Genomic DNA, 144,179 nt, shown 5'->3' on the forward strand with positions numbered 1-144,179 from the left:
TTATACTTGCTTTCATATAAATATATTCTCTTTTACATGTAGGCATAGCGCAAATATGTCAATAGTATGCAAATGGTAATTTCGAACGACTCGTTCGGCGTGTTACACCTTCCACTTGAGGCTATGTAGAATCCAATGGAATAATAACGTTGAACATTTCAAAGCTATGGGAAAATGAGCCATTTTCTTAACAAAATGCATGTATTTTTTTTCTTCTTCAGATTGTAAGGATATAAAGAACAAATGGGAAAAATGTCTGTTCTTACCACAGTGTGCATCGAATGTAAGTAATTAGTGTGGGATGTAATTAGCTATTCATCGCAACAAATATACTTGTGCTTGAGAGCTAGTCTCTTGACATAAATACTGTATGTATCATACATCCACCATGCAACAGTAGTTTAGCGACGCACAACAACAGACAGGGGACAACAGCCATCCTGTAGTCTTTGAGGCATAGGCTATTTCGACCAATCTCAGCGGGTTATTTTGCAAGCGCCCTCTAGTACAGCAATTTTTTTTGATGCCTAATGACATGACCTCCCTTGATGCCTTCCCCAATTTATTCAAAGCTGGCAGTTTTTCTTCTCTCTCCCAACATGCACTTGTCATTAGCATGCTTTTGAACTCTACACCTCAAATACCTCCTCAGCACTGTACTGAAGGATCATTTCATCCTGTAAGAGACTGAGAGAGACCGTGGGGCACACACATGTGGGACTGCCTGCTAGCTTCCTTTAGGCCCTGGTAGATTTTCTTCTTTAAAAACTGGAGCAGGAAGGACACCTGTTCCTGCCCCCCACAAGACATGACCTCAGAGCTCAGTCAATCTCTAGGCATCGTGGCTGTTTAACACATGGCTGCCTATAGAACTGCAGACATTCTGCCCAACTCAGATATATGCAATGGTACAGTACAGCGGATCGCCATTTTCAGACTGACTGTGTAAGATATCCCACAATTAGACAGCTGTCAGTAAGGTGACAAGAGAACAAAAGGCACATTACATGAATTGTATATTCAGGCTTGATGATTATCCATTCTTTGTGTCAGCTCTTGAGCAGCCGTGTCTCTATAAACTCAAAAACATTAAGCAATCATCCAGACCTCCAGTCCAGGGACATGTCAGTGATATTCTCTTTCAACCAGATTTGCAGTCTTGACTAATGTATGAGTACATTAATGACCATATGTTTAGACACTTTTCTGTTGCAAATCACTCAGAAGTACACTTTACATTGATATTGAGAATAAAATAAGTAACTGGTGTAATTTGTTGACATAATCCTTTCTCTCTCATATCTTTACATATCTCTCTTTACAATTAGCCTAAATGGATGCTAAGATATTTAAAGTATATAGAACTGAAGTACAATAATTACAGTGTAAAAAATGATCAATATAACCTCTAAGGCAAGTCGAGACATTTGTAGTAACGGCAGGCAACAGAGATTATGGCGTGTGTTGCCTTTCAGTTACGGAGTGTGGTGCCGTCTGTAGATTACGGAGTGTGTTGCTATCTGTTACTGTAGCTGTCAGTCAAACTGTGCAAAAGTCTAACCGAATTTGAATGCACAGTTAAATGTAGGTTTAAATGTATGCGTACCACAAATATAATTTCGACTGGTTAAGGTTTGGGTTAGGATTAAAACAAACAAACAAAATGACAAAACAAGTGCCTAGCACTGGGATTGAACCCGCGATGACCAGAGCCTAGCACTGGGATCAACCCCACCGCACCCCAACCCACCCAGTGTAATCCACTGGAGTTTGGAATCTGAATTACACAAATTCAAATCTGCACACAATGATGCATGGTGGAAATACCTGCAACAATGACGAAGACAACGCAAATTAATTCAAGACACACAATATATAACATATGTCAACAACTATGTTATCACTGCTAATTTCTCTATCAGGACCAATGAAATGGATTCCATTGCATAATACCTTCTGACAAATCTCTGAACACCGAAAACTATTGGTACATTGGAATTTAACAGTGCTCTGTTGCCAGCATAGGCTACTCATGTCCTCACAAAAATGTCCATGCAAATCATGGCAGAGATAAGATAACACAGAGATACTGAGACACAGCCTAACACCAGGGGGTTCCAGGTATGCCACCATTAGTGAGATGAGGGCAGTGGGAGGTAAGCCCCTAAATGGCAGGTAATCTAAAAATTAAACAAGTAGGCAGCCAGTATGATGCAGAAAACCTTGGTGAACTATTTACAGATACCACTATTAGTACACTAACAAACATATTTAAGTATTCTGTTTATGTCCAGAAAATGCCTATTGCACAATAAATGAGATGACTGGTAAATGCATTTTCAGCAAATTATATAAAATTACTGGATAGAAACTCAAGGAAAGTTCATTATGCTGTGTTACAAACAGAACTAAAGCAAAAATTGTGTATTATATTGACAAGATAGTCAATTGACTGCTCTAACAATGGAAATATATGTCCTCAAAGATGGAAGACAGGCGGGACGTGAGAGCAGGTGCGACCATTCTAGCCAATGAGAGGGCAGATACGCATATGAACAACAGGCCATATGGATAGACAGAGGACTCATCTTTGTGTCTGTGCCATTATAGCGTCTGCGACAACATGGGAGTGCCATTGAGGCTATCTCCATTTTCACATAGTCAATATTCTTCGTCTTCATTGGCTGATTGCTCCCAATTCATAGGAATCCCCACCCAGTTGACTACTTTAAAATGGTGGAAGCCCTCATGTTAAAACGGGTTACAGTATAACTTGTCCTATAACTCTTCTTTCCTTATTCTTACCTCAACTAGACCTAACATTGGTCAGTTTCCCACATCCCATATGTTTTTAACAATTTTCAAAATTGTTAAAGAGTTGTTTAATGTGTGTGTGTGTTTGCACATGGGAATATACATGACAGTGGACATGTTTATTTTTGTGCATGACCAAAGCTACTCAGCATCATTGTGTTGGACTTTATTGCACCGATTTCTGCCACCACACCAAAGGTGCATTTGAAGGTGAAATAGAATAGGGATGCCTCCCCGATAAACACGATTGAATCAGGGGTTATTAAGAAAATGCATTTTTGGGAACCACCAGGCTGACACATTCCGCTGGTTTAGCAACTCTTTTCGCTCTATCCGTCACGCGCTAGTCGCACATCTGCACCACTATATATCAAATCTGTGCGCAAAAACATTCCAGAGAGTAAAGCTAGGGGTGATTTGTGTGCCTTTCTCCTTCTTTTTTTATTAAATTTTCATCTGTGATCTAAATGTTCGCTCAGCTAAAAGCGGGCCCTTTTAAATCAATCATCCATCCCGAACTTAGACCTGCACCACATTAAGAGCAGCACTGACATCACAATGATTACCCCTCCCCCCACCGGTCTTCATACTTCCTTCATAGTATATTGTGTTGCCCCCCAACAGATGGACAATCATGCAGCCAAAGATTTTTTTTAAAGTGTTTAATAAATGTAATACAACCTATATAGTGTTGAAGAAAGGAGTCTAAACCAGAACCATCTGCCTGACCGTGGCGAGAGACCCTTGGTAGACTGTGGCCTTTAAAGGGGATGCCTAATATGGCTCAACATGTGGACCTGGCTGCCATGCAATAGAGGTTCCCTTTACATGTTGGACAGTTTATGGGGCTTCAGTGTTGTTCCCCTGGAAAGTATAGACTGAGGCCATACGTTACTGTTCTTTAATTTATGACTTGATGTTTTTATATATATATACGCCGGTTTTTACTCTATCAGAGGAAAATAATAAAAGGATACAGGTGATTTTGGAATGCAATGCCTTTCATGTTTACGTCCCGCACAAGATGGAGAGATTGAGGTACTGTTTCCAATAGGGTAACACATGAAAGTGTTTGACAAATTGTCAAATTAAGGATCTGTGTCGTGACCCTAGTGTATACCATTGGATGCAACATCATGCTATTTCACTAAATACAAACTGACAAAGCTCAACACAATATATATATATATATAGATATATATATATGTACTGAACAAAAATATAAACACAACATGCAACAATTTCTACGATTTTACTTAGTTACAGTACATATAAGGAAATCAGCCAATTTAAATCAATTCATTAGGCCCTAATCTATGAATTTCACATGACTGGGAATACAGATATGCATCTGTTGGTCACAGCTACCTTAGAAAAAAGGTAGGGGTGTGGATCAGAAAACCAGTCAGTAACTGATGTGACCACCATTTGCCTCATGCAGTGCGACACATCTCCTTCAGATAGAGTTGATCAGGCTGTTGATTGTGGCCTGTGGAATGTTGTCCCACTCTTCTTCAATGGCTGTGCAAAGTTGCTGAATATTGGCAGGAACTGGAACACCACACCAAACACCACACTGTCGTACTCGTTGATCCAGAGCATCCCAAACATGCTCAATGGGTGACATGTCTGGTGACTATGCAGGCGGTTGAAGAACTGGGACATTTTCAGCTTTCAGGAATTGTGTACAGATACTCGCGTCATGGGGCTGTGCATTATCATGCTGAAACATGAGGTGATTGCGGCGGATGAATGGCATGACAATGGGCCTCAGGATCTCGTCATGGTATCTCTGTGCATTCAAATTGCCATCGATAAAATGCTATTGTGTTCATTGTCCGTAGCTTATGCCTGCCCATACCATAATCCCACAACCACCATGGGGCACACTGTTCACAACGTTGACATCAGCAAACCACTCGCCCACACAACGCCATACACGAGGTCTGCAGTTGTGAGGCTGGTTGGACATAGTGCCAAATTCTCTGAAACGATGTTGGAGGCAAAGTATGGTAGAGAAATGAACATTAAATTATCTGGCAACAGCTCTGGTAGACATTCTTGTAGTCAGCATGGCAATTGCACACTGCCTTGTTGTGTTGTTTAACAAAACGGCACATTTTAGAGTGGCCTTTTATTGACCCCAGCACAAGGTGCACCTGTGTAATGATAATGCTGTTTAATCAGCTTCTTGATATGCCACACCTGTCAGGTGGATGGATTATCTTGACAAATGAGAAATGCTCACTAACGGAGATGTAAACAAATGTGTGCACCAAATTTGAGAGAAATACACTTTTTGTGCATATAGAAAATTTCAGGGATCTTTCATTTCTACTCATGAAACATGGGACCAACACCTTACATGCTCACATGTTGTGTTATATATATATTATATATATATATATATATACAGTGCATTCGGAAAGTATTCAGACCTCTTGACTTTTTCCAAATGTTGTTATGTTACAACCTTATTCTAAAATTCATTAAATAGTCCCCCCCCCCCCATCAATCTGCACACAATACCACATAATGACAAAGCAAAAACATTTTTTTTTTAAATTTGTGTAAAATTAACCAACATGTAAAACAGAAATATCTTATTTACATAATTATTCAGACCATTTGCTATGAGACTCGAAATTGAGCTCAGGTGCATCCTGTTTCCATTGATCATCCTTAAAATGTTTATACAACTTGATCGTAGTCCACCTGTGGTAAATTCAATTGATTGGACATGATTTGGAAAGGCACGCACCTGTCTATATTAAGTCCCACAGTTGACAATGCATGTCAGAGCAAAAACAAAGCCATGAGGTCAAAGGAATTGTCCGTAGAGATCCGAGACAGGATTGTGTCGAGGCACAGATCTGGGGAAGGGTCCAAAAAATGTCTGCAACATTGAAGGTCCCCAAGAACACAGTGGGCTCCATCATTTTTAAATCTAAAAGTTTGGAACCACCAAGACTCTTCATAGAGCTGTCCGGCTAGCCAAACTGAGCAATCTGGGAAGAAGAGAAGAGGCTTGGTAAGAGGGTTGACCAAAAACCCGCTCTGACAGAGCTCCAGAGTTCCTCTGTGGAGATTTGAGAAACTTCCAGGACAACCATCTCTGCAGCACTCCACCAATCAGGCCTTTAGTGTTGAGTGGACAGACGGATGCCATTCCTCAGTTAAAGGCACGTGACATCCCGCTTTGAGTTTGCCAAAAGGCAGCTAAAGGACTCTGACTATGAAAAACAAGATTCCCTGGTCTGATGAAACCAAGATTGAACACTTTGGCCTGAATGCCAAGCGTCACGTCTGGGGGAAAACTGGCACCATCCCTACAGTGAAGCATGGTGGTGGCAGCATCATGCTGTGGGGATGTTTTTCAGCGGCAGGGACTGGGAGACTAGTCAGTATCAAGGGGAAAGATTAACGGAGAAAAGTTTTCATCCTTGATGAAAACCTGCTCCAGAGCGCTCAGGAGCTCACATCTCTGGAGAGACCTAAAATAGCTGTGCATCGGTGCTCCACATCCAACCTGACAGAGCTTGAGAGGATCTGCAGAGAACAATGGGAGAAACTTCCCAAATACAGGTGTGCCAAGCTTGTGGCGTCATACCCAAGAAGACTCAAGGCTGTAATTGCTGCCAAAGGTGAGTAAATGGTTTTTACTTAATTTACTTATGTAAATTACCTTTTTTTTTTTATACATTTGCAAAAAAATCTAATCCTTTTTTTGCTTTGTCATTATGGGGTAGTGTGTAGATTGAGACATTTTTAAAAATGTTAGAATAAGGCTGTAATGTAACGAAATGTGGAAAAGGACAAGGGGTCTTTTTTTTATTTCACCTTTATTTAACCAGGTAGGCTAGTTGAGAACAAGTTCTCATTTACAACTGTGACCTGGCCAAGATAAAGCAAAGCAGTGCGACACAAATAACAACACAGAGTTACACATGGAATAAACAAGCATACAGTCAATAACACAATAGAAAAAAAGAAAGTCTATATACAGTGTGTGCAAATGGCGTGAGGAGGTAAGGCAATAAATAGGCCATTGTAGCGAAGAAATTACAATTTAGCAAATTAACACTAGAGTGATAGATGTGCAGATGATGATGTGCAAGTAGAAATACTGGTGTGCAAAAGAGCAGAAAAGTAAATAAAAACAATATGGGGATGAGGTAGGTAGATTGGATGAGCTATTTACAGATGGGCTATGCACAGCTACAGCAATCGGTTAGCTGCTCATATAGCTGATGTTTAAAGTTAGTGAGGGAAATATAAGTCTCCAACTTCAGCGATATTTGCAATTCGTTCCAGTCATTGGAGGCAGAGAACTGGAAGGAAAGGCGGCCAAAGTAGGTGTTGGCTTTGGGAATGACCAGTGCGATATACCTGCTGGAGCGCATGCTACGGGTGGGTGTTGTTATCGTGAGCTGAGATAAGGCGGAGCTTTACCTAGCAAAGACTTATAGATGACCTGGAGCCAGTGGGTCTGGCGACAAATATGTAGCGAGGGCAAGCCGACGAGAGCATACAGGTCGCAGTGGTGGTTGGTATATGGGGCTTTGGTGACAGAACGGATGGCACTGTGATAGACTGCATCCAGTTTGCTGAGTAGAGTGTTGGAGGCTATTTTGTAAATGACATTGCCGAAGTCAAGGATCAGTAGGATAGTCAGTTTTACGAGGGTATGTTTGGCGGCGTGAGTGAAGGAAGCTTTGTTGCGAAATAGGAAGCCGATTCTAGATTTCATTTTGGATTGGAGATGTATAATATGAGTTTGGAAGGAAAGTTTACAGTCTAGCAAGACACCTAGATATTTGTAGTTGACCACATATTCTACGTCAGAACCGTCCAGAGTAGTGATGCTAGTCGGGCAGGTGGGTGCGGGCAGCGAACGGTTGAATAGCATGCATTTAGTCTTACTAGCGTTTAAGAGCAGTTGGAGGCCACGGAAGGAGTGTTGTATGGCATTGAAGCTCGTTTGGAGGTTTGTTAACACAGTGTCCAAAGAAGGGCCAGATGTATACAGAATGGTGTCGTCTGCATAGAGGTGGATCAGGGAATCACCCGCAGCAAGAGCGACATCGTTGATATATACAGAGAAAAGAGTCGGCCCGAGAATTGAACCCTGTGGCACCCCCATAGAGACGGCCAGAGGTCCAGACAACAGGCCCTCCGATTTGACACACTGAACTCTATCAGAGAAGGAGTTCGTGAAATAGGCGAGGCAGTAATTTGAGAAACCAAGGCTGTTGAGTCTGCCGATAAGAATACGGTGATTGACATAGTCAAAAGCCTTGGCCAGGTCAATGAAGACGGCTGCACAGTATTGTCTCTTATCGATGGCAGTTATGATATCATTTAGGACCTTGAGCGTGGCTGAGGTGCACCCGTGACCAGCTCGGAAACCGGATTGTACAGCGGAGAAGGTACGGTGGGATTCGAAATGATCAGTGATCTGTTTATTAACTTATATATGTCTATAACAGTTTGTTAAGCATGTCCCAGTTTAGGTCACCTAACAGAACGAACTATGAAGATAGATGGGGGCAATCAATTCACATATGGTGTCTAGGGCACAGCTGGGAGCTGAGGGGGGTCTATAACAGTCAGCAACAGTGAGAGACTTATTTCTGGAGAGATACATTTTTTAAATTAGAAGCTCGAACTGTTTGGGCATAGACCTGGAAAGTATGACAGAACTTTGCAGGCTATCTCTGCTGTAGACTGCAACTCATCCCCCTTTGGCAGTTTTATCTTAACGGAAAATGTTGTAGTTGGGGATGGAAATCTCAGAAATTTGTGGCCTTCCTAAGCCAGGATTCAGACACTGCAAGGACATCAGGGTTGGCGGAGTGTGCTAAAGCAGTGAGTAAAACAAACTTAGGAAGGAGGCTTCTGATGTTAACATGCATGAAACCAAGGCTTTTTTGGTTACAGAAGTCAACAAATGAGAGTGCCTGAGGACACGCAGGGCCTGGGTTAACCTCCACATCACCCGAAGAACAGAGGAGGAGTAGGATGAGGGTACGGCTAAAGGCTATCAAAACTGGTTGTCTAGTGCGTCGGGACAGAGAATAAAAGGAGCAGATTTCTGGGCGTGGTAGGATAGATTCAGGGCATAATGTACAGACAGGGGTATGGTAGGGTGCAGGTACAGTGGAGGTAAACCCAGGCATTGAGTGACGATAAGAGAGATTGCATCTCTGGACGCACTAGTTATGCTGGGTGAGGTCACCGCATGTGTGGAAGATGGGACAAAGGAGGTATCTGAGGCATGTTGAGTGGGACTAGGGGCTTCGCAGTAAACTAAAACAATGATAACTATCCTAAACAACAGTATACAAGGCATATTGACATTAGAGAGACACATAAAGCAAAGCATAAAGCAATCACAGGTGTTGATTGGGAGAGCTAGCTAAGACAACAACGGGTAAGACAACAACTGCTAATCAGTTAAGACAACAACAAGAGGTAAAATGGCGATGAATGTGCAGAGAGGGTCAGTTAACTACACACAGTGCCTGAGTTCGAGGCTGGGGCCGACAAACAAAAAATAAACAAAATGGAGTACCGTGATTAATGAACAGTCCAGCAGGCATCAGTTATGTAGCCAAGTGATCATAGGTTCCAGTGAACAGCAATAGATGAAACAGGGAAGCCTATTGGGTGGCCGTTACCTCACTAGCAAGCGAGAGACACAGCGTTCAAAAAAATAAAATGTATAATAATAAAATTAAAAGTTAGCAGACCGGGGCTAGTAGAAGCGTTTGCTCCGACGTCCGGCAAAGGCCGGTTGAGGGCACAATGGATGGAGTTACGTCGGCAGACCAGTCCTGCTGGAACGGCGGGGATCCGTGTCGACAAAGGGTCCGGGCCAGTTGGAAAAAGAGGTATTGTAGCTGGAGTAATTTTGTTTGCTAGCCGGGAGATGCGCCTGGCTCGCGGCTAACTGGTGCTAGCTTCGGGACAGGGGCGTTTGCCATTATAAGCACTCGGTAGCAGCTAGCTAGCAGCGATGATCCGATGCAAAGGTCCAGAGCTTACGGCAAGAATCCGGTGGAGTAGTGGATTCTAGTTGTGTTGATGAAGAGTCCCGGAGGCATCAGCTGTGTAGCCGAATGATCACTGAGCAGGCCGGGAGGTGGCCTGGCTCAGAGCTAGCTTCGGGGCTGAGCCACTCGGTGGCAGCTAGCTAGCTGTGATGATCAGGAGTAATGGTCCAGGGCTTACGGCAGGAATCCGGCTTTGTAGTGGAGAAAACAGTCCCATACTGGCAGGCTGGCAGGTATTATCCAGGCTAAAAGCGGCTGGTGTCTGTGCAAAAGGTAAAGCCCGATAGCAGTGGATGACAATGACTAAATAGCTAGTAGCTAATTAGCTTGTTAGCTTCTGATGGCTAGCTTCTGAGGGAGGTTCTGGCTATAAGGTCTAAAAATAGCGGATCCGTATCACATTGGGTGAGGCGGGTTGCCGGAAGGTATATTTAATTTAAAAATGGAAAAGAGATTGAAAATAAATTGAAATGTATTCAAAATGTATTGAGTTTCAAGTCAAGAAGATCTTCGCCTAGTCCTCAGAAACATTGATTTCTTATACTGGGTGAAACATTATACTGTATGTTTGTAGTGTATGGTCTTCTGCTAGCCTTTATTACTCAACAAGTTGCCTACTACGCGTTATCCCTCACATTGTCATTCTGGACACCATCTTACATTTTACTCGAATGGTTCCCCTGCTGTTTTCTGGTGTTCGCAGTCAGACTTGACACAAAATTGCAAGTTGTAATGGTGCCTCTTTATTTAAAGCTGCCTAAAGCACATTTTATTGGGCTACGGCCCAATATTTCACTAAGCCATAGCATTTCATTTAGAGATGCACTCTAGATAAGAGTAATAATCTCTCTGTGATGGATGGCCCAGCCCCATCCCTGGGATTGTGGTATGTACACACTGCACTTTTCATGGCAGGGCGATAAAGCCAACATAGGCAGGTGTGTTTGGTTAAGATGTACTTGTCAAGTGGGGTGACACGCATGTCTATATTCATTCAAATGAACTCTCTTATCTGCACCTACATGCAGCCACTCAGGAGACAAAGCAGATCCCATGTTCTTGTGATTTCCCTCTTTACAGTACACCCTCTTTCCCCTCCACCCACAAACCTCACAGGTGAGAGGGAGGAGGTGTTTGAACCCCATGGAATGCCATTGGCCAGCGCCTCCTTTTCTCCTTTAATTGTAGGGGAGCAAAACCAACCAGATATTTACATTGCAGAGATTTGGGGGCGTGAATCATAAAGACATAATTTCAACCTCCTACATCTTCCTAGTTTTAATGAATTACTGCAAATTACTATATGCTTAGGCTTCACTCCTCTAACCAAAAACTTGATTTGTAGAGCAATTTAGCATTTTCAGCATGAACAAACTCTCCAAATTTAGAAAACTGAATCAAGTGCCTATATATTGTGCCTAGATGAGTATCACACGGATATGTTTTAGATGCTTTTTCAAAAAGATACATTCTTCTTCCATGGTTTGGACTTTTTTCTGGTTATGAACAAAGTCTGTGTAATGACCGTGTACGTAGGGCAGTAACAACTTGTTTGACACATCAGAGATAAGGCGCGTGCTCCTGATACATTTAGTTTCCACAGCAACAGAGGAGGAGCTTGAACTTTCACCTGTGATTGTGGCGGATGTAGTAGACCAACAAGGAAGTTAGCTAGTTTGGGCTGGTACAGCTAGCTAGCAGGCTGTAAAATAACGAAATTAAGCTCCAATAAATTATTTTCCAATGTGTTATTTGTGAAATATGTCCAACAACAATCGAGTGGATTTACAGGATGGCAACATGTCACAAGATTTGAGAAAATGACGAGGTACAGTTGTGAGGAAGCTTGTTTCGCTAGCTTGCCAACATCAGCTAATGAACGTCTAGTAAATCAATACTACTACTTTGCAACGTTATTATTGTATAATAACCGGTGGTGTGTCACAATATGACAAACGCAACAGAACTGAAGAACATGCTTTTTTGTTGTTGTTGCTGTATATCAAGAGTTATCCAACCCTTTTCCTGTAAAGCTGCCCTCTTGTTTGTTTACGCTTCAACCCAGTTATTAATCCGCTAACGTTAGCTAATTATTAGAATTAGCTAGGTGTGCTAGTTTAGGGTTGAGCGAAGCCCTAAAGGACGTTAGCTCTCGAGGAACAGGTTTGGAAAGCCCTGCTACATAGTTATTCAGCTTACTTCAGCCAAGCTGGAAATGGTGATTGATGTCAGCAGTTTAGCTTGTTAACTAGCTAGCCTGCTTAGCTTCAATCATAGCTAGCTAGCTAACTAGCACATCTGTAGTAGATAGGTTATCTAGTCAACCTGCAACGACCTCTTACAATGTGTAACTCTTATCTCCCATTTTGCTTTCAGATGACTTGCCTTACAGTGGCCTGGACATTTGTGATATGTTAACGTTAATCACAAAAGACAAGTGTGTAAGATGGACTGAGGGAATTAGTTAGCTGCATACTTTTGAGATGTTACTAGCTGTACATGTAAATATATGACCAAAAAGCACTGTAAGTTATCTACACCTACATATCACTAATCAACATGGACAACATGGCCCTACAAATAAGTTGTTAATATTTGCATGCTCTGTCATCACTTTTTAAGGTCAATTCACCTGCACATACATTTGAATGACTAACCACACATAAACAGAGCTGATCATGTCACTAGCAAAGCAGTCACAAACGTGGTTCCCAACTCATGTCCAAGCCACTGTTCTCCAAGCAACTGACCTACAAGCTAAGGGTAAGCATGGCACCAACGACGCCTACGCTATCATCCAGCTGGGCAAAGAGAAGTACTCGACATCTGTGGCAGAGAAAACACTCAACCCAGCGTGGAGAGAAGAAGCCTCCTTTGAACTGCCTGGTCTGCTTCTGGAGGGCAATCCAGAAATCTATGAATTATGCCTTATCGTGATGCACAGGTCCCTGGTGGGGATGGATAAATTTCTGGGCCAGAGTACCATCAATCTCAATGATATTTTTGATAACAAGGAGCGAAGGAGAACAGAGTAAGTATCACCAACTAATCAAACTAAATCATGTTTTTCCCTTTCAAGGAAGTCTCAGAACAAAAGTACACAGGGTGTCCGCGGATCCTTAAAAAGTCTTAAACTTCAATGAATTTATCTGATTTAAAGACCTTGATACTTAAAATGTCTTAAATTCTGTTTCAAGAGTCTTAAATGTGACAGAACTGGCTACAGTGCTTCCGTTATGTTGCGCTGCTGCTTAATTGTTGCCCCCGTGGTGAGAAATAAAAACAACTGAACATCAAATAATACTCGAGGCACACGTTCAAGATGTTAGAGCTATCCACCTCTGTGCGCCATTTCAGATGAACTAGCTAACTTTTTTATGTCTTACTTTGCACTGCAAAAAGTCAGTCTAGGCATAGAAACCGTAAATTACTTGGTAATAGGAAATGCATTTATTTCTATGACAGAATTAAAAAGCAATTTTGGACAGACCAATGTAGATATTTTCCAATACATGCAACTTAAAGGTTTCATATCACGCAATTATGATTTGAAATATTTTGGACATCAGAGCAGTCTGGAGGGAATACTTTTTGAGTCAGAAAATTATATGTATATGATGGTAAGATATACAAAACCTCGCAGAGAGCCTATCCAACTGACAATCTCTTAGGGGAAAAAAGGAAAAGAGAGAACTATTGGAACCAAGACTTAAAAAGAACTGATATTGGCACAAGATGAAGGGAATGTTGGAACATAAGTAATGAAATTACAGTTAACGAAAGTTTGCGCTTAATCCAGTACAAACTAATGTATTATACAAGAGACAAATTCACAAATTCTACAGCACCACAGCAGAGTCATGTCTTAAGTGTAAAACTAGCAATGACTCAATAGTCTATGCCTTCTGGGAATGCTGTAAAACAAATGTTATGGGCAGAGTTACAATGTTGGCTGTCAGAAGTATTACAATGTACATTTCATTTGAATCCGTCTGTCTGCATTTTTATTTCAAGACATGGCACATGAGGGTGCGGTGAGATAGCCAATGGGCTGGACGATCCTTTTCTCGTCAATCATCTTGGAGACAATGATACTTAATAGGAAATCAACCGATCCTCCATCGTTAAGACAATGGAAAGGTCAAATGGTTTATTATCTAAATGTTAAAAGTAGGTGGGTGACAAAATGGTGCACTTTGAGGCCATGTGCCGGGTAGTAATGTGGGTGCTAGAGATGGGGGTCTGGGCAGGTGGGTGTGAGCAGGTGGGTCTGGGCAGGTGGGTGTGAGCAGGTGGGTCTGGGCAGGTGGGTCTGGGCAGGTGGGTGTGAGCATGTGGGTCTGGGCAGGTGGGTGTGAGCAGGTGGGTCTGGGCAGGTGGGTGAGCAGGTGGGTCTGGGCAGGTGGGTCTGAGCAGGTGGGTGTGAGCAGGTGGGTCTGGGCAGGTGGGTGTGAGCAGGTGGGTCTGGGCAGGTGGGTCTGGGCAGGTGGGTCTGGGCAGGTGGGTCTGGGCAGGTGGGTCTGGGCAGGTGGGTGTGAGCAGGTGGGTGTGAGCAGGTGGGTCTGGGCAGGTGGGTCTGGGCAGGTGGGTCTGGGCAGGTGGGTGTGAGCAGGTGGGTCTGGGCAGGTGGGTCTGGGCAGGTGGGTGTGAGCAGGTGGGTCTGGGCAGGTGGGTGTGAGCAGGTGGGTCTGGGCAGGTGGGTCTGGGCAGGTGGGTGTGAGCATGTGGGTCTGGGCAGGTGGGTGTGAGCAGGTGGGTCTGGGCAGGTGGGTGTGAGCAGGTGGGTCTGGGCAGGTGGGTCTGGGCAGGTGGGTCTGAGCAGGTGGGTGTGAGCAGGTGGGTCTGGGCAGGTGGGTGTGAGCAGGTGGGTCTGGGCAGGTGGGTCTGGGCAGGTGGGTCTGGGCAGGTGGGTCTGGGCAGGTGGGTGCGAGCAGGTGGGTGTGAGCAGGTGGGTCTGGGCAGGTGGGTCTGGGCAGGTGGGTCTGGGCAGGTGGGTGTGAGCAGGTGGGTCTGGGCAGGTGGGTCTGGGCAGGTGGGTGTGAGCAGGTGGGTCTGGGCAGGTGGGTGTGAGCGGGTGGGTCTGGGCAGGTGGGTGTGGGCAGGTGGGTGTGAGCAGGTGGGTCTGGGCAGGTGGGTCTGGGCAGGTGGGTGTGAGCGGGTGGGTGTGAGCGGGTGGGTCTGGGCAGGTGGGTGTGAGCAGGTGGGTGTGAGCAGGTGGGTCTGGGCAGGTGGGTGTGAGCAGGTGGGTGTGAGCAGGTGGGTCTGGGCAGGTGGGTGTGAGCAGGTGGGTCTGGGCAGGTGGGTGTGAGCAGGTGGGTCTGGGCAGGTGGGTGTGAGCAGGTGGGTCTGGGCAGGTGGGTCTGGGCAGGTGGGTGTGAGCAGGTGGGTCTGGGCAGGTGGGTGTGAGCAGGTGGGTCTGGGCAGGTGGGTCTGGGCAGGTGGGTGTGAGCACGTGGGTGTGAGCACGTGGGTGTGAGCAGGTGGGTGTGAGCAGGTGGGTGTGAGCAGGTGGGTCTGGGCAGGTGGGTGTGAGCAGGTGGGTCTGGGCAGGTGGGTGTGAGCAGGTGGGTCTGGGCAGGTGGGTGTGAGCAGGTGGGTCTGGGCAGGTGGGTGTGAGCAGGTGGGTCTGGGCAGGTGGGTGTGAGCAGGTGGGTCTGGGCAGGTGGGTGTGAGCAGGTGGGTGTGAGCAGGTGGGTCTGGGCAGGTGGGTGTGAGCAGGTGGGTCTGGGCAGGTGGGTGTGAGCAGGTGGGTCTGGGCAGGTGGGTGTGAGCAGGTGGGTCTGGGCAGGTGTGATGTCATTGATGTTTGTGCGCATCTGTATGCTGCTGTCTTTTTATGTGTATGTTTTGTATTGTTTAAAAATAAAAAAAAGCCCTCCCGCTTAGCTACCTTGGTTTGAAGGATAGCCATTTGATACCTGATTCACTGAATGAGAGAAGGACCTTATTGAGCTGACTCAGGTGTTTGAACAAGTGCTGGATCAAAAACCTGCACACCCAGTGGCGTAGCTCTCCAGATCAAATCAGAATCAAATCAAATTCTATTTGTCACATGCGCTGAATACAACCGGTGTAGACCTTACTGTGAAATGCTTACTTACAAGCTCTTAACCAACAATGCAGTTTTAATAAAATAAGAAAATAGAGCCATCTTCGTGGAGAGTTGTCACTGTTTTAAACAGTAACAGTGCTGTATATTTTACTTTAAGACATTTTTGTGGTATTGAGTATCATTACAGCTAGTATTGGTATCGAAGCCAAAATTCTAAACGCTTAAGAGTTTGTGATCTAGCTAATGATTAACCCATTGAGGTAGCCTAAACAAATGCAGATGAGCCACCCCATCCTTCAGTCATCTATAGCCTAGCCACTATGCTACAAATTCGTTAAGCTACAGGAGAATGCGCATTGCTAAAATAGCACACCTGCCTGATAATATGAGCCATGTAGGCTATAGCCTTTGGGGAAGGAACCAGCCCTGAAAATACAACTTTTTCCCAACCTGGGCTCGTTTCTGGAGGGAAATATTAGCAGGTGTGTGGCGTGCACAGACCTCAAAATTGGTATTAAATTGCATTCCAAGTGGCATTAAAGGTCTTAAAAAGTCTTAAATTCAATTTCATGGACCCTGCAGATACCCTGAGTACAGTACAACTTTATAACTGTTAAATAGGAAATTTGTCTTCTGCTCTGCTCTCAGCCCCACACTCACAAACACACTGGCCACAAAGAATCCCTAGTCACGTTGAACAGTGCTAGGCCTTTGGTTCCCTAGTTCTCTGTTTGATGTTTCAGGATCAGCAAAGAGTAGGAAAGAGGGTGGATTTGCAGAACTGTCTCGTTCATGACGTGTGGCTAAACTGCAGAAATAACATTGAACATATTCTTAATTCGGATTACGATTCAGAGAGCAGGGTCGACTAGCCTAGAGCACCTGATGTTGTGGGATAAACACATACACAGAGAGTATGTGGTCAGCTTTCCACATGTTTTTATGCGGGCATAATTGTACGAATAAAGGTTCTTCAATTCAAAACCACCTCCATTTCGCCACTTTAGCCTAGGCCCAAAGTTTGGGCCCCAAACAGAGGTTTCCAGTACATCTGTCTTGTTGTGACATAGGCTACGCCATTGTGTTCGTTGAAAAATGGGCTTTGTTGATAATGAATCAAGAGGTTAGTCTTTTGACAATAGGCTGCCATTCATGGCGTAATTGAGTTGACTGGGGCGCAGTCTTTGTAGTTGGTGAACTAGTCCAGCGAGAACAGCAGTGAACAGGCTATCAGATTATGTCTGTGTCTTGTCACAGCGTAGGTGCTAATACAGCAAACTGTTCCACCTCAATTCCAGTAATCACACAGTGAACAAATGTCCTTGCTTATTCTTGCCTTATACTGGAATTGAGATGGTAAACTGGCATTTACGGACATGGCATCGGCTGAATGTTGTGGTGTGTCCCTTTGGGTACGTCCCTTTAGCGTATGTTAAATGAATGTGGTGGAGCTGGCCAGACATGTCTTGTTACTAATTCTGATTCAAATGATAATAGTTTTTCCAGTGGTGTGAATGTATGGAGAAAACACCACACCAGCTCCACCCAATCCGGGCCGCTACATAAAGTTATTTTTGGCCGTGTAGAATTACCATTGCACAAGTTGTTGTAGTTAGCTAGGCCTACATGATGAGTAGCCAAAGCCTACGTTCTGCTCAGAGGAACAGGAACATAATTAGGAGGATCTGGTGTCAATTAGCCATCAGTACATTTCATCATGCAAACACATGACCACACTTCCTCTTTACCCGCTAGTTGGGGCGAATTGTGATATGTCATAATCAACTGTTGATGGTTGTATTTATTTAAGGTGCCAGAGCTGATGCACCTCCAGGGTTGCAGTTATTCAAGTACAGAGCTGTTGTGGAGATGTCAATGGACTGGAATTTAGTCATCAACACAACTGACTTGCATAGAATGAGCCAGAGGCCTAAGCCTACTCTTGTGCTACCATATCCATATACTGGAGCAGTTCCAGGTTTGCTAGCTAGCTGTGTCCGTTCGCTGTGTTTTCAAGCAGACGCATGGGGAGGAGAGTCCATCTTGACATCGGAGTAGGCAGCCCCTAATTATCGCACACCTGTGTTTGTTGATTGTGAGGAGTTTCCCAGCGGTCTGGGTAGAGTGGGAGTATTGTGGTTCCAGGCAGAGGGAGGTTTATCTTGGCCTTGACATCCATGTGAAGTACAGGGCAGGCCCCCTCTCAGCAGAATGCTGTGTGGCTCTTAGATCATGCTGCGGAGGACAGAGACCACTACTATGGGAATTAGGCTAGCTCGACCAAGAGAGGCCCATGCCATGGCGGTTCTTTGGCCACTCAGTCTGAGGACAGTTTAGGGCAAAAAATATAATCCCTGTCCACCTTCTGTCCACTTTTCCCATGAAAGAAGTAGGCTAAAGCTTGGACAGTCAGAGGTTGTGCTCATTAAGGAATTGTGGAATTTGCCAGAACACCTGTGCTGTTTGAGAGGTGGTTTAAATGTTGACTTTGTATTTTGAGTGAGGTTTCTTCTTCGTTCTACATTTCTGCAATCAACATACCCTTGGTTTGTATGAACTAGGCCTAGGCTACGGAGAAGCCATCATTCTCATTAGCATGTATGAGTTGCGTGGTTGTCTTGCACCGTTGCCTTTGTCATTTCCCAATTGCTTGTCATAGCAGTTCTGAACAAAGGCCAGATTTGTGCAAATGTCACCCCTTTTTCTCACAGCGAAGGCATCAATCGTATTACTTCCAGCAGGCGAAGCAAAGAGGTTAAACAAACAGGAGCAGAATGGCCTCGACGAACAATATTATTCAACATTCTTCTCGAGATTCAGACCATCACAGTTTGCAGGGAATTATGTTTATCCCTCATATCAAATCACGTTTTATTTGTCCCATGCGCCCGAAAACAGCAGCTGTAGAGGTTAACAGTGAAATGCTTACTTACAAGCCCTTGACCAACAATGCTTTAAGAAGTTTTAAGAAAAGTAAGTGTTAAATAGAAAATAAAAGTAACAAATAATTTAACAGCAGCTGTAAAATAACAATAGCGAGGCTATATAGAGGGGGTACCGGTACAGAGTCGATGTACGGGGGCACCGGTTAGTCGAGGTAATTGAGGTAATATGTACATGTAGGTGGAGTTAAAGTAACTGCATAGATAATAAACAGAGTAGCACCACCGTAAAAGAGGGGTCTGGGTAGCCTCTAATATGCATTCTCAGGGAGGCGAAAGCTTCCAATGACGTGGATTTATTTGAAGTGAAAGTGAAAAGTGAAAGTGAAATTGGGGAGTTCCACCACAGACATTTTACCCGAGTCACTTTTTTAATACATAATGGTTGTGGCTGTTCCACAGGGAAATGTGTCGGACACTGAAACTGTTTTTGGTCCCCACTCAACTAATTTCTTCAAAATGAAGCAGCTCCATTCAGTTACATTACCGTTCAAATGTTTGGGATCACTTAGAAATCACTTAGAAATTAAGAAAAGCACTACTCCAAGTTTATAATTTTAAATGGCTAATTGATCATTAGAAAACCCTTTTGCAATTATATTAACACAGCTGAAAACTGTTCTGATTTAAAGAAGCAATTAAACTGTCTTTCTTTAGACTAGTTGAGTATCTGGAGCATCAGCATTTGTGAGTTAGATTACAGGCTCAAAATGGCCAGAAACAAATAGCTTTCTTCTGAAACTCTTCAGTCTATTCTTGTTCTGAGAAATGAACACTATGCCATGCGAGAAATTGCCAAGACGCCTCACAGGTCCTCAACTGGCAGCTTCATTAAATAGTACCCACAAAACACCAGTCTCAACGTCAACAGTGAAGAGGCAACTCTGGGATGCTGGCCTTCTAGGCAGAATTGCAAAGAAAAAGCCATATCTCAGACTGGCCAATAAAAATAAAAGATTTAGATGGGCAAAAGAACACACACTGGACGGAGGAACTCTTCCTAGAAGGCCAGCATCCCGGAGTCACCGCTTCACTGTTGACGTTGAGACTGATGTTTTGCGGGTACTATTTAATGAAGCTGCCAGTTGAGGACTTGTGAGGCATCTGTTTCTCATACTAGACACTCTAATGTACTTGTCCTCTTGCTCAGTTGTGCACCTGGGCCTCCCACTCCTCATTCTATTCTGTTTAGAGCCAGTTTGCACTGTTCTGTGACGGGAGTAGTACTCAGCGTTGTACGAGATCTTCAGTTTCTTGGTAATTTCTCGCATGGCATAGCCTTCATTTCTCAGAACAAGAATAGACTGATGAGTTTCAGAAGAAAGTTCTTTGTTTCCAGCCGTTTTGAGCCTGTAATCGAACCCACAAATGCTGACGCTCCAGATACTCAACTAGTCTAAAGAAGGCCAGTTTTATTGCTTCTTTAATCAGAACAACCGTTTTCAGCTGTGCTAACACAATTGCGAAAGGGTTTTCTATTGATCAATTAGCCTTTTAAAATTATATACTTGGATTAGCTAACACAGCGTGCCATTGGAACACAGGAGTGATGGTTGCTGATAATGGGCCTCTGTACGCACGCCTATGTAGATATTCCATAAAAAATCAGCCGTTTCCAGCTACAATAGTCATTTACAACATTAACAATGTGTACACTGTATTTCAATTTGATGTTATTTTAATTAATGGAGCAAAAAAATTGCTTTTCTTTCAAAAACAAGGACATTTCTAAGTGACCCCAAACTTTTGAACGGTAGTGTATGTACTCTCAGATTTCTGTATTGTTCCTTTAACGATAGTTTTCACCTCCAAATGGATGCAGCATATCACCTTGAAGAAAATGTCAAAGCCTAGAATTTAGATGCATTAAATAATAGGCCTATATTTTCCACCAATTTTTTTTTTTTTACCACTTTACACCAATATTGGAAAACATACATTTTAGTATTAATTTAAAAATGAATACATTGCCATGACAAACGTGAAATGAATTCAGAATAAAAACATACATTTCTTTTTAACTTGTTGAAAATGCTCTGTTTTAGCACCCAACAATGGCACCGGAGGTTTTCTTTCATCCTTGAATCTTATATTCCTGTGTTCATTTAAATGTGCCACATACACAATTTACAGATGGCTAATAATCATCCCTTCTTTTAGCTGGTACTCCTTGGACTCCAGGCCAGGGAAGAAGAGGAAGGAGAGAGGGAAGATCCAGGTCGGCATTCAGTTCATGAGGAACAACATGACGGCCAGCATGTTTGACCTCTCCGTAAAGGACAAGCCCCGCTCGCCCTTCACCAAACTCAAGGACAAGATGAAGGGGCGCAGGCACGACGGTGGTCTCTCCGACACCACCTCGGCCATCCTGCCCCGCTCCGCCATGTGTGACTCGGAGACCCTTCGCCAACCCAGTGCATCTGACCATCAGCCCCAGCCAGAGCCCAAGATCAAGAGACACCTACTGGCCGGCTCCCATACGCTCTCTGCAGCCCGCTCTATGTCTGACCTCATTGGCACTCACTTCCGCCCCAAGCTGGACTCTAGAAACTCCATGGAACAGCTGGGTAAGGACAGCAGCTTCCTCTAGTATTAGGCCTATTTTAGTATTTACTTGTATTAGCCTACCTGTACCATCTTTCTTTGTCTGTGATTAGTATTGTTTCCATGAATGTTTCAGGTAAATTGTTTGTGTTTCACAGAGAAAGGGAGTGGTGCCGCCCCTCACCGGCGCTCCCAGGGCGAGGTGCCAGGCTACCAGGACAGCGAGGGGCACGGTGATCCTTTTACTCATATCAGCGACGGCCTGCCGCAGAAGTACGCCACCCTCCCACGCAACCGCAACCCGTTCGAGGGGGAGCAGGGCCAGCTGTGGGACCGAGGGGAGAAAAAGGAGAAGAAGGAGAAGGTCAGCCTGCTGGAACGTGTGACCGGGAAGAAGGAGGGACGCAAGACCAACAACGGGGGGCGTTCGGGCAGCTCTGGAGACCTGCGCTCAAGCAACCCCTTCAGCAGTGACTCTCAGGGCGACACCCAACCAACCAACCCCTTCCTCTCACACTACAAAGGAAGGTAAAGCTTTTCACGTCCACACCACCATGTTTGGTATCCAAGCCAGGGTCATGTTCATTAATAAGCACCAAACGGAAGAATACAAACTGAAACGGGTAGGGACTACCTCCAATAAGAAACGTTCATTTTCCCCAAAAAAATGTACAACTCTTTCAATTGTGTGCCCTAATGAACACAACCCAGATGCACATGTATTGCACAGTATTCCTGATTTTGTTAGAAGACTTACAAAGCTGAATGGATTTTGCGGTCAGTTAGCTAACGTTTGGTCACCTGGCGTATTCAGGACTTGCTAGGTAGCTAATACAACTACACCTTCCACTACAAAACATTGCAACATGCTTTCAGAAAACGAACACAGTTTAACTGAATCGGTACCTTTCGAAGCAGTTTCACCGAACTAATATCAAGTTCCTGTGTTGCACTTATAGTTTTTCTAATTTCAGTTTTTGTGACAAACATGCAAGTATAGCGTAGAGAATCGTACCACCTAAACCGCTCTGAAATGTATTTTTCATAACCGAAAGTATTGTATTTTCAGCTGTTTGAAGCTGGTGTACAAAACCGAAAGTAAAAAATGCAAAAACAAAACTTAAGAACGCGAAGCATAGAAATAGTACACATAGAACAGATCTATTGTGTCTTAGACTTGCTTTCAATGAGAATAACACATTTCTATGTGAATTTGGTAGGGTCGCCCAAAAAGTTAAATATTGCTGCTTTTAACAGCTGCCACCATACACTACCTCTGTGGTCATTTAGGTTGAAGGCAGATGATGCATGGTGGTTAAAAATAATTGTGGGCAGGTTATTGGTAATAAAACCCTCAGCCACAGGTAAATATGATTTGATGTGTTTTGATGATTTTGTAATTCAGTGTACGTGGATGTTTTGCAGCGATAAAAATCCCACCACTAATGGAGACATCCGAAAGGCAAGAGAGAACCACGGAAAGAAAAATGTAAGAGATCATATCTTGTACACTTTTTGTGAACTAATCTCAAAGAAAATGAAGGGGGGGAGACAAGAAGGGGAAAAAAACAAAAAGCATAGTCCTAGTTTTTTAGGGGACTTGTTTTGAGATTCAGAACACCACTGGCTTTTAATTGAGTAGCTCTCCTAGATCTCACTTGACATTGCAGCTGGTGATGTTGGTCTCTGAACTGCTGTCTGTTCCGTCTTTGACAGTTCACTATGAGTGTCAATAAACTAATGAACAGCTGAAAACAGCGGTCATCATCTGATCGGCTCATCATTTGAAACAGTGTGAAGTTTTGGTCTCTAAGGTCAGGTGAAGTACTATTATATCGTACTGGTACCATAATTTGAGCTCTTTTTTGGGGGGGAGAAATCTGTATTTGTCATTGGTTTGATGGGGGGGGGGTTGTTTGCCACCTTAGTTTTGTCACCCCCCCCACCCCCACCCAAAGACAAATAAGAAAAAAACGCTTTCATGGTGCTTAATTCTAGTAGTCGCTGGCCATTACACTGCAGAATTAGTATTAACATGGTAAGAGAGCAGCGTCCAAAGTGATGTTGAAATGAGAAACGGATGCTGATAATGGCTTTCCTCACCTCTCGTTGTGGGTGTTGAGGAGTTGTCTTAACCACATGTGCCCCTCCATACTCTGCACGAGCAGAAATGAACTGGCAGTTCCATTTCCTCTCCTTTCAGGCCCTAGCTAATTAACCAGTGAGGGAGGGGAGGATAGTGAGAGATTTTAAAGAACGGAGCTTTTAAATTCTCAAAGCAGAGCTCATTAGAAGCAGTAATGAGACAACTGGAGAAGGCCAAGTGTGCTCGCCTTATCTCCTCCTCACCACTGATCGCGGAAAAATTGTCAGTACTTTGGTAGTTCATGGTCATTTCCAGGCCTCTGTCACCAGCCACTACAGCTCCCGGCTGTGTAGCTTTATATCATGTCTGGGGCTTTTTGGCATGTGTGTATTGGACACAATTGCTCATACAGTATAATGATACTGAGCTGGTAACTTGATTCATGTTAGGAAAGTCTCTCAGAGGAATTGGTTGTCGTTATGACTTGTCAGCTCTTCATTTTCTCTGGTAGCGCAAAAGGCCTATTTCTCAGTATATTTTCACTTTGTCTCCAAAAACATTTTCACTTCCCCAGTAGATAGTTGATACACCCCCACTAACAACACCTGTTTTTCTCTGACTGAAAACGTGAGGCACGTTGCTTAGCTACTTTCAACTTTGGCTGCCCAGGAAACGACAACAAAACAACTTGAAGCGTAGCTACGATCGACCGCAGCACACCTAGCATGTCCACATACCATTGAAAACAATGGAAATAAAAGTGCTGGCATGTTTAGTGTGATCCCCGCCTTAGTCCTCTTTTGTTTGGACATAAACTCTAGGGATCCTCACATTTTAGTTTCTTTGTTTATCATTCTACGAAGAGTTACAGTATACAGTGAATATGGTCCGGCACTTGATCTTCACATCGTAGACACCGCACAGCGAGGGCAGCTTGGTTTGGGCACAGGGAGGGGAAAGGGGACTAAGTGTAGTGTTTTAAACAAGTAGATGGCTTTGCTGCTGTGTCTGCCTGGCGGAACCACGTCCATTGTTGAAGCGATAACATGGTACCTCATTAAAAAAAATAAGCTTACAGCTCCTCTCGTCCCTCCATAACGGGATCGGCACAGACTGCGATGCACCCGGTCCTCTAAAGAACAAACTCCACCAAAATAGTTGGGTTGCATCTTTCTGTTCTTGTTCATTAGTCTGACCTTTTTATTCCGGAAATATGCACTCTGCCGTTTCCAGGCAGCTTCCACATTTTTTTTGTCTTAATTACTGTTCACGGCGTGGTTTCATTTGAATGTGATGCTCTTGTCTGACAGCTGGTCAAGGTCTCTGTCTAGGCTGGCTTGAGAGGAGGAAATGTGCTTTAAGATTTAAAGAGTTAATGGGGGTTGAAAGCTTTTTTTATTTTTTAGAACTGATACTAAAACAACACATTAGATTCCCTGCCACAGGATTCCTGGTTGTTCGAGCCATCTATGAGTTTCTATTGAACACTTGATCAGATCAAACACCTGAAGTGAAATGCAATGGCAGCGACTGTGCTAACAAACCTGTGGGAGTGACGTCTTATCACAGCCTCTCAATTAGTCCTGATTGCCACCAGGTTATGCGAGCTAAACACGTGCGGCCGTGACGTAGTTTGTGTCGTTTTTCTAACACCTTTAATTTGGCAGTTAGTCTGTCTGCCGTAAATACGAGGGATTCCCTGGCCTAGCCCACCTTCTGTCTTTCTTTAGATCATCTTAAGCACTAATTTACCTTTTGCTTAGTTTTTTTCTATTCCTACCACCTGTACTGTATACTACTCATTGAAAACAACTGTCTCGGGAATTGTCTCGTATCTCAAGACGCGTTTGAAGAAACACACTTTTTTTGTAAATGGCGCCATCAATGTTGAAGTCGTCACAATGTCTGTGGTTTGCACCCGCAGGAGACAATGCAGACGAGCGTGGCTTCCTATAGCAACTTATCTTTCGACGAGGTGGTGCAGGAGCTCATCAAGCAGAAGGGGGTGGTGAAAAAGAAGGACGCGCATATCCGTGAACTGGAAGACTACATTGATAACCTGCTGGTGCGCGTTATGGAGGAGACGCCGAGCATCCTACGGACACCCTACGAGCCCAAGAGGAAAGCGGGGAAAATCTCCAAAAAGAACTAGTGTCAAGGTAGAGTTAGGGTCCCAACGATATGCTCTTGTTTCAGTGAGGGCCCATCTTAGCCATTGAGAAATGTATTGTGGGTATAGAGCAAAAATGAAGAGAAGGGGATTGACCCATGCCAAATCACAATTTTTATTTAAAAACATTTTTTTTATAGGTTTTGCATGCTTTGATTTGAGTTTACACCAGGTTCCCCAACAATTTTATTGGGAAGTGAAGTACACCCGACTACCTAAATATCTGACATTTTGACTTGCATTTTAACAAACCCCATGGCTTTCCCATAGTTATAGAAATACTAACCTGTGAATCAATTGCTGTATAGTGATCCATTCATCCTTTTTAGTATTATACCTCCCTCTTGCTCCGTTCTTTGCATGACATTCCTTTGTTTTTCCTATTCAGCCGAATTGAAAGAATGTGAAATGACACCTTGGCAGAGACCAGTGGGATAAGAAACAAACTAGTGGGGTTATGCCATGCGTGACAGTTTCTCCAAGGTGTACAAGTTTTCCCAATAGTGTACACAATAGACCTGTGCACTTTCACACACATATAACATGGGGGAAAACACAGACAGCTTCTGAGGCGATTGTGTGCACATGGAACCACCATCAAGCTAGATTTGCATTTTAACACTAAGGCCATACAAATGTAATTAAATGTTTAACAGGTGGCCCTCTTCACTTCACTTAAAAAAACAAACATACAAATAAATAAATAAGATTAAGTCCTACTGAAAAAATTGCATGTTTCGAGCACTCGCAAGCCAAAAGTGGTCCCCGAAAATGGCCTACTGTGTGTCTCTCGCTCTGCTGTGGGTGCTTCATGTGCATCTTGCTAGCTGTCATTCATATGGCGAGGTGCTAAAGTACATTTGTTGAACTCGTGCTGCTAGGGGGCTAGCCCACGTGGGGGGAAATGGTGTAGCACAGTATAGAGAAAAACTAGGGATTTCATGGCTAATTGAGGTAAGACAGTAATTCTGCTTATAGGTTATGCATGTATCAACTACTCATTGACACATCCATCCCAAAGTGGGAGGTTTATTAAAAATACCGGAGCACGTCTTTAATAAAAGGGGCTACTTATTTTTCGTTTGTTTCTGCTTGCTCGCCTCACTTAAAAATAAATCTGTTAAATGTTTAATATGTATGGCCTTAGTATTAAAATGTATCAAACACTGAGTGTTAACTTATCACACTTGTGTTAAAAAAAAGAAAGAAGAAAAGGACATAGTTTATTGAATAGGGTTTGATGTGCTAATTTGAATAGAGCTCTAATGACTGTTTACACTTCAGACCAAGACGCAGGATTATCACACAAACTCTCCACTCAGCCAATCGTCCCTTTACACGCCTCTTACTGTAGGCAAGGATTGTGTTGATGTACTGGAGGTGTGAATACAATGTTATCGCCTGTCTGTGACATTGATCTGAGCCTTTTAGCATTAGGATGGTTTGGACCTATCTCTTGACATTTGCCATCTTTGTACAAAATTATATTATTTAAAGTTACTCTTATGAGGGTAGGTACTAAGCACTACTGAAATCTTACTCAAGGCATTGCATATCCAAACACAGATCTGAAAACAATGTGACCTTCCAGTGAAAACAAAAAAAATAGGTAAACACTGTGTTCTCTCTGGTCAATTTGATGATATAGAATGTCTCGGCATCGTGCCTGTGCAGAATGTGATTGAGTGTAGGCAACTAAAGACACCGCTATTGAAGCCTCCTCAGTATTTACACCAAAGTGAATTCATTCAAAGAGCTGCCATTGTCCATCATATCAACTCTGAAGTCATTGCTTTTGGGTTTGTTGTTTCAGTTTTTTTTTTATCATAAGCTAGGTTTCCATCCAATTAGCGCCAGATTTTCATTTGAATATTCAAAAATGTGCATAAAAACAATGCGCGTGTTTTCCCACCAGAGATGTTTCCATCAAATTGACTTGTTGCGGATAAATGGCTCTGCGTGACGACGTAATGCACATAACACATTTGGCGGTTAAATTCCCATGTACCGAATAAAAGTTAAATGGGTTTCCATCGCATTTTCAACTCCACTGATAGTTTTCTCACAAAAAAAATGGTGTGTTTTTACACCGAGTGTGCCCACTCTGGTTTTGGAACATGCACTCTAGCCAACCGATCCAGTGTGGGTACAGCCTACATCAGGGATGGGCAACTTTGATTGAGATCAAAACATTTGTGGCTCCCCTCTTGACAGCGGAGATAAATGTGTGCGATTCTACACATTTTGCCGTGGGGTGTAGAGAAAATGTTGCAGTTTAAAAGCAAGTTTGCTGCAATTCTACACATTTTGCCATGGGGCGGAGAGAAATGTTTGCAGTTTTTAATATGATATGAGTGAGACTAATTAAATCAATGGGGACCCCCGGCCAGTAATTTGACCATGATAAATTTGCCAAGTTAGCTGGCCGCTAAATTATCTAATCAACTTTTTTGTTGTTGCTGACATTGACTATCAGTGACTGACATAACAAGAGAGAAACTGATGCACAACCAAGTTGCACAACCAATTTGCACCTTGTATTCTACTAGTCTAACTCGCAACAGTAAATTGAGACCCCGACTGAGTTCCTAAAACGTTTTATCGAAAGTTGCCCGTCCCTGGCCTACAGGAGATTATGGACGAAATCATGTCACCAGAATAAGACCCTCGCTATTTATTAAAAAGGAGCATCAAACTCATCACCTTGCACTTTCACCACCCTGTGAAGTTCCTCATAACTTATTTCATCTGTAGACTAGTAAACTGCATGGTTTCCCGACGAGTCATAGTGGGAGGACCACACATGCCATCGCGTGACTCCCAAGTTTACCTCGGTATGATGGTTATTATATCAGTATTTGCGCATAAGAGTTTCCTCCGACATTTCTCGCATAATTAGTTTAACCGACAAAAAGATCTCACCTTGTCTTACGTGTTTTGTTTTGTCGACATTTGAAAAGTTTACCGACAAATGTTCTATTTCCATCAAGCCTGTCGTGACGACATTTTATTTTATCCAACATGTAATTAACTCGCATTAAAAGATTGGATGGAAACCTGGTTACTGACCCGTGATGACTGTATTTGTCTTTAGGACCAGGCGTATTGTATGACCTTTATTTACAGTCAATGTAGCCCCATACATTGTACAAAAATAAGTATAAACCATTGGTCAAGTAGTTCTAGCTTTACTTTACTGGTACTGGTAAGTGCAATAATCATAATTTATCGACATGTTTCATTTTCAATTGGTGTCCATCTACAAATTCTCTACATTTAAAAAAAAAAAAAAAAAAAAAAAAAAACATTATATTGTGTACTAAAGTCGAACATGTCTGAATGACATCCGTTCTACACTTGTCATTGTTTGTCTACAGAGAAAAAAATGATTCCATTAGGTACAAGTGGTTCAGTTTGTAGATTTACTGATTCCTGTTTGAGTTATTTGAAGGTGCGTAGCTACATAGTAATGCATTTGCTGGTTGACTTTGTTTATTAGGTCAAATGTTAGTCGTAGCACTTTGATCCATCAATGAGCAGTGTAATTACTTTCCAGAAAGGTTATTGGTAATATTTTACTAGTAATACACTGTACGAACTTAACACATCTACAAATCAAACTGTCAGTACAGATTTGAACAAGGGCCTATGTTAACCCGTTGTAAAAAAAAAAAATATATATATATATATATATAAACATTTGACATTTTGTATGTTTTGCTAAATAATTTGTCATACAGTCTTCATACTGTCCAAAGCATGGCCAAATATATAGTTTTATGAGATATGTTACTATAAATAGTTCTATGACAGCATAACAAACAGTATCAGCTTGTCAAAAAAACAGACCGCTCTCATTTTAAGTTTGTCTCCATGGCATTTTGCTTCAATAACAACACTGTTATGGCAAAAATATTTGTTTTACACAGCTTACACAAATTCTGCTATGACCTTTATGATTAAGTATCAGTGTACAGTACCAGGCAAAAGTTTGGACACCTACTCAGGGTTTTTCTTTATTTTATCTTTGTAATAGTGAAGACATAACTATGAAGTAACACATATGGAATCATGTAGTAACCAAAAAAGTGTTAATCAAAATATATGTTATTTTAGATTCTTCAAAGTAGTCACCCTTTGACTTGATGACAGCTTTGCACACTCTTGGCATTCTCTCAACCAGCTTCAAACTGCACCTGAAATGCATTTAAATTAACAGGTGTGCCTTGTTAAAAGTTAATTTGTGGAATTTCTTTCCTTAATGTTTTTGAGCCAATTTAGTTGTGTTGTGACAAGGTAGGGGTGGGTATACAGAAGATAGCCCTATTTGGTAAAAGACCAAGTCCATATTATGGTAAGAACAGCTCAAATAAGCGAAGAGAAACAACAGTCCATCATTACTTTAAGACATGAAGGTCAGTCAATCCGGAACATTTCAAGAACTTTGAAAGATCTTCAAGTGCAGTCGCAAAAACCATTAAGCACTATAATGAAACTGGCTCCCATGAGGACCGCCACAGGAAAGGAAGACCCAGAGTTACCTCTGCTGCAGAGGATTAGTTCATTAGAGTTAACTGCACCTCAGATTGCAGCCTAAATAAATGCCACAGAGTTCAAGTAACAGACACATCTCAACATCAACTGTTCAGAGGAGACTGCGTGAATCAGGCCTTCATGGTCAAATTGTTGCAAAGAAACCACTACTAAAGGACACCAATAAGAAGAAGAGCTTGCTTGTGCCAAGAAACACGAGCAATGGACATTAGACCGGTGGAAATCTTCCCTTTGGTCTGATGAGTCCAAATTTGAGATTTTTGGTTCCAACCGCCTTGTCTTTGTGAGACGCGGAGTGGGTGAACGGATGATCTCTGCATGTGTGGTTCCTACGTGAAGCATGGAGGAGGAGGTGTTATGGTGTGGGGGTGCTTTGCTGGTGACACTGTCAGTGATTTATTTAGAATTCAAGTCACACTTAACCAGCATGGCTACCACAGCATTCTGCAGCGATACGCCATCCCATCTGGTTTGCACTTTTTTGTTTTTCAGCAGGACAGTGACCCAACACACCTCCAGGCTGTGTAAGGCTCTTTCACCAAGAAGGAGAGTGATGGAGTGCTGCATCAGATGACCTGGCCTCCACAATCACATGACCTCAACCCAATTGAGATGGTTTGGGATGAGTCGAACCGCAGAGTGAAGGAAAAGCAGCAACAAGTGCTCAGCATATGTGGGAACTCCTGCAAGACTGTTGGAAAAGCATTCCTCATGAAGCTGGTTGAGAGAATGCCAAGAGTGTGCAAAGCGGTCATCAAGGCAAAGGGTGGCTACTTTGAAGAATCTTAAGTATTTTCTTATTTGTTTAACACTTTTTTTTGGTTACTACATGATTCCAAATGTGTTATTTCATAGTTTTGATGTCTTCTCTATTGTTCTACAATGTAGAAAATAGTAAAAAATAAAGGAAAAACCCTGGAATGAGTAGGTGTCCAAACTTTTGACTGGTACTGTATGTGTTAAGCATGAAGTCTCCCGCTATGTATGGTGTCATATGTCTGAGTCTACCATTAATGAGTGCGACTGAACTTTCTTAAAACAGTTGTAATGCTTTGTGAAAAGGTTACTTCACGTAGTTATTACTTACTTATCACTGTAAGTAGGTAAAACGTATTACTGTGTCACCAAAACTTTTCCCCTCTGAGTTTACTTGCTTTCATGGAGCTAATGTCAGTGATGACAAACATGTCTCAACTAATTGGCGGAAAGGTTACATTCGTCACTTTTTTTTGTTATCTTTCTTTTTTGTACAATTTTGGGCCATCTATAGTGTTATATGGTATTTTAGATTAACAGGACTGTTACTCAAAGTTGTGCACTTACTAAGTGTATGGTGACCCCTGTTGTGAACTATGGATACCTCAGAAGTCTAAACCAGTGACAACGCTGAGATGAAGTCACACATATTTTAAACCAACTTTGTTTCTTTTTCCTGTCTTTTGTTTACTTAAAAAAAAAAACGATGGTCCATTTTTACATTCTAATTTCTATATTGTATACTTGTATGGGTAAAGTAGGGTCAAATATGGTGAAGTAACTGAATGGCCACATATCAAGTCAGGATACAGTCCGATTTCCTAACTGTTTGGATGATAGAACTTTGGAATGTAGATTGTATCTCATTGCTGTTTTTTTTGTAACAAACACCGTTTACTGCAAATCCTCCCAATCCAATCACAATTAACTAGAACATAGAGAAGTCAATGGTATTCCATAAAATGCCAAAGGTGCTTTTAATAAAGCTTGTCCTAGCGAACATCAATGAGACACACTTTTTAGTTTTTTTGTGCCTATTGTGTACAAATTGGTAACCTCTATTACATTTTATTTTTTTTGTTCGAAAAAATGTATTTATTCTTGTTAATCTTTACCTAAATCGTCGTACATTGAATGTCATGTAGGCTCCAAAGTGTGCTTTCATTCATTATACTGTTATAATTAGGTTATTATTTCTGCTTTTCATGTTTTTAAAATATGAGCTTTATCCAGACAAAATACTCAGCTTCTGTTTTCACTATAATTCCCCCCAAAATGTATAGAGAGCTTTTACATTTATGTCCATGTCCTCCGTGGAGCTTTAGCATTGACTAAATCCTCTGAAGTTGTAATGTGGCGCAGAATTTCTGAGGTGAGAAGAGAAAGCATAATTGAGAGCACTTGTATATCAATACAATGCCTTCATTGTTTTGATATACAGCTAATATTCTAACACTTTCTCCATGAGTTACTTCCATAGCACAACATTGGTGTACTTTTTACTTAGTGAATCATTATCGCACTGCAGTTAGCTTTCATATCAAATTGCATGTCAATCATCTTTGCTTTGTGCAATTTGGACACTTTCTGTTTAGAGAGCCATCACCACAGTGGCTCATATTATAGCACATTTTGAGAAAGAAAATAACAGTATTTGATCAAAGTCCAGATTGATTGTACAATAATAGAGGCAGGAATATCTCCAAACGCCTATTCTCTATATGGTGGCAGTGTCACTATACTTTTCCGTATACGTTTTCTGCAAGTTTTCACAAGACTAGCAGTTTTTTTTTTTATATATATATAATTTATTCTAAAGTTTAGATGTCGGGATGAGTGGGGATATGGGGTTGATTAGAAAACTGTTTGATTGTGATACTGAGAAAATATGAATATGGTGTACATGTTGGTATACAAGGTATTATTTTGGGAACAACAATGCAGATTATGTAAAAAGCAAAGGATGGCACTGCTTGATATGACTTCTTCAAATGCATTCAGTGTATGTATTTATTGTCCATCTCTCTCACACACACTGTCCCCCCCCCAAAAGCTTATTATTTTGGCATGTGGCATGGATTTACTTACGTTTCCATTCCAAGACCTTAATGTATTAGGAATTGTCAGTGTTCCATTGGATAACAAAATTGGAAGGCACAAACCAGATTGTATTGCTCTTTTCAAATAAATACACTGTACTTATTAAATAAAATACCTGTTTTGGTTTTAATGGAATTATTCATGCTTTATTTTCATGATTTATATATTAGACAATGTGTTTTTTTCTGAACAAATCATATGGATGAGTGCATACATTTGAATCCCCATAGTCCATTGAATAAAGTCATTTCCCTGCATTCCTTTTCTGTATTAATAGTCCTATACACATTTCAGTATACAATGCAGTACTCCGATTTCATGATTAGAACTGTATTTGTGTTGAGTGTCATGTCCAGCTTTGTTTGCTTACCGTTAGTGGCTCCTTTTTGTTCAGGAGAAATTCCCATGCCTTCCCAGAAAACAAACCTGAGTGGCGTCGGTAGACAATTGTGAGTGGCAAGGCTGCTCGTTAAACCTCCCCCCTAATTTGCCTATGTGTATAAGAAGTGTATGTGAAATGTTTCAGGACAATCAACACTTGTGTTGTTTACGGCCTGGTGCTTTTGTGACCGGGTTTTCACTCTACCTCTCCAAATAGCAGGTTAAAACATGACCCCTCTTCTGTCACCCCGGCCAGCACCCAAAGGCAGTAGGCTACATCCCAGCTCAAACAGCTGTCAGGTTAAACCAAAGACTACACTTTTAATGTTCAATAGTTCTATTGAGAGCAAACAGTTCTAAGTACAAGAGGCAGATAAAGGAACCTATTCATTCAAACTGATTACCAGGTTTTTAGGGTAAATCATTTTATAGAAATATTGCGCTGTGTGATTGTATGTTTTAATTGTGGTATTCAACAAAACAATGTTTATTTTTGTAAAACAAATAAAATTATTAGCATGCCGATTCATGGAATGAGGGTTTGACATGTTCACCTATTGGTGTTTTAACAATAAGAACAGTCCTAATTTGGTATAGTATATTTCATATCACGTAATCATCGGTGAATGAAAATGTCACTACAAATGATTTAAGTGTGTAATTGGGACGGTATGTTATAGGTGTAATTAGATCTCTTGAGGAGCTAATTGAAACACTCACTGCCACCAATGCATGTTCATCAACTGATAGAGTTTCACATAGCCCAGGCTTTGGGCCCGTGTCACCTGCCTGGACACCTTCAAAGATGAAAGCACATTAGGTCATTCTATTAGTGTAGATTACGTTGCTGTAATTTGAGCAAAAAACAACAAAACATGATTACGTGAAGGGATAAGCGAATGGCAGGGGTAACAGCAGCTTGGGTAGGGAGTATGCCCACTCGACAGCACGCGTCTACAGGTGAAGTGCACACGTGTGCCAGAGGGGGGCCACACACCGGTCGGCCTGCGCTCCCGTTTAAAAATGGATGGGCGTCGCGTCCGGGGATCGATGTCACACCGCACGCGTTCGTTGAATGGGGGATGCCCGGGGTAATCACGAAGACATTTGCATGAGGTGAAATTTACCAGATGGATAAGGTGCTTTTGAGGGAAAATGTAGACCTATATTTGGGCAGCTGCCCCCAGACAAGGTAGATGAACGGGGGCCAGATGTCAAGGTCAATCCCCGCCCCTTATGAAGCCTCCATAGCGCCATACAAAAGATTGTTAGCTAATCTGAATAGGCATTCAAGAGAAATCAGGTGTCAAATGTGCTGCTCACTTAAGGGAAGACCCCAGCCGTGTGCGTTGTGTGTCTATTGTCCGCCTCTGATCGCTGCCACACGTCTAGGATCAGGTGAACAAAGCCAGATGACACCCTGAAGAGAGAAAGAAAAAGCCACAGCCATGTCTCTCTAACAGGGTCATTCTGACGTAATGGGTATTTAACGTGTTTACGGCTTCAAGTGTATACATTGACTGGTATCCTGACACAACCATAAGAGAATGCACCGTTTTCAACGAGGAAGTGACGTGTTTCAGTTCAATGCTTCTTGCAGTTGACCCTTTTTTTTTTAACACACTATGAACAGCTATCACACAATATCTTGGTAATCTGCAACTCATCGAGAAATAATGCATAAAAGTTAAAGAGCCATTAGGAACAATGGAGCAACAATGGCACCTGGCAAGGACTGAGCCTGTCTAGCCTCTGTGGCCAGTGTCAGGTTTCAGCTGTGCCTTTTTGATTTGCTATCCATCCTGTCAAGAAGCCATGGAAACGCAGCTCCACCACACCTTGACAGCAGTAGCATCCCAGATCCATGCTGTGTCATCGTGTGACTGGTGTGGCTGAACAGGTTGAGCTCGTGCGACTAGGCCTACTCTCTGCCCTTCTGAAGGTGCCAGGGGGGGAAAAAAACACATCCTTCAGCAAGCTGGTGAGCGACTCCTCTCATTATTAACACTGTCTGACCAGCACGTGCCTGATGAGACTTATCACCCAAAAGCTATGAAACATGAGATGTCTCAATGAGGAGACTACAGGCTGTAGTGTTTAGTCATTTATATGCTGTAATTGGCACCACAGAATCCTTTGGGAGGGATTATATTAGTGTGAAAACACAGTAGGAAAGCCAATTTGAGAGCAAACTAGAAGGTAATAATGATCTCGTTGTCAGCCAGGATGGCTGTCATTAGGGACGCTCATGATCTCTCAGACAGCAGGTCAACACTGAAGATGAGATAACCAATGTTCGTCATCTGATATAAGTGACACGTCATCACTTCTTCTAACCTCTGCTAATTTATGCTGTTTATAGTTTATAAAGGTTTTAAGGATTTGAAGTTAGGATAGCGTGACAATTGGTTCAGTGTGTCTAGCTTGAATGGTTCAAGAGTTACTGTTGGTTGGTTATTTTATACTAATCTATGCAAATCTATATAGTTGATCAAAAAAATTAAGAATCTGAATTTAGGATCGCCTGAATGTTTTAAAGTTGGTCTTGTAGCTTAATTGGCCAAGGAGCAGGACCATTTGAATAGCTACATCTGTATTCCTATGGTTCTCATTCAACCCAATGTTAATTTATGAAAAAAATGTATGGTTATAGTTTAAAGTGTGAATAGTAATCAAAAATCTGTGTAAAAGCAATCTACAATGTGTCAGTATGAACATTTTAAAATGGTTATAGTTCAACAGGTATAAATGTTGTAGAAATTCTGAACATTGGTTTAAAAGAGGAGATTTGTCCCTGAATTGTAGATTTTTTTTTTACCGTTCAAGTCTGTGGCTGCTTTTTTTGCCATTGAAATGCATTGGAGATATGGTTGTAGTTCAAAAACTATAAACGCTATCGAAAATATTTTCTCTAGCAACTCGCTGACGGTCAGTTGATAGCTTAAGTGATTTACGCGCTAGAGCGAGCGGAATAATAATAAATACGTGTCACGGCCGTCGAATGAAGTGGACCAAACTGCAGCGTGGTTTGGCGTACATTTTCTTTTTATTGGAATGATGTCGCCAACAAAACAAGAAATAACAAAACGACCGTGAAGCTTACAGGGCTATAGTGCCACTAACAAAGTTAACTATCCACTTCGAAAGGAGGGAAAAAGGGCTACCTAAGTATGGTTGCCAATCAGAGACAACGATAGACAGCTGTCCCTGATTGAGAACCATACCCGGTCAAAACATAGAAAACAAGAACATAGAATGCCCACCCCAAATCACACCCTGACCAAACCAAATAGAGACATAAAAAGGCTCTCTAAGGTCAGGGCGTGACAATACGTAAGAAATCTAGTTGTCCTTTGTCTTCAGCAAACACACCTAAAAGGAAAAAAGTGTTTTACTGTTACTGTCCCCACTACAACAACAAAAATCTTAAATACATGTGATTTTGTCCTTGAAACATTTAATTGAAAAACTGTAGAATTCCATTCATTCCTATGGAGGACTGATCTTTCCAGGGAGTGACAATATGGTGACCAGTGGCTTCAAAGACTCTCATTGGCCAATACATAGATAGCATCAGAAATCTAGGGTTTATATAAACTCAGCAAAAAAAGAAACGTCCCTTTTTCAGGAGCCTGTCTTTCAAAGATAATTAGTAAAAATCAAAATAACTTCACAGATCTTCATTGTAAAGGGTTTAAACACTGTTTCCCATGCTTGTTCAATGAACCATAAACAATTAATGAACATACACCTGTGGAACAGTCGATAAGACACTAACACTGATGGAGGGTGTTAGTGTCTTAATGACCGTTCCACAGGTGCATGTTCATTAATCGTTTATGGTTCATTGAACAAGCATGGGAAACAGTGTTTAAACCCTTTACAATGAAGATCTGTGAAGTTATTTGGATTTTTACTAATTATCTTTGAAAGACAGAGTCCTGAAAAAGGGACGTTTCTTTTTTGGCAATTAAGGTCAAAGTTATGAAAACTTAGGAGACTAAAGATGCCTTTCCACTGACTCTGAAAAACACTAAAAGAAAGATGCCCAGGGTCCCTGCTCATCTGTATGAATGTGCCTTAGGCATGCTGCAAGGAGGCATGAGGACTGCAGATGTGGCCAGGGCAATGAATTGCAATATCCGTACTGTGAGACGCCAAAGACAGCGCTACAGGGAGACAGGACGAACTGCTGATCATCCTCACAGTGGCAGACCACGTGTAACAACACCTGCACAGGATCAGTACATCCGAACATCTCACCTGCGGGACAGGTACAGGATGGCACCAACAACTGCCCGAGTTACACCAGGAACCCACAATCCCTCCATCAGTGCTCAGACTGTCCGCAATAGGCTGAGAGAGGCTGGACTGAGGGCTTGTAGGCCTGTTGTAAGGCAGGTCCTCACCAGACATCACCGGCAACAACGTTGCCTATGGGCACAAACCCACCGTCGCTGGACCAGACAGGACTGTGCTCTTCACTGACGAGTTGCGGTTTTGTCTCACCAGGGGTGATGGTCAGATTCACGTTTATTGTCGAAGGAATGAGTGTTACACCGAGGCCTGTACTCTGGAGCAGGATCGATTTGGAGGTGGAGGGTCCATCATGGTCTGGGGCGGTGTGTCACAGCATCATCAGAATGAGCTTGTTGTCATTGCAGGCAATCTCGATGCTGTGCATTACAGGGAAGAAATCCTCCTCCCTCATGTGGTACCCTTCCTGCAGGCTCATCCTGACATGACCCTCCAGCATGACAATGCCACCAGCCATACTGTTCGTTCTGTGTGTGATTTCTTGCAAAACAGGAATGTCAGTGTTCTGCCATGGCCAGCGAAGAGCCCGGATCTCAATCCCATTGAGCACGTCTGGGACCTGTTGGATCGGAAGGTGAGGGCTAGGACCATTCCCCCCAGAAATATCCGGGAACTTGCAGTTGCCTTGGTGGAAGAGTGGGGTAACATCTGAGAGCAAGAACTGGCAAATTTACACATGTGAAGTTTGCTGAAAAGAAACGCAGTTGACAGTGAGAGGACGTTTCTTTTTTTGCTGAGTTTACATCATTGGTCCCAACATGCTAGTAATGGTTAATATAATCAACAACGGTCTGTAAGTCACACATCAGAACAGGTTGCTCATGGGTAGTTTGCATTTGAACTTTGATCCCTTGCTCATTATAAACACATGCTAAACTGAGAGTAATACAGTCAATCAATCAGTCATCTCCCTGACTTCACAGGGCAGGGAAGCTCTGCTGGAATGCTGTTAAACTGCAGATGTACCAGCCAAATTACTCTAGTGGGGAATTACCACGCCATAAATTCACATGTCACTGGAACGGCTGTATTTTACAGCAAATGCACGCTGTCCTCGTTTCCATAACTGTCGCAAGAACTTGTCTCTCTGCAGGGCTGAAACTTATCACCGTTGGCAAATCTAGACATGTTTACATCAAAACATGGCCTCAAATCATAGGGATCTCTGAGGAAATGTCTTGAGAGTAACGTGGCTCCCCGCCATGTCGTAACAGGTCCGCTGAAACGAAAGATCTGTGAGATGTCAAATCCAAGAGCAACTATTAATCATCTTTTAAGCCAATTCATAATCCTGTGTAAATACGAGGCAAGCTACAACTTGTAAGTCTTTTTTTCTCCCTCAGTTCAAACTGTTTACATACCTAATGAGCACATCAAGTCTGTGGACATGTTTCATCATGTAGATATACAATTTATACGTCGAAACAAAGAAGTCTAAACATTCCAATGATTTTATTTTTAGTAAATGAGTAACATTTAGTAACAGGCAAACCACAGACTAACACAGGCAACACTTGGCACCACTGGCATCAGATGTTGGCAGGTAGCATACCTCATTATTGCTAATTAAAATGTATAAATATGGTGTCTGGCACTTGACTTGTCAGCTACAATGTGTCGTTTTTTTCCATCAAATGTGTAAAGTGCCAAGGTAGACACAGTGAGGGCATGAGGAGCACGAGTAGAGATGCCACTGTGTGTACTCTGTGTACACTTCAGCTCGGCTGGCATGGAAATGACTGACGACATTGGGTGCCAGCAGCTAAGCAAGCAAGGTTTGACGGGAAGACTTTGTATATTTGGGCTACCCTCGACTCAGTGTTCTGCCAATGTCTTTTGAGTGTCTGGCCCGACAGTTAGCCCTCGTAGCTCTGCACAGAGCGACACTGTTCAAATGTGAAAGTGGGAAAGCTGCTGTTGAGGCTGTGCACGTTCGCCTGTCTGCAGGACATGACATCACATGGTGGGGTTCAGCTGACAATACTCATTGTAGTTCCACATCTGAATGTACTGTCGTTGTTTTTTTGGCGTCTTCAACATTCCTCCAAAAAATGGTTTGTGTTCGTTCCCTCTGCCAATATTCCGTATAACTGAACTGAATGATCTTATGTGTTCACCCAGTATCATCGAGTGGTCAAGTCTATGTTCCATTAGTTCGTATTTGCGCAATAGTTGCATGGGAAAAAAATTGAGGTAAAACTGGAGGGGGTCCAAAAAAGTGGTCCTATGGATGTTCAAAAAAAAAAAAGGTTGTCTGGGACAAAAACATGTTTTAATTCGAGAGACCATTTTAAGAAAGGTTCAAATCTGGAAATCCCTAAAAGAGATCTATGACATGGTCCCAGATTGTCCAAAAACCCAATAAAGAGATCTAGGACAGGGGTTTTCAAACTTCTCCTTGGGGACCCCCAACATTCCATGTATTTGAGTTATTCTAGAGCCAGCACACCTGATTCAACTAATTATCAAGCCCTTGAGTAGGTGATCTAGAACATGCCCCCAGATCAGGGACCCTCCCCTCCCCTCCCCTCCCCTGATGATCCAAATAAGTTATCTGGGGATCCAAAGGAGTGACCTGTGGTACTCCACTAACTATGACACTGAGTATTGGATCAAAATAGCAAAATTACAAAGCTCAATGTCTGTCCATTTTAGTTAGGAATAATAAGTAAATAAATACAGTTGTGCTAACCCTCACCTTAAAACAAGCACTGAAAGGTGCATCTTAAACATGTTTGTGTTTGTATGTTAGGATTTGAAAAACATTTAAATGCAATGTTTAACGGCAAAATACTCAACACAACTATTTGGTTGAAATGGATTATAAATCTCGTGAGACTGTGTTGCTTTATCCACTAAATACAGACATTTTTGGGGGGGGAGTTGCATATTTTTTGCATTGTATTGATTTGAAAGTTGTAAATTGTATTGTTCAGGTATTTAGTTCCAGCAGGTGAACAAAGCAAAATCAGGCCCTCATAATGTACTGTACTGTAAATGTCACTTCAGTTGTTACTCCTCATTATGTATTTGATCTTCATTAAGCCATAACAGTCAATCAGATGGGAATACTGTCATTTTCAGGTTTGTATTAGAGGAGTCAAGATACTAAATGTAATTTCACTTTAATCCTTCTCCTAACAGCTGACAACAGGTGATGGGATTTGTCAGCTACACAGATGTTTTTCTCCCCAAACAATGGCACCCTTCCACGATTTGCCCCCATTTTGTAATTTGTCTGTTATTTTGCCAGTGTGTATAATACTGTATTGTGAGTATGTGCAGTTGTGCTAAATTTGGCTTGCATGTAATCACTGCATGTTTTGAATGGGCTAATGAAACTACACCTCGCTGCTTTGCACATTAATTGAGGGTCATTTAGCAAGAACACTTATTCCTCTGCAGTGCCTAATTAAGGAACAGAACAATTAGCCAATTGACCAATTAATTACAATCTCCTCTAATCTACAGAAAAAAATGACTGGCTGGAAAGATCCATTGGTGTTTCTTCTTCACATAAAGAGAATCTTCATGGGCACTCCACAGCAGATGAAATTTAAAGGGTCTTTAATCAAATTAATCTGAGATAAATAATCGTTTACTCCATTTCAAAATAGCTTCCAAAGAGGATTACAATACCGTAAAACACCAAACCAAATAATAACTTTGTATTGAGGGGCCTCTCTCTCTCTCTCTCTCTCTCTCTCTCTCTCTCTCTCTCTCTCTCTCTCTCTCTCTCTCTCTCTCTCTCTCTCTCTCTCTCTCTCTCTCTCTCTCTCCTCTCTCTCTCTCTCTCTCTCTCTCTCTCTCTCTCTCTCTCTCTCTCTCTCTCTCTCTCTCTCTCTCTCTCTCTCTCTCTCTCACACACTCTCTCTCCTCTCTCTCTCACACACTCTCTCGCTCTTTCTGAGATTGTACATCTACACTTTTCCTCACAAACTTTACACCTACACAAAAATCACAAGACAACCATTCTGATAACAGTAGTATTAATAGTATGGTCAACAGTGTCAAGTGCAAGGTCAATTATGCCCTAGCAAAGTCCCATTCACGGCCAAGCAATTCAAGCTTTCACTATCCCTCTCAGCAGCATGCCTGAGAACATGCCAAGGTATATTTTCTTTTAAACGCATGTCAAGTGAATGGCAGTTCTTCGTCAAGCACTACTACTCAAAACAGCCCCAGCGTACAGTAGATAACCAACACCGTACTCTCAAGTCACATGTTCTCATTAGGGCTTCACATGCTCATTTTCCAGCCCCATATGAGATGGAAAATCTCCAATGTTTTCCAAGTGTCACATAGCTCCATGAAGACCCATCAAGTCAGAGCTGGCTGGAATCTAGCTAACCTTTGTGGACCTTTTCTCTCTCTCTTTTTATTTTTCTCCTCCAAAAAAAACGTTCTTGATTTGCAAGTGAAATTAGGCTTCGGGGTCTATTTTGGAAACGTACGCAGGTGGCTCGATTTGTCTCCCTGTTTTGATACTACTGAGGCGGTGAGCCCGAGAGTGAGGCTTGAGTTTCTAGGAGTCTCGCTGTGAGTTGAAGAAGTGCTGCAATTAATTACGTCTGCCCAGTTTTGACACGCACAGCATTACGCCGTCAGTCTTCGAGAAGGATGACGTTGACATCTTTATCCCAGCGAGGTAATTGCTGGCTGTCATTTATACGCCGAGAGCGAGAGAGAAGGATGGTCACACTCGTGGGCTAAAATATCCATTATTCTCTTTCACTTGTGTTGGATAAGTAAAGTTGAGAAATGTAAATGTAAATCGAAGGATAACTCTTAAATGACCTGATGTAAAAGATAAGAAAAATAAAGATAGTGTCTACAAATTCTTTTAAAGTAATACAGTACAGAAGGTAATCGAAATAAACCCAAACATATAACTCTCATAGAAAGCAGCTCAGTAGTTTAGTAGTATTGCAATATTTGATCATTAAAATGGCAATCATTTCTAGTCATCTTGGAAAATGGAGGATGCCATCATCCACATTGGGTTTATCAGTGATCAAGGTCCATTAGGACTTGCCTTTGCTACTGTGATCAAATAATACCACAGCAATCACAACACCACTGCAGATCCAATGATAGAATGATGAGGAGATGAGCTTAGTGAACAGAGTGGCTGAAATGAGGTAGAAATAGATAGTGGGTGGCTAGTTACGGGTGGGTATGAACTTGGAACATGAAGTCCCCTCTCCGAGAGCGCTGAACCAGAACCAAGTGGAGTGGGGCTGACGGCCCACAGGAGCGCCATTGTTCCCCACATTAATCAAACTCAGCAAGGCCAGGTAGCATTTCCTCAGCCCACCCCACACACACACACCGTGCCAGGCTCCATGAATGGGCTGCTTTTTTAGCTGGCAGCGATTGGCCATCAGAGCCCTGAGAGGATATGTGTCTGTTTAATTAGTGTGATGAGCTCAGCAGAGTTTGTGTGCTGTGTTGGGCACCAGGTATTAACCCCTCGAGTTTGACCCTGCGAGGGGGAGGCGACCTCAATCTCCACATCTCTCTCTCTCTCTCTCTCTCTTTCTTTCTTTCCATTAGAGAGAGACTGAGATTAGACAGGTAAAAAGGGGGACTGAAGAAGGGGGGCTCTGGCAACCTCCAACCTGTGTTCTTCACCCACCCACTTTGCAGACTTCCCTTCAGATGAAAAGAATAATTACCACAATGATCCTTCTAATTATACTGTCATTAGGATGTTGAAGAAGGGGTCTGCCGCAGTGCGCAAACCTCTCTCCTTCCCAGGGTGCATCACAGAATATGATCTGGTGGGACGGTGGCCCAAAGTGTTTTAACTCCTCACTCCCCAGGGGAATCACACGCGCACTTCCACATGCATGCATGCTCGTACGCAAGCCCAAATGCTCACGCAAGACGCACACGCACACATTGAGTGTTGTCGATGCAATAGAGCTTTAACCGTATGTCGAGTTCTCTTCAGGGAAAATATGGGATTTTATGCCTAGCTTGCAATGGTGTCAAGCGATACCAAAACAGAAGGCAGAAACAAATCTCTCAAGGTTGTGGTTTCTTTCATGTTGTCAAATCAGCATGCATAACAGTGAATTACAGGTGTTTCATTGGCAGTTAACTTCATATGTGACCTGTTACAGGATCTGAGGTGTTTGACGCTAGTTCCTGCTTCACAGTAGGGCTGTTAGATATAAAAATAAATGTAACATGTATGCCATCTTAAATGTGAACTTTCATGTGCCTTAATTACAAACTTGTATGGGATCCGTAAGTATTAATAAAAATGTACAATTATTAGCCTGGCTTAGCCAAGGAGAAAGCACTGGGTGATACAGGGAGAAAGACAGGATCCTTCCTGGTTAATCATGATTGGCTAAGATAATGGAATGGTTGGACATGCCTTGAGATGAGTCCTGATTGGAATGTCATGCCACAGGTTTCTGCCTATAACAGAATGGGGGCTTCCCTGGTCAGTATATAGATACTCTTTGCTACCACAGATTTTTTGGAAAGATATAGCTATGGACAACCATATTGAACCACATGTGTGGGTGGGGTGAGGCTAAGGTTTAGGAGGGTGTGAACGATGCTGAATGGGCATCAAACAAAGAAGAGCTATCTAGGAAGTGTGGAAATCTCATCAAAATCCAACTACATTTATAAAAAATAAGCAAATCACTTATATTGAACTTAAGCCTCAATAGATACATCTGAACATATATGTTTTGGATGAAATAAGTGTCATGTGTTAACATCACCCAGGGCCGCTCCACACTAATTCATTTAACCACAACAGTGTTTTCTTAACCGCTTCAGTTGACAATTAAAAACCATGAAAAGACATGAAAACAGTCTTACCATGCCAGATGTGAATTCCACAAAGGTATAACAACCACTTCAGGCACAACCAAAGCTCAGGATATCATCTCTCAATGGATTATACACTTATTAGTTTAGTGTAACAAACAAAACCACTTCAGGGACAACTACTGTATTGTTGAATTGCTGAGATAGCCGCTCGGGCATGGTATAATTTTCGAGTAAATGTTAAATGTCATTGATAAAAAAATAAAAAAATATATATGTTTTTATCAGACACTCTTATCCAGGCCAACTAGAGTGAATTAAGTACATTGCTCAAGGGCTCATCTGCATATTTTTTCACTAGTCAGCTCAGGGATTCAAACCAGCAACCTTTCAGTTACTGGCCCAACACACTTCATCGCTAGGGTACCTGGCAACACTAGTTACAGCCTTGCAGACCATGCCTTATCACTTAAAAGCACAGTCTTTGTAATGTGTTATAATTCTTATGTCTTTAAAAAAAAAAAAATATCTACTTGTCCAGTGGTGTGAAGTATTTATGTAAAAACACTTTATAGTACAACTTAAGTAGTTTTTGGGGGTATCTGTACTTCACTTTACTATTTACATTTTTGACTGCTTTTATTGTGCTGTCTGTCTGGTTTGCTCAATTTGAAATTATTTATACTTTTGATACTTAAGTATATTTTAGCAATTACATTTGATACTTTTCATATGCATTTATTTAACTAGGCAAGTTAGTTAAGAACAAGGTCTTATTTACAATGACGGCCTACACTGGTCATTGTAAATTGGCCCAGTACCCAATTGGCCCAGTACCCAATTATCATACTTGAGTAAAAGTAAAGACACCTTAGAAAAAATGACAACGCTGGGCCAATTGTGAGCCGCCCAATCACAGCTGGTTGTGTTACAGCCTGGATTTGAACCAGGGTGTCTGTAGTGACACCTTTAGCACTGAGACAAAGTGCCTTAGACCGCTGCGCCACTCGGGAGCCAAGTATAAGTATACTTAAGTGTATTTAAAACCAAATACTTTTAGATGTTTACTCAAGTAGTATTTTATTAAGGTATCTTTACTTTTACTCAAGTATAGTGGTGGAAAATGTACCCAATTATCATACTTGAGTAAAGTAAAGATACCTTAGTAGAAAATGACTCAAGTAAAAGTGAAAGTCACCCAGTAAAATAAAAGTATTTGGTTTTAAATATACTTAAGTATCAAAAGTAAATGTAAATGCTAAAATATACTTAAGTATCAAAAGTTAAAGTATAAATAATTGCAAATTCCTTATATTAAGCAAACCAGACAGCACAATTTTCATGTTTTCATGAAACACTCCAACACTCAGACATCATTTACAAACAGAGCATTTGTGTTTAGTGAGTCTGCCAGATCAGAAGCAATAGAGATGACCAGGGATGTTCTCTTGATAAGTGTGTGAATTGGACAATTTCCTGTCTTGTTAAGCAATCAAAATGTAACGACTACTTTTTGGTGTCAGGGAAAATGTATGGAGTAAAAAGTACATTATTTATTTAGGAATGTATTGAAGTAAAAGTAAAAGTAGTCAAAAATATAAATAGTAAAGTACAGATACGCCAAAAAACTACTTAAGTAGTACTATAAAGTATTTTTACAACACTAATCAAGTATGACCATTGGGTACTTTTTCCACCACTGAACCTGGCCAAAATGGCCAGTATTTAGTCAGGATCATTGTGAAATGATTATAAGACATTATAACGGGACGATACAGTACATGCTCATGACAATTATTCCAATGCATTGTAACTGCATCATAATGTTAAGTGTCACCATTATTTTTTAAATCTTGAAATATTATCCAATAAGTTAGTGAGGTTGTTAAAGGGCATTTAGAGGGTATTCTCTCTGATTAATTTTCTAATAACTTCTTAATTCTCAGCTATTCCCAATTAAGTGACCCTTATTAATCCCATAAATGGCTAATTTATGAACCAACCTTTCCTCAATTTAAAACTAAATGGTTTAGCATGGTTGAATGGTTGGTGGTTGGTTACTCGTTTATTGAACCATGCGGCTAAAGATAAGCACTTTTAACTTGGGTTACGTGAGTTCGATCATCTGATGCCATCATGTCGATACATTATACATTTATGTGTTTTGTGATATATGACTTCAAACGTTTTACGTACAATATTTTAGCATCAAATAGTTCGAGATTTTTTTGAGCTTTATTGTCTTGAGCACTGTCGAATATATATTGTTGAACGGTCTTCTATGGAATGTCAGTGGATGTAGTATTCTGTGAGACTATAAGCGAATGCCTTTATCTGGACGTTTTCCTTCAGACTGTGCTTCAGGCTTCAAGTTTGTACTTTATTAATGCCACACTCGTTACAGAGGCAGAAGCAACTAACAAAGGACGTTGAGTCACAGCATGTCAGCTTTCTAAAGAGCAGTGTTTTCTGCACCCCCTCTGGAAAACACATTATTAATTGGATTTAGATATTTGCAAAATGATCTATTTAATGGGATTACCCCTGGTATAATGATCTTATTTATGAGTGAAGCGATCCCAAAGCTTTGGGGCGGGCCGATAATGCATTTCCAGCTCTTTGGTAGTTAATGTTGGGTTACGGTGAGAGATAAAGTTTAAGTCTCATTGTAAATGAATAGGTAAGTTAGCTCGAGTGAAATGGAGCTGGTTCGGTGGCAGGTCGGACGGGCTTGAGTGGCCGTACTCGCATTCCAGGGGCCTGTCTGGACTGTAGTCACAGACCCGGCTGAACTCCTCGCAAGTTCAAGGCGAACGTGAAGAGGGAAAGAGGGAGGGATGGAGAGAGAGAGATAGAGTCCCCTCGGCAGCATAATGGCCCTTTCTTACGTCTTTATCCACACTGATATCTTGCTGAAGCTTTTACAGACCCCGTTTCCACTTAAATGCCCGAAGGTAATGTCCTACCTTTTTCTTTCCTTCTCTACTCTCTCCTCTCTTGCCTAGAAATCGGATTTATACCTGTTACGTATACAGTATTGAGGAGGTGGAAAAGTGATACCATGAAGAATCAAGGGGAAACGTGTGTAACATGGGCAAAACGGCACAAAGAGACTGTTTACAGTTGTTTATCGTGGCTCACTAAATGGATTTCTCATGTCTGGTAACACATTTAAGCTGTTGGATGCTTTCCCTCATGGAGGTTTTAGCTCAGGTTTTTTTGTATCTTGTCACGTAGAGTGGAACCGTTAATGCTCAAAAGTGCATATGTAAATGTACAATTTTTTTTCACAGTTGCACACCACATTTAAAACATTAACATTTCAATATACCATTTTGATATATATGTATGAAAAAATTGGTTATAATCTTTCACTTTATAAGGATGTATTTCTCAAATGTGATTATGCTAATAGCCCATCATTTGCATAAAACTGGAGAAAATATTAAACCAGATTAAAATGTTGAATATTTAACACTTTTAGCCATGCTGTTAGTCAACAAATGTATTAATTTCCTGGAGAATATTAGTATTTCAATATTGACTATGACATTGTAGAAAACACCTAAATAACAGTTACATTTAATATAACTACCTCAGAGCATGTTCCTTTATAAATGCTTAGTTATTAATATGTTATTCAGGTTTAAAAGGGGCATAAATCTTTATTGATTTAGACCGTATGAAGTTTAACTCATGTTTTCTTAGCACTAAGCCCCTTTACTTTCACTGAAAGCACAGTGCCTGGTCTTGAGGATCGGTAGTGCAGTTTCTTAGACCAGGGCTCAGGCCCATATAGGAAGCCAACAATAAAGAGTGGGCTCACAGGCCTCCATTTAAGACAATAATCTGCAAACAAGTGTTTTTTTGTGTCTTAGAGTCTTATTTTCATCGCCATCAATTTAGTACACAGATTGAATGAGATTCGAGTTGTGCTATCGAGTTCCATGCCCTCACAACCCCCCTTACTTCTCCCTCTCTGACCCTCTCAGTCGGACAGATCTTTTTTTGTTTTAATTCGGTCTATGGATGATGGAGATACTGATACAGATTGTATCCCCTTGCCCAGCCACCAAGCAACTCACACATGTATGCGTACTATATACTATATACCTGAACATACGTACAGTATACAGACATTACATACTGTAATCTCTCTCTCCCTTTTGCTCGCTCTGTCTCTCTCTCCCTCTCTCCCTACACTTCCTCCAGAGCTGCACACTGATCTCCTTCACTGTGAAACAATCTAATCTGATGAATTAAAAAAGGAGAGTTCAAGGCTTCAAGCTAATTCAAATAACTTGATTCCACTAAGAAGCTATTAATTGGCAGCATGAAATATTTAACATTTCTCTGGGCCACTTTTAATGGCATTTTGAAAATTAATAGAATACTGTTTAAAGTAAATAGGCCTTTGGTCATCTTGGGTTTCTTGTTCCTGTTATTCCATTCTCTGGCCTTTGACTGGCATCTGGTGTAATGTCCCAGATTGACTATGACAATGTGACATCTCAAACCACATTAAGGATCTCTGATGTTACCGTCCGAATTGTTGTCTAATTATCTGGAGACACTCCACATTAATGATGTATGTTATAGTACTACTGAGTTATACCGAGTGGCACAGCGGTCTAAGGCACTGCATCTCAAGTGCTGGAGGCGTCACTACAGACCCTGGTTCGATTCCAGGCTGTATTACAACCGGCTGTGACTGAGAGTCCCATAGGGTGGCGCACAACTGACCCAGCGTGGTTAGGGTTAAGGCCGTAATTGTAAATAAGAATTTGTTCTTAACTAACTTTCCTGATTAAATAATATAAATAAATATGCCTTGGAGACAGAGGAAACTATAACTACAGACCTTAAGTCATTGATAACTTTTTGATTCCCTTCTGGGTGCAGAATTCAGATTTAGGTTCATAGGCTGTGACTGAAGTTACAAGAGCAAATCTTTGTATTTTTGCCCAGGAAATTACAATTATTGTGACATTGTAAATCATAAAATATGGATCCAAAACGCAATACTGGCCCTGTGTCTAGACTGGAAGTATCAACACTCACTACAAGTGCATTGAAGTAACCACTGCCAACACTATTCATTAAAACAGCCTTATGATATAATATTGAGTAATAGTCTGACAATGAAAGGCATCATACATGAATATGATTAACTAGTTTGACCTCATCCTTTCTTTCAAGGATAATAACGTACGCTACTTGCAAACCACCAGCAGAGTTCGATGAATCTTTCTTTCCCCTTCATGTTTGTGGTGATATTTCAACAATTACTGTCGTTATTAATCGAGCAGTACTTTTATATGTTCAGTATCGAACTCTGCCCCTTGTGGCATTCACTGGGGCCGTGTCTTGGCAGCCAGCTCCTCTCTTTGCCCTGAGGCGAACGAATTACTACACTGATGTTATTTGTTGGTTTATTGGAATCATCTTGAGATTGTGCACTTTGGATTTGATATTGTTTTCATTTAGTCTTGTTCCAAAATTTGATTGATAATACAGGCTTTATCTCGGCGATGGTATTTGTGCTAAAGCTTTTCTGATGGACAGTTTTAAGGTGTAAAATTAATATATCCAGTTCTGGAAAGAATCTTCCTCTCTTGCCAAAACTGACGTTGAAGTAGTGTAATTTATAGTTATAGTTAGGACAGGTTTTCCAGAAACAAATCTTTATTGCCTTATGCAAAGGTCAATCACACATAGCCTTTCATTTGAATCTATGACCAACTTGAATGACTAAAATATCTATTCATTTGTTTTTGTCGGCCTAATTTACTATCACACGGTACTAAGCTATTATTTTCTCCCGTTTTGCATTGAAGCGCTCATAACCATTAATCATTGTAACCACGTCTAAATAAGCTCACTTTTCAATGACAGAAGACGTAATAACATGGACTCAAAAACAGATCATCTTACTGTAAAGTAGAACACCTTGTATACCACGACTGTGTACCTCTGCACTTACACTAAACATCAAGAGTATCCTCCTCAATATACATTTGTGAGACTCTGATCAGCAGCAGATGTCCTCATCCGCATGTCTTCTTTATCAAGAGAGGAATTTATTACACTCCTAAACGATTGCTCCAACAGGTGTCTTTTTATGCACACGTGAACCTTGCCTTTGTGACCTGGAAGCATGTCTTAAATAGCAGAAAACATATATTAGACATATTTGCCTTATGATGTGTGTGGGTTTTTTTGGAGCCGCAATTTTGCTTATAGAGATTCATGATGTGTTGGAGACTGAAGTCACTGGCCAACTGGAGGTTGTTTATATAGCCACGAAGAGCCATTACTTAAACCCCATCAATCATGCCAGTGTGTTGTATTATTGTTGTGATTGGGCTATTCCGAACCTCTGTCAAATGCATCTCGCTGTTTGAAGTCAGGGGATTGGAATCTCAGACTTAGCTACATCATTTGATGTATATGTTATTGCTCGCTCATATATTAAGCAGCTGAATGATGGCACTGTTTGCCTGCCAACTGCATGGAAATGTGCATGGAAATGTGTATTATGTGTTTCAGCCCCAAAATTAGTTTGACTTCTTATTCAAATAAGAATATATATACATGTACATATTCTCGTATATATGGCACCTGCTATGTGGGGGCGACTACGCTGCATCTTGGCTTGTACAGAAAACACCATTTCTTTGTTGCATACACATAATACGTAGTTTCATTATTATGAGGTTGGTTTTCAATATTGCAGGAACATATTTGGAGTTAAAAAGAACACGCTTCCAGAAAGTCTTGTATTAGTTCGCTTACTCGTTATCAACAAAAATCCTTTCGGCTCCAGTGTGCAGCAAACTCTTAAGCTTTTTGAGTGGACAAGGATCAATGTTTTCGTAGCAAGTTCGCATGCTCATATTTTAATGTAGCTCTCCTTTTCATTGATGCTGGTGGGTGTGTTTTATTCTAGACAGTTTATGTCCCAGATCTCCAATTTGAATAAAGTAATATTACAAAGTGTGTGGGCTGATATTCTTGGCAGTCAACCCCGACAAGTAGATTTTTGTCTTGCAGTGCCACCTCTGAATGGCATGCACACGACTCATGTACATTTTCAGTCTCAACACCACGTACAGTATCAAACATCTGGCTGATGACAACAAGGACGAAAGGCATATCAAAACATCGTTTGATGTGGCTTTTCTTACGGTTGTGACGGTTAACGGGGAGTGAAAATTTGCCATGTCTAAAAAGTGGGATAATGATTATAAATGTGACAGGCTGAAAACTAATTACAATTGTCTCACTACGTTTTACAATAATGCCTCTAACATTTCTATACAACTCGTTTAAATCTTTCCGCAAGTCCAGAACACAGTCTTGCTCTAAAGCCATTTGGCACATTTTTCCTCAGTTTACATTTCGAGAGGATTAGTTGAAGAGCTGAAAATAATCATGCCAGATGTGATATACACCAAGCAAACCGCCTCCACCGGTGGGCATTTGATTTGGCTGTTTTTAGCAATCTTAAGTGAATATACTCTTGGGTCCAGAATGCACGGCTTCATGTTGTGATGCCATTTTAAGCAAATTGAATAATATTCGGTCACAGTTGACGATATTTTTTAACCTGAAAGACTGATCTCTGTTGATGTCATTGTTCAGGGAATGGTTCAAAATGAAAGTCAGAAATTGTCTATTGACGCACGCACTCCAACGAGACAGAAGTAAACATAATTCAATGGCAGGTTTCAATATTTTAGTTGGGAAACGTAACCACATCTGTAGAGTTTGTTGAAGCCGTAGCATCTAAAGTTAGTCTCTCTACAAAAGGTAACTGACTACTTTTAAAGGCCCAAATCTGTCATTTCAACAGCCTTACCCTGCCACTTTGTTCGCTAAGCTGCGGGATGAGTCTGGGTAAATGTTACCACTGTCAAATTCATAGACAGAGCTATAGTACTGCTGCATGAACTGACTGTCCATGAGACTGAAAGACATGGACGTTTTAAGCATGTTTTCTTTTTTTTAAGTTATACCTTATTTGTTTACAAATAATCAATGGCAGCAAAAACAATGGAGTAATTCAACCTTAGATTTTGTGTGATGACAGGGTAAGACAGTTGTGAGACAGTTAAATACGGGGTATACTGGGCATATAGCATTTGATTAGGACAACCATTGGAAAGCACTGAAAACCAGGAAATCTTACAGATTGTGCATTTAGGAAAACCTTTTGTTGTACAGCTGTCAATCATTAATAACCTGCTGTTTGAAACAGTTTGTTAGTTCGATTCTATACATCGTTGTGAGGTTACACATCGACTAACCACACTACAGTTGTAACTTTTTTTTTGTCATTGAAGGCCTTTCGGTTAAACTGAGGCAGCAATTATGTTCTATATCGTTTTTCTTCTGCTGACTAAATAGTCCGCCCAGTAACGTTGTGACTGGTGCAGTGTTTGTCGGAGTTGTGTTTTGGCTTTAATGAGCTCGGCTGGAATGCAGTGTCTCTCACATGTCTCGCAGTGGGCGGGGCCTTCTTATTGCTGCCACATGGTGGGCTCCTAGTGGCTCTTCCAGGTCTGTGTGGTCAGCCCAGTTCAAAGGCTCCAGCCTCATTTGTTATACCACTTTATGTAACAACGAGCCGATGCTTCAGTGCGTCTGAAGAGGCAACAAAGGAATGCCGCCTTCTTGCCTGCTCCAAAGCCGGGTTGGGTCTTCGACCGTACAGTGCTTCGAATCGTCTGTTTCAATAATTAACATGTTTGAAACATAAAATGTGGAGCGGGATTGAATTCTCAAACAGCTCGGGGGGGGGGGGGGGGGGGGGGGGAGATCTCTACCATGAGAAGTGTTTTAGGATTCAACTCCCAGTGATCCTGTCTAGTCCATTGCAGAGAGGATGGGGACGCTGCACAGTAGTAGTTGATCACTGTCATTGTGTGAGTGGTGCTCCGTGCCACATATGGCAACAATCTGACATGATAATTCCGTCTCGAGGTTATGAGAGACTTGGTATGGGCTCCCTGGATCATAGTCTCCATCACTTCTTCTGTTAACCATTTTTTTTAGAAGAAGGAGATGCAGGAACCACTGGTAGTAGTTGACAGAAGAACTCAGCAGGAGCACAGAGTCTGGCCTCAGTAAAGTCCCTCAATGCAGTGTTTATGTATTGAAAAGTAACAAGAGAGATGGAAGAAAAAATAATATCTTACTGGATGCTGACCTTGTTAAGTTCCAATACCTTCCTTCCAACCCCAGGCATATTGAATGTGGGTATATTGTTTCAAAATGTAATCATATGACCCTGACATGCTTAAACCGTGAATGTTTAATGTTCTTAACGTATATTGGAGTGGAGCTGAGAGGATATTGACCATACACTTTGACCACTGTTCTTGACTGCCAACCCCCCTGAACTGCACCCTCACAGCAGCCTACTCTGTTTTTGTTTTCCCAGATCAGTCCCCCTGGAGTTTTCAGTGCCACTCAATTGGTGTGTGTTTAGGGACCATGCAGGTACACTTGCTGCATGTGCTGGCTAGTAGGCCCATTTGCAATAATCTCCTTTTTACGGTTTAAAGGCTAATTATGTAACATTACACCTGCCTCCCTGAGCCTTAGTTTTGGCATGGCGCAGAATGAGTCGATTTTCTTCTCTTCTCATGGTGGTTAGAGTTTCTTAATGAGATTACCCTAAAGCCAAGATCTGCTTTTTGTCCCTGGTATACGGCGAGATACCGGATCAACAGAATCAAAGCAAAGAGTGGGGGAATCAATGGAAGATGCAGGCGGCCGGCCTCGCTTCGGTCCCCCCACCCCCCCCCCCCCACCCCCACCCCCACTCCCCTCCTGCGTGTGACTTGGACAGGATCCTTCCCTATCACACATGACATTGTGTGCAAGCTTTGCATAGGAAATATCTTTGTCTTGCTGTCATGTTTGCTTGCTGCAGTGTTCTCATGCTTTTCTTTATCTTACCGTCCAGTTCATATTTGTTGTCACATCAAACTTCTTCAACAATCATTTTGCTGCCGAAAAACACAAAATGAAAAGACAGCCTACCCATTGTCTGGCTTGAACTTATTTAATTGCGGTTAGGGTATACCATATATTACTCTCTTTGCTGCTATTTAGTCATAACACATGGTATTGTACCACAACTTTTAAGACAGACTATGACTTATATTACTAGGGCGGTAGAACAGCCATAATGTACAAGACAGAGTCATATCGAACACAGACCTGCACATGCACAACAACCCATCTACAACTAAAATCTTTTCTTCTACTCATTTATTTGGATTCAAATGTTAAGTTTTTAAAAATGTATTTCAACCCAGACAAAGGAGTGAAAGCCGTCCACTGAACTAGGGCAGAATCGCACGCACGCACACGCACGCGCACGCACACGCACACGCACACACACACACACACACACACACACACACACACACACACACACACACACACACACACACACACACACACACACACACACACACACACACACACACACACACACACACACACAAACAAACAACTTGAAAGTAGAATTCCCAGACTGAGAGGGAATTCTCACTGAACATAGCAAGAACCAACATGTACATATTTGTGCACCCTTGCTCAAGACATGATGCTGATTAAGAGAGTAAAGGTTAGGGTTAGGGAAGGGGCAATGATTAGTAGTATGGACTGTGTCTAGGGTTACCATAACAGCCAGGCTAGTGGGACTAGTAATAAGAACAGAAGTAATCGTAATCACAAACTAATTGATTGAACCCTGTGGATTCCTTGCAGGAGGGAGATCTTGTAAAGCTCAATGCCTCTCGGGAAAAAATGAAGGCATCTTTCACTGTTAAACAGTATGTAAAGGATATTGTGCACCTTGAAAACATTTAGATTATGTTGAGATTCAAGAGTGAAAACCACCTTTCTTCTATGGAAAATCTTATATATATTTTTTTACAAACGATCTGGACAACAATTATATATTTCTCTATCAATCTGTATGAAAAATTCTGGGTTTCTCTATAACAGATTGAATCATTTTATTGTAGTTGTAGTGACTGTACAAAGGACCACAGAAGCCCTTGGGCTATATGCTGCTGCTACAAAGAGGTATTTGCAATGCGTCAGCGGAGTATCCTGTCATGGAGAGAAAATCCCGTTTGAAGTATGGCCCCCGTCTTTCACACTGACGATAATGCTGCTGGCTTTATCGTGTCCTCCGTGAAAAGCCCATGTCTTCCCCTTTTGTCCGGCTCCCTCTCCCCCACTCCTGTGCACCCCCTGGCTTTCCTCTTTTGTGTCACTCTCTGTCACATTGCCCACAGTTCACTGCGAGGAATGGAGTCCAAACCTTGAAGCATGCTGGGAAATGTAGTTGGAATATGTCTCGAGAATTCTAAGCTTCATTCTAAGCTTAATTCTTAGGACTACAGTAGACGAAGATGAGCAGGTGCAGATTGATGATGTATGTATGTTCATTATTGGGTGAAAAATGGAAGACTGATAGAATGACATGTATGGTGTAATTTGAGTTACAATATATATTTATATATATATTCATTTATATATATTTCATGTTTAGAACAGAAGAAAGTAATTGAAATGAATGGTAAATACAAATGTGTCGTGACTATACTCGCGGTTTTATGATAAGGAAATTAAAATATATGGTAAATACTTAGCATTTTAAATAAGATACATTATTATAATTCATTTTCCTCTCGCTCCTTCTAAATCCACGGCTTCAATGCAAATGCACTCCAGTCTCTTCCATCCATGGCTTTGTTGGCCTCTCAGAAATCTTAAGCCGACATCTTAAATAGGGGCCTCTCATGGCATATGCATGTGCAGTATCTTATCTGGAGAATATCAAAAAACATTCTCTAGGACATCAAATATTTAAACAGTCCATACAAACAAGAGACAGGGGAGAATGCTGAAAACACGCTTTTGAGGGCTTCCTTTGTGAAAACAATAAATGTGTTACCAGACCCTCAATATTTTCATATTCAATGACTGTATGATCCATATGATCCCAACATAAAGAGGGTCTGCGAACCCTCTCTCTTAAACTGTAGCAGGCATATATTACCAGGCTTAGAGCTTGGCAAGCCTCGTATCCCAAAATAGATTTCAACAATACTCTACGAGGATGCATTAAATAAATCTCAGCTCGGCTAATCCGTGGAACAGTTCACATTGCCGAGAGAGACTCCGGTAGGACAAAAGCAGCCGTTCTGCTCGCCGTGCCTTCATTGGGGACAGACACACATAAAGAGAGATATTTAGAGAGAGAGGAGAGGGCTGGGAGAGGGAGAGAGAGAGAGAAGAAGAAATTCTCTAATATGACAGAGAATTCTCCCCAAAATCATAATTGTGTGCTACTCCTGCGTTGCAAAGCAGATTTGATATCACAGCATATCTTTTTTATTTTCCTGGGAATAAGTGCAATACTTTAATCTTGTGGCAAATATGGACACGAGGGCCATTTCAAAACATGTTGTAGATAAATGTTAATCACATTAGCATTTCCCAGACTTCTGTAAATCTCCATAAATAGCATACTGAGGTTGATCCTTTTTTCTTTTTTGCCCATTGAGAGAAAATTATAGTTGATGAATTGCTTTTGCCATGCATGTAGGCTAATGAAAGCTTTGCTCCTGGGCTTTCCTCAACAAAGGCTCATCATTTTCCCACTTTCCACTAAAATAAGAACCTGTTCCACTTTTAATTAATAGTTCTTCCGCTTTCCATTCAGGAGCAAAAGCACACTTTCAAATTGATTTTGTATAGGTGAGGCTTGGTTATTAATACTAAAGAAACAAGCCCATTGTGTTCAGGTGGGAGGTAGGTAATGTGATCCCGCAGGTTTGCAAAGACTTTCTTCTGATGTGATCTGCCTCACTGAACAATGAAGTCGTAAAAGCTCAACCACCATCAAACAAACACTGGCAGCTCAATACAATTCCTGACACCATTTTTTTCAAAGGAAACTATTACATGACAAGCGGCATCGATATTCGTCCATTTGTTGTCTAACACATTTACGTGTCCTTACACAATGTGCCACATGCCCATATTATGTGGTGGTAAGGTAGGAGAGAGAGGCTAGAAGAGTCACAATTTTCTTCTTTGTCGGAAGGTTGGAAACCTTTGTGCTAAGACATTGCAAAGACAATATTAGGACTGTAAGGTTTGGATCAGATACTGTATGTGAGGGACATGTGTAAGGTACTTCCCCACACTTCTCTGATCGGTTCATGATTCATTTGATGCTATCACATGTACAGTAACAGCTGCTTTGATCCATTCAGGATATATGATAAGGGCAGCAGGTAGCCTCGTGGTTAAAGAGGTGAGCCAGCCACCAGAGGGTTGCCAGATTGAATCCTGGGTCCGATGGGAAGAATATGTCTGAAAGTAAGCTGGCAACTTAAGGGTTGCTGTTATCAAATCCTAGATGCCTTTGTGCCCTTGAGCAAGGCACATAAATCCTCCCCCCTCCCTCTACCCCTCCCCCTCTACAACAGCTCACGAGCACCCAGTGTGGCAGCCCCCACACCTCTGCAAAACCCGTGTGCGTCTTTCGAAGGGGTTGGGTTAAAAGAGGAAGTCAAATTTTGATTGGACCTCATGTGCCATTGACCAATAAAGTGACCTTAATCTTATTCTTAATATGAAATACAAGCCAGAACTGTGCTCGCACGTAACACAATTCGAGTGTACTGCAAACCGCTCTGTGTTGTTACAACGACCGTTACTAGAATATAGGCATAGCTATGACAATATATGATACATACTGTGAATAAGAATATGGGCAGTCCATCCCTCTGCTGTTTTCAGGAAAGATAGGTTGCCATCTTATTCCTGACCATGAAAACACAGGACTAGCAAATCAGCCATTAGCATGCATAAGCTGTACATACACGCATGCACACTGCCATGCATAATTCTAAGGCACTTGACTTGAGTATGATAACCCAGACTGCTTTGTGTTTGATTGAGCAAACATCCCCTGTCTAGCCGTATGAGTGGTGACTGGACAGCCTACCTATCCTCTGACACATCTAAACGAGCAGTTTTTCGTTGTTGCATTGGCTCTCAGACCCTTTCCTTCAGCTCTAGTGTTTAACCACTTAACAGATGCTCGTCACTATGTTTGTTTTCAGAATGACATTCACGGTCTAAGGTGATAGTGACTGTTCAACAGAGGTTAACTCAGTCAAATGTACATAATATATGGTGATTCTGACTCTTTATATCACCTCTTTTGTTTGTTCCACCAGAGTTCAATTTGTCCCGTTCAGAGGCCCTCGCCATATCACTGCAGTTGAAGTCATTAATCATGTTTTAATTGCCTTTAGGTCTCACGTTTATTTGTTTTATTCTAATTGGATGATCAATGCAAACAATTCCAAAGAAAATCAAGCCAATGAGGACTGATTAGAAAAGTGTGGCTCAGTTGGTGGAGCATGGCACTTGCACCACCAGGGTTGTGGGTTTGATACTCACAGGGGACCTGGATGAACAACTATGAAAATCTATGCCGTCGCTTTGGATAAGAGCGTCTACTAAGTCTACTCCGCTGTACCTAAGAGTAAAGTTTTCAAGGTGGGTGACCATTTGGCGTTTGCATTGCGAAGCTGTCAGAACGAATCGGCCCTGACACTGAACAGAGCCAGTGTAACAGAAACGGTAGCTGCACATAAGCACTGTGGGTGATTTCATACCGATTAGCACAAATCATGGAGCACTTAACGTTATTGCCCTGTGAGTCTAACAACACTTTGACACCTCCTCTGGATCTGACCCTCATGGGTTTATTTCCCCCCCCATAGCATTTAGATTTCATCATCAAACTTAAAAGTAATTAATCTAGGATAGTTTTTCAATGCATTGTTGTTTAAATATGGCCCAAAGCAGTGTATCTGGGTTCTCTCTGAGGCCAGACCTCCCCTCCTATTTGGAGAGGAGTGGGGGTTTATAGGGGGATTGGGGTTGGACAGGGACGCCCTGGTGGCCCCCTCCTGCTGCCCCCTCATCTTGGGGCCTGTGCCGAAACTGCTCTGGCATGGAGCTGGAGCTGCAGTCTCCATGGTGACAAGCCACTTCAGCTCTATCAGCTTTGCCCAGTGCTACTGGACTCTGATTCAGACTGATGCAAAACAAAAACAACAGAAGATATAATATACAGTTTCACCATTCCTAAAAAACAACAACAATGTGGGTACATTTAGCTGCTGCCTTGTATTGTGGCTGAATAATTATGCACTAAGTAGCTGACGTATATTGGCGTAAAAGGCTAATGGAGGAGCCTTTAGTGGTGTTGTGCCCTAGTGTGAAGAGATAGAGAGAGGCAGTCCCAGTGGAGTGGATGGGGCTGCTGTGATAGTTCTGAACTCTCCCAGTGTTTGTGTGTCAGCCAGCAGCCTGGAGAAGGAGACTTGAGACATTCTCCACACCATCTTGCAGATGGAAAACGTCCCCCTCAATTAAAATGAGTTAATTTGAAAGCATAAGCTTGTTCTTAATTAAGAGGAGCTTAGACATCTCCTGAAATGAAATTCTTGAAATGACAGTAATGTTGACGATATATGCCTTTGTTCATCTAGTGGTGCTCCTTCTCTCTTCGATTGCGGAATACAGTAGCCACATCCCACAGTTAATGCAAAACCTAGATAAAACCGGCAAAGGGGATAACCTCAGCAATTTGCGCGAGTATATATTTGAGGGGAGAAGTTTCTATTTTAAAGTAGATTCACAGTGGACTCCCACCGTGTCCTCCCTCTCACCGCTATCCCTGTCTGCCTGGCTTCCTGCATCCCTGGTGCCAGAAAGAGGAGGAGGAGAGAGGAGGAGAGGGAGAGAGCGAACGAGATTGTGGCATTAAGTAAATAATTTGTATGATAATTCATTACAGCACAGTCTTTTTCAACTTTAATTGGTCTAAATGAAGAGACATTTCACACCATTTAGATAAAAAAGAAAAAGGAGGCCAGCGTAATGAAAAGTGGCCTGCCTATCGGACTTCAGAGGTTTGCGCTAAATGAAAATGTAATTGCAGGCGGAATGGTACAAGAGGAGAGACCCGTGCTGGAGATCCGGGGGTATCTTCAGACAGCCGAGCAAAAGCTAATGACTGAGCAATTTGGAACATTTACTCACCCCAAAGACTCTCATTAAGTCAATCACAGGCTTAGTCGAGACCCATTCGCGGCGACGGAGCAGGCCCCGCATTTATTCCAGCATCAATCAGGAGGGGCCGGCTTCTTCTTCTTTCAGAAGCCCATGAAAAACGCCCAAGTAATTTATTCGGGAATCTTTGAGAGGATAATGGCCAATTATTTGTTTATAACACTGGTTAAATTTTCATTAGGCAGATTAATGGAATATCATGTACCGTCAACACTGGACTGAGGGGTGGTGTGTCAGAGATAAACGGCCAAACAGATGATGTCGCTCTGTTAGTAAATTGGTTTTTCTGCACCCCCCCTCTCTCCATACGGAAATGTAAAGGTGGTCTAGGTGCTCAGAGGGGGGACCCTTCAGCAGAGGCTGAGAATGGGGGAGAGCATTGGGGAGGGGAAGGGAGGGGGGGTGAAATGGATAGAACTGGGGAGAGCTAGCAGGTCTTTGGGTTTTTGTCCTCCTGCAGAGTTTGTTAAGATGTAAATACATCTCAAAGTGTAAACAAATGTGTTATTATTTATTTGTAATATTATTATATCTCCTTACAATGTTACATCCTTTTTTCGTGCTGTTTATCTTAATTCAATGCCAACACTTGTAACGTGTATGATTCCGTGCTGTCTGCACAAGTATTTATACTCATTTACTTCATTCCATCTCTTCTATTACCAATTTTATCAAGCACTGGAAGTCTGGTGAACAAATATACGGCATATCTCATACACTTCTACAAGTTTGAAATTATAATTCAGGCAAGTTTTTTGAACAGTTATTTTTTAATGAATACATGCAAAGAAACACTTTTTGTGGTGACTCTGAGCGATAGCATAATCTGGCATTATGCAGGCACCAGATACCTGTAAGTGACAGTTATGAGTGAAGTGGCTACTACAAGGTAAGCAGGTTGGCGATTTGCTGACCCCCTTATGATGATAAAGATGATATAAAGCAGTTTGAACCTTGAGCTGCCGTTTCTCAGACCTCCACTTGAAAGATGTCTGAGAATTATCATTTTGAGTGCTGCATATTTTGCCCTCAAATAGCCTCTTTCCTTTTGCCTTTCTCCAAAGGGAAGTTTTGGAAATCGAACTAAAGTATGAAAAAAAATGTGAATGCATTAATATTTCTAACTAATATTTTAAATATATAGTAACTTGCTCAAATTGCTACCTTTGTTTTCTTCCCAATCATTAAATGTTTTTGAAATCCAAGAAGTGCAACCCCTAGTGCAAATGAACAAGGGGATGTGATAGTAACTCTTGAAGGGATAAGTAAGTGAGTAACAATTGGATCTCCACCTATATGTAGAACCCTCACCATGTAGTTAATGACTTAAACACTCGGACAACGCCAGGATTGGTCAATACATGAAGAGCTAAGTATGCAACACTTCATTTTGGTTTCTTTTTGACAGTTGCACTTGATCCCACACGCAAGACCAGAAGACGACAGCAGTTCTCTCTATCTCAAAGCAATTGGAAAGAGTGAATAGAACTGACTGAAGACTGTTCATAAATGGATTTCAACATGTAAAGTCTGCTTGATAAAAACGTTATGTTTCGTACCAAAATCAACCCGACGAAGACACGTTTTGTGCAGCTTTTCCTCCATTGTCGCCATCTAGGCTATCACAGTGGACAGACTTGTCCCAAAATGTCCCAAATATCACCGCCATACTTCCACATTCCCAAGTATTCATCCATCATTCACCTACTTAGGACCAGGCACTTTGGACGTGAATTCATTTAGACTCATGGATCCCAATCTGCCAACCTTAGGGCACCCAAAGTGCCACTCGCTCCCCTATCAAAACAATCGTCAGCTAAAGGAGGTTATCGTTGGGGCCGAGCTATCTGTCACCCGGCCACCAGCAGCCAGCAGGACACAAGGGCCATTTAATTAGGCCTACTGCTCCTCTCTGGTGTGAAAGACTCTCAGGCCCCTTTGATTCCCCACCGCTCTCCCAGCAGGAAGTGGTTGGTGATAATTGACACAGGATTTCCTTGTTAACCAGCGGCAGACTCTGTGGATTAAAGTGACAGAGATCTCCAGAAGAAAGTGGGGAGCAGATAAGGGGGAGGGGAGACAGGAGGGGGTGCATGGAACGAAGAAATGGAGGGGGTAGCCGCTGTTTACCGCTCTCGAGAAACCAAGGAGGACACAGCAATAACAGAGCGGAGCGCGGTCCTGCCGCGAGATGTAGCTCCCACTTATCTTAGCCATTTCAGCTTGGCTGATCAAAGATTGGCTTCCTTTAAAATAACCTGGGCCCAAGGTTGACTACATGCTTCCACGCCATGTTTTTTGGGGGCAAATGATCACTTTTTTCCCAATCCCCTCTATGAAGCTGGATAGCTGTTTGTGGAAGACTAGAGAGATAATCTCTTTTCATTTGTACAATTATACACTATCATGGAATGAAAGCACATTTGCAAATGACGTAATTTCCCACTTTGTACGAACTGGGTCATGAGCCTTGACAAAAGCTATTATCATACAGACAGGAGAGGTACCCAGCCAGCTGTAGGGCAAAGATGGAGGCTTTCAGAGTGCCTAATCCATTTTTATTTCTTTCTAGATTCCTCTTCGACTTATCCAGCTACTACAGAGCTTACCAACAGACATTTTACAAGTGCTCATTGGTGTAGTTTAGGGTTTAGCATAGGCCCTCCAGTGATCTAGTAAGGATAACAAATGGCTGTAGTCTTTGGCTTTCTTTGAATCTTTACCGGCCGGCCTTTCCTTAATTTGTTCCCATTACATTACCCTGTATTTAAATTGAGCATCCCACGATGCGTTTCCATTACAATACCCTTTATTTGCATTATATAAGTTAAAATGAACGATTTCAATGTTATGGTTTGTAGTTGGATTGTCATGATTTACGACTGCCATTAGTATTCTGTTGCCGTTATTATGATCCGTGAACTTCTAAATGACTTATGGCAAGGTGGACAGCAGCTTTTACTGAAGCCAAAGGTCAAATATGGTAACCCACATTTCTAACTGCAGCACTCAAGACACCGTTTCAGTCAAATGGACAGTTTTCATTTCAACAATCCTTTTCCTCCCAAGTTCCGTAATTTCAGCATGGCAATATAATATGAGTGTTTTCTGTCCATGTTGAGTGGTGCAGCGTGGGAGTGTATGACAGATTTACTCACACACCTGATGAGAGGCCCTCCACTCCTGAAACACCCAACCCGCCCAGTCTGACCCAAACCCGGTGTAAAATGCTATCTGGTCACTTTCAACAGCATACCAATAACTGCCACTATGATGGCATGTGTTCAGCACACACGGCTGGGTTAAAACCAGGTCCATCATATAAATCAGGACAGGAATTCTACTCCCCCCATCCCAAAGACAGTGCGTGCAGCTGTGGATATGTGAGAAGGGAAAAAAAGAAGGATGGAGTATGTTTATGAACATTTTAAAAACTATTAACAGAATTTAAGTGTAGAATTGCACAGGAATAGAGGCTGCGTCACAAGCTGGGATTTGGATCCTGGGAACTTTTTCTTCTTCTAGTTTCTGTCAGTGGCGGCTGGTAACGTTAAAGGTTGAGGAGGATATGAGCAAGTGTGCACACACACAAACTGCATTTATTAGTGGCATTTGCAATGAGTCACTGCCAGAGAACAAACGACAGAAACAATTGCAATTTGATCCACCATCTCCTCAGTGAGCGAAACAGAATTTGTTTAGCTTTACAGCACACCTGTTTTTGGTCCAATCCAAGTATTTTGATGGACCTTTAAGCTATTGAGTGTCAGTCAGAATTGTTTAACTGTATAGTGAATGGGCAAGCTAAGGATGTTGATATAAGTCATGTATATATAATCCTGAATGCTGATTGGTTAAAACCACATTCTATAAGAACGTTGCCAGCCAGTATGTCAATAGAACATTTAGAATGAACGACTGGGTCGCGTCCATAGATACAGAACAAAAAGACTGAACGACTGGGTCGTATCTCTGGCAACCAAACCGATAGAACGAACAACCAACCAGCTTGGGTAACAACCCTAGATTTGTGTTGGGACTATGTCTTGTGGAAGGATGAAATAGTATGAATAAATTCATCATATTAACATTTTAATGAAAATATGTAAATCATTTTTTGAATATGTTGGTAACCCATTGTATAAAAGTGATAATGCCTTTCTCTCGGGCCTAACAACAATGCCAATATATCCTACAATACGGGCTTCAAAGGCATAATAACTTAAATATATATAGTACCAGTCAAAAGTTTGGAAACACCTACTCATTCGAGAGTATTTCTTTATTTTTTTACTATTTTCTACATTCTAGAATAATAGTGGAGACATCAAAACTATGAAATAACACATATGGAATCATGTAGTAACCAAAAAAGTGTTTAAACAAATCCAAAAATATTTTTGATTTTAGATTCTTCATAATTTGCCACCCTTTGCCTTGATTAAAGCTTTTCACACTCTTGACATTCTCTCAACCAGCTTCATGAGGTAGTCACCTGGAATGCATTTCAATTAACATTGTTAAAAGTTAATTTGTGGAATTTCTTGTCCTTCTTGATGCGTTTGAACCAATCAGTTGTGTTGTGACAAGTTAGGGGTGGTATACAGAAGATAGCCCTATTTGATAAAATACCAAGTCCATATTATGGAAAGAACAACTCAAATAAGAAAAGATAAACGACAGTCCATCATTACTTTAAGACATGAAGGTCAGCCAATCTGGAAAATGTCAAGAACTTTGAAAGTTTCTTCAAGTGGAGTCGCAAAAACGATCAAGCGCTATGATGAAACTGGCCCTAATGGCCCCCACAAGAAAGGAAGACTGGCCCCCACGAGAAAGGAAGACCCAGATTTACCTCTGCTGCAGAGGATAAGTTCATTAGAGTTACCGGACACAGAAATTGCAGCCCAAATAAATGCTTCACAGAGTTCAAGTAGCAGACACATCTCAACATTAACTGCTCAGAGAAGACTGTGTGAATCAGACCTTCTTGGTCAAACTACTACTAAAGGACACCAATAGTAAGAAGAAACTTGCTTGGGCCAAGAAACAAGAGCAATGGACATTAGACTGGTGGAAATCTGTCCTTTGGTCTGATGAGTCCAAATTTTGATTTTTGGATCCAACCGCCATGTCTTTGTGAGACGGAGAGTAAGTGAACGGATGATCGCCACATGTGTGGCTCCCAGCATGAAGCATGGAGGAGGAGGTGGGGTGGTGTGGGTTTGCTTTGCGGGTCGCAATGTCTGTGATTTATTTAGAATTCAAGGTACACAACCAGCATAGCTACCATAGCATTCTGCAGCGATATGCCATCCAATCTGGTATGCGCTTAGTGGGACTATAATTTGTTTTTCAACAGGACAATGACCCAACACACCTCCAGGCTGTGTAAGGGCTGTTTGACCAAGAAGGAGAGTGATGGAGGGCTGCATCAGATGACCTGGCCTCCATTATCACCCGGCCATAACCCAATTGAGATGGTTTGGGATGAGTTGGACAGCAGAGTGAAGTAAAAGCAGAGAACAAGTACTCAGCATGTGTGGGAACTCCTTCAAGACTGTTGGAAAAGCATTCCAGGTGCAGCTCGTTGAGAGAATGCCAAGAGTGTGCAAAGCTGTCATCATGGCGAAGAGTGGCTACTTTAAAAAATATAAAATAGAACACTTTTTTGGTTACTACATAATTCCATATGTTATTTCATAGTTTTGATGTCGTCATTGTTATTCTACAATGTAGAAAATAGTAAAAAAATAAATAAAAACCCTTGAATGAGGAGGTGTGTCCAGACTTTTGAATGGTACTGTATATATATATACATATATATATATATATATATATATACATATATTATTTGTATTTATTTTTTAATTGCAATTTATCAGCATCCCTACTTCAAGCAGCTACAGTTGAAGTCGGAAGTTTACATGTGACTAGGGTGGGCATTCTAGTTTCTTTATTTCTATGTTTTCTATTTCTTTGTTTTTGGCCGGGTGTAGTTCTCAATCGTTGTCTCTGATTGAGAACCATACTTAGGTATCCCTTTTTTACACCTGTCTTTGTGGGATGTTGACTTTTGTTTAGGGCACATAGCCTTTAGCTTCACGGTTTGTTTTTGTAGTGTTTGTTGTTTTGTTCCGCGTCTGTTTTCACAAATAAAGAGAAAATGTACGCTTACTACGCTGCACCTTGGTCTTCTTTTCACGACCGTGACAGTACACCTGAGCCAAATACATTTAAACTCAGTTTTTCACAATTCCTGACATTTAATCCTAATAAAGATTCCCTGTCTTAGGTCAGTTAGGATCAACACTTTATTTTAAGAATGTGAAATGTCAGAATAATAGTAGAGAGAATTATTTCTTTCAGGTTTTATTTCTTTCATCACATTCCCAGTGGGTCAGAAGTTTACATACACTCAATTAGTATTTGGTAGCATTGCCTTTAAATTGTTTAACTTGGGTCAAATGTTCCGGGAAGCCTTCCACAAGCTTCCCACAATAAGTTGGGTGAATTTTGTCCCATTCCTCCTGACAGAGCTGGTGTAACTGATGCAGGTTTGTAGGCATGCTGGCTGGCACACGCTTTTTCAGTTCTGCCCACAAATGTTCTATAGGATTGAGGTCAGGGCTTTGCAATGGCCACTCCAATACCTTGACTTTGTTGTTCTTAAGACATTTTGCCACAACTTTGAAAGTGTGCTTGGGGTCATTGTCCATTTGGAAGACCCATTTGCGACAAAGCTTTAACTTCCTGACTGATGTCTTGAGATGTTGCTTCAATATATCCACATCATTTTCCTGCCTCATGATGCCATATATTTTGTGAAGTGCACCAGTCCCTCTTGCAGAAAAGCACCCCCACAACATGATGCTGCCACTCCCGTGCTTCACGGTTGGGAGGGTGTTCTCTGGCTTGCAAACCTCCCCCTTTTTCCTCCAAACATAAAAAGGGTCATTATGGCTAAACAGTTCTATTTTTGTTTCATCAGACCAGAGGACATTTCTCCAAAAAGTACGATCTTTGTCCCCATGTGCAGTTGCAAACCGTAGTCTGGCTTTTTTATGGCGGTTTTGGAGCAGTGGCTTCTTCCTTGCTGAGCAACCTTTCAGGTTATGTCGATATAGGACTCGTTTTACTGTGGATATAGATACTTTTGTACCTGTTTCATCCAGCATCTTCACAGGGTCCCTTTGCTGTTGTTCTGGGATTAATTTGCACGTTTCGCACGAAAGTACGTTCATCTCTAGGAGACAGAACACGTCTCCTTCCTGAGCGGTGTGACGGCTGCATGGTCCTATGGTGTTTATACTTGCGTACTATTGTTTGTACAGATGAACGTGGTACCTTCAGGCGTTTGGAAATTGCTCCCAAGGATGAACCAGACTTGTGGAGGTCTACAAATTTTTTTCTGAGGTTTTGGCTGATTTCTTTAGATTTTCCCATGATGTCAAGCAAAGAGGCACTGAGTTTGAAGGAAGGCCTTGAAATACATCCACAGGTACACCTCCAATTGACTCAAATGATGTCAATTGGCCTATCAGAAGCTTCTAAAGCCATGACATCATTTTATGGAATTGCTGTTTAAAGGCACAGTCAACTTAGTGTATGTGACCCACTGGAATTGTGATACAGTGAATTATAAGTGAAATAATCCGACTGTAAATAATTGTTGGGAAAATTACTTGTGTCATCCACAAAGTAGATGTCCTAACCGATTTGCCAAAACTATAGTTTGTTGACAAGACATTTGTGGAGTGGTTGAAAAATGAGTTTTCATGACTCCAACCTAAATGTATGTAAACTTCCGACTTCAACTGTATGTGTGTGTATAACAAATAACCAAACTTGAAGGGGGACGGCAGCCAGAAAGAGAGGGGAATACACCGACAGCTTTGTGGTTAGATTGGAGGTGAACAAAACATTTAAAAAACATAGGCCCTTAAATAATTTGTCCTCAAATGTTATGGAATCTAAAAATCTCACAAAATAAAATGAATAATAGAGGTCTTATAACTTATTCCATTCTACAGGTAAATGTTTTTTTGGCTCATGCCTGTTTATATTCATAAAGCTTAGGCCATGTAGCTTCATATTTGTCATGTTTGAAGTTGTTTTGCTCTGTAATGCGGACCCTTGCATTTTTATTTTCAGTTGATTCGCCGTGGTCGTGTTAGTATACAGTAACTTTAAAACAAACTAATGACATGTTGCACCTCTACCTTGCTACCTTGCAGATGAGCCAAGGAGGAGGACAGAAGTGAACAGCAGGCCAGTGGAGCACTTGGAACAGCAAAATCCAGAGGAAACTGGTAGGGAAGAGGATTATTTAGGAGACCCAAACACAGGCCCAAAACAAGTTAAGCTACCCCAGTACCCCCTTGACCGAAGAAAAAAAAAGAGACACGCCAAGAGACACACCAGACAAGACACAGAGGCCGCAACAGAAGATTATATGATGGAGATAGACACCAGATAAGACACAGAGACAGCAACAGCAACAGAAGAGAAGGATATGATGGAGAGAGACACACCAGACAATACATAGAGACAGCAACAGAAGTATAGGGTATGATGGAAAGAGACACCAGAAGAACAGAACAGGCCATAACAGAAGAAAATAGACAAAGGAGAAAGTAAGTGAGACAGCAACAGACAAGATACAGACAGCAATAGACAAGACATAGGGAAAGTGACAGAAGAGGGCAGATGGAGAGAGAACAGAGGTGGGTTGAGCACAAAGTAGACTGTATCACTTCATGCTGCTCTATAGATTCTAATTAATTTTATTTAATTGCACAGTGAAAAAGGAAAACATGGTTTACAAAGAATTTGCAGGTGAGGTGAAAAAGCCTGAGAAAATACTATTAAAACAATTGTTAAGTTTTACACTTTTTACAACCGGGACAGGACGAGAGAGGAGGGTGGACAAGAGACAGCAACGTATAAGTCTAAGATACAGCAACAGAAGAGGGCAGACAAGAGAGACAGCATCAGATGAAACAGAGAAAGCGATGGAGAGAGGCAGAAGAAGGGGTGAGGACACAGTACACTGTATCACTTAAAGCTGCTCTATGGATTTTAATGACTGCACCGTGTGAATGTGCATGTGTGTGAAAGAGAGAGGGTGTTTGGGTACTGTGGGATTCTTTAATCAGTTTGGTTCATTGGACAGGTCAGAGTCTATGTTTGACGTTGTTGAGTGGTATGGAGGTTTTTGGCAATACACTGTAGATGTATGTGTTCCAGAGTAGGGAGTAGAGCGTGTTCCAGAGAGAGATACCCACAGTAGCAACTGTAACTGAGTACTGGTAGTGTCTGCTGAAGCAGATGGGAAGGTGCAAGTTACCTGAAAAATATCTAATCAAATTCATGCATTTAGCTCTTGAAATTCCTTCTTTTTTTGCCCGGGGGAAGATGCCCCCAGAACCCTCTACTGGCTTTGGGCTAAACGCCCCTGCTCAGCACCTCAACAGATTTCTGTCATATCTAGCTTTCACATACACATACTCCTCAAGAAATATCTGTTTGGGAAGTAGTTCATGTCTAAATCTAGAATAAATATGTTCTACAGACTGCACTGCCCAACGTTTAAAGTGCAAAGTCCGAAGAGGAGTGTAATCACTTTTACAGTGTTTAAATGCAATATTACATGAACATGCACTGGAAAACTTCGCATCACTGTCCACACCTTCTTATCTGTGTTCTTCCCTCATAGGTACTGTATCTTAACCATGCTGTAAGACTTCAATATGTGAGTATTAACACGCTTCAGGGTCCTTGATTTCTCCTCAGGAATCACTGTATGGCAAACTAGCGAGAGAGGCGAGACACAGGGCTCGAAGTTTGGTGTTCTCTCTGTCTAAAGTAAATAGGATAGGCAGGGAAGCAATCACACAACCAACACATGCTCTGCTATCAAGAAAACACAGGAGTCTAGATAACATTTTTGTCATGAACAAAATCATTGCTGGTTGATTTAATCTCCTTAGATAAACTGTTTTGCCATTTCCACCCCCTGATAGCTTTGGAGTGATAAACAACTTTAATTAGAATAAAATAAAGTCGCAATGAGGATCTCTCTCTTGTCAGTTTTTGGCACTTCTTGGAAACTGCTCTTTTGAAACAAGAAATATGCCTATAGATTCACAAATGAGCCATGAATGTTCAAGCACTGCAGAGAGGGGTCATGGTGATCTGAGTGTGCCAGTCCATTTATAGTCACCATTCAGAGAACAGGAGAGGCATCAGTACAGGAAAATGGAGTGTAAATGACTGGCATATCCACATTTTGGAAGGCATTAGTAGGGGGATAACAGTTGACCTTAACCCTCGAGCTGCTACTCAGAATATTGTATTCAGTGGGTCTCTGAGTCAATCGAAACATTACATTTTTTTTTACATTTTACATTGTAGTCATTTAGCACTACTTGTATAATGATGAATGAGGATCCAAATAAACAAATATCAGATGCTCTTATCCAGAGCAACTTACAAGAGCATTGATTTTAATGAAAGATGGCATTGCTTTTAATGAAAGATAGCGCCGGAGGGAATGGCTGCCGTTTTATGGGAACTTAACCAACCGTGCTATTTTGATTGTTTTTTCGCATTGTTTGTAACTTATTTTGAACATAATGTTGCTGCTACCATCTCTTATGACCGAAAATAGCTTCTGGACATCAGAACAACAATTACTCACCTTGAATCGGACGAGAGGGATTTATTCCAGACACCCGAACAGGCCCTCATCCCCGTCAGGAGAAGGAGACGGAGGTATCGCGGAAGATCGGGGTGCCTTGTGAGGATCTGGCGACGAGTGGCTAATCTGCCTTTGCCATCTGTACTATTGGCCAACGTACAATTGCTGGATAATAAAGTGGACGAACTACACTAAAAGCATGTATATCCTACCAACGGGACATTAAAAACTGTAATATCTTATGTTTCACCAAGTCATGGCTGAGCGACGACTTGAATAACATACAGCTGGCGGGTCATACACTGTATCGGCAGGATAGAACAGCAGCCTCTGGTAAGACAAGGGGTGGAGGTCTATTTATATTTGTAAACAACAGCTGGTGCACGATATCTAAGGAAGTCTCAAGGTTTTTCTCGCCTGAGGTAGAGTATCTCGTGATAAGCTGTAGACCACACTACATACCGAGAGAGTTTTTGTCTATATTCTTCATAGCTGTCTATTTACCACCACAAACCGATGCTGGCACTAAAACCACACTCAATGAGCAGGTTTCCGCCATAAGCAAACAGGAAAACGCTCATCCAAAAGCGGCGCTCCTAGTGGCAGGGGACTTTAATACAGGGAAACTTAAATCCGTTTTACCTAATTTCTACCGGCATGTTAAATGTACAACCAGAGGGGGAAAAACTCAAGATCCCCTTTACTCCACACACAGAGACGCATACAAAGCTCTCATTCACCCTCCATTTGGTTAATCTGACCATAATTCAATCCTCCTGATTCCTGCTTACAAGCAAAAATTCAAGCAGGAAGCACCAGTGACTCGGTCAATAAAAAACTGGTCAGATGAAGCGGGTGAGTTTATTTCAGCAGCTGCCAGAATCAAATGATCAGAAGCTCCTTTTCTTCTCCACCACTTCACAATCAAGAGAAGGGGGTCCATTTCTGGTCTTTGTATAACGACACAGCCAGACGCTGTGGTCTGATCTAAGTAACGTAAGTCTTAACCTCGTTATTAGTATACAAAAGCATGCTGCTTTTCTGTGCTTCCATACCCTTTGTGCCATTGGTTTGTTTCGGTGAGATACAGGGGGGAAAGTCCAAGTCTCCTGCAGGGGTGGAGTATTAACTTATGAAACAGTCCCTCTGGGAGCTTCGGGGTTCAACAGAGGAGGTTGTCAACTTTCCTCAGGCTCTTTGTGATGTGTTTCTAATTCATATAGATATTGCCTTAACAAATACATACTCCATAGTGGCTGCCTATTGACTCTGTAAGTGCCTCATGACGTATATCATACCATATTTCAGGACTACCATGTTTAAATAATGTTTATTTGTGACAGCAGTGGGAGTTCATAGTCATTTCATGATTTTTAAAATCTCTTTTCATAATAATCTGCTTATATAATGATGATTTAAATTGACGTTAATCTGTATAAGGCTACTCGCATATAACAAAATATGTAGAGGAAGGCTTTCTTGTCACTACAGCTGTATGTAAAACATTTGGACATAATGAATCTGGTTCATTGAAAAATAACTTATTGATAACAGTAAGACACCCAATCAAGATTTATTGGCAGTAGAAAAACAATTGCAAATTCCCAAATATGTGCCTCACTTCAGATAACTGCAAAGATAAGCAAACAAAATGACTCAGGGTAGGAGAGAAGACAACTCACCGGCCACAGACTTCAGGACAGCAGTCCAGGGAGAGAGAAGAGAATGGAGGGAGGAAGGGAGAAAAAAGAAGGGAGGAGGAAGCCATGACCTCCCCTACAAAACATGAAAAAATCACGTGAAAAAAACACATGTAAGAAAAATAAAAATGTGGATTCGGACACATGTATGAACACTCGTATGAAAAAAATCACGTGAAATTTTCGGACACGGATTTTTCACATGTACATTTTCATGTGAACAAATCACGTGAAAAATGTAATGTGTAAACAAAAAAACACATGAGTCAGACTCAGATTTCACATGTGCTTTTGTAACCGGTGGGATTAGAACCCAAGTGTCGCACGGGAGAAGCCAATGTCTTGACCATTAGGCCAAGAGGGCCAACACTGGGTTTCTCTTCCAATGTACTGTAAATGAATGATACATTTCTGTCACTCTCAGAATATTGACTGTTCAATTCAACATAGGGCTGTAAAACGTTTACAAATGTAATCAAGTTAATCGCAGGATTTGATTTAGAATTTGCTCAAATTGAGCTGTAATAAAAGAAACATATATAAAAAGCATTACAAGAATATTGACATCTTCATTTTGTCCCAAGTAACGGTTAGCAAAATCAGATAAATTGATAAATCACACTTTCTTTAACCTCAATGTCAACTTGTTTTGACATCACATTGTTGTTTTTTGTAACGCTGTATGCTGAGAGTCGGGAAACAAATTCAGGGAGTGAATACATTTAATTAATAAATGAAACAAACACGTAACACAAACAGTGCACCGACATGGAACAGAAACAGAAACAATGACAACTAAGGGAAGAAACCAAAGGGAGTGACAAAGAGAGTGGCAGGTAATCAAGGAGATGATGAGTCCAGGTGAGTCTCATTATGCGCGTAACGCTGGTGACAGGTGTGCGCCATAACGAGCAGCCTGGTGACCTAGAGTCCGGATAGGGAGCACACGTGACATTTTTAACTATATATATTATGTATTTTGGATGTTTTCAGTGCATTTTGAAAGCTTTCAGACAAAGCGATGACATTTATTTCTGCACTAACATTACAAAAAGGCCAAGTACCAATCAGTGCAATCAGAAACGTGATTTTCCTTTATTTTCATATATATTTCCACACTATGAGATTGGAATAATACTGTGAAATTGTGAAAATTATGACAATGCCCTTTTAGTGTAAGAGCTGTTAGAAAAAAACGCCTGAAATTTCAGCCTGTTTTGGTAAGATGGAGTTTTGGCCTGCCTGTTGACATCACCTGATGGTAAATTAGTTAATAGACCGGTTGCTAGAGACACGGCCCGTTTGTTCAGTCTTTTTGTTCTGTATCTACGGACGCAACCCAGTCGTTTGTTCTAAATGTTCCATTGCCGAACTGGCTGGAAAAGTTATTTCTGCTTGCTTGCTAGCTAGCCAACTACGCCAACTATGGCTAATTTACAGTCACGTCAACAAGTGCAGCCAGAATAACAGCAAAGTAGCTGCATTTGCATTTGTTTAAGCTGTTTTCTAGAGACATCCATAACACTGAGATAATGAGCCACAATTTAGCCTGGCATAGAAAATGTCAGGACACTCGTCAGGACACTGTGAGCACATTTTAAGATAACGTCAAGATGCTTTTTATAGTGTAGCTCAAGTTTTAAATTGCTTGGCTGGGCTGATGAGACAGTGGATTGCGCAGTCAGATGGAACAGAGTAAATCGTCATTTTAACATTATAGACTTAGCCGGTGCTAACTTGTGGAATAGACACCGGCTGGAATGCGGTTTTAGCCAAGCAGCATTCAGGATTAGACGCACCCGTTGTATAAAGGACAGCAGCTTCTAATAATCTAATCATCTCTTTCTAGAAAAGTATCGGTTTACATTAATTCCAAAACCAAACACATTCACACATTTTCAAATCCATTAAAATCTCTTTCAGGAGTGTTTATTAAATGTAACAGAAACCAATAGACAGTTAACAATAACAGAAGCTAAAAATAGCTAGCTAGGATGAAATGGAAGGCTGGCTGTCGCCTATCACTAAGATAGCTAGCGGTTAGAAATTAGCATGCAACCATTAAATACACATTTCATAAAAAGTTCCCTTCTAGAATACATGTCATTATCGTGGTTCATATGTCCACATGTAAATACACTCAATAATCAAATCAAATCAAATTGTATCTGTCACATGTGCCGAATACAACAGGGATTTTAACCTTACAGTGAAACGCTTACTCACAAGCCCTTAACCAACAGTGCAGTTTAAAATAAATACCTACAAAAATGAAGAGATAAGAATAACTAATAATTAAAGAGCAGCAGTAAAATAACAATAGCTTGGCTTTACACGGGAGGTACCGGTACAGAGTCAATGTGCGGGGTCACCAGTGTCGAGGTAATTGAGGTAATATGTACATGTAGGTGGAGTTATAAAACTGACAATAGACAATAACTAGACAATAACAAAGGATAACAGCAGCGTAGAAGGGGCGGGGGGGGGGCAATGCAAATAGTCTGGGTAGCCATTTGATTGGATGTTCAGGAGTCTTATGGCTTGGGGGTAGAAGCTGTTTAGAAGCCTCTTGGACCTAGACTTGGCGCTCCGCTACCACTTGCCATGCGGTAACAGAACAGTCTATGACTAGGGTGGCTGGAGCGTTTGACAATTTTTAGGGCCTTCCTCTGACACCACCTGGTATAGAGCTCCTGGATGGCAGGAAGCTTGGCCCCGGTGATGTACTGGGCCGTATGCACTACCCTCTGTAGTGCCTTGCGGTCGGAGGCCGAGCAGTTGACATACCAGGCAGTGATGCAACCCGTCAGGATGCTCTCTATGGTGCAGCTGTAAAACCTTTTTAGGATCTGAGGACCCATGCCAAACCTTTTCAGTTTCCTAAGGGGGAATAGATTTTGTTGTGCCCTCTTCACGACTGTCTTGGTGTGCTTGGACCATGTTAGTTGTTGGTGATGTGGACGCCATGGAACTTGAAACTCTCAACCTGCTCCACTACAGCCCCGTCGAGGAGAATGATGGCGGTGCTCTTTTTCCTGTAGTCCACAGTCATCACCTTTGTCTTGATCATGTTGAGGGAGAGGTTGTTGTCCTTGCACCACACGGTCAGGTCTCTGACCTCCTCCCTATAGGCTGTCTCATCGTTGCCGGTGATCAGGACTACCACTGTTGTGTCATTGGCAAACTTAATGATGGTGTTGGAGTCGTGCCTGGCCGTACAGTCATGAGCGAACAGGGAGTACAGGAGGGGACTGAGCACGCACCCCTGAGGGGTCCCCGTGTTGAGGATCAGCGTGGCGGATGTGTTGTTACCTACTCTTACCACCTGGGGGAGGCCCGTCAGGAAGTCCAGGATACAGTTGCAGAGGGAGGTGTTTAGTCCCAGGGTCCTTAGCTTAGTGATGAGCTTTGAGGGCACTATAGTTTAACTCTGAGCTGTAGTCAATGAAGAGCATTCTCACGTACAGTTGAAGTCAGAAGTTTACATACACTTAGACTGGAGTCATTAAAACTCATTTTTCAACCACTCCACAAATGTCTTGTTAACAAACCATACTTTTGGCATATCAATTAGGACATCTACTTTGTGCATGGCACAAGTAATATTTCCAACAATTGTTTACAGACAGATTATTTCACTTATAATTCACTGTATCACAATTCCAGTGGGTCACATACACTAAGTTGACTGTGCCTTTGAACAGCTTGTAAAATTCCATAAAATGATGTCATGGCTTTAGAAGCTTCTGGTAGGCTAATTGACATCATTTGAGTCAATCGGAGGTGTACCTGTGGATGTATTTCAAGGCTACCTTTAAACTCAGTGGCTCTTTGCTTGACATCATGGGAAAATCAAAAGAAATGCCAAGACCTCAGAAAAAAACTGTAGACCTCCACAAGTCTAGTTCATCCTTGGGAGCAATTTCCAAACGGCTGACAGTACCACGTTCATCTGTACAAACAATAGTACGTAAGTATAAACACCATGGGACCACGCAGCCGTCATACCGCTCAGGAAAGAGACGCATTCTGTCTCCTAGAGATGAACGCACTTTGGTGCGAAAAGTGCAAAACAATCCCAGAACAACAGCAAAGGACCTTGTGTAGATGCTGGAGGAAACAGGTACAAAAGTATCTATATCCACAGTAAAACGAGTCCTATATCGACATAACCTGAAAGGTCACTCAGCAAGGAAGAAGCCACTGCTCCAAAACTGCCATAAAAAAAGCCAGACTATGGTTTGCAGCTGCACATGGGGACAAAGATCATACTTTTAGGTGAAATGTCCTCTGGTTGGTGCCCCCCCCCCCCTTGGATTGTTCCCTGGCAGAGATCTTCGTGGGCTATACTCGACCTTGTCTCAGGATGGTAGGTTGGTGGTTGTAGATAGCCCTCAAGTGGTGTGAGGGCTGTGCTTTGGAGTCAGTCTGTTATATCTGGAGTATTTTATATCTGGAGTATTTCTCCTGTCTTATCCGGTGTCCTGTGTGAATTTAAGTATACTCACTCTAATACTCTCTCTTTTTCTCTCTTTTTCTCTCTTTCTTTCTCTCTCTCTCTCGGAGGACCTGAGCCCTAGGACCATGCCTCAGGACTACCTGGCCTGATGACTCCTTACTGTCCCCAGTCCACCTGGCTGTGCAGCTGCTCCAGTTTCAACTGTTCTGCCTGCGGCTATGGAACCCTGACCTTTTCACCGGACGTGCTACCTGTCCCAGACCTGCTGTTTTCAACTCTCTAGAGACAGCAGGAGCTGTAGAGATACTCTGAATGGTCGGCTATGAAAAGCCAACTGACATTTACTCCTGAGGTGCTGACTTGTTGCACCCTCGACAACCACTGTGATTGTTATTATTTGGCCCTGCTGGTCATCTATGAACATTTGAACATCTTGGCCATGTTCTGTTATAATCTCCACCCGGCACAGCCAGAAGAGGACTGGCCTCCACTCATAGCCTGGTTCCTCTAGGTTTCTTCCTAGGTTCTGGCCTTTCTAGAGAGTTTTTCCTAGTCACCGTGCTTGTACACCTGCATTGCTTGCTGTTTGGGGTTTTAGGCTGTGTTTCTGTACAACACTTTGTGACATCAGCTGATGTAAGAAGGGCTTTATAAATACATTTGAAACAAAAATAGAACTATTTTTGAAACAAAAATAGAACTGTTTGGCCATAATGCCCATCGTTATGTTTGGAGGAAAAAAGGGGAGGCTTGCAAGCCGAAGAACACGATCCCAACCGTGAAGCACGGGGGTGGCAGCATCATCTTGTGGGGAGTGCTTTGTTGCAGTAGGGACTGGTGCACTTCACAAAACAGATGGTGTCATGAGGATTGAAAATTATGCGGATATGTTGAAGCAACATCTCAAGACATCAGTCAGGAAGTTAAAGCTTGGTCGCAAATGGGTCTTCCAAATGGACAATGACCCCAATCATCCTTCCAAAGTTGTGGCAAAATGGCTTAAGGACAACAAAGTCAAGATATTAGACTGGCCATCACAAAGTCCTGACCTCAATCCTATAGAAAATGTGTGGGCAGAACTGGAAAAGCGTGTGCGAGTGAGGAGGCCTACAAACCTGTCTCAGTTACACCAGCTCTGTCAGGAGGACAGATTATTATGGGAAGCGTGTGGAAGGCTACCCAAAACGTTTGACCCAGGTTAAACAATTTAAAGGTAATGCTACCAAATACGAATTGAGTGTATGATGTAAACTTCTGACCCACTGGAATTGTGATACAGTGAATTATAAGTGAAATAATCTGTATGTAAACAATTGTTGGAAAGATTACTTGTGTCATGCACAAGGTAGATGTCCTAACCGACTTGCCAAAACTATAGTTTGTTAACAAGAAATGTGTGGAGTGGTTGAAAAATGTGTTTTAATGACTCCAACCTAAGTGTATGTAAACTTCCGACTTCAACTGTACGTGCTTTCAGTTCATCCCATTTGTTTTCCAATGATTGAGCATTGGCTATCAGTACGGATGGCAAAGGCAGATTATCCACTCGTCGCCTGATCCTCACAAGGCACCTCGATCTCTTTCGGCGAAATCTCTTTTTCTTTTTCCAGCTCATGACGGGGATGAGGGCCTATTCGGGTGTTTGGAGTATATCGTTCCCGTCTGACTCATTAAATAAATATTCTTTGTCCAATTCAAGATGAGTAATCGCTGTTCTGATGTCCAGAAGCTCTTTTCGGTCATAAGAGACAGTAGCAGCAACATTATGTACAAAATAAATTACAAAAAATGCGAAAAAAAACAACAAAATAGCACGGTTGGCTAAGAGCCCATAAACCGGCAGCCATCTTCAAATATGTGCCCTTGTTTGTAAAAAATAAAACATTTAAGTGCCATAACATTACTTTCTAGGGATGTTTTTTTTAAGGCTCTCCGGGGCAGGCCACTTTGGCCAAAGGATTAACCCAACAGTGGCCACTGATAGAGATTCAGGAAATCAGAACCACATGTTCAAAGGGCGGTGCACTGAGGTGCTTATTTGTTTTTGCTAAATTAATGGGGAATAATTGATAATACCATTACATCACGGGAGGGACACAGAGGAGGGCAGGAGGGAACAAAGAGAAATGTTGCCAATCCATCTGCTTGGAATACCACAGATGCCAGGCTCAGTCCACCCTGAGATAAAGATCTGTCCTGCTAACCAAGAGCAGACGTGCCAGCCTAACACGTTCGTGATGCTCCTTCCCAATCCGATTCTCCTCAAAGTAGGGTGTGATCCAGCCTGCACTGCAATCTGACACCTTAGACTAACTGACATCTTTTCTATCACTGAATACTGTTCGGACAATGTTAAGAGTGCTTTGTTTTGCATGTTGAATAACTACTATATTTCACATATCATTGTAAATAAATGCATATTGGCTAATAATTTTTGCAAAACATTCATCCAAAATGTTGTGTTTTTAGCACAATTTCTCCAAATTTGGTCAGTTTAGTAGTGCTCAGATCAAGTGCAATTCTGTAGTGTGTAGATTGGATGCTGCTCCTATAGCAGAACTACATTGTAAAGCAAGCAGATGTGGGTGAGAGAGAATAGTGGCCAGTGAGCTGAAGCATTGATTTAGATGACAGCGAGGGCTTTAGAAAAGGCAAACAAGTTCATTACACTTCTACATACTTCCCTATCACTCCCTGTGGACTTGTCAATGAAGACAGTGAAGAAATGAGCAGGCCCTGTCCTCTTCTCCAAAACCTATTAGAGGAGGCCCAGGGGTGAGAATGTCATTTACAATCTTCACCCCCACACCCTTGACCTCCTCTCGAAAGGGTCAGCTTCTTCGTTCGACTTTATTTAAAACATTTGTATTCCTTTGTGTTCCCCAAAGCACAACTTTTATGCTTCCTCTCAGACGAGCAGAGAATGAGGAATTGAAAATTGTGTGTGTGTGTGTGTGTGTGTGTGTGTGTGTGTGTGTGTGTGTGTGTGTGTGTGTGTGTGTGTGTGTGTGTGTGTGCGTGCGTGCGTGCGTGCGTGCGTGCGTGCGTGCGTGCGTGCGTGCGTGTTTTATTATAGTAAACTAAAACTGAATTTAAAACGAAGAATAATCATGAAAAAACTATTTACTAAACAGAAATAACTGTTTGAAAAATTAAAACTATATTGAACCTATTATCTTTGACTCCAAAACTAACTAAAATAAATAAAAACCATCAGGAATTATGTTCAGTTTAAGTTTTTTTTGTATTACTTTGGGCAAAAAATCTAATGGGGTTTTCAAGCATTTGGGGGTTTTTCAAATCAAATCAAATGTTATTTGTCACATGCCGCCAAATAAATATAAAATAAAGTAAGGTTGGTACCCCTGCACATTGCAAGCTACTGAATCTGGTGGGTAAATGCGGCCAGGAGATGCCAATGTTTCAAAAAGGCCTAGCTAGAGAATCACAATCACAAGCCATAACTAGCTAGCAGGGAAAAACTCGGCAAGGTTGCTAACTTGATTCTTCTTACATGCACTACTAAAGTTAAAAAGCATTGGATTGCTGTAAACATGGGCGAGAGAGTTTGTACCACAGCCGGGCCAACGTGCCCAATTGTAACGACGTGCAATACGGTTTTGGAAACCTCTAAAACTCTACTTTCATATCACCCCATAATTATTTTACAAACACAAAAGATATACTTACCGTGCGTTGTTATAACACAGATTCTCACAGAGGTGTTTTGTGTTGCACTTCCTGAGCTAATGGAAACTCGGGAGGGCACAAAGCTGTGTTACACAAAAAACCTCTGTGGAAATCTGTGGTAAACAGTAATTGTTTCTTTTCTATGTCAAGATAATTTTGGATGAGCGTTCAAGGTTTCCAAACCCGTATCGCAATCACGCATCAATTGTTTTTAGAGAGAGCGTTTCACACTTTAACAAATCACCTCAGCTAATCAAAAGGGACGTGGGATGACTCTGAGTCTTGAGAAGGGCTAACCTAACCTATGACCTCAGCAATCACCTTATGTATTACTGCCTCCTAGTTGCAAGAATTGACAACCCAAATGTCTCCTAGCCTCCCACGCACGCTCTGTCCCTTAACACTTAAACTAAAATGAAATAATATAAAAACAAAATATTATATTTTATACAGTTATAAAACTAGCAAATTACGTCTGAAAACTAACTGAAACTAATCTAAAAAAACAAACAAATAGAAATAAAAAATGGAATAAAAACACAAACTGTAGTAACCTTGGTGTGTGCATGCATGTGTTGTTGGGGGGATTGGTTGAATGGATGGCAGATGATTACAAATGTCTCTGTACTAGCATAATTGGATCAAGCTGATTTAGGGCTTATTGGACAAGATGTTGCTTGTCTCAATGCAGATAGATTAACAATTCAATTTGTTTGGTAATTCGGCGGAATATACCTCAAACAGAAAATAAGGCGCATTAACATGAATTTAAAAAAAGAAGGTCCACAAGGAATATGATTAGCAGTGAATTCCTTCTTATTGCCTCCCCTAGACTTGGCAATACATTTCATAATTCAAAGAGGAGAAATAGATCTAATAGTTATCTCTCTCTTCTACAATGTCTTCTCTGTCAAAGTTTGTGCATTTGCATAGCCTCTTTATTGGAAGCTAAACATCCTAATAAATTGTAGTGGGGTCATTACTATCAAATATCAAATGTAAACTATGCTGCTTGCATTCATATCAGAATATAATTGATATGTTATTCAATATGAATGCATTGACAATCAACTTAGCACTGAATGATTGACTCTAAGAAGTATTACCATCTGTGTAACTATCTTGGTCTGCCTGACAGTCTCTAACCAAAAACTATTATCTTGGAAAGAACTGGGGTGCCTGCCAAGTTGATTAAACCAGTAGTTTTGACAGAGAAAATGAGCCAGCTCAGATAAATACAATACCAAGACATACTTAATACTGTATTGTAGGCTAATGGCCAATCCTCAAAAAGGGCTTTCATTTTTTGAGATACCCCTTCCAGAGGTAGAACTCAACACAAATTAGTTTTTTATAAATCTCTTATATCTCCCATTTATGAAATGGATGGTTGTGTAAAATTATTTTACTGAAAAAGTGGTTCAATTGATAGATATTGTGACACAACCCCTAAACTATAAAAGCGCAGAATAATGGCTGAAGGGGGGATGGGCTGCATAAACTCATGTAACCCAAAATTTCAAGCTGTGATATTGCTACAATTTGGAATAATCTTGGAAATATAGACCTGTAAACACAGAAATGCAATAGGCGGAAATATCAATGAATACATATTTATGACGAGTATAAGCTTTACTTTTTGGTTTATCTGAATAATAGGCAACTTTCCAAGTCATATTTGCACTTATTGAGTGCTGTATGGTCCTGCCTGACAAAAATACATACAGTTACACATGTTTTTTGGTTGTCGTGGCTATTGTAATGTAATCGGCTCTAAGGAAAACAAGTTGACTCAGACACTAAAAACGGATATTTTCTTCTGTCAAATGTTCTTCTGTGGATTTCATTTGTTCAGCCCCTACTCTTGCAATTACGTTAGGGGGCCCCACCTAGATTTGACTTCATGTCCAATATGGCATCCAAAATCCAATATGGCTGCCACAATACCTATAAATGGTAGTTTAATCACCTGTATATATGTTTTATAGTTTACTATATATGTTTTAAATGAGAGACATCTTTCAGATTTGTGTACTGTTATTGTGACCTGTACTGTAATTCAGCTATGTTAGGAATCCAATATGCCAGCCATAATTACACTCAAACACCTTTGTATGGATATATTTTAAAAAGGCAGCAGACTGACAACGCCAAGTGTTCCAAGTCACAAGCGTCTTTGAGGATCAATGATGCAACTCAGAGGCTCCAATGAAAATAAAGAGAGTCCGACCCTGGACACCCTCTCCCTAGCTCTACAACTTGACCCCACTGTGGTAGGCTATAACTTGTTCCTCCAGGATTGAGCTCTTACGTCACCTCCATATCATTTAGAAGTGAACTTTGATTCATGGCTGGTCCAATACGGCTGGCTAAATCCAACATGTCCTTCCGCTGGCTCACTGCATTTGTGATGCACATTGGGATGTTCTGGTGCACTCTTATAATGTCCAGGTAGAGCTGGAACATTGTCTTTTCCAGACAGTCATGTCCACCATCCTGGCTGTTTGCACTGGAGTTGCCTTATATGTTGACTTGGTGACATGATGGTGTATGGGGAGGATGCAACCACATATGATGACAAGCTCATAGGATAGGTGTTCGCCACATTTGAACCAACACAACCTGACACTCATTGACAAGAGATGCTATCAACTTACTGGGCCTTCACATATGATAGGAATTGCACCTCTCCAATGTCAATGCCATCCTGAATCTCCGAGCACTGTCCTCGATAAGCTCACTACACCATCCACCATCAGCCCTCCCCTCTGGCAGTTACTACAGACAGAGGCACCTTGAAACTGGACTGCCACATGTCCATATGCCATTCAACAGCCAAAATGCCATCTGGAAAGTTCTGGAGTGCATTACCCTCATATATACCTATTTTGTTACAACCCATGTCTGGCCACCCATGTGATACCTGAACTGGACTTGCATGTAAAGAATGACCTCTCATGTTAGGGTGACTCATGCTTTGGTCTGGGAAACTGTGCAGTAATTCCAACATCTCTTTAAGGACATATGCCATCTATGGCAAACAAGAGCCCCCTTAGGATGGTCAAACTTAAACAAAGATGCTGTATGTCATTGTGTATGTTGGATGGGGTCTGACTGTGCCTTTGTGCATCATGCTTGACCAGCTCCACCTCCTCTGTAACCCCTTTACTGTCAGTCAAAGTCTAGGGATCATCTTCAAATGTACTGTATATGTGAGTGGAGCTGTGCTACGTCCCTCAAAACGCTTCTTAGTCTTAATCATACTGTCTGACCTACCCTTTAAGTAACCTCTAGTTAACCTGAGGTCTCCCTCTGTCACGACTCCCACCAAAGGTGGCTCCCCTGCCTGTTCGGGCGGCGCTCGGCGGTCGTCGTCGCCGGTCTACTAGCTGCCACCGATCCCCTTTACCTTTTCTGTTTGTTATGTCTTATTGGTTGCACCTGTCTCTCGTTTAGTTTTGATTCAGGACTATTTAAGCCTGTTAGGCCCGCCTGTTTTTGCGCGGGCTTGTTTCCTGTCAGTCGAGGTTGTTGCGTGTGGTGTTCCTGTCTGTTTGTGCCCTGTGTTGGGTTGGATTTGTTTTTGGTTGATGTTCGCCTGTTGTTTTGGGCGTTAGTGTTGGATGCCGCAATAAAGTCCGGTTTCCCCCATCATCCTCTGCTCTCTGCGCTTGACTCCGCACCCACCACTCCAGGCTCTGTGACACCCTCATCGGTTCTGCCACTCTCCTTATCTTCTGCTTGCCCCAGACCGCAATCACAGCCAACCACCCACAATGAATATTGTCCAAGTTGTCATCCTACCCGACTTCCAAAGGAAATTAAGGAATATATAGGAGGTGACCTGCAGGACTTTTTGCCACATTTGACATCTAAATATCCACCCACAGGTCAATTAGGTGTTGGAAAGACCAATGGGCAGCTCTGTTTGTGTCTGTTTGTGACAGCCCTTTCACAGACTCTGCTTTTTCAACCAGACAACTAACCATCCCACTACTGGAGTATCCCCAGAATCATTCAGGCTGAAATAAAATTCCATTTAGTCAATGTGTTTTGTTGGCATGCAAGCTGCATCTGCTGATTGCCTATACCGAACTGTGGAAGTGGAAACTGATCACCCCACAGCCCCAATATCCCGCCAGTCATACAGGAAGGATACTGGCCTTGTCGCTGCAGCTTGCTCAGAATGACTATTTAGCTGTGCAAGCTGGTCAGGCCACCAGAACTACAACTAACACTGGCTACTTAGTCTCTTCACCCTGTCAGGCCACACTCATGTCCTGTACCCCTCAAAGACTGAATCAATGTTGGACACTTAGTTTCAATGGCGAAAAGAGGGGAAAGTTTAGAGCTGTACATATACGCAACTAGAATAGCTGGCTGTTGTGTGAAAGGTTGCTTTCCTGTAATTCGGTTAAGGATACTATGTGCTTGTGTCGTGAAAGGCCGGTTATTATATTTTGTGAAATTACATTGTTGATATGCTGTGATTTAAACATGAACACACATTCAAAAAAGATACGGATACAGCAAAACAGTAGCATGGCAGTGCCACTTATAGTCCCAGATACTGTATACCAAGCGTCTTATGAGACGCTAACACAATATAACACAATACAAAATAAACAAGGGCCAATTAAATGCAGACAAAGGTGTTTGAGTGTAATCATGTTGGCCATATTGGATTCAGAATAAAATATATTTACACCAAAACAGTCTTCATGGACATGAGTGTTGTACACAAGTATGAAATAATGCCTCTAATCTACAAAATGCCGACTTACGCGTGATTTAACCTCCATCAAATGTTATAATAATAATAAATAATACATTTAATTTGCAAAGTGCTTTTCTTAGAAACTAAAAATAAAATAAATACAACAAAAGACTAATAACACTAATAAAAACAATCCAAAACACAGAACATAGAACACAGATAACAATCAAAGCTATGTACAGGTGTCACCAGATCCGGAGGACACGAGAACAAAATTAGCAGAGGTCCTCGAAAGCTTTTGTGAACAGCACGGTCTTGAACTGTGCCTTAAAGAAGGACAGAGACCCTGTAGCCCTAATAGTGCCTGGAAGTGCGTTCCACAGCCGCAGAGCCACGCTACTGAAGCCACATCACCCATCGTTTTTAGTCTGCTGCGGGGCTGCTGAAAAGAGACGGACCTGGAGGAGCGAAGGGTGCGTGTGGGGCAGGAGGGTAGAACGAGGTCAGACAGGTACTTGGGTCCAGAGTTGTGGATAGTTTGGTGGGTGTGAACCAGGATTTTGTAGTCGATGCGTGAGCATATGGGAAGCCAGTGGAGGTTGAACAGCACTGGAGTAATGTGCTCGGGGGGGTTCGGACACGTGCAGCACAGTTCTGGACATATTGCAGCCTGTTTAGGCACTTGGCAGATACGCCAACAAAAAGGACATTACAATAGTCCAGACGGGATCAGATAAAAACATGGATGAGTTGCTAAACTGCATGTTGTGATATCCCAGGTTGTAATCTGGCAATGTTGCATAGATGGAAAAATGTGACTTTGGTCATACTATTGATGTGGGCCTCAAATGAGAGCTGACTTTCAAATATAACACCCAGGTTGCAACCCTCACTGGAGGGGACGATCTTGACACCATCAATATTGAGGCTACTAATGTTGTTTATGATGGTGCGAGTGGCAATCAGGACAACCTATGTCTTTTTGCAGTTTAACTGCAGGAAACTTGGAAAATCAGGTACAGGTACTTGCTTTGATGTCCTATAGGCAGCTATCCAGGATTGTACTTTTTGTGGAGACATACAGCTGAGTGCCGTCAGCATAAAAGTGAAAGCCCAGTCCATGTTTCCTCAATATGTTTCCCTGTGGCAGAATGTAGTTACAAAACAGTAGTGGACCCAGGACCAAGCCTTGAGGGACCACAGCTGTGTCTGACCTACTAAGATTGATGGCTACAAACTGCTAGCGATCAGTGAGATAGGACCTGAACCAGTCCAAGACAGTGTCTGACAGGCCCAGGAGCTTCTTCATGCAGTCCAGCAGGATGGCGTGGCTGACCAGTATGAGGATTCAGGCAGCCCCAGAGTCAGCATTCATGAGGAGGTTATTGGTGACCCTTACCAGGGCAGTCTCGGTGCTGTGTCTAGCTCTGAAACCCGACTGGAAGGGCTCAAGTAGGCTGCGAGTTGCCAGATGGTTTTGGAGTTGACTAGAAACAGCACGTTCAAGGAGCTTATTCAGGAATGGCAGCTTGGGAAAAGGCCTGTAGTTCTGGTTATGATCAGGGTCAGATCCAGGCTTTTTAAGTACTGGTGTGACTGCGGCCAGTTTGAGTTGAGGAGGGAAACGTTAACTTCTGTGAAGAAAGGCTCCAGAGCAGATAAGTAGGTCTAGACAAGGGAGGTGGAGATAGGGTCAAGTGAGCAAGTGGTGGGCCTCATTGTCCTAACCAGCTTGGTTACATCCGCTGCAGTGACTGTGGTGAAAGTGGAGAACCTTGACTCAGGACTGGGTAGCTCAACCACCGAGGCTGGAAAGGATGGTGTTATTGATGGTTTCAATTTTTCTTCGGAAGAAGCACAGGTATTGATTGCACCATTCTGGGGAGGCTGAGGTAGCAAAATTGTTCACAGGTTGGAGGAGCTTGCTCACAGAAGAAAACAGCAACTGGGAGTTACCACTGCCGTTGCCGATCAGTTCGGAGTAGCAGGATGTCCGAGCTGCATTTAAGGCCTGTTTGTATTCTTGCTGATGTTGCTCATACATCTGCACATGTACAGTTAGCCCAGTTTCCTGATACTGCCGTTCTAGACCACGGCCAGTTGCTTTGAGAGAGCTTAGTTCCTCAGTATACCAGCTAGAAGTTTTGGAGAAAGACACAATGACGGTTTTCAAAGGGGCAACTTCATCCAGTATGGAGGCCAATGCAGTGTTGTATTGAGCCACAGAGTCAGTAACTGGAAGGTAGGAGATGGATTCAGTAAGCTGGCCAGTGTTGATTGTTTTCAGACTCCCAAACTGAATTGAGCGTTTCTTGGGTTGTGTGGGTAGAAGAAGACTAGGGTGAAAGTGATGAGTTTATGGTTGGACAGCCCTGACACATTTCCTTCCAATTTGGCGAAATCCACACCCGTGGTACAGACCAGGTCCAATGTATAGCCTTTGTCGTGGGTGGAAAAGTCCTTGTGCTGTTGGAGTCCAAAGTTGTCCAGGACATCAGCCAGGCCGGTAGAGCGACTGCAGTTAGGGGAGTCGACATGTGTGTTGAAATCACCAAGCACCAGCGCAGTGCTCAGGAGTGTGTAGTAGCGCAGATGGTTCAGCAAGAAAGTCAGAGTTGAGCTTAGGTGGCCGAAAAATCAGCCCAGCCAGTACAAATACAGAGCCATTATGGCAGCCATATTGGATTTTGGAACCTCCTGCTTTGGGCTGTATGTGTCAATACGTAGTTCATACATGCATAATCTATAAGCAGAATTTCTGTCTTTTCTCAATTAGCCACGAAATCCCTAGTTTGAAAGTGACTGTTTTCTTGAAGCTGTGCCGCGCCATTTTCCCTACATTTTCCCCCACGTGGGCCAGCCCCCTAGCAATTTGAGTTCTAGCCAATGAGCTTCAACCCCTCGCATTTGAGTGACAGCTAGCAAGATGCCTGCCCAGTGTTATCCCATGAGGTTGCAAGTCGGACCCAACGGCTCGGTGGACACAGCAAAGAGAGAGAGCAATGACGTGGTGCACATATCTGCACATACTGTATGTGATATAGAACACAATTTTCGGGGACCACTTTTAATAACAAGAGTAGGGGCTAAAGATACAAAATCCTTCAAGGGTCCTTGGACCCAAAAGGTCTAATTCTGATGTCTGAGCCAACTTATTTTTCCTTAGAGCAGATTGCAATAGCCACAACATCAAAAAACACGTAACTGTATTTAGTTTTGTCAGGCAGGACCATACAGCATTGAATGAGAGCAATTAATTAGCTACCATAAAGAAAAGGTTACATTCATCATAGTTGATATTTCCACCTAATGTATCTATGATGTCCGTCGTCAGATGAATGAGACCAAGGTGCAGCGTGGTAAGGGTACATCTTTCTTTATTGATGAACACCAAAAAACGACAAAATGTAAACGAACGTAACGTTCTGCAGGCTACATAGTAACTATGCAAAAACAAGATCCCACAACCTAAGGTGGGACAAAAGGCTGCCTAAGTATGATCCCCAATCAGAGACAACGATAGGCAGCTGGCTCTGATTGGGAACCATAACCGTCCAACAAAGAAATAGAAAACTAGAATGCCCACGCAAATCACACCCAGACCTAACAAAATAGAGAAATAAAAAGTCTCTCTAAGGTCAGGGCGTGACAGTACCCCCCCCCCCCCCCAAAGGTGCGGACTCCGGCCGCAAAACCTGACTCCATGGGCAAGGGTCCGGGTGGGCATCTAGCCTCGGTGGCGGCTCCGGTTCGGGACGTAGACCCCGCTCTGCTCGCTGATCCCTCCGCTTCGGTGGAACCATCCCGTGGATCGTTGCCGGAGGAACTGGACCGTCGATCGTCGCCGGGGTATCCGGACCGTGGATCGTTGCCGGAGGAAACGGACCGTAGATCGTCGCCGGGGACTCCGGACCGTAGATCGTCGCCGGAGGAACTGGACCGTGGATCGTCGCCAGAGGAACCGGACCGTGGATCGTCGTCGCGGACTCCGGACTGGGAACCGTCTCTGGAAGCTCCGGACTGGGGACCGTCGCTGGAGGCTCCGGACTGGGGACCGTTACTGGAGGCTCCGGACTGGGGACCGTCGCTGGAGGCTCTGGACTGGGGACCGTCGCTGCAGGCTCCGGACTGGGGACCGTCGCTGGAGGCTCCGGACTTGGAACCCCAGCTGAAGGCTCTAGGCTGAAGACTGTCGCTGAAGGCTCTGGGCTGCAGACCGTCACTGGAGGCTCTGGACTGCAGACCGTCCCTGGAGGCTCCGGGCCATGGATCATCGCTGGAGGCTTCGTGCCATGGATCATCGCTGCAGGCTTCGTGCCATGGATCATCACTGCAGGTTCCGGGCCATGGATCATCACTGGAGGCTTCGGGCCATGGATCATCACTGGAGGATTCGTGCCATGGATCATCACTGGAGGCTTCGGGCCATGGATCATCACTGGAGACTTCGGACCATGGATCACCACTGGAGGCTTCGGGCCATGGATCATCACTGGAGGCTTCGTGCCATGGATCATCACTGGAGGCTTCGGTCCATGGATCATCACTGGAGGCTTCGTGCAATGGATCATCACTGGAGGCTTCGTGCCATGGATCACCATTGGAGGCCGGGTGCGTAGAGCTGGCACAGGACGCACGGGGCTGGAGAGACGCACTGGAGGCCTGGTGCGTGGAGCTGGCACAGGGCTTACCAGGCTGGGCAGACGCACAGGAGACCGGGTGCGTGGAGCTGGCACAGGATATACTGGGCTGAGGAGATGCACCAGAGGTCTGGAGCGCAGAGCTGGCACAACCCGTCCTGGCTGGATGCTCACCCTAGCCCGGCAACTGCGGGGCGCTGGCACAGGACGCACTGGGCTGTGAAGGCGCACCGGAGACACAGTGTGCAGAGCCGGCGCAGGATATCCTGGGCCGAGGAGGCGAACCGGAGGTCTGGAGCGTAGAGCTGGCACAATCTGTCCTGGTTGAATGCCCACTCTAGCACGGCAAATGCGGGGAGCTGGCACAGAGTGCACCGGGCTGTGGATGCGTACTGGAGACACAGTACGTGTAACCGCAAAGCATGGTGCCTGAATGGTCACACGCTTCTCAAAGCAACTGTCTTGCTCCAGACTCCAACCCCTCCAAACTCTTTCGTCCCTCTCCACTGCCAACCACTCCTCGCTTAAACGGTCCAATAATTCCTCCTCGGTCTCGGACTTACCCCTCAGCACCGACGCCCACGTCATCTGCCCCCGCCCCAAAACATTTTTTGGAGCTGCCTTTCGGGTTTCAGTCGTGGCCTCTCCTCCTGACCACACTACTTGGTCTGTTTGTGGTGGGATTTTCTGTTCCGCTCGTTGATAGAAGGAGACCAAGGTGCAGCGTGGTAAGCGTACATATTTTTTTATTAAGATGAACACCAGCAAAACAACAAAAGAATAAACGACCGTAACGTTCTGCAGGCTACCTAGTAACTGTGCAAAAACAAGATCCCACAAACTAGGGTGGAAAACAGGCTGCCTAAGTATGATTCCCAATCAGAGACAACGATAGACAGCTGCCTCTGATTGGGAACCATACCCGGCCAACAAAGAAATAGAAAACTAGAATGCCCACCCAAATCACACCCTGACCTAACCAAATAGAGAAATAAAAAGGCTCTCTAAGGTCAGGGCGTGACACCAAGATGTATTATTTTTTTAGTTAGCTAGCTAAGTCAGTTAAATTCAAATTCTTATTTACATTGACGGCCTACCGGGGAACAGTGGGTTAACTGCCTTGTTCAGAACGACATATTTTTACCTTGTCAGCTCTGAGATTCAATCCAGCAACGTTTCGGCTACTGGACCAAAGCACTAACCACTAGGCTGCCCCCCCATTACAATATCCTAATGCAGTTTGTTTGTGTATATAGGGCTAAAAACTTTGCAATATCAGAGTTTGCAATATTGGGTTACCTGAGCTTATGCGGCTCATCCCCCCCTTCAGCCAGACATTATTCTGTACTTTTAGAGTTTAGGGGGTGTGTCACAATCAATCTAACCACATTTGCAGTAAAATATTGCCAGTAGCCTAATAAGTTTGATTTGTGTGTGAATAACCAGAGTAATTGAAGTCAGCTCTCTCGTGGATGCTACCTGCACATAAAGAGCATTTAAAAAAATAATTAAAATCAACTGGCAAGCCATTAAACTAGTGCAGAGCCTCCCAAAATAACTTTCCATTGCACTGTCCCACCCACTGAGCAAAGATAAGGCCTCTCTCTCCACCCAGCCTAGCCTGCAGTTAGCGTATTACCTTGACACAGGAAAATAATTTGTCAAAACCTTATTTTAAAGCACTACGAATGTCATCCTGTGTTGCCGCTCTTAATTGAAATGTAGTTGGCGAACGGAGGAAATATATGGGCACACATGGCTGGTTTTGGCTGAATGGTTTATGGGGATGGTAACCACAGCTGTTTAATATTAACATCCTCCATACTGTATACTTTACATTCCACATGTCATTTTTACTTTGATTTATCCAAATAGAGGTTACCGGGAGATAAAACCGCTGTTTTATGTTTTATCATATTGTGATTTTCAGATAGCTCTCACTAAATAAACACACATTTACATTTCACAAATGATTTTTGGAGCAAGGTCATTTCTAAGACAACTGTGAGCATTGCAATAATATCCCGATAATGATTTGCGGGCAGCTTCTCGAGGTTTGTCATCTGCAAATGATTCAAGCTCGAGGACTAAGCCATTTTATGTGGCTAACATCTTCAGAGGAACATTTCTTCCAGAGAGGCAAGGTTGGAAATCCAACAGCTGCGCTATTGGAAATAATTTACTCGGTCTGTGCTCATCTTTAATGACGTTCTCTGTCATTCCGATGGCTCAATTAAAGCTCTGTTAATCACCACCCTTGAATAGTGCAGTGGAAAATGATCAACCTGTGTAGACTATACTCGTCTGATCTGAGATAAGCTTTTTAAAATGACCAGAAGATTAAGTGCAAAGTGCATTCTACACTGCGCAGAAGGAAATGATTCACACCTTCATCTGTGCATACATAAACACACGTGCTTAGGCTCTCTCTCTCTCTCTCTCTCTCTCTCTCTCTCTCTCTCTCTCTCTCTCTCTCTCTCTCTCTCTCTCTCTCTCTCTCTCTCTCTCTCTCTCTCTCTCTCTCTCTCTCTCTCTCTCTCTCTCTCGCTCTCTCTCTCTCTCTCTCTCTCACTCTCTCTCTCTCACTCTCTCTCTCTCTCTCCACACACATAGTAAGTGAAAATGAGAAAGGGGTCGGTCGCCCATCCCCCCTCCGTCAACCTTGCCACAACCCCAAACTCCTGAACTCACTTGTACATTTTAGGCCCCGATAATAAACCAACATCTGCAGAACTTACAAGTGCTTTACCAGAGTTAATTGAGTAAATTGAAGCAAGCTGCAGCGCAGTGGTGATCTATGATCCCCGGTTGAGGGCCCAGAAGGGAGACAACAGATTTACTGCGAGGACAGTGGGCGGCCTTTTGTTCAGGCCCTGGTTCATGGGAAGTTTGAGGTCAGCCGGGATTAAAATATCTCCAAGAACAAATGGTGTAATTTGAGTGTAATATAAGGAGCTCTGTGCCAGTTTCTACCAGGGATTCCAGGTGTGATTTATTAGATTTTAAGCCCCATGTCCCTTTTTCACCCCCGTCCGTCCGTCCGCCCGTCCGTCCGTCCATCCGTCCTATTATTTAGGATTTACAGACAACAGGAATATCGGCCCTTATTAATGGATCCTTTAGTTCAGGATGACATAACCGAAAGAGAGGGAGTCGTGCAATATGAACACAAACAAATACCAAGAGGTGAAAAGTCAGGCAGCCTCCAATCTGGGTGACGGCGCTACTAGAGATTCCTCTAACTTTCACTCAGTCTAAGTGAGATTGCAGTGCTTCACTCTTCTGAAACTACAAAGGAAAAGAAGTACGGGGTCATGACGAGGCACATTGGTGACTGGGATTGGGGGATTGAACCCTTTACGGGAGTTTCTCTGGAGGACTGAGCCAGCTGGCCACGGTGGAGGTGGTCCTGTCGTGTGGTGATTACATTAAATTGAGCGTTCAGCAGAACCACTCAACCCACTGGCCAAAAACGGGTTAAATCAACGTTGTTTCCACGTCATAAAAAAATATGAATCTATGTGATGACGTTGAATCAACGTAAGGTAATTGAGTATTTTCTTCACCTAACTTTTAACTTAAATCCAATGTCATGGTGACATTTTTTGTTGATTTCACGTTGATTTCGCATTAGTTGACAAATGTAAATCAAAAATAAAACGTTGAACTAATGTCTGTGCCCAGTGGGAAGGACCCTGGTACAACGTGGAGATGTGATTGACAATGATAGAGCAAAAAATACCTATGTGTGCTGAAAGAACCGGTGTGCACAAATACTACTTAAAATCCCCTCAATTGTTTATTTACTCTCCTCAGCCCACTGTTGGTATTTAGGTTTACAGACTTACATCAGGAGATTCCTTGCGGCTAAATTACGTTACGCACACCGGTGCATTTTGTTTTACGTTGGTTCAAATGCCAAATTATTTTTATTTTTGTGTCTCTGCAAACACAAATAATCTTTATTTTTCCTCTCTGTTGTCTAATATTAGGAAGTAGCCTCCATGACATCTGTAAATGCAGAGTGCATAGACATCTGCACCAGATAATCACCACTCATTAAGTGGTGATAAAGCAATGGTGGATTAATCCAAAATGAATGCAGCTCCTCTCCCTCCAAGGGTTAACGGAACACACACGTCTAACAGGGAAAAGGAAAGACAACAGTGTCATCCCGTACAAAATAATCAAATTACAAAATCACACACACACACACACACACAAAACCCCATCTGTCTAATAAGGGCAGACACAAGCCTAAATTGCAACGTATGCTAACATTCTCGAAGATGATTAAACAGTTATGTCACATCTGGCTTTATTCCCAGCCCGATTTTACTTCCAAATCTTTTGCATGTTTCTCATCGTTTAATGTGAAGGCACAAAAGGATCATTATCTCGCACCAAATGAGAGGCAGTGTAGGCTGCGCCAATCAACTCCCCCACGCGTGGATGCTGAAGATAATTAACCATGTTGTATCATTGGGCGGTTAGCTACACCATCTCTTCAACCCAATCACACTCTCACTGAACAACCAGCCTACCTCTGACTCTGTACACAGGGCCACACAAATGGAGAGAGAGCGAGAGAGAGAGAGCAAGGGAGAGAGAGAGAGAGGGGGGGAGATAGATAAAGGGAGAGGTGGGTGGAGACAGGAGGAAGAAATAGCGGGCCAAACTCGTTTTCCGCTTGAGGGGTTAGCCGCAGAGAATGCTCCTCCGCTAGGTAAATGATTAAGGGGGGAGAAACCTTTGCTGCTTTGCCATTATGTACTTCAAAAGGTCTCCAAAGGCAGGTTAAATGAAAAGCAAATGTGTTACCCTGCTGCTCAAATACCTAAAATGTTTTAGCAGGTGCAAGCAATGAAGAGGTGGGCAGTGACAGCCGTGCCGTGGCTGCACCTTGCTTGGGAAAGCCTCCAGGACCCTCCTCCTCTTTAGATGGAGAGATAGTGAGGGAACCAGGGGAGGAAGAGACTGACTGGTGTCCTGTGGTTTCCAAGTTTCTGTTCATTGTTCTCACCACTCTAACTGACCTTTGGCTAGACTCAGGTGAAGTGAGGCAGCAAGTGTTCTACAGTAGCTTTTATGATCCAACCAGATCAAATCCAAATGTATTTGTCAGGTGTTTAGTCCCAGGCTCCTTAGCTTAGTGATGAGCTTTCTGGGCACTATAGTGTTGAACTCTGAGCTGTAGTCAATGAACAGCATTCTCACATACAGTTGAAGTCGGAAGTTTACATACACTTAGACTGGAGTCATTAAAACTCGTTTTTCAACCACTCCACAAATTTCTTGTTAACAAACTATAGTTTTGGCAAGTCGGTTAGGACATCTACTTTGTGCATGACACAAGTCACTTTTCCAACAATTGTTTACAGACAGATTATTTCACTTATATTTCACTGTATCACAATTCCAGTGTCTCAGAAGTTTACATACACTAAGTTGACTGTGCCTTTAAACAGCTTGGAAAATTCCAGAAAATGATGTCATGGCTTTAGAAGCTTCTGATAGGCTAATTGACATCATTTGAGTCAATCGTAGGAGTACCTGTGGATGTATTTCAAGGCCTTCCTTCAAACTCAGTGCCTCTTTGCTTGACATCATGGGAAAATCTAAAGAAATCAGCCAAAACCTCAGAAACAAAATTGTTGATCTCCACAAGACTGGTTCATCCTTGGGAGCAATTTCCAAACGCCTGAAGGTACCACGTTCAGCAGTACAAACAATACTACGCAAGTATAAACACCATGGGACCATGCAGCCATCACACCGCTCAGGAAGGAGACGCGTTCTGCCTCCTAGAGATAAACGTACTTTGGTGCGAAAAGTGCTAATCAATCCCAGAACAACAGCAAAGGACCTTGTGAAGATGCTGGAGGAAACAGGTACAAAAGTATCTATATCCACAGTAAAACGAGTCCTATGTCGACATAACCTGAAAGGCCGCTCAGCAAGGAAGAAGCCACTGCTCCAAAACCGCCATAAAAAAGCCAGACTACGGTTTGCAATTGCACATGGGGACAAAGATCGTACTTTTTGGAGAAATGTCCCCTTGTCTGATGAAACAAAAATAGAACTGTTTGGCCATAATGACCATTGTTATGTTTGGAGGAAAAGGGGGAGGATTGCAAGCCGAAGAACACCATCCCAACCTTGAAGCACGGGGGGTGGCAGCATCATGTTGTGGGGGTGCTTTGCTGCAGGAGGGACTGGTGCACTTCACAAAAATAGATGGAATCATGAGGACGGAAAATGATGTGGATATATTGAAGCAACATCTCAAGACATCAGTCAGGAAGTTAAAGCTTAGTCGCAAATGGGTCTTCCAAATGAACAATGACCTCAAGCATACTTCCAAAGTTGTGGCAAAATGGCTTAAGGACAACAAAGTCAAGGTATTGGAGTGGCCATCACAAAGCCCTGACCTCACTCCTTTAGAAAATTTGTGGACAGAACTGAAAAAGCGTGTGCGAGCGAGGAGGGCTACAAACCTGACTCAGTTACACCAGCTCTGTCAGGAGGAATGGGACAAAATTCACCCAACTTATTGTGGGAAGCTTGTGGAAGGCTACCTGAAACAATTGACCCAAGTTAAACAATTTATAGGCAATGCTACCAAATACTAATTGAGTGTACTGTATGTACATTTCTGACCCACTGGGAATGTGATTAAAGAAATAACAGCTGAAATAAATCACTTTGTCTACTATTATTCTGACATTTCACATTCTTAAAATAAAGTGTTGATCCTAACTGACCTTAGACAGGGAATTCTTACTAGGATTAAATGTCAGCAATTGCGAAAAACTGAGTTTAAATGTATTTGGCTAAGGTGTATGTAAACTTCTGACTTCAACAGTAGGTGTTCCTTTTGTCCAGGTGTGAAAGAGGCGGTGTGGAGTGCGATTGAGATTGCGTCATCTGTGAATCTTTTGGGACGGTATGCGAATTGGAGTGGGTCTAGGGTTTCCGGGATGATGGTGTTGATGTCATGACCAGCCTTTCAAATCACTTCATGGCTACCGACGTGAGTGCTGCTAGGCGGTAGTCATTTAGGCAGGTACCTTCGCTTTCTTGGGCACAGGGACTATGGTGGTCCGATTGAAACATAGGTAGTACAGACTCGGTCAGGAAGAGGTTGAAAATGTCAGTGAAGACACTTGCCAGTTGGTCCGTGCATGCTCTGAGTACACGCCCTGGTAATCCGTCTGGCCCCGCGGCTTTGTGAATGTTGACCTGTTTAAAGGTCTTCACATCAGCTATGTCGTTTGGAACAGCTGGTGCTCTCATGCATGCTTCAGTATTGCTTGAGCATAAAAGGCATTTAGCTCATCTGGTAGGTTTGCTTCACAGGGCAGCTCGCGGCTGGGGCTCCCTTTGTAGTTCGTAATAGTTTGCAAGCCCTGTCGCACCCTACGAGCATCAGAGCCAGTGTAGTAGGATTCAATCTTAGTCCTGTATTGATGCTTTGCCTGTTTGATGGCACATCTGAGGGCATAGCACGATTTCTTTTAAGAGCCCGGATTAGTGTCCGTTCTTTGAAAGTGGGAGCTCTAGCCTTTAGCTCGGTGCGGATGTTGCCTGCTTCTGGTTGCGATATGTACGCACAGTCACTGTGGGGACGACATCATCATCCCAACAGATCCAACCAGATTCAACCAGATTCAACATTCTCATTTAGAAACAGCCATCAATATTATTTTAATTTCATGAATTTAAAATCCACATTTGAAATCTCTACAAAATGTGATGTTTTTTTTTATTTGAAAAGTGAAATGGATCTAAAAATGTTATTTTAATATCAATTAGGATGTCACATGAAATACATAGATACAAATAAAAACAGAAATCATACGTTATATTAGCCTAGCTGTTCACCAACAGTTGGCACTGTTCGTCAAGTCTAACTCAAGTCCATCTTATTTTGCCTGTTCCATATCAGCATCATTCATTACATTATCACACTATTAATATTACCACACTATTAATGCTAATTACTGTTATCCTGCTGATAAAGCTCAGTAATTACAGTCTCACAAAATCTCATCATAGGTGTCGAAAACAACACATTTGTATGCATCAGGTCAGAAGGGCACTTTCTTCCTTCAGAACGTTTACATTATCAGAGGTCCAATCATGTGGATGGCTGAACCTATTTCTGTCTCAGTCTTTCAACACTGTACATAGATTTTTCTGCTGTGTTATTGACTGTACGTTTGTTTACTCCATGTGTAACTCTATGTTGTTGTTGTTGTCGCACTGCTTTGCGTTATCTTGGCCAGGTCGCAGTTGTCAATGAGAACTTGTTCTCAACTGGCCTACCTGGTTAAATAAAGGTGAAATAAAAAATAAATCTAATAATAAAATTCACATACAGTCCATACACATTAACTCTCATAGTAACCTGTGCACCTTGCAAGGATGTTAAAGGACAAAGTCTGACAAACAAATATTTTCCTTGCAATATATGCTTCCGCAGGTTAGAGTAAAGTTGAATCACTGAATCTATCTGCATATGATGAATAAGAGGAGGAGGATGCGGCCTAGGCTGCTCTTTGTTTAACTTCCCTTCCTCGTAGTCTGTCTGCCATTTGTAAATCCACATCCGAGCAGGACAGGTGTTGATTAATCCTCTCGACATTTCCCCCAGACATTCTTTCACTCTTATTGACATTCTTACTGCCACCAAGCGAACGCAGGGAAATGAAAGAGCCGCCTTGGTATTTTGGAAGCTCCTCAGTAGTCCAACTTATGCGGGCTAGCTGCTGTGATGGCCTACATTATGGAGTTTATGGGCTGTGTGTGTGTGTGTGTGTGTGTGTGTATGTGTGTGTGTGTGTGTGTGTGTGTGTGTGTGTGTGTGTGTGTGTGTGTGTGTGTGTGTGTGTGCGTGCGCGTGCGCGTGCGCGTGCGTGTGCGTGCGCGTGCGTGTGTGTGTCTGTAGGGGGTGGGGCTGCTCTCTCCTGCACGATGGGAGAGGAGTAAAATAGCTGCCCCTGTCTGGCTTCGCCACATGCCAATCTCGTCATTACATCTTTACACGCTACAGTATGTCTGTCAGACATGATGAAACAAAAGTATAAACCTCACAAACATAATTTAAAAAAAGAAGATACCTTTTCCATGTCAGTTATGAAATGTATTCAATTTTGAGTTTGCATCCCAGTATTACACTTTATATACATCACCGAAGACTGAAATATAATTTTTTTTAAACGCTTGACATAGAAACATCATAACATTCCACTCACGAGGCCACTAGATTTGGTCATTTGATAAAAATGAAAATAGACGCAAGACACCGAAGAACAAGGAAATATCAAAGGGAAAGCACATCAGTGACAAGTTGGGATTGTAGTCACAATCTGGATGTCTTATTGCCTGAGGAGATCAATCTGTGTCTGCCAACCAGCATCGTCATGCACACAGACACATGTTGCTAATGATGAGTGTACAGACCTGCTGAGCCACAGGGCGCTGGCTTGAACATTACACTGTACACATTTACAAACATGCAGCTTTTCAGTTGTTTTCTTTATTTGGTCGGCAGCATAAGAGGTCGTAACTGTGGACACAGTATTTGTGAATCCTCTCAGAAATCCCGCAATGTGTATGGGATGGTTGTGTGTGTGTGTGTGTGTGTGTGTGTGTGTGTGTGTGTGTGTGTGCGTGTGTGCGTGCGTGCGTGCGTGCGTGTGTGTGTGTGCGGGACTGGCACAGCAGTGATGAGCAGCAATGTGTGCTGCCGTTGTGAATTTACTGTAACTGTGATATGCCTGACTGTGGTTGACTCCACACAGGAGCTGAAATTAATTTCATGGTGGTGGTTCAGCAACAGATAAATCCTTCTGTTCATTACAAAATAAATACATGAGGGGGAAAGATCTGTCAACACATATTTTATATAACATTTTTTTTTCTGGCTCATTACAATTTCCGAGCTGTGTTTTCTCCCCAAATTCAGATGGAACATTGGGCTCCAACTAATTTAAAAAAGTTTGATTGCATATTGTAATGGGTGCTTTGAACTTACGCGGAGTACTTAAATGTCCAATGCAGCCTTTTTTTTTTATCTCAGTATCAAAAGAATGTTGGGTAACAATTAAGTACCTTACTGTGATTATTTACAATTAAAATGCAATTTCTCAATTAAGAATTTTGCTAAGACTGTCTGGGACTGGTCTGAGTGGGGAGTGGAAAAGTGAAAACGAACTGTTATTGGCAGAGAGATTTGGAACTCTCTTCCTATTGATCTATTAACTAATTTACCGACTGGTGCTGTCACCGTCAGGCCAAAACTCCTTCCCACCAAAACAGGCTGAAATTTCAGGCTGTCTTTTCAAACAGCTCTTACACTAAAGGAGAAATATCATAATTTTCACAATTTCACAGTATTATTCCAACCTTGTAGTGTAGAAATGTATATAAAACACAGGTAAATCACGTTTTGACTACAGTAGGCCTTTAATGCTAAAGTTTCTCATTATTTATGTCTCTGGTTTTCTAGTTGGGAGCTACCTATTAGCATGTTATGTATTATATATGTACTGAGCTTCTGACAATGGTTCTTGGGGAATGTGGATTTTAGTTTGACAATAAATGAATCACAAACAAACAGTGCCATCCCATGAGCATGTGTAAAATGTCAACTGAAGTAGAATGTAAGGCACTGCTTCTAATGTTAAGATGTTTATGAAAACGCAATGGAAAACCCAGATGATTTCTATCTCACACTGCTGGAATCATGGCGCAAGGTTGACTTGTGAAGTTCTATTGGACTCCCTCCTCCCCAAGATTGCTAAACACAGTGCAGCGTTCAGTCTGATAGTTCAAGACTATTTTGAGAGGGATCGATTATATTTCATTCCTGAGAAAATTGTGTGCAGTTGGAAAGAGTTGTAGCTCGGGGCTGAATATTATGCAAAGAGGCAGCAACCTAACCAAAGTGTTTTTTTCTAGGGTCAGGTTAGGAGTTGATGGAGTAGTGTGAGGATTCTTGGCTTCTGCACTTATCTGGGGTGTGGAGCGTGGGGCACTTCCCTCCCTCTCTCCTCCGTTTGTCCTCTATCTCTGGAACCAAACTTATCAAAATAATGTGGAATAAGATCTTTTTTTTTGGCTTGCGCCTGACAAACTGATATAAATTTCAATCTTTCTCTGACAGAAGTTTTAGTTTTGCCAAGAGTGCAAAAAAAAGGCAAGAGGGTGGGGGGGGTACACACTTCTTCTGAACAAAAGCGAAAATGCTACCATGGGAAAAGAGTAGTTGGCTGGAAAGACTGTGTTCTTGAACCACATCGTGTTCTAACAGACATGATTGTGACTTGAGTGACTTGACATTCTTTACTAATTACATCTACTACTGCCAACATGTTGCCTCTCTTTTACTGGTCCACGAATCACCAACTGTACAATGTATTTAAATCACTATTATATATTGTTTACATAAGATCATTATTACCACCTGTTGTGAACTCCAGTTCACAGCATGGTGAGAATATTTGGTGAATTTGATCCAGGCCCTCTCTTAACGTGATACACATTCAATGTGTTTGAAACTGGGTCTCTTCAGAGCTCGCACGAGCATAGAATACCAGACCGAGCTAAACCTGCCGAGGTGGCTAACCCGTCTGGCTGGGATGCCGCTCCATGGTGTGTGCCATCTCCGGCCTGGTCCAGTTTGGCACCGGGCACAGTGAGGGGGAATCTTGCACCCTCATTACACCTCAGCCACTCTAATTACAACCTGCTCAAGAGCTGTTATTCTACACCTCACGGTGACAATGACAGCGCCTCCTCTTAGAGTCCTGCTCCTCTCGGGCTTTGTGTACCGCGACGGCCGGTGCGGCGAAGTCCGTGGCGCAACACAACACTCCTGTAAATAAATGAAGGCACTCCTGTCTCATGGAAAGGGGCCTCAGCAGGGAATGACTAAACACCCCAGGTAAAGATGGTGTTCTGTCCAGGGCAGCCATTTTACATCGGTATGTATTAGTAGTGGGATTTGTAGAATTGCAGAAGTAGTAGTAGTAGTAGCTGCTGCTGCTACTGATGATGATGACGATGGGGACGATGATTTAGTTCCTTCTTTCAGAGGTTAGTTGAACCAGTGCCACTCTGTGTGACCCCTAAAGTGAGTCGCACAACAGAGCAATCGGTTTGCACAGCAGCAAGCGAGGAATATTCCCGCTAGACGTGTTCCATGGTGTCCTATCACACGCACATTATTGTTTGAGATCCTATGTTATGCTGACAAATCCTCTTGTGGCAGCAATCACCTATCCATGGATGGGATATGCTTTTTTCTGCACTTATTTCAGAAGTTATTGTGTTCATCACTAATCCAAAGATGTTTTTTTTTTTACGTAATACCCGCCATCTAATCATTTTTTACCGTACCAGGGGCTTGTTAGACAAGATATAACAGAGTGTAATTGTTTCGTCAATTGATCGTGTAGAAAAAACCTAGATACCTCCTGGAATAGGAAACAAAATCAATGGCCTTGCAATTAGAAACCCGACAAATTCACTCATACGCTACAAAATCTACGATAGATAATTCTATGATACAGCAACCAATAATAAATGTCACATTTTGTTTGGAATTTTCCAAAAATCCATAAGCAGCTCACATAAATTCTAAGAAATACATGTGTGGTTAAGCACATTGTCCAGTAAATGTAGTGCTGGAGAACTATAGCGTGAAGCGGTAGCCTCCTCAGTCCTTGCTGAACCTAAACATATTACACAGCATAATGTTTTTTATGGGAGACCACATTAGGCTGCTCAGCTCTTAAAAGGTTTATGACGACCATTTAGCATCACTAGAGCGAAGCCTAACATGGCCATGTCAAGATAACATGCAAGCATTGGTGTTGTTTTCATTGGCTGTCAGAATAGATTTTACACTGGTTGGAGGGAAGAGGGGCATATGCGCTTAAGATGCTCCTGCAAGGGCTGTCACTGCCTGAAAGGGAGGATAGGGACAGCAGCCTCAAAAATAGAACAGGAAAAAGGAAAGAGTCTTCTTGTCAAAAAGAGATGACGAGGAAGTGTACAAGACAGAAGATAACCCATAGGAATACAATTACTAGAACAGGCATCCCCATTCAAGTCAATGCAGCCATGACAAATTGTTGTAGTCTACTGGAGTTTTCCATTCTAGTAGTTATATTTCTATGCAATAACTACAGGAGAGTAAGATATGGGCTGCATTCTATTTCAGAAAATGGTTCCTTCCCTTTTGTCTTTACTTACTTTCCTTTGCAGCTTTGATGAGAATGGACAGGCCCGAAACTAGGTGGAGCTATTGTTTACATCTACCCAGGCGTTTGACATTTCTGAAGGGGAGTGTACAAAAGCAGAAGGGGAGTGTACAAGAGGGGAAGGGACAATGTTTTGGAAAGAAATGCAGCCTAAGAGAGAGGAACAAGATTAAATAGAGAGAGGGTGTGTAAGAATAAGATGGTATGAGGAGCTAGTATGAGGTCTGTCCTACAGTGTTAGGAAGTGGACTCTTAGACTTAGACTATGAGTTTAGGCTTGGATATAGCCTAAGAGTAAACATATGGCATTTTCTCTGCAGTATTATTATCTAATAAGTGGCCCTTAAGTCCCCTGAAGATGACACCCAACAGAAAATAATATCTGGGGAGATTGTGTTGCAGTAATGCTGAGTTGAGATTTGTGGACTAAATTATCTCTTTGCCTCTATCTCCCCTATCATCCATGCATACATGATAAACGAGGGATGGGGTTTGCCAGAGATGAGTAATCTGATTTCATTGCGTCTCTCGCCTCTCTCTCTCATCCCCTCACCCCACAACACAATTGTCAGATGGCCTAGGCAGCTTAGTCAACCCTTCGCTATAGGCCAGGATATAATTGCTGTATTAATTGGTGTTGTCCAGGCTAGACAGAATATAAGAGATCCCACTGGGGCTAATAATGAATGTTTTTTCCCTCTCTTCCTCTCTCCTTTCCCGCTCCTTCTCTCCCTCTCCCCTCCTCCCTTTTTACCCTCCCCCTCGCCCTCTCTCCCTGTGTCTACTATAGTGTCATTAAGAAAGGGCTTGTTCCAAGAATCGGGTAGTTAGATGTCGGAGAGTCTCATTAGAGTATTTTTAGATAAGACATGGGCAACAAGAGTATTGCCTGTGCTCATTATGTTTATTTTGATACTGTAATCTTGCGCTTTAGGAGAAGAAGTGATACGTGCGCCCTAGCAGTTCACAGTTGTCTATAGGGATGAGGCGGTCTGATAAGGCCTGCTGTAGAAGCCTGAACTAAATTAAACTTTGCAGCCGTGATGGGAGCTTGAATCGACTCGACTGTGGTCCGGTCAGTTTCAAAGCACTAATGCCAAGGAAACCTGCTGTATGATACCGCCGACCGTACAACTTTAAGTCAGATCCTCATCCTTTAGTGGGCTCAACTTTGGGTTCAAAGCTTCTGTTTCTCAGTGGTTTTCACATCAGGTCTAGCTGCTGTATATAGGCTGTTCTGGTTTTTACAAATAGTAAGGCTCATGACTAGATTGTCTGTTTACAGAGAGGGGTTGAGATACCGCTGTCCTTGCTGGTGCGAAGCTTCTTCATTTTCTTGGGTAAGAATCCAGCTGGGTGAATGGGTAATGTGGAGCTATAAGCTCTGTAGGATTGACCACCAGGCAAACGTTATGAAACACACACAGTAGAGGAGCTCAGAGCATTTTTATGCAGCCACCTTTAGGAAAGGGATAATTACATACTGTGTTATGTCGCACCTTGTCTAAAAGCCCAGTAACTGACTGCACAGTGTTAGTGACTACATTATAGTATGCCCTCCAATAGCAAAATGTTAATAAGAAAAGACTGCAGGCATGGTTATCATACTTGTTACTTGTATAGCTATATTGCTCAAAACTGTCTGTCTCGCGGATTAAAAGACACAGTTGAGCTTATGTTGGAATTTCAACAAAACACATTTTTAAAATTATACAGCATGGAACCTGTTTCTTAGTTGAACGTAGGATATGGAAGTACCACTGGTTTGGGTTCACAACCACACTTGTATTTTCTACAACTATTCCAGTCTAAAGCCAGCATTAGCAATAGATCAAAGTCCTTGCAGGGCTACCCGATTTATTGAAATGTTATTTGTCTGACATAAGGAAATGCAATACAAAGTTAGGAGGATATGATTCAGCATACCTTCACAGCTATTGTAGTTCCGAAATGGAAGACTTTACAATTAACAAGCTCTCTGCAAGTCAATGGAGGTTATATTTGGCAAGTTAGAGAGACAGTGACTTACATGTCTTCCATGATGTCCTCTCCCATTTACTATACACAGTAATTGTACCCACAGCCATAATAAGACAGAATCCAAGCCCAGCCACAAACAACTCCACTGTAACAGCGTGCTGAGGGACTTGGCCCTGAGGAACACAGGTAAGCGAAGCGCTTCTTTAAGAAACAGGCAGGGAATTAGGAGCTTGTTCAGGCCCTACTTTGTTAACCATCTTGATGGGGTTATTTGGCCATCTGGTTTAATTACAGGTACTGACGCACTCCAAAGCTAATGCTTAGGTGTCACCCATGCAGAGGTGCAAATTAGTTTCCACTTGAGAGGACCGGGGTTGTGCCACAAATCAAAATAATGGCATTGATCGCCCCCAAGCCATTGCACATTCAACTGAAGTGACCACGCGAATCAATTTCTAGAGTTTCCTCCTTTTTATTCCATGTTTGGTCATCCAGATACCCCTATTCAGTTGTATTGCTTCATAAGCATGAACATAATACTGTGGATAGGATTATAGCGTGACTTTTTAGGACATGAGAAAGGGAATTACATTTCAGTGTACAAAACTGTAGAAAAAATATATATATAAAGATCAGACATAATGAACTTTGCGCCCCTTCCCAGTGTCCACACCATGTGAAAATCTATGCTAGTAGTAAGAAGTAAGTGGCTCTCTTGCCTCCACGTTACATGTGTACACATGTACACAATGTAGGACAAAATGTTGCCGCCCGGCTTGGTATTTCAGAGGCAAAGGTTTATGAAGCCCATTGGGCAAAAAGAAACAGCTGCATTCTCAACATGCCATGTTTTCCAACACACTGGCAGTTACCGTAATGGGGGCCTTGGATTGCAGTGAATGCTTGGTATAATTTCAAATGGAGTTGTAACCTCACCTGCGTTCAGGTCTAAAATCAACCCGTCATTAGCGGATGAACAGGCTGTCCTTTCTTCCAGCTCTTCTGTCATTCAGATAAACAAGCCTGAGTGCTGACATACGATCCCTATAACACACACAACCTGTCCTAAAGGACCGAGGGGACCAATGGTAATTAGGGAGGAGTCACATGGAGGCATCAGTGCCACATGCCAAATGCCACATTATACAGTATTCTACACTCTAGACATGAATCTCACTTTTTAATCTATACAAAATGAATATAAAAATATGAATATATTACTAGATTGTATATGGTCTCACTTACCAACTTCAATTGAAATTGAAATGGGCCTTTCTACTTTGCACTATGAGGTACCGACCAGGGTCTCCCTTTAGATTAACAACAACTTTCTATGGAGCCACCATAAACCCTTTTAAAAGTCATTCCTATATGCTTCACGATTCATTTATAAGCACATTTCTTGTTATATAAAGGCCTAAGTACTAAGTAGGCCTTATAAAGGGTTTTATAAGGCTTTGATTTAAGAAAGCCGAACGGAAACGGAAAGGAAAAAGATGTGCCATTTCGTTTTGGTTCCTAAATAGTCTGTCATTATCCAAGCAGAACGGTGTCTTTCTGATCTTTTCCTGCAGAAGGCTGGTGTGCTGTCAACCGCGCTACACAGGCAATAACTGTCATTAATTAGTCTGATAAATTACGTTCAAAACAATGACATGTTTAAATAGTCCAATTTAGCTCAAATCCTAAATGAGATATTACATCAAAAGCCAGCCATTTCTTCCCTTTTCCCCATTTGAAAAGGCATACTTCCTTCCTGAAAGCATTTTAAAGGTTACGATTTCCTCAGATGATAAAGCGGTACCTTTTAATGAAATTCTAATTAGTAATTTCATGGACTTTGTTACTTACCATATCTGATAAGTGCACATTTTCACAGCCCTGCTTTAATTAAGAACACTTATAGTACAGTTTCTAAAAATTCCCCTTTCAGAGATCGAGCAAATGTGTTAGAAACCTACTTTGTAAACAACGAATACCACAATTTTGGAGTATTAATTAAGTTTAATTGTATTTTACTTTTTTTGCTCCACATTTAGCTTGCTGTTCTTTTATGCTTTTTGCCATTGTGCATGAGAAAACATATCCCTAATAGTCTTGTTCCTCGTCATCAGAAGTAAATCAGTTCTATAAAGACCAGACTATATGCAGTCTTCTTTTAAATGTCACAAAGGAATAAAGTCTAATACACTTTTAAATCTTAGTCACCTGATTTCACCAGACCGTATGTCTGTCTTTACTCAGTGTGGGTTTTTGTTCACTGTTCCCTTATGATATCATAGGTCCTTAGCTTTACATGTGTTCACATTTTATCAAAATGATTATGTACTCGTCTGTAGTAGAAACTGTTAAAACTGTTGACCAGAGCTCCAAGAAAACGTAATCTGATTTCACTTCCATTCAAATCATTTTACACTCGAGATATAATCCTAGGTTCTTGAATTTGAACTTTGGCCCTGAGTATGAACTGGAATGGAATTAGTATAAATGTTCAACAGACCTCTATGTGGGAGTCTTTTCCTCCCAATGTAGTGCTTTTGACACAGACTTCACCCAGCAGTCCCAGAGTCGGCCCCAGAGAGGGCCCCTGTGGAACCTCTCAGGTCCCTAACCACAGAAGTGTTTCCACGGTGGCAAACTGTTTCAGTCTGACTGACATCCTAGTGTTGGAGAACACATTTAACCATGCACAAAGCGTGACAGACCACCTCAACCCCTACCTCCTTGCCCCATCCCTCCTTTTTAAACATGGAGTCCACCTTGTCAAGTCACATGCCAGACCTGTAATTTGGACTAATAATTACCAGACATCACTACAATGAAACATCAGTGTCTGAACTTCTTTGGGCCAAACTGAATTTTAATACATTTGGAAAAGGTTGGCCGGAGGCAGGAACCCTGCACACTGGGAAAAGGAGTGCACATGTGGAAGCACTTTAGGAAGTGATAAATGATTTGAAATCCACAGCGTCCCCCAGAATGGAAATTAGGGCAAACAGGTGTTAAATGGGAACCACTGGTGCATTTTTAATCGGGAAAGAAAACGTCCTAGGTCTTTGGGGCCAGATGTTGGGGGGCTGGGGATGTGGATGGGCTGGGGCGTCGGTGAGTGTTCATGGCCTGAGGTGGGTGATGTGTGGAGGCCCTATGTGCATGACCTCTCCGCTGTGAAATAACAGATCACTTGTGTCAGCTGTACTCCTATAGAGAAAGAGAGCCTTTCCTTTTGCCCGTCCGGTGACCACACTGCACCTCTGCTATTCCAAGACAAGACAGCTTAAACTGTACAAATATTGCTAATACCATTATGCATTCTAATGATAATATTTGTAAACTAATTTCTAGATATTATTCAAAATTGTGTTTTAGGGCTGAGGTAATATAATAACATCCGAATGTCAGCTACAGAAAGTTTACAACACTTCTGGCAGGATTACACGTTTTATTGGTCCATAACATGGATAATTGACATAAATTGAGCCTTTATCTATCGGGGTCAGGAAATGGTCAAGCATAACATCCATCAGAAGTGTATTTTTTCCCATCAACCCTTGCAAAAAAAAATGCGCTTGAAAAAACATGAGAAAAAAAATGACACTTCTGAACAAATCACGTGAAACATTTCAGATGTACAGTTGAAGTTGGAAGTTAACAAACACCTTAGCCAAATACATTTAAAAAAAAATTTGGGGGGGGGGGGGTTGAGGTCAGGGCTTTGTGATGGCCACTCCAATACCTTGACTTTGTTGTCCTTAAGCCATTTTGCCACAACTTTGGAAGTATGCTTGGGGTCATTGTCCATTTGGAAGACCAAACTTTAACTTCCTGACTGATGTCTTGAGATGTTGCTTCAATATATCCACATCATTTTCCGTCCTCATGATGCCATATATTTTTGTGAAGTGCACCAGTCCCTCCTGCAGCAAAGCACCCCCACAACATGATGCTGCCACCCCCGTGCTTCAAGGTTGGGATGGTGTTCTTGGGCTTGCAATCCTCCCCCCTTTTCCTCCAAACATAACGTTGGTCATTATGGCCAAACAGTTCTATTTTTGTTTTATCAGACCAGAGGACATTTCTCCAAAAAGTACGATCTTTGTCCCCATGTGCAATTGCAAACCGTAGTCTGGCTTTTTTATGGCGGTTTTGGAGCAATGGCTTCTTCCTTGCTGAGTGGCCTTTTAGGTTATGTTGATATAGAACTCGTTTTACTGTGGATATAGATACTTTTGTACCTGTTTCCTCCAGCATCTTCACAAGGTCCCTTGCTGTTGTTCTGGGACTGATTTGCACTCTTCGCACCACAGTACGTTCATCTCTAGGAGACAGAATGTGTCTCCTTCCTGAGCGGTATGACGGCTGTGTGGTTCCATGGTGTTTATACTTGTGTACTACTGTTTGTACAGATGAACGTGGTACCTTCAGGCGTTTGGAAATTGCTCTCAAGGATGAACCAGACTTGTGGAAGTCTACAATTTTTTTTCAGAGGTCTTGGCTGATTTCTTTTGATTTTCCCATTATTTCAAGCAAAGCGGCACTGAGTTTGAAGGTAGGCCTCAAATACATCCACAGGTACATCTCCAATTGACTCAAATAATGTAAATTAGCCTATCAGAAGCTTCTAAAGCCATGACATAATTTTCTGGAATTTTCCAAGCTGTTTAAAGGCACAGTCAACTTAGTGTATGTTAACTTCCGACCCACTGGATTTGTGATGCGTGAAAGTGATAAGTGAAAAAATCTGTCTGTAAACAATTGTTGGAAAAGTGACTTGTGTCATGCACAAAGTAGATGTCCTAACCGACTTGCCAAAACTATAGTTTGTTAACAGGAAATTTATGTAGTGGTTGAAAAACAAGTTTTAATGACTCCAACCTAAGTGTATGTAAACTTCCCGACTTCAACTGTACATTTAAAAATATATATATGCACGTTAAATGACACTAGTCAGATACGTGGTTTTTGGACACGCGAAGTTTCACAACATTTAACATATGATATTATATGTTTCTCATGTCAAATTTTACATGCTTATCAAATTTAACTGTAATTTAAGATTTTTATACAAAAACCATTACAATATTTCCCTTTTGATTTTGGCAAAGTAACGGTTAGCAAAATTAGGTAAATTGATAAACACACTTTCTTTAACCTTAAAGTCAACTTGTTTTGACGTCAAATTGCTGTTTTTAACATGTTAAAAAGGATTAATAAGGAGACATGGGGCGCTAGCCTCTCTGTTCTTTTCATTGGGCTTATTCCAGCAGTCACTGACCAATGTATGAAGAAGAGAGGCGTGCGCCTGCAGCAGTTGCACTCCTCCGATTGGATGGCTCAGAAATAATCAATAAATATTTAAATACACTTCACTCATTATACACAGGTAGGCTAAGTTGGCCTTTAACAGAATGGCATTATGCAATTCCATATGTGGAAACATTGCTACTGCAAGATGTTAACACCACCTTTTCACATTTGAGGAGAAGAACACTATTTCACCACCGTATGGGAACTTGCAATTTCACATGTGAAAGTAAGATTTTCACATGTGGAGTTTTCTTACATATGAAACCCCTAATTTGATTTTCACACATGATTATTTTTCATACAGGAACTTGCAATTCCACATGTAAAAGTGAGATTTTGTAAATGTAAATTTCACATGTGCAACTGCAAGTGAGGCGAGGAGAAAACATGTTATTCTTCTCTCATGTGAAAGGGTTGTGTTAACATGTGAACTCAAAATTGAATACAAGTGAAAATAGTGTTTCAGCCAGGCATCAAACTTGACCATTATCTCAATGCCTATGATTGAATTAACTTAATTCTCTGTTCACCCAAGGAAGCCATTTTGGATCTGATGAGTCATTTACATTGTCAGAGATAATGAATGAATAAGATAAATGCAAATGCAACCGGCTCTACAGAAAATAACTCCAATACAAGTGGAAAGAAGAGGAAAATGGAATCATGTTTCATTGTTGGAGGCACAATAAATTGTCTCTAATTTTGGACGGCCTCAATCTGAGCCATGTCAGATTTGACAGTAGGCAAGCCTCCCCATAATTCCCACTGATTATTTGGTGGCATTACACCATCACTTCATTTTTAAGGACCCCCCCTTTTTTTCTCTCTCTCTTTCTCACAAACACGTACACACACACACACACACACACACACACACACACACACACACACACACACACACACACACACACACACACACACACACACACACACACACACACACACACACACACACACACACACACTAGAACATACCCTTTGCATGTACTATACACAGCATAGTATACTAAGCAATCTGTTCTCTGTTCGTCTCTACCTCCCATTCCGTCATTCCTCTGTCAATCTCACTTTCACGATTGATTTCATGGAAAGTTTCTTAGACGCAGCTGAATTTTCCACTTGTTTTCAGTTGAAACACTCTCAGGTTGTTTTGTCCCAGCTGCCTAAACAAGAGGAGAGGACTTTAGGCACGTTTTGAGGCTGGAGTGATGTTGATGCTTTCTATATCGCTTTGGATCCCACAGTACTTCCCTGTGGTACTATGGTAGTTTATATTAAGCTGAAATTCTGGATGGAAATGGAAAGCTGAGACTATGTTGCAATTCAAATGACTTGACATCATACCTGTACAATGGCATGGTCCCCAGATTGAGTTTACTGTAATCTTAACTTTACTCCAACATTATATATTTTTTAAACTTTGCTCCGACTTAAGTGACCCCTCTTCTACCATAGCCTCTGCATGAGTACACTGTTAAAATAGAAAGACTCAAAACACCATCCTTTTGTAGTAAAACCATTCAAAGTAGAGCCCCTAAGCTGAGGTGTAAATGAATGTAAACCCAGTGTAAGTGTTATGATACACATAATGTACTTCAAAACAACATTGAAGTACTCTGAAACACCCAAAGTGGTTCATCAATCTGAATGTTGGTGTTTTTAAGAGAGTGTTGTGAAAACACTTTTTGGAGTTTTTTTATTTTCTTATAGTTTTTTAGTTTTAAATTGCAAATGGTTTATAGCATAAATATACATTAAAGATGATAGTACGTATTTTTTTCAGTACGTATTTTGATTAAAATTTGAATGAAGACACTGGGAATTGAATACTTTTCCTGGGGTAGACATTGGCACTAATTATAGGCTAAAGTTGCCAGGCCCATTGTGAGATTATAAATGATGTTACAAATCAAATTGTTTAGGGCTCTGTAAGTTATTGCAGAGGTGACATGAGGTAACATGTGTAAAGTGGGCCTTCATCCCTGGTATTCATGTGAGGAGATGGATGTGAACTCAGGTCTTCTGCTTGTCAAAACAATGCCGTAGTCCACTCACCCAGTCTTCAGGACTAAACTCTTGTGCTGAACCATGCAGACAAAATGTGAAAACTTTTTTCATGTTCTTTGTTCGACCATAATACTGTGCATTTGACCTTTTGGAATTACAGATGAGTTTATAAACTGCATATAAGAGCAGGGAATATACAATAAGAGGAGGGACTCCCATTTACAATATTTGGAAAGTCCAGAAGGGATCTAATTCTGCACTAGACAGGATTCAAAACACCATCACAGTGTTTTTGAAGCTTTAGAGAGAAGAAACAACACCAAAGAGAAGGGATACAACTCTGCACTACACAGGACTTGAAACACCATAATAGTGTTTTTAACCTTATCCGGGTTAGTGCTCCCAGTCTCTGGCAAGGTGTAACACAACTTTTGATTATGTCGCTTTACAACACACCATGTCATGTTTCAGAACATCTCAGGATGAATGTTTCAGTACACCTTAAATACATCCCTATACCCTCACAACAATGGGTTTAAATACTCAAGCAAAGTTCACGTTTAGTCTCCTTTAAGGTGGTGGCAGATCAGTTTCCACTCGTTTTAGTCTTACAAAGCACTTTTAACAGTGTATGCTATAGACCGGCATTGTTTTGCCACAACGACATTGCTTTCTGGGAGTCTAATTGGCTGTTCCATTAATAACACGGACAAACTAATTTAGCAGAACCTGTCCTTTTTAAAACCGCGGGAACAAAGAGGAGGAGGGTGGAAATCAATCTTCTCTTTGTGCCTGAGCCACTGACCCGTTAGCGCTTTGAAGATTGTTGCTATAAAAAAAAAGCAGCATCTGAGAAGTTATTTAACTACAAACAGAGTCCTACCTTCCCCATTCCAGCTGCATAATCAGGCATAATAAGTGGCTGCAAAGGTCCACTTAATGTATTTCTAACACTGGAGACCTGCTAATCCTGTCAAGGGAATGAGATGGAGGGAGAAACGTGTTGGAAGCCCCGGCTGGGCATGGAGCTGAGCGTTTAACTCCATAACCATGCAGGCAAATGCTTGTGCGGGCTTTTCACACAAAAAGAGAAAGGAGAGGGGTGGAATAAGCCCCAGCTTCATATTTCAGCCCAAAGTGGGGATCCATTTATTTTTTTGTGGCTGTCGAGGAACAGTGGAAAGGACAACAACAGCAGGCCCTGCAGTAACAGCCTGTCTCAGTGGGCTGAAGCCTCATAAACCTGAACCATTATCACAGTCTTTATGGGCCTTTAAATAGAAAGCCCTACACATCAGGTGTGTGTGTGTGTGTGTGTGTGTGTGTGTGTGTGTGTGTGTGTGTGTGTGTGTGTGTGTGTGTGTGTGTGTGTGTGTGTGTGTGTGTGTGTGTGTGTGTGTGTGTGTGTGTGTGTGTGTGTGTGTGTGTGTGTGTGTGTGTGTGTGTGTGTGTGTGTGTGTGTTTTGTTAGGTGGACATCAGCACATGGATGGAGTATGTATGGCTGCAGACCACTGGATGTCATTTTTTGACCGTTTTTTTTTTGCGATAAATGTTTCATTGACATTTTCCATTAAGACACAACATAACCTATCCTTTAACCCAGGAAGAACATCACACTTTTTGGGTTTGCTCTAACATAACTTTAATGTTTGCTAATGTATTGTGTATGCCTGATGAAGTTGTCCAATACAACATTAGCACATAATGTTGTTTGTGGCTGGTCATTATGTTTAATGGCCATCTGCTTGGAGTCCGCTCCAAATCCAGGCTTTTTAAAGCAATATTTGGCCTTTCCAAATGTGCAAATGTGCATTACAGAAGAGGCCTATCAAAATCACTTGTGATATATGAAGTGCAATTATTCTTCGACAATTCAGGACAGATTGTATAGTATCCTACTTTTGATCCAAATGAAATGATTGAAATGGCAGCTTAGCATACCATCAAACATGCCCAATGAAAGATGAATAGCCGTTGAAATAATCACTTCCCTAAACACAAAAGCAAGCAAAGCCAGAGAAAACACAAAAGGGAGGGAAAAACAAACAAAGACTCCCAAAAAACAACAACTACAACACTCAAACTCATCAGATATCACATTCCCTCGACTGTATTTGCCAAGCACCTTTATGGAGGTCTCTAACCCGTAGAAACCCGAACCCAGTTTTCCTTGCAGTTTTCCTTGCAAGGAGACCCCAAATAACATATTTCAACAAAAAAAATAAGAATTGACAGGATTTTGCTACACAAAAAATCTATGCAAATGTGTGGTTTGCATCACTTAATGCCCAACGTTACAAACATTTCAAGTGACTATACTTCAACAAAAATTTATATTTTTCTTGGAAAATTTACTCTGAACATCTCATGAGCATTTTGCATACATAGAATGTCAGAAAATCCTCTTTTTGCCACCGTATGACACCATTTGGAGGAGCAAAATTTCCGTGTTTACCATCGGCGATGTCCACCATTTTCAGCGCCAATCTCCGATAGTGTAATTTTAAAGATCGGCCACCAGATGGTGCAAAAAGTGTTTATTAGGATCTCTTCTTGAAGATAGCCGTTTCCTTTTATGTATTGATCGCGTAAAGACACTTAAGCCAGGTGTTAAAAGACACTGTGATGTGTATGTAACATCAGGCTTTAAAGGGTTAAAATGCAGCAGCCCCATTAACAGCTCAAGCATATATTCTCATCTCCATAATGAGGTATTAATTAAACAAGGGGCATCTATTGCCCTCACTAACAGCCTCATAAACAATTGACAGGAGATTTTAGATTTTTGACACCATTAAACAAATCAATATTGGGTTTTGCAGACGAGTACTCTGGCCGGCTCTCCCTAGTCTTTGCCAATCAGCCGTGCTGAATACTAATAAGGGAATTAACTGCCTCATATTCCGCATGTGTCCCATCAAACAGATCCTTATCATGGGGGAGCTGAACGTGTCATTTGCATGGAAGAAGACTCTGCTTTGTAGGTACAGATTTCACAATATGTCACTCATTATGTACCCCCGCACTTCTTCCTTTCTCTCCTTTCTCCCTTGTTTCCCCTCTCTCTCTCTTTTAACCACCCTGTGCCATACATAGACACATGCGCACACACTCTCCCGCTCACACACGTACGCACCATGCACACACACCCTCACAGCCACCACCGCAGTACAAAACATAGTGGACGTTCAGCAACCACTACAGTGCTGCAGGGGGGACCCTTGAAGACGCATCTTAAGGCATCTACAGAGAATACGTAGACGGGGCCGATGGAGTGTGTTACAATGTCATTTTTCGTCACAATAGAGGTGGCTCCTTGTAATATGCTTCGGTATTCAATGCAGTTTTCTTCTACCTGGAGATTGAAACACCACATATCATTCCTTCCACTGCTGTGGGGGCAGCATTGTCTCTTGGTTCCTTGATCTGATCTGTAGGCTATTAATAAAAGTAGCCTATTTTGTATTGATACCCAAATATAATCTCAGAGACTGTTCAAACAATAAGCCAAACAACATTGTAGCCTCATAGAATCCCCCCAACATTTATTTTGTTTAGAAGTGATAACATTATTCTAGGCTAAAACAGATAGACGTGCTATTTTTTTTCCATGACAAAAAATGATGACATTCTATTTTTAGCTCATATGTGAGCGAACACAATGAAGCAGCATATTAAATTAGGATAATTTTGTAGTTTACACTGGCAAGTTTAAGAATATTTGCCAGGGCATATTATTTAATTAGAAATCTGATTATTTCACATGGAGATGTGGGAATCTAAAAGGCTAGCTAGCTTGCAATGCTAAGCCAACTTGCTAGCAAGGGAAGACAAGACAAGAAAATATTTTGCTTTCACCACGACAAATAAAACCAAGAATCCACCCCCAAAATATATTTTGTTAGGGAAGTAATAACTAGTGATTACAGGCTATTGTGAGATGGTAGAACCTGCGGTAGTCAACTAGCTAGCCATGTGGGAAGCTAAAAAGGCTAGCTAGCTTGCTATGTATTTAGCCAGCCTAAAGCCAGCTATTCACGGTGCCAGCTAGCTGCTGGCTGGCTACAACTAGAAAAGGAAAGTGACTCTTCCTTGTTGTTTACTAAATGAAAAGACAAAAATAAAAAACATTGCTATCGCTCCCTTATGAATGGGAATGTGACCGGCGAGGATATCATGTAAAGGTGTCCGCTACTCCAATTATCCCACTCCTGCAACGTGCACACACGCTGTAACCTTTACAGTAATGCGTTACCTTTCATGCCAGCGCTGTGTTCATGATTTTTCATGTATTTTTCCAGGCACCTTATTTTTCTAATCACATCTGTATTTTCTTTGAGATATTTCTGCCTGTGTGTTGAGACAGGCAACCTCGCTTGGCATTCTGCTCCTTTTGATTGTTGCTGTAATCTCATTTGATAAATATTGCTCTTATGGTACTTAATGATGTTTGCTGTTCAAATCACAATGGTGAGCCTTCCAAGCCTGCCTTTCTTGTCAGGTATAATACCATTTAAAAGTGTGTCAGATACTATGTTGTATGGGGTAAAAACCACAGTATGTGTAAAATACAGGCACTAGCTGAGAGCTATAGGAGCCAGTGCCTCTTATTGTTGATAGTCTTTCGTGATGGATTTGAACCAGCGCCCTAAGGATGGCTATCAGAAACACAGGTTATTCCGGTCATATTTTTCAGGATGTATCAATAATACAAACAACAACCATCCACATCATTTTGGGTAAGTTGGCAGTTTATTTTCATTGTTGATCAAATTATCACTGCGGCGTACAATAATATCTCAAATAAGAAACAGAAGTTTACTTAATTATTAATAATATAAAGTTGTTCTCTCCTGATCACAAAATCATATATTTTCTCCGGGCTTAAGTTTCACCAGGTGAACCCCAGAATGCCAATCAAATTTAGTCCCTCTCACTGATCAGCCCAGTGGAATTAGTGACAGTGGACGGCCTGTTGTCTTTGTGCTGTGTGTGTGGCCGTGGGGCGGCAAGTTAATGCGGGAGATTGACTCTTAATTGCGGTCGGGGAATGATCATCTTTTCTCATTAACGAGACGCAGCGAGAGCCTGGAGATTTTCTCATCACACAAATACGTCTCCTCCAGCAGTCAGGTTAAGTGCAGTTAGATTATTGGCTGGAACTTCCAGAACATATCATTTCTCCTGCACTGCGTCTTAAATTGTTGAACTTGGGGGAGACAAGGTGGGGGGTTAGAGTCAGGTAGGGGTTAAAGGGTGGACCTCTGAAGTGAAGCAGTCACATATGTGATATGAGGCCAGAAGGGTCTAAACCTACAGTTCTTAGTGATACCTCTTCATAGAGCCTAACAAGGCAGATGAGAAGGCCATTTATGATATCAGGTTTCAATTGCGTTTTTGTCCATCCTTCAGATCAAACGGCAATCTTAATTTGAGTGCTGCTCCAATAGAAAATGAGTCCTATTCTAATGAATACAGATGATGTGGGTGAAGTAGAGAGAGAGAGCGAGAGGGAGAGAAGGAGTGGGGATGAGAATGGAATAGTGCAGGGCTGTCTGGAAGTGGGGGTTGACCTCTGTCTAAGGAAACGACCATTGCCTCCTCATGATGCATAACCGTGAGGGATTAAGGAGCACAAAGCAGCAGACTTTTTTGGTGTAGCACTAAAATGTGCTCCTCTGGGGCTCATTGAAAAATGATTGCCGATTAAGTAGTTGAAGTCTGCCAAAGACCAGTGTGCGTTTTTAGTGGGATGACGATGAAACTCTATCTTTCCTGCTTATGCAGGCAATTTTCCCTCTCTTTTTTCCCACTAACTGTACCATGATGTGTGTTCTCTTGTCACACCTGGAGTGGAGGTTGCCAAACTCATTTCACCTCTTGGACCTCGGCTTGACTCAAAGCCAGACAACCAAAAGTGATAAGACTGAATTAAGCTGCTACTCTCCTGTGGGAATGTTATTATACCGCCAAGAGAGAGGCATTGATTTCCCTATGAGAACAACAGGTAATGTTGTGTAGAATAACTGAGCCCTTCTAAATGGCAGGTAATACTGAGTGTATGAAGATCAAATTATGTTTATGGAAATAGAGAGGATTAAGTACCATACCTGCCAAGGTCCATTTAAATATAAAAAATTGGGTCAAAGCACGTTTTGAGCACCAATTCAAATCAAATCCATTATACTGTAATAACCCTCCTGTCTACTATATTCCACTATGGAACCACAAACAACCGTGGGAATAAGTATATTTTTGTAATTTATTTAAAGTTTCATTTTCTGACGTGTACTGTAAAAAATAATTTGGTCTGGAGACAATTTAGACAGTGATGACCACCCCAGCTTAGTGTTTCCCTGATTGCACCTCAATTCCCTGTGATTTCAGCCTTGAAACTACAGTTCTCCCTGATATATGATCATATTACACTCATTTGTTTTCATTATTGCATCAAAGAGGAACTGGTTGTGAGGCGGCCATTTTCCTCTGCACCACAACGTTTCCAGGCCCGAGGAACAAATGTGATTCTGAAGTCACTTCAGGGTTACTTAAACAATAAGGAATCTGCAATTTAATAAAAGGTTACAATCACATTATTATGTTACGACCTAAAGTCTGAAAAAGCCACTGAAATTCTAGGGGGGGGGAAATCCCCTATGGCCCCCTTAAAGCTGGTTGTGCCACACTGTGGAACTTTTATGAAATACAAGACAAACCTCTAATTCCTGTCATGTGTAGAACAACGCAATTACAACAAACATTTTGCAAACCCGCTCAAAAAGACTATTTTCCTCCTCAGAATGACTACGTGTTGGTAAAAGACGTTGAGGTTTTGTTTAACAGCTGTAAAAGGAGCTCAGTGGGGTATGTTAAGTAGTCTGTGCCGTGACTCAGAGGAGCTGGAGAGCAAGGGGTGAAGGGAGTTTCTGGCCCCAGTGGACAGGTGGAGGTAAGCTGAGAGCCGTACCACCCAAGGGGAGGATGAACTTGAGACGTGTCCCTCACCGTCCTGTCGAGTTGGAGGTCAGCAGACTACCTTCGCTGATCGGCCAATCCGCCCCAATCAGAGGCCAAGGCTACCCCTTTTTCACCAGATGAAGTGGAACCAACCACGAGGCCAGGTCAGTCACAATTAGGACTCATAAAATATAATCAAAACCTCAAAAGCCGGGCTGCAGTAACTCGGGTGGTCAGAGGAAGAACAGAGACGATCTTTGTACGGTGAGAAATATTACTCATGCGTTAAACAGACACACCTTGTTCCAATGACTGAGATGTGTCTCTCACTCTTTCCATCACAAGTGAACTCACCGTCTTCGCCAGCTGGAATCCCCTCACACTGATACATACATTTTTGGGGGGGGTATACATTTACATCACAAGTACACACTGGAGAAAGGGTGACAATGCATACACTTCAAGTCTTCAATTTGTCAATGTTATGATTCATTCACTGAGATTTAAGGATGTGAAGATAACTGTCTGAAATCACACAGGTTGTTTGTTTTTCCACGAGCATCTCTATCTTAGGTTATTGTTCGTTTTTTTTTTTCCCGAAATCCGGTAATTAAGGCAGCCGCAAATGTGTATTTCTGTTGTCTGAAGCCTTAGGCCAGGATTAGCAGTATTTAGCATTGTAGAGTGTACCCCCCACCCCACCCTCCAATAGGATAAATGAAAACAGAGTAAGGAGGAGAAAAAGAGTATGTGGTCTTATCACCCACACAGTGCAATTGCACCCATTTTGCAAGCATGTGTTATATACAGTAGGTCAAAAGTTCTGATGCCATACAAACCTAATGGGCAGGGCAGTACGCTTTTGCTATATACATGTGAATTCATTAATCATTTATAGAAGAAAGTCAACATGAATATCAGACACACTAATCATTTGCTGGCACATTTCTACCTAGAAACCAAGGAATGGGTATACGTATTGGCCATTTTTAAATGTGTAGCGTACCGAGAGTGAGTCTGCCCCTCCCTTTAGGAATAATGTCAGCTCTCATCACTGAGTCTAAGATTAGCTAGACTTTGGCCAACTAATGTACATGTTAACTATCTGATCCGAGCTGGCACATAACATTCTGAGAACCATATGTTTCTTAGCGCTTGGTGAGAGAATGGTTGTCCTGTGGTTATTTTGCATACAACCTTCCCACAACTTTCTGGGAATGGTGCAGGATAGTTGCTTGGCTTTGGAGCATTCTAAGGACATTTGAGGAACTTGACAAATAAAACATAATTTTTATTACTTTAAACAGAATGTTTCCCAAAAGTTCAGACATGGTTACATTTAATTAAAATGTTGGTAATGTTCTAGGAACGATCTGCAACTGGTTTGATGTTTGGAATGTTCTTAATTAGTTCAGAGAATGCTAAGAAACAACATTCTTCTGTGGGAATTTCAGTACTTCAGCATAACGTTTCCTGCAGGTTTCCTCATGGTTCTATTTAAAGTCATGTTTTGAAATTGTTCCAAGAACGTTTAGGAAAAACGTTCTTCTGTGGGAATTTCAGTACTTCAGCATAAAGGTTCCTACAGGTTTCCTCATGGTCCTATTTAAAGTCACGTTCTATAATTTTTTCAGAGAAAGTTCAAACTTTCCAATAAAAAACACAGGAAAACTTTTGTGACGTTCAGACAACGTTCTAAGAATTCTAAGAAAATGTTCCATGAAAAAAACGACAAGAAAACTTTTGTAACATTCAGAGAACGTTCTAAGAATGTTATTTCAAAACATACATTCCATTCTCAACAACAACAAAACTCCTTCTATCCTCTATCTTGCTAAATGTGTGGAGGTGTGTTGGCCACACCTGATCTTAATGAGTGCTTGTTTCCTTTGAAATGGGGTCTGTTTGAATTGACAAAAACGAACAGCTTTGTATGCATAACAAAAATAACATTGCCAGGTAGTTCCATCTTAGTTGTGGAGTGGACTAATTCCATGGTTAGAGAACAGAAGATTATAGGTTTGAATCTCACTGATGCCGTGTCACAATTGAAAAGCAATGTGTTTCCATGATTAATTCCCTAGAAAATATATTTCCATGTGTCCTATCCATGCTTAGATTTCTTTTAACGTTAACCCAAAATAAGCTTGCAGTGTTGTTAAAAGTGTTATTGGGCCTGTGTGAACACAGTTGGTAGAGCATGGCACTTGCAATGCCAGGGTTGTGGGTTCGATTTCCACGGGGGACCGGTACGAATGAAAATGTATGCACTCACTGCTGTAATTCGCTCTGGATAAGAGAGTCTGCTGAATTACAAAAATGTTATTAAAACGTTCAATCAAAGTTTTAAGGGTCCTCAGAGCATATATAAAACATCACAGGAAAAGTGTCAAGGAACCAGAGGAAAACGTCCTTTAAACCTCCCTGCAACCTAAAAAATAAGCATTCCCAGAACAGGCAAAATTTTTACTTCTGTTCTCAGAACGTTTGAAAACGTTACATTTTACAGGAAACGTATGGCTTCTTTCCCACAACCAATGTGAAACCAAAAACATACGTTCCTACAACTTCCAAGGAACCAAATGTGCTAGCTGGGATATCACTTCTTCAACCTGTACAACATAAAGAATGATTGAAGCTAAAAGGGATTTACAATTTCCTATTTTATGCAATCAAAGCCAACTCATATACAACTCAAACACATAACTTTTACTCAACATAACAATTTTCTTCTTACACCTGGTTGGGTTGTCGGCTTGACACAAAAATTGACGGATGATGCCAAAAGGTATTTGGAAACGCCTTGGGTTTTTGACACTCATTACGTTGGGATTACAAGGAGACGTCAAGCTTGAACATATTTCTCATTTCTAAAGTATACCTCGAACAAAGATTTACATTATAGGCCAGGAATCCTCAGGCACCCACCAGGCCTTGTTTACCCAGGGCACTGCCCATGGGTGACATCTCAACTCCCAAGGTTATTAAACCTGCCTATCACCTGTCACGTCCCATCCTCGACTCAACAACAAACAAACCACGAGCTGTCAACGTGTGACCGACCTGCAACATGAACTTTTCATAAGTTTACACACAATACACTAACGTACACTTCAGAGGAAATCTGTAGTGTGCATAGACAGTGCCTTTGAACGCTGATCAAGGGATCATTTTTATTTCGCTAGTAATTAGGTTGATTAGCTTGTAACGGAATATGTTGTATCACAGAGAGTATATTGACTTATTTTCTATTTCCATGTAGTGGGTCCTACAAATGAAACTCCTGGACCAAAAATAAACTCTCGGATGACAACATAGCAGATACTAGCAGATACAGATAGCAGATAAAGAGAACGACAATGTATCCAGCTTGGTTCAGGTATATATCAGTGCACTTCAAACCATGGCTGCTGAGGGTCTGTATGTGGTAGTGTTGTGAGATCTCTGTGATATAGCTGAATGAGAAAGCCCCCCCCCCCCCCCCCCCCCCCATGTCTGTGTCTTCGAGGCTCCTGCTCCCTTCAGAAGGTAGGATATTGATGCAGATTTGTTACATTCTTTCCCCAAGTTGCCTGCAACTAACCACCGCGTTTTACTTTCTTGTTTTTCTTTTTTCCGCCCTTTTGAACTGCGGAAATGCCACAAAGAGCAGGAATATCTGCCCAGGGGTCAGTGGTTGGGCGATGGGGGAGGGGGGTCTTGCTCGGCTGGAGGTGGGGCACTGAGTCGCTCATCTGCCTGGAGTTCTGAGATGGATGGGAAATGGAGGGAGGAGGAGTGTGGGAGTTTAGGTAGCGCTAGACCTTGGTATGCCCTGATGGTCACGTACAATCACAGAGAATCCATGTGTGAGCTGATAGAGCAGGTCATATGCGACCAGGAATGAACGGGAATTAATTATCTTAAGGAACAAGGGAGGGTGCTGACTGAGACCAGGCCAAATGCAGCACCTATATTTTAGACAGGGTTCTAATAGGACCATTTAGGACTTCCAACCTGTTATTTATGTCCATTTACAATTCATGGTTGTTATGTTCATTTAGAATCTGCTATTGAAAGTAAACTCTAACTTCCCATATTTTATCCTAGTGGTTAAGTAATGGACCTCTACTGTCTTCTGGTTGTACGCATGTGTCACATAATGTAATAATGCAAAACATATACAAAATCATACCATTTAAGTCAGCCTGGTGGATTTAGGCACCATGGTATTAAAAAGGCTTTTTATGACCCTTCATTGTATGATACAGTGTGTCATCTCTGTCCATATTTTCAAATAGTCAAATCGGGGAATGTGTGCAGAAAGCTGATGGGAAATATTTAAGAGACTAGTAGCTGTGACTTTTTACGGGTGGATGTGTTTCGTAAATAAGATACGCATTTTGGGCCGTAACCAATGCGTCGAAATGACTATTGTGCAAAATGACTTGCATATCACAGTTTCAGAAATTGGGACAATCCCATTTTGTTTTATTCCCCATTTATTCAAAATACTTTTCACTTATATAAATGCATGAAACCTGGCCGTATCGTGAACCTGCTAAGGTATGAGAGAGAGTGTGTCTGAGGCAAAGTTTATTTCCCCTCATACACTCCTCCACCTTAGCAATGTCATAAGCTATTTTCTGCTCCACTGCAAATCCTAATTGATCGCTCTCAATCTTAGCTTTACATTACATGGGGAGATGACATCATTTGATACCGATAATTTCGTGCCGCTCTTGCAGCCTAATGTTGTTTTGCCAGCTTGACAGTAAAACACTGTCTAGACAAAAGCAGATGTACAAATAAACACAGAGTGGATAAATGTTTAGACAGTCATTATTTGAATTAAAACATTTTAAGGTTGACTTACCTCTAGGAGAGAGTGCCAGTCATTGTTGTATTGCGCTTCGGCAAGTGTTCTGTGAAGGCCTCGAGCGCCTCGTTCTTTCAAGTGTAATGCTCACATGCTTCAGGGGAGTAAGTCAGATGTGAAGAGACAATAGTGTAATTTGTGAGATAAGTAGAGATAAGACCTTGCTGTCAATCCTTTTGCACCTAGGACTGTAGCAGTGGATACTATATGTATCCTACCCATTGACTGTTGTACTTTTGTAGCTCAATGTCACCTTTTGCCTCATTGATGAAGCAGGGACATTTTTGTTCATATTCCCCTGTCAATCAAAGAAATATTAGCAGTCATTGGAGTAAAAGGGAAAGAGGTTGGTGTGTTGTGCAGAAGGGTACTGTGTGATGCGGACATACCCGTAAGAATTTGGATTGATTTACCCTCGCCATGGCAGCACTCCCTTTTAACAGCACAATTATAACGCCAACATATATCAGTCACTATCTTGTTTTATTGCTGCTCGTTCTTTCAGGGTACAGCAGCAGCATCCCAACAGGCCCAGGCCCAGTGCCCTAACCTCTAGTCCTTTCCTGCCTCCTCCTCCTTCTCCTCTCACAAGTTGTCCTCGAGCGCTTACTAATAAACAACAGGTCAGCACCTGTGATGGCAGGTGATTTATTTGACCCTAAGCAGCCATGAAGAGAGCGCTGTAGAGAGGGAGGGGCATAGAGCCAGCAGACACACTAGCTAGCTGCAGCCCTGGAGGCCTGGAAGTCAACGCCCCCACTGTAAACCACTTACCTCTTACTTCTTCCTGCTTCTCATGTGACTGTTTCCTTTCTTTCCTCAGCTGAAAGATGGCTGAATCATTGCCTTTTATCCCCATGAGGTCATAAAATGCCCGAGGATGATATAATCATGTCTATCGGGGGGGGGTGCGGTTGGCTGACGTCACTGAACCTGAGTCCGGCCCCCTATTTGGCTCAAGACCACGGGCTTTAGGCCCCCTTGCAGGGAACAGTGGGCCACCATGCAGCAGATCAATGGCTGAGGATGAAAGCATGTTACCCCTGCGTCTGTCCATTGGATTGAGCTGATCAGACAACGCACGGTGCAGAATGTTGTCCAGGGACCCAACGAGAGTAGAATTATTGAGTAACAGGAAATGGAAAAAATTCCTGCAATGCCGATCAAAGCGATTCTGTCGCAATCTGGCCCCTCTCTGAACTCCAGCCACCGAGGTTTCTTTTTTGTTGTTTTAATATGGGGACTATTGGGGTTTCAGAAACTCCAGTACCGGCATGATGCTCTCTCGTTGGTTTCCAGTCGGCAAATAGCTTTTAGTTATTCGTTGATAGAGTGCTCAATCAGTTTGATCTCTGCAGCTGTATTCTCTACCGTAATAACGATGTAACACCGTGTGGAGCTGGATACTTGAAACATCCAGGCTTCATGTTACAATAGTTAAGCCTTGTAATCAGAATAACTATCTGTATAGTGAGCAATGGAGTGGTGGTGGTGGTGGGGGGGGGGGGGGGGGGGGGGGGGGCAGTGTTTAAACACGCTGTCGCAAGTCAGCTTAGTATTAAACGCTAACACGGCACTGGGTTTGGCTGTGTTAGCCATCTAATAGTTTTTTAACACATGGAACATTTGGAAGTCAGCTAGTGCAGTGAGAGGAACAATTGCTATCAGAGTAAGAATACTAATAGTCTGGCCTAATGGTCTCGTTAAGGTAATTGTAAGGGTAATGGCAATGTAAGTACCTTTTGTATTAAAACAGGGCCTTCCCTACAGCAGCATATTAATACATGTGAAGTCATGTAGAACTATTACCTTGGTGTCGGGATGTTAACCACCATCACATGCCCTAACCGTCCAGAGTTAAAAACATGAATAGTAACATATTTATACAGTAAGTTACCAACCAATGTTATTTCAAAGTGAAACTAGCATAGCCCAAAGAGACCACAGAGGGAGGCACAGTGGCTGTTAAATTTGTGGTGATTACCTGAATAAGTAAGTTAAGCAAAACATTGATATGTCAAAGCAAGTCTGTTTCGGTCCAGCTGTAAGCAGCTGTAGATGAAAAGTGAAGGCAGGTATCAAACTGTGATCACACGTCCGCCAACCCGCCAGAACCTTGAGACTCAGTAACACAGACTTAGACTAGCGCTAAACGAGTGTGTAAAATATGACCAAATAGAGGAAAAATTACAGGTGCTTTACTTGAATATTTCAACAGCATGTGGGAATGTTTAACACGGCAATGTGGCCCCGCCTGGCTCTTCTCGATAACAGGACTGCTGGAGCTGGAGCGGGAGGTCACCGGGTGGCTGAGAACATTTATGCCCATTAGTCAAATACCATTTGCGGGTTTGTTAAAACTTCAACAAGACTTAGAGCCGTGCTGTTCTGTGGGGTTTGTGAATCGCTGCCTGTTCTATATGAGCGTCGTTGTGTCACGGCTCTGGGGGCTGCACAGGTAATGAGGCAGGACTTGAAAACACATCGAGCCATGGATACTACCACCGTATAGCAGACGTACTGAATACTGACTGAACACCATTTCTGTTTCTGGGCTCCATCCACTTATACTGTATGGTTATGAATCAACCAAACTTGACTATTTCTGCATATTCAAATATACACCCAAGCAAGTCTCTCACACAGAGGATATGTTGTGACCCTGTGGTTCTTTCAATGATTCACATATCAAAGTTGGGTTAAAAAAAAATATATATATTAAAAAATAGATACCACTGATGAACTACCCTTCACCTGCTATAATTGACCCAAATAAGTTATCTAGCGGGTCCAAAGAAGTGATCTGGTCAAACCCCTATGGACCATCCCAAAAAAATGTATCTGATCGTCCCAAGATGGGATCTGGGACGCAACCCCCGATGGTCCAAAAACGGAACCAGGAAGTCCAATAAAGTTATCTGAGAAAGAGCCCAAGTAAGTTAACTTCAGGTCCAAGGATGCAATTTTATCCTTGAAGGGGATCACATTCGCCTGGGATAAATATTGTGATCATGGCGTATCCTCCAAAAAGCACCAAGCTACAATATCTTACGCATTCAAACCATCCAAGAAAAAGCTATTGTTAGAATTTTGACAAGCCGATTGAGTCATATAAGTTTATAATTCAATGATTCTAGTAGTACTCAAATAAGACGTCCGAGATAAGTAGAAAAGGCATCCCATACAGGATACTCACACAGAACGAACTCCTGTAGTGCCTAACTTTCTTCTGAAATATTACACAGAGGTAACCTGCAGTCATTTTGTCTTTCTTTCACTAGCATAGGGAGTTGATTGGAGTGTTGTTTTTTGTTTGAAGAGTGTAAATCTGCCAGTTCTGAGGCTCTTTCATTCACCCTCTTTGCTCACCTGAGGGATGGTTCAAAGGGTGACTCTCTGACATGATGTGTGATCACTCTACCCTTTATCTGCCTCCCCACATTAGCACGTAAATAAGTCTGCACTTTGGGTTCGTACGAGCTGCAGCGTGCTCAGTGTAAACAGGAGTTTGCGCCGTTATCATCATTGGACAGATTTCTGACATTCTAACACCTCAGTTTCATTAGCATTCAAACGGGCTGTGTATTTGACACTGTTTATGTTCAGAGGATTTGGGGTATGCTAAGTTACCTAAGTAACGCACCTCCGTTGATATTACTAGAATGAGTTCTCATGGGTGTGCAGCTCTCTATAAAAGTACAATTGCTACAAATAATGCTCAATAAAATCTAGAACAAACCAGTGTTCTTTGCCGAACTCCGGAGATTCTGAAATGAATATGTTTCTTTCGGGCCATATTACAGCTAATGCTATTTCTAACGAGTCTGTTTCAGTAGTGTGCGTGCCCAGGCCTGCGGTGGGGTGACTGCGAGGTCCTGAAGCGCCATTGTGATTCAAGCGGAGCTTATCACATGGGAGAGAACTGGCAGCCTCTTAGAAGGTATTATACATGCTCTCGCTCTCTTTCCTTCTGTCTGACAGGAGTCCTTGGGATGAAAGGGAAAAAAGCACTGGAAAAAGAGACATCGTTTCCCTGCATGGAGAAGCCTTTGTTTCTATTCTCTCCGTCCCAAGTCTCTCCAGGAATCCTCATTTCCGCCATTCACCCACCTATCCATAGATAAAAGATGGCTGAAGGGGGGGGGGGGGGTATTTTCTCAATGGGGACAGCTTGTAACCAGTCTGCAGAAGGGGAGTTCCACAAAGCTCAAGAGTGAGGGGAGGTTGGAACCCAGCTTTCAGACCTCTTTGAATTTGCTCACACTGTATAGGGATGTTGGCTATAGAGGAATTTTCAAGGAGTCTAATCAGACAGTTAGCTGCAGACAGGTGCCTTGGCTGAGGCCTGATGAAAAGAAGAAACAAAATAAATCTGGATTGCTGCACTCATATGAAAACTGATAATGGAAGGGGATGATGATACCACAATGTCTATGAGTCCATTTCAATCCAGGACTCCCCTTTTTATCCCATTTGTTGGTTTGTTCAGGGCTCTACTAATTAAGCTTGTGTTCTTTTGGGGGGTGGCGCTTGGTTATGTCCGGGTTCAGAGAATGCCAGACTTGGCAGCTGGTGTTCCTAAAGCGGGTGCTTGGCATTAAGACGAGGGAGGGGAGAGTCCATGCCAGTCCCTGGGGAGTGGGAGGTGTTAACTTCTAATGGCTTTCTCCGCCACAGCCCTGACATCTGCAGGGCTCCCAGAAAAGAGAGAGAGAGGTTTTTGAAAAATTAATGGAGCTGAATGCATCTCACAGTGAAGAGAGGGCTGGATTAATCAGCACATTAAGGGCTAGAAATAATTATGGGAGCTGACAAGGTGCAGAGGTGCCAGTGCCAGCTCCTTTCAGGAATGCATTTTAAAAAGCAGTTTAAAAAGCCTTCAGATGTTGGCATTATCTTGCGTGACCAAATTAGGGGCAAATGAGAAAAGTTTATCTGGCATTTTGGAGTATTGGAAGAGCTTAGGCTTTCTAAATTATACAGTGTGTGTGTGTGTGTGTGTGTGTGTGTGTGTGTGTGTGTGTGTGTGTGTGTGTGTGTGTGTGTGTGTGTGTGTGTGTGTGTGTGTGTGTGTGTGTGTGTGTGTGTGTGTGTGTGTGTGTGTGTGTGTGTGTGTGCGCGCGGAGTGGGGGAAGGGATGTCGGCAAAGAGAATTGTGGATAAATCCTATTTCCCTGAAAGAAAAAAACATAGGTTTCAGTAGATTAAAAGTGGGTGGTTTGTTTTTCTCTGAGGGACGGTATAAAACTTAAAGGAGGATTAATTCAAATGGGTGCTTGAAACTATCATACTATTTGTACAAATGAAAAGTGGATGTCTTAACACCCGGAAAGAGCCAGACGGTAAACTGATTATAGTTGACCATCCATGAAAAGCATGAAGAGGGGAAAAAAGAAATGATTTAATAACCAGCATGTTTTTCTGCCTTTCAGGATTAATCTCCTATAATTTTTCTAGGAAAGTGATTGGGCATGCGTTATGCCTATCACTGACACTCCTCATTTGTGTGATGATGGCGTTTCCATCTAAACAGAATCAAGGTGATGTACACCATGTCATTGATAAGACTTAGTGAAATATCAAACTTTAAGGTATTGGCATAATTTCTATATTATTGGATCGCATCGCATCGCTTAGCTTCATTTATTTGTCACAGTGGTGAGCATTAGTTGAGAAACAGCTGTTACAATATCTCTCAGTCCTCTTGGTCCCCTCTATAATCAGAGACCTGTGATATCGGGGCGGCAGGATTAGAGTGTTGGACTAGTAACTGAAACGTTGCAAGTTCAAATCCCTGAGCGTACGAGGTACAAATCTGTTGTTCTGCCCCTGAACAAGGTAGTTAACCCACTGTTCCTAGGCCGTCTTTGAAAAAAAGAATTTGTTCTTAACTGACTTGCCTAGTTAAATAAAGGTAAAAAAAACTGTAGCCCTCTATCTGCAAAATCCAACACAGTGTGCATCCACATTATCAATCAATGTTTTTCAGTGTTGGGGTGTGAATAGGGTTGCACATTTTGGGGATTATTCAGAGATGGAAACTTATATGGGAATAAACAGAAATATATGGGAATTAACGGGAATATATGGGAATTAATGTTAATACCATTTAAATGTAGATGTTTTTTGCATTGGATATATTTACCATGTCATATGGAGAAAGAAACATAAACGTTTTATCATAACTAGACATAATTGCAAATTAGTAAATCCTTCCAATAGAAATAAAAAAACAATTTAGTTAAGAATTGAACTTTAACTAAATGAGTTGACTCTTCACATGGGATGATTTCACTGAACAACAAAAGAAAGGGAATATTGAATGATCCCCAATGATCCATCGCATCTCCCAAAAACGTTTTCAACATACATCTGTAAAATGATAGTCTACAAACTTAAGCTTTGGTTGTCTTCCTCTCAGGCATCCATGTCTTCTCCCTGGACCTCCTCAATGTCCACCTCTTGAACATCAGACTCTGAGGTCTCATCTTCACTGTCACTTTCCAACCTTGTTGAGGATGGCTCGTTGTCCTGATGGCCACCAATTTTTCAACCCTTGTATTGGTCAACCTGTTGCGTGCTTTGGTGTGTGTGTTTCCAAACAAGGACCAGTTGCGTTCTGAGGCGGCTGATGTTGGTGGGATTTGGAGGATGATGGAGGCAACAGGGGAAAGAGCCTCAGATCCACAAAGTCCCTTCCACCAGGTAGCTGATGAGATATGTTGGCATGACTGCCATATTGTATCTCCATCCCAAAGCCCTTGCTTGGAAGTGTACTTGACCAGACTTCTAAGAACCTTGCCCTCATCCAAGCCAAGGTGGCGAGACACAGTAGTGATGACACCATGGGCCTTGTTGATCTCTGCACCAGACAGTATGCTCTTGCCAGCATACTTGGGGTCCAACATGTACACTGGGGCGTGTATGAGCTTCAGACAGAAGTCTTCACGCTTTTTGATGTATTTCCGAACTGCAGTTTCCTCTGCTTGGAGCAACAGTGACGTGGGCAGGGCAGTACGGATTTATTCTCTTACATCTGCAAGCAGAGTCTGAACATCAGACAGGATGGCATTGTCTCCCTCAATCCGTTCAACGGCTACTGCTATAGGTTTCAGGAGTTTCAGGCTGCCTACCACTCTCTCCCAAAATACATCATCCAGGAGGATCCTCTTGATGGGGCTGTCCATATCTGCAGACTGTAATATGGCCATTTCTTGGAGAGACTCCTTCCCATCCAGGTGACTGTCAAACATGATGACAACACCACCCCAACGGGTGTTGCTGGACAGCTTCAATGTGGTGCTCTTATTCTTCTCACTTTGCTTGGTGAGGGAGATTGCTGCTATATCTTGATGACCCTTCATATATCTAACTATTTCCTTGGCTCTCTTGTAGAGTGTATCCATTGTTTTCAGTGCCATGATGTCCTTGAGGAGCAGATTCAATGCATGAGCAGCACAGCCAATGGGCGTGATGTGAGGGTAGGACTCTTCCACTTTAGACCAAGCAGCCTTCATGTTCGCAGCATTGTCTGTCACCAGTGCAAATACCTTCTGTGGTCCAAGGTCATTGATGACTGACTTCAGCTCATCTGCAATGTAGAAACCGGTGTGTCTGTTGTCCCTTGTGTCTGTGCTCTTGTAGAATACCGGTTGAGGGGTGGAGATGATGTAGTTCATTATTCCTTTTCCATTAACATTTGACCACCCATCAGAGAGGATTGCAATACAGTCTGCTTTCTCTATGATTTGCTTGACCTTCACTTGAACTCTGTTGAACTCTGCATCCAGCAAATGAGTAAATAAAGCATGTCTGGTTGGAGGGGTGTATGCTGGACAAAGAACATTCAGAAATCTATTCCAATACACATTGCCTTTGAGCATCAGAGGTGAACCAGTTTCACACACAGCTCGAGCAAGACATTCATTTGCATTTCTCTGACTACGTTCCTCCATTGAGTCAAAAAAACTTCTGATTCCAGGAGGACCATGAGCTGTTGCTATCGATAAGGTGTCGGATTCATAATTTTCACCTCGAATAGTAGTAGAGGGACTTTTGTCAGAGGTTGCTTGTTGTGAGCGCTGAGGGAACTTTATGCACTTGGCCAGATGATTCTGCATCTTTGTTGCATTCTTCACATGTGATTTGGCACAGTATTTACAAATGTACACAGCTTTTCCTTCTACATTAGCTGCAGTGAGATGTCTCCACACATCAGATAGTGTCCGTGGCATTTTCCTGTGAAGATCAGAAAAAATGAGTAAAAAACCCCAAATACAATTCCATGTACAGATAAATAGTTAAGCAGTTAGATTAAACAACTCCTTTGTAAGATAAATGTTTTAAAATGAAACATGTATGGTGAATTAACACTCCTCAGTTAGTAGGTTTAAGCAAGCTAAAACCCACATGGTAGCAAAAACTAACTAGCAGAAATTGTTAACAGGTTAGAAATTATTTAAACACACTTTGCTGTAGGCTACTATTTACTAGTTAACAAAAAATCATGTATGTCATATATATATATTGTAATCAAAACTTACCAGAAAGCATGTAGTCCTTGGCTCAGACAGTGTGGTAGTGTGGGCTCAATAGCATCTCATTAGTGTACAAGATCTTGAGAATCAGCTGTACATGTGATGAAAGAGTGCACTGTGCATGCAGAGGGTTGCAATTCCATTTCATTGGGGATAGTTTAACCAAAATATGCCACAAGACCTAGAATTGCCTTATGTGTATACCACAAAAAAAGGTTCACTGTTATAAGCTAACTTTTTTTTGAAGAATTTAAGCAAAATGTTCAACATTTCCGGGCTTAACCTGTTGGGGATGGGGGCGCTGTTTAGACTATTTATGCTAATGTGGCTAATTTTTTAAACGGCTTCCCACAAAATCCTTGATCGTACAATATGCATATTATTATTATTATTGGATAGAAAACAGTCTATAGTTTCTATAGGAGTTGAAATTTTGTCTCTAAGTGGAACAGAGCCCATTCTACAGCAATTTCCCTGACATGGAGTCAGATTTGAGAAACGTTGGCCACTTTTCTGAAGTCATTTAAAAGGGCTCTGTCGTTGCTATGACTATACGGACACTTCTTACGTCTTCCCCTGGATGCCTTTACGTGATGACGATTCCAACGGGCTCGATTGCTCGTTCACAGGCCCTACAAATGAAAAAAACCTTTAGCTAGCAAGTCTTTTCTTGCTGCGTAACGCGCGTGGAAGACACCGACCCTCTCCTGTTCCAAGCGTTAGTTTAGCCTGTTATATTTCTCCGGTCATCTTTTCACTCGTTATAGGAGTTACAAACATCACAAAGTAGTTAATTTAAAGCGTTTTATAGCAATTTATATCCGTTTAGTGCGATTTTGGGACTATTATTTTTGCAACGATGTGAAAAGTTGGACACGCTTTTCAGTTCATCCCGAACGTAGTTGACATTTCCACATGGCAAGAGGACAGCTTTCCACCAAAAGACGATTTCTCCCAAGAAAGGATCCTTTGCCCAAGATACTGATGGAAGAACAGCTCAAGGTAGGACATTTTTATTATGATAAATCGTGTTTCTGTCGAAACATTTTAGTGGCTTAGGACGCCATGTTTTTTGACGTAGCTTCGCTTGGCGCAAACTGTATTGAAAAGTAAGGATAAATTAAAAAATGTAATAACGCAATTGTATTAAGAATTAAATTGTCTATCAATCCCTGTCCACCCTATATTTTTTAGTCACGTTTATGAGTATTTATGTATAAGAGTAGATCACTGTCTAAGTGGCGCAAGGACGTTTTCTTTACCAGCTTGTCTACATTTCACATTGTCTAACCATGATTTTGGTGGCTAAATATAAACATTTTCGATCAAACTGTATATGCATGTTGTAATGTGATGTTACAGGAGTGTCATCGGAAGAATTCTGAGAAGGTTAGTGAAAAAATTAATATCTTTTGGCGATGTTGACTTTTATCGCTCACTTTGGCTAGAATCAATGCTGGGCTGCTAATTGCTATGTGCTAAGCTAATATAACGATTTATTGTGTTTTCGCTGTAAGACACTTAGAAAATCTGAAATATTGTCTGTATTCACAGGATCTGTGTCTTTCGATTCGTGTATGCTGTGTATTTTTACGAAATGTTTGATGATTAGTAGTTAGGTAAACACGTTGCTCATTGTAATTATTCTAGTCCATTTGTGATGGTGGGTGCAATTGTAAACTATGCCATATACCTGAAATATGCACTTTTTTCTAACAAAACCTATCCCATACCATAAATATGTTATCAGACTGTCATCTAATGAGTTTTTTTGTTGGTTAGGGGCTATAAATATCTTAGTTTAGCCGAATTGGTGATGGCTACTGGTGTTGGTGGACAAATAAAAGATGGTGGATTATGCTAATGTGTTTTTAGGTAATAGATGTACATCTTTACATATTGTGTCTTCCCTGTAAAACATTTTAAAAATCGGAAATGTTGACTGGATTCATAAGATCTGTGTCTTTCATTAGCTGTATTGGACTTTAATGTGTGAAAGTTAAATATTTTAAAAAAATATTTTTTTTGAATTTCGCGGCACTGGTTTTTCAGTGGGGGGGGGGGGGTGCCGCTAGCGCCACGCTGATCCTAGACAGGTTAACTTCCCATGGAAAATTTCTGTATAAATTCCGGAAATTTACCCGGAAAGTTTCCGACCCTTTGCAACCCTAGGTGTGAATCAGAAAATCAGTAGTATGATGTCATTTTTAATTGCATGAGACCTAAACAAACATCTGACCTTCATAACTCCGTTTCTTGCTGGATTGTTCTCAGTGTTGGAGAACTATGAAGTACGATATGGCATGGATTGTTTGTTACAACTCAATTTCTCTCGAACTGATGAGAGAATGTATTTCCGTTACTCATAGAGAGATGTAAATACCTTTTCACCTCTATCATCAACAAAGCTATGAGAGGTCGATGATCTAACACTCACTACGCTTTGTCCTTTTTGAATGAACTGAAGAAATACAACTTGTACTGCATGCATTTAGAATACGCCTGAATTGATTACAGGTCATGATGTTTACATCTTTATAGCAATATGAAAACAATAGCTTTGAAGAGGGCCAGTGAAGGACATCAAAAGATTAATGCTTGTGTGGAATGCCAATCGTTTGACTGGACGTTTGAGCTTCAAAGGCCCTGGATCAGATATGTAATATGTAACTGTACGGTTCTGTATTTATTTTCTTAGTCAACCATGTGTTCTGTTTCGTTGTGTTCTTGAACATAGCCCTGTTTCTTTGTGTTCTTGAACGTAGCCCTGTTTCTTTGTGTTCTTGAACATAGCCCTGTTTCTTTGTGTTCTTGAACGTAGCCCTGTTTCTTTGTGTTCTTGAACGTAGCCCTGTCTTTCATTTTTGTTCATTGATTTCACCTGTGTTAGTTAGTCACCTGGTCTCATCGGCTCCTTATTTAGTTCAGTTCATTCTGTTTGTGCCTTTTGTGAGGTGTTGTTTGTTTTGACTCTACCAAGCCTTTTCCTAGCTCGTTTGTGAGAACCAGTTATAGCCTTCAATCCTAGTTTTAATTCACCTGCCTGTTTGCCTACCTGTGTATGACCATTGCCTGCCTGTGACCCCCGATTCCTGCCTTCTGCAAAGGAGAAATAAACACCTGCCGCGCTCTGCGTGTGAATCTACACCTTTTTCTCCCTGAGTATTCATTACAGTAACCTTGGATGGAGATCTCCATAATGGCTGTGATTCTATTTAAACACAACTGCTTGCCAGGTAATGTCAGCGTGCCTAAATGACCAATCTAGGCTACGCAGTAACAGTACAAGAGTCAAACTTTGGCCGCTGTACAAACTCTGAGAAGGAGCAATTCCATGATTCAATATTTCTAAGATAATCTTGTCATAAATAATTGCAGAAGGGGTTGGTTTTACCGGTAATTCTCACACTTTATTGTCCGAAGTTTAATTCTTCTTTCTCTTACCATTCTACCCAATGTTTGTCCATGACCATATTATTTTACACACCATGAAATTGATTAAAATAGCATGATTTACGGATGTAATCACATATCGTAAATGTGATTTAACTAGTTCTACAGTTGTTCTATTGGAAAAGGTAATACTGAAAAGGTTCCTAAATTGAAAGAAATAAATGGGAAGGAAACAAGCTTAATTGCCTTGAAATGAGAGAGACTCGTTGGCTGCGTTTAGACAGGCAGCCCAAATCTGATCCTTTTTCTAATAATTGTTCAGATATTTTCACATCAGATCTTTTTCAGAGCTGATCTGATTGGGCAAAATACCAATTAGTAAAGAAAAATATCAGAATTAGGCTGCCTGTCTTAATGCAGCCATTTTATATGGTTTGGATGCTAGGAACTGAAAATAAATGATAGGGTAAAGCTAGCAAAATGTATATTAGGAAATATAATTGATTTAGTGACATAGATTGTAGATAAGAATGAGTTCATATTGCATATGATAGAAATGATATACCTCTTTGAGAGGACCAAGATAGATTACCATTCAAAATGTATAACAAGACTAGAGTAGAATAGAATGCAGAATAGCCTATTTTGTCAAATGGGAGTACCCTACTGTGTGTGTGTGTGTGTGTGTGTGTGTGTGTGTGTGTGTGTGTCTTTCCCCAATCATAGCCTGTGGGTGTAATACTTACATTTTCTTACATTTACCTGGAATTCAAATTTCCCCAAATCCATGTGTGCATGATTGTATTTCTCAGACCTCATCTTAGCCCTGCTGCTTGAGGGTCTTGGTTGGGTCAGAGCTTTATTCTACATTACAGAGACTAAACGAGTCTGATTACGATTCTTTTTGTGCATTACAATGCTCATAGCAGTTATAAATACTGATGAATATGTTCTTACCTGCAGTGCTGGTGGTTAGACTGTGAACATAGTTTTCAGAGGCCGCTGGCAAAGAAAGTGTTCAAAAACTTGAACACATGAAACACTAAATCATTTAAACCCAATTCCCCCTTCATCAAACAACACCATTTCTAATTGAAGCAACTTCACAAAGGGGAGTTACAAAAAAAATCTATTGCTACTCATTAAGGCCTGCCATACTTACTATGAGAACTCTGTCTGGGGGATATAGTGTACCTACCCCAACCCCTCAGCTCTCTACGCCTGGGGGACATTTAACCAGGGTTTGCTGTTCGAACACACCTCCACCTCCTCTGTAAAGATGGCTAATCAGATGAGAGTTCAAAAAAAGGCAGGTTATTTATAGACCCCTTAAGACATGTTTTACTACCAACCACCTCCTCACACTCACACGCATGCACGCACATGACCACACAGCAGTCACTAAGTCGGTTACTGTTCTTGTATTACTCAGTTTAGGAGGAGGAGAGTACATGGAGCTCAGTTTTACTACTTCCCCTCCGGGTCATAGTCATTGTGATGACAACAGAACAGAAGAGAACAAATGGATCCAATTTACTATATTCACCACCTGGTGTGTTAGTCGCCAGGCTTTTAATGAACTCTGAAGCCGTAGCAGTGATCCTTTTTATCCCTATTAAATGACTATTCGTCCTGTTATTACACATACTTAGTAATTAGGTGATTGCAGCAAGGGGAGTATTGAGCAGGGAAGGCATAGCAATCTAGAATCTTTTTTTGTTGTTGCAAGTCCACACAAATGATGCCGTTTAATAGAGTCGACATCCACTGAATGGACACTCAGTATAACTGGTGCTGTTCAGTAGGTTACAGAGCAGTAATAGGTTGAATATTACAACCTCATAATCAAATGAAGAGCCATGTAACCAACTTGAGATTAGGTTGACTGTTCACTCACATAGCGAGTCTTGTAACGATGCATTTCATTTTGTGTTTGACATGCGACAGATCACTTGAAATGTTGCTTGGTTCCCAAAAGGGCGACAAAAAACAGTTGTTTTGGCAATCAGTATAGGCTACTCAAAAGGATTGCAATATAATGTCTGACTAAAGTGACTATGTAGGACTGAGGTCAGGGGCCATGGACTGGCACCTCTGCTGGCATCCGCCACGTAGCACTGCATCTGGCATGGGTGGCTAGGGGTGCTGATGATAGGAGGGTGGTGAGGCAATTAACCAATCACAGTCTAATGAGGGAGAGCTGAGATAAAGACCCGCTCCTGGTATTTTTAATGAGGTAACTGCGGTAACCAGGAGGCTCAGGGATACAGGCCGCCATGTCGACTCACAGCCGTTTAATGACACCCCTAATCCCTGCAGGGATGGCGCCACCGCCACCGCCACACACAATTGGCTTCCCCTCCATGTGGCGAAATATCCCAGCAACACGTTTTTGATCGCACCCTGTGACACCAGTTAGCAGTCCCGCAGCGTCGGACAATAGGACCTAATACACTTTTGAAAAATGACACGTGTGAATCACGTAAAAGAAGTCTGGGGAGTGTTCTTTGGGGTGGTAATTTGGTCCGTTAAAATAACTGACCTCAATCAGACACTTCCAGATCATTCTTGTTACCATTGTCCTTCTTCAAAAGGTTACTAGCTGAGAACTTTGACTTGTTGTGGCAGGAGGTGTAGAAATTGTCTCGCCATCACCTACAGCCACCTAGCGTGGTGAAAGCCCTGTGTTATTAGTGCATCACATGATACCTGGATTTTCTGAACAAAGATGATGTAATTGTAATGATAACAAAAAGAAGAGCAAGCCATGGCAGCCAATTACATATTTTTGGTGGGTTTTCAGTGCATGTGGATGTACTGAGCTCCAAGCGCTAAGGATGCTGAGCTTTTGTAGTAGTAATGCACTTATTTATTCATCCAATAGAAAGTGTTTAGTGTCATTCAAATAAAACTATCCTTTATTCACTTTAATACACAAGCTTGTGTGGTTTAAAAGCTATCTTAATTAACTTCAACCCAAAGCTAAACTGGTCTGTATAGTGAGTAGCTTGAAATAGGCTAGCGTTTTTGCAAATAGTGTTCAATTGAATTCTAAACTTTATTCCAAGCTAATGCTTTACAAAACAGGTGGCAGACATTTTTTTTTGCACAGTCATTCGGAAGGTATTCAGACCCCTTCACTTTTTACACATTTTGTTACGCTAGTTTATTCTAAAAATTGGTTAAAATATGTTTTTCCCTCATCAATCTACAGTACACACAACACCCCACATTGACAAAGCAAAAACTGTTTTTTTGAAATTTTTGCAAATATATCACATTTACATAAGTATTCAGACCCTTTACTCAGTACTTTGTACTTTGTTAGTTTTTGAAGCACCTTTAGCAGTGATTACAGTCTCGAGTCTTCTTGGGTATGACGTTACAAGCTTGGCACACCTGTATTTGGGGAGTTTCTCCCATTCTTCTCTGCAAATTCTCTCAAGCTCTGTCAGATTGGATGGGGAGCGTCCCTGCACAGCTATTTTCAGGTCTCTCCAGAGATGTTTGATTAGGTTCAAGTCCAGGCTCTGGTTGGAACACTCAAGGACATTTAGAGACTTGTCCTGAAGCCACTCCTACGTTGTCTTGAATGTGTGCTTAGGGTCTCTGTCCTGTTGGAAGATGAACCACTCTGAGTGCTCTGGAGCAGGTTTTCATCAAGTATCTCCCTCTACTTTGCTCCGTTCGTCTCCTAGATCCTGCCGCTGAAAAACATCCCCCACAGCATGATTCTGCCACCACCATGCTTCACCGTAGGGATAGTGCCAGGTATCCTCCAGACGTGACACTTCACGGCTCAGGGCAGGCAGAGGTCAGTAATCCAGAGCAGTGGGGCAAAGGTACAGGACGGCAGGCTCAGGGTCAGGGCAGGCAGAGGTCAGTAATCCAGAGTAGTGGGGCAAAGGTACAGGATGGCAGGCAGGGTCAGGGTCAGGTCAGGCAGAGGTCGGTAATCCAGAGTAGTATGGCAAAGGTACAGGACGGCAGGCAGGGTCAGGGTCAGGTCAGGCAGAGGTCGGTAATCCAGAGTAGTATGGCAAAGGGACAGGACGGTAGACAGGTTCAGGGTCAGGGCAGGCAGAGGTCGGTCATATAGAGTTGTGGGGCAAAGGTACAGGACGGTAGGCAGGGTCAGCGCAGGCAGAAAGGTCAAAACCGGGGTAAACTAGGAAACAGACACTATAGACAGGGCAGGAGCAAGGGAAACAACACTGGTAGGTCTGAATGAACAAAATGAACTGGCAACAGACAAACAGAGAACACAGGTATATCAAGTCAATCAATCAAGTTTATTTTATATAGCCCTTCGTACAGCAGCTAATATCTCGAAGTGCTGTACAGAGACCCAGCCTAAAACCCCAAACAGCTAGAATGCAGGTGTAGAAGCACGGTGGCTAGGAAATATATATATATATATTATAAATACATAAGGGATAATGGGGAAGGTGGGCGACACCTGGAGGGGGTGGAGACAATCACAAAAACAGGTGAAACAGATCAGGGTGTGACAGTCTGAGTCCTTTAAGTGCCTTTTGGCAAACTCCAAGTGGGCTGTCACGTGGCTTTTACTGAGGAGTGGCTTCCGACTGGCCACTCTACCATAAGGGCCTGATTGGCGGAGTGCTGCAGAGATGGTTGTCCTTCTGGATTGTTCTTCCATCTCCACAGAGGAACTCTGGAGCTCTGTCAGAGTGACCATCGGGTTCTTTTTCACCTCCCTGACCAAGGCCCTTCTCCCCAGATTGCTCCGTTTGGCATGTGGAAAAAGTGAAGGGGTCTGAATACTTTCCGAATGCAGTGTATATGACATGACAGCTTTTGCAAAGTGGATTCAGTCCTGTATTTCTTCTCACATGTATCCTACAAGTGCCTCAAGCCTCATCTAACAATGCCAACATGCATGTGTTTTGGCGCAATCATCAAAGACAATGATTCCCAAACCCCTTTTTTGTTTAGTTCTCTTGTTTATATTCTAACAGTCCCTAATTAGAATGAGTGGGAGAACTTGGATGGCTTGAATTCTTGATCCTCTCCCCAGACTCAAACTCAACAGGCCTTGGTGTGCAGAAGAACATATGGAAAAGGATTTTCAAGTAGAAATTCAAAAACACGAGAATCCAAAAACCGCACATTCCATTCTTGAGTTCGGTGGTCTGAAGAAGAGAGTACTTGTCGCATCCCATTTGGCACCAATCGATTCTGAGAAGCTATGCCTTTAGCAGGGAATCTCAACACAAATGCATAGTCATAACGAGTGACACCTCGATATGCTTTAAATGATCGGTTTTAAATGATCATAGTTCAGCTGAGATCTATAGACCTACACAAGGAGGACTCAAACCACAACCCTTTTCCAAATCAGTCAGCTTGCCTTTGTCTGGAAAATATGCACATATTCCTTGTCTGGATAATAATTTACAGATTTGTTCTCTCACAGAGAATTTTCATACTGAGATAAGTAACTACTTTAGTCTTAGCAAGACATCGGGGCTATACAGAACAAGTCTTTGTTCCTGCATATGCTCTTGTTTAGAAGTAGTTTCCTATACCTGAGATTCCAACATGTCCTATGGAAAGACCACTCTCTATTAGGGGTCAAGACTGATACCAAAGATAGCAAATGATTGAGAACAGACATTTAGAAAGGGTTACACGTATTTCCACATTATATGATTTTTTGGGCTATTTTTTTTCTTCAAGGTTCCAAGACCTCTCTGCAAACTGCTTCTACACTATACAGACAAACAGACAAAATACCTCTTTCTCTCTCCCCTATCTCCCCTCTCTCTCTCTCACACACACACACACACACACACACACACACACACACACACACACACACACACACACACACACACACACACACACACACACACACACACACACACACACACTTCTCCTTTCTCACTCTGAGCCTCTGATCCAGATGTGCTGTGCTCCCGGCGCAGTCTGAGCTGCCAGCTGAGGCGAGAGCGTTACCCTGGCGAGGAGAGACAAGGCGAGATGAAAGAGACAGAGAGAGAGAGAACGAGAGAGAGAGAGGACGGATCCTTTTCTCCCTGACGTCTTTATTGGGAATCCAGACTAGGAGCTCGTCATGAGGCTGAGAAGATCCAGCCTATTGAGGCCCTCGCTCCAGGAAGCGGACCCCAAAATGTGTTTATATCCTGTTTAACATCAGAGAGGGCCCCCTGCTCACTTACTGTGTCATTACTGACACATGCCTCATGCTCGTCCCTCTTCTAAAAGTAGGTGGAAAACGCAGTGAAAATCCCTCTGAGTTTATGCAGCTTATAACTAACTGTAAATTACTCTTTATGATATTGTAATGGTCAGTGGTAGAATGTCAGTGGTAGAAGGAGTGGGAGTTGAGTGTATTCACTGCAGGCTAACGTGTTTGTATCAGAGTGTTTTATGATTCCAGGTACGAGGGGTTTTATCATTCTTGCCTTATCAGCCCAGTGTAAGCCCATGATGATGGAACGGAGGAGTTTTTTAGTGAAGAGGCAGTCCAAGGAGGGCAAACCTCTAAGGGTGGCTCCTCATATGTCTATCCAAGAGGATTATGGGGATTTGATGTATATTCACCTATCTGAATGAAATAGAGGTCACCTGGAATCAAATACTGTGTATAAGGCAATGGGAAAGAAAAAATGCTGATTTTGGTATGTATTTGAGAATTGTGTTTAATAAAATGAATAAAGCCTTCGGAATTAAAAAAAATAATAGGCCATTTTTGCATTCCTAACACAAAGGCAATTTGTATTGTATTCAAATAGAGATTGAACAAGTCAAGAGACAGGGCCATGTTCACCCACTCATCACATTCGGAATCCCTGTAGGCTTCATGCTGTGGCAGTGAGAAGTGCATATGATGAACCGCCAATGAAAACAGAAATAGGGTGAAGCTCTTGCTCTCTGATGCCCAATCACTCTTGACAAATGGACCACTCGCAAAAAGCTCTCTTTGAGTGAGTTGTAACTTTCGGCAGCCCCTCGCAGGTGTGGGTGATCTTTCATCCCCCCTCCTTCTTTCTTTTCCTCCCTCCTCCACCTCACCCTACTATCTCTGGCATACATCAAAAGCGAACGTGCCGCCCCAGGTTCAGATTAACTCCACTCTGACAGACCAAAGGGCCTCCCCTCCTCCTGCCCCTTTTCACCTCGACTCACGCATCTCCTACAACAGGGGAAATTAG

General features: G+C 42.1%; 1 protein-coding gene across 2 annotated transcripts; it reads left to right on the plus strand.

The window, feature by feature from the left end:
* Nucleotides 1–11,487: 11,487 nt before the first annotated feature.
* LOC129836118 (rab11 family-interacting protein 2-like) lies at nt 11,488–72,396 on the plus strand. 2 transcript variants are annotated; one of them, XM_055901926.1, is made up of 6 exons: nt 11,488–11,697; nt 12,246–12,900; nt 21,024–21,430; nt 21,566–21,935; nt 22,833–22,896; nt 68,995–72,396. In XM_055901926.1, the coding sequence occupies exons 2-6, from the start codon at nt 12,548–12,550 to the stop codon at nt 69,019–69,021; spliced, it is 1,221 nt and encodes a 406-aa protein (XP_055757901.1). In that variant the 5' UTR covers nt 11,488–11,697; nt 12,246–12,547; the 3' UTR covers nt 69,022–72,396. The 2 variants fall into 2 exon arrangements, with proteins under 2 accessions (XP_055757901.1, XP_055757900.1); XM_055901925.1 differs by lacking the exon at nt 68,995–72,396 and adding an exon at nt 25,418–33,208.
* The last annotated feature ends 71,783 nt before the right edge of the window (nt 72,397–144,179 follow it).

The sequence above is a fragment of the Salvelinus fontinalis genome, chromosome 37 (genome assembly GCF_029448725.1).
Source record: "Salvelinus fontinalis isolate EN_2023a chromosome 37, ASM2944872v1, whole genome shotgun sequence".
Lineage (NCBI taxonomy): Eukaryota > Metazoa > Chordata > Actinopteri > Salmoniformes > Salmonidae > Salvelinus > Salvelinus fontinalis.

Excerpts from the sequence above, each read along its gene's own strand:
- LOC129836118 (XM_055901925.1), top strand. The coding sequence starts at position 12,548 with ATGTCACTAGCAAAGCAGTCACAAACGTGGTTCCCAACTCATGTCCAA. Across the intron at positions 21,936-22,832 it reads CTCTCACACTACAAAGGAAG|CGATAAAAATCCCACCACTA; the intron begins GTAAAGCTTTTC and ends GATGTTTTGCAG. Across the intron at positions 22,897-25,417 it reads AGAACCACGGAAAGAAAAAT|GAGACAATGCAGACGAGCGT; the intron begins GTAAGAGATCAT and ends TTGCACCCGCAG.